This window comes from Geotrypetes seraphini, chromosome 19 (genome assembly GCF_902459505.1).
Source record: "Geotrypetes seraphini chromosome 19, aGeoSer1.1, whole genome shotgun sequence".
Lineage (NCBI taxonomy): Eukaryota > Metazoa > Chordata > Amphibia > Gymnophiona > Dermophiidae > Geotrypetes > Geotrypetes seraphini.
The window spans coordinates 28,745,623-28,888,542 of record NC_047102.1 but is presented as its reverse complement, the minus strand read 5'-3'; the positions used below and the strand labels follow the sequence as shown (position 1 = coordinate 28,888,542).

General features: G+C 41.8%; 1 protein-coding gene across 1 annotated transcript; it reads left to right on the top strand.

The window, feature by feature from the left end:
• The first annotated feature begins 21,234 nt into the window (after positions 1-21,234).
• INSC (INSC spindle orientation adaptor protein) lies at positions 21,235-106,552 on the top strand. The gene is made up of 9 exons (XM_033928786.1): positions 21,235-21,243; positions 21,313-21,426; positions 38,294-38,419; positions 70,483-70,654; positions 77,093-77,271; positions 91,349-91,415; positions 94,261-94,416; positions 98,285-98,361; positions 105,340-106,552. Exons 1-9 carry the CDS (start codon positions 21,235-21,237, stop codon positions 105,466-105,468), a joined length of 1,029 nt encoding a protein of 342 aa, XP_033784677.1. The 3' UTR covers positions 105,469-106,552.
• The last annotated feature ends 36,368 nt before the right edge of the window (positions 106,553-142,920 follow it).

Genomic DNA, 142,920 nt, shown 5'->3' with positions numbered 1-142,920 from the left:
CCCTTGTACCTTTTTAATCATGCACCCCCTTGTACCTTTTTAATCATACCCCCTTGTACCTTATTAATCATGCACCCTCTTGTATCTTTTTAATCATATCCTCCCTTGTACCTTTTTAATCATACTCTCCCCTGTACCTTTTTAATCATATCCTCCTTGTACCTTATTAATCATACCCCCCTTGTACCTTTTTAATCATACCCCCCTTGTACCTTTTTAATCATAACCTCCCTTATACCTTATTAATCATACCCCCTTTGTACCTTTTTAATCATACCCCCTTCTACCTTTTTAATCATGCTCACCCTTGTATCTTTTTAATCATATCCTCACTTGTACCTTTTTTAATCATACTCCCCCTTGTACCTTTTTAATCATTCCCCCCTTGTACCTTTTTAATCATGCACCCCCTTGTACCTTATTAATCATACCCTCCTTGTACCTTTTTAATCATACCCCCCCTTGTACCTTTTTAATCATACACCCTTGTACCTTTTTAATCATACTCTCCCTTGTACCTTTTTAATCATACCCCCTTCTACCTTTTTAATCATACCCCCCTTGTACCTTTTTAATCATGCTTCTCCTTGTACCTTATTAATCATACCCCCTTGTACCTTTTTAATCATACCCCCCCTTGTACCTTTTTAATCATATTCCCCTTTGAACCTTTTTAATCATACTCCCCTTGTACCTTTTTAATCATGCACTCCCTTGTACCTTTTTATTCATACCACCTTGTTCCTTTTTAATCATACCCTACCTTGTACTTTATTAATCATGCACCCCCTTGTACCTTTTTAATCATACCCTCCCTTGTACCTTTTTAATCATGCACCCCCTTGTACCTTTTTAATCATGCACCCCCTTGTATCTTTTTAATCATACCCTCCCTTGTACCTTTTTAATCATGCATCCCCTTGTACCTTATTAATCATACCCCCTTACTCCTTTTTAATCATACCCTCCCTTGTACCTTATTAATCATGCACTCCCTTGTACCTTATTAATCATGCACTCCCTTGTACCTTTTTAATCATACCCCCCTTGTACCTTTTTAAACATACCTTCCCTTGTACCTTCTTAATCATACCCCTTTCTACCTTTTTAATCATACCCTCCCTTGTACCTTTTTAATCACGTACCCCCTTGTACCTTTTTAAACATACCTTCCCTTGTACCTTCTTAATCATACCCCCTTTCTACCTTTTTAATCATACCCCCTTGTACCTTTTTAATCATACTCTCCCTTGTACCTTTTTAATCATACCCTTTCTACCTTTTTAATCATACCCCCCTTGTACATTTTTAATCATGCACCCCCTTGTATCTTTTTAATCATACCCTCCCTTGTACCTTTTTAATCATGCATCCCCTTGTACCTTATTAATCATACCCCCTTACTCCTTTTTAATCATACTCTCCCTTGTACCTTATTAATCATGCACTCCCTTGTACCTTATTAATCATGCACTCCCTTGTACCTTTTTAATCATACCCCCCTTGTACCTTTTTAAACATACCTTCCCTTGTACCTTCTTAATCATACCCCTTTCTACCTTTTTAATCATACCCTCCCTTGTACCTTTTTAATCACGTACCCCCTTGTACCTTTTTAAACATACCTTCCCTTGTACCTTCTTAATCATACCCCCTTTCTACCTTTTTAATCATACCCCCTTGTACCTTTTTAATCATACTCTCCCTTGTACCTTTTTAATCATACCCTTTCTACCTTTTTAATCATACCCCCCTTGTACATTTTTAATCATACCCTCCCTTGTACCTTTTTAATCATGCACCCCCTAGTACCTTTTTAATCATACCCCCCTTGTACCTTTTTAAACATACCTTCCCTTGTACCTTTTTAATCATACACCCTTGTACCTTTTTAATCATACCCTCCCTTGTACCTTATTAATCATACCCCCTTTGTACCTTTTTAATCATACCCTCCCTTATACCTTTTTAATCATGCACTCCCTTGTACCTTTTTAATCATACCCTCTTGTACCTTTTTAATCATACCCTCCCTTGTACCTTATTAATCATACCCCCTTTGTATCTTTTTAATCATACCCTCCCTTATACCTTTTTAATCATGCACTCCCTTGTACCTTTTTAATCATACCCTCTTGTACCTTTTTAATCATTCTCTCCATTGTACCTTTTTAATCATACCCCCTTCTACCTTTTTAATCATGCACCCCCTTGTATCTTTTTAATCATATCCTCACTTGTACCTTTTTAATCATACCCCCTTGTACCTTTTTAATCATACCCCCTTCTACCTTTTTAATCATACCCCCCTTGTATCTTTTTAATCATACTCCCCCTTGTACGTTTTTAATCATTCCCCCCTTGTACCTTTTTAAACATACCTTCCCTTGTACCTTCTTAATCATACCCCCTTTCTAACTTTTTAATCATACCCCCTTGTACCTTTTTAATCATATTCTCCCTTGTACCTTTTTAATCATACCCCCTTCTACCTTTTTAATCATGCACCCCCTTGTATCTTTTTAATCATATCCTCACTTGTACCTTTTTAATCATACCCCCTTGTACCTTTTTAATCATACCCCCCTTGTACCTTTTTAATCATACTCCCCCTTGTACCTTTTTAATCATTCCCCCCTTGTACCTTTTTAATCATGCACCCCCTTGTACCTTATTAATCATACCCTCCTTGTACCTTTTTATTCATACCCTCCCTTGTACCTTATTAATCATGCACCCCTTTGTACCTTTTTAATCATACCCCCTTGTACCTTTTTAATCATACCCTCCCTTGTACCTTATTGATCATACCTCCTTTGTACCTTTTTAATCATGCACCCCCTTGTACCTTTTTAATCATACCTCCACTTGTACCTTTTTAATCAAATCCCCCTTGTACCTTTTTATTCATACCACCTTGTTCCTTTTTAATCATACCCTCCCTTGTACCTTATTAATCATGCACCCCCTTTGTACCTTTTTAATCATACCCTCCCTTGTACCTTTTTAATCATGCACCCCTTTGTACCTTTTTAATCATGCACCCCCTTGTACCTTTTTAAACATACCTTCCCTTGTACCTTCTTAATCATACCCCTTTCTACCTTTTTAATCATACCCTCCCTTGTACCTTTTTAATCATGTACCCCCTTGTACCTTTTTAAACATACCTTCCCTTGTACCTTCTTAATCATATCCCCTTTCTACCTTTTTAATCATACCCCCTTGTACCTTTTTAATCATACTCTCCCTTGTACCTTTTTAATCATACCCTTTCTACCTTTTTAATCATACCCTCCCTTGTACCTTTTTAATCATGCACCCCCTGTACCTTTTTAATCATACCCCCCTTGTACCTTTTTAAACATACCTTCCCTTGTACCTTTTTAATCATACACCCTTGTACCTTTTTAATCATACCCTCCCTTGTACCTTATTAATCATACCCTCTTTGTACCTTTTTAATCATACCCTCCCTTATACCTTTTTAATCATGCACTCCCTTGTACCTTTTTAATCATACTCTCCATTGTACCTTTTTAATCATACCCCATTCTACCTTTTTAATCATGCACCCCCTTGTATCTTTTTAATCATATCCTCACTTGTACCTTTTTAATCATACCCCCTTGTACCTTTTTAATCATACCCCCTTCTACCTTTTTAATCATACCCCCCTTGTATCTTTTTAATCATACTCCCCCTTGTACGTTTTTAATCATTCCCCCTTGTACCTTTTTAAACATACCTTCCCTTGTACCTTCTTAATCATACCCCCTTTCTAACTTTTTAATCATACCCCCTTGTACCTTTTTAATCATATTCTCCCTTGTACCTTTTTAATCATAACCTCCCTTATACCTTATTAATCATACCCCCTTTGTACCTTTTTAATCATACCCTCTCTTATATCTTTTTAATCATGCACTCCCTTGTACCTTTTTAATCATACACCCTTGTACCTTTTTAATCATACTCTCCAGTGTACCTTTTTAATCATACCCCCTTCTACCTTTTTAATCATGCTCACCCTTGTATCTTTTTAATCATATCCTCACTTGTACCTTTTTTAATCATACTCCCCCTTGTACCTTTTTAATCATTCCCCCCTTGTACCTTTTTAATCATGCACCCCCTTGTACCTTATTAATCATACCCTCCTTGTACCTTTTTAATCATACCCCCCCTTGTACCTTTTTAATCATACACCCTTGTACCTTTTTAATCATACTCTCCCTTGTACCTTTTTAATCATACCCCCTTCTACCTTTTTAATCATACCCCCCTTGTACCTTTTTAATCATGCTTCTCCTTGTACCTTATTAATCATACCCCCTTGTACCTTTTTAATCATACCCCCCCTTGTACCTTTTTAATCATATTCCCCTTTGAACCTTTTTAATCATACTCCCCTTGTACCTTTTTAATCATGCACTCCCTTGTACCTTTTTATTCATACCACCTTGTTCCTTTTTAATCATACCCTACCTTGTACTTTATTAATCATGCACCCCCTTGTACCTTTTTAATCATACCCTCCCTTGTACCTTTTTAATCATGCACCCCCTTGTACCTTTTTAATCATGCACCCCCTTGTATCTTTTTAATCATACCCTCCCTTGTACCTTTTTAATCATGCATCCCCTTGTACCTTATTAATCATACCCCCTTACTCCTTTTTAATCATACCCTCCCTTGTACCTTATTAATCATGCACTCCCTTGTAACTTATTAATCATGCACTCCCTTGTACCTTTTTAATCATACCCCCCTTGTACCTTTTTAAACATACCTTCCCTTGTACCTTCTTAATCATACCCCTTTCTACCTTTTTAATCATACCCTCCCTTGTACCTTTTTAATCACGTACCTCCTTGTACCTTTTTAAACATACCTTCCCTTGTACCTTCTTAATCATACCCCCTTTCTACCTTTTTAATCATACCCCCTTGTACCTTTTTAATCATACTCTCCCTTGTACCTTTTTAATCATACCCTTTCTACCTTTTTAATCATACCCCCCTTGTACCTTTTTAATCATGCACCCCCTTGTATCTTTTTAATCATACCCTCCCTTGTACCTTTTTAATCATGCATCCCCCTTGTACCTTATTAATCATACCCCCTTACTCCTTTTTAATCATACTCTCCCTTGTACCTTATTAATCATGCACTCCCTTGTACCTTATTAATCATGCACTCCCTTGTACCTTTTTAATCATACCCCCCTTGTACCTTTTTAAACATACCTTCCCTTGTACCTTCTTAATCATACCCCTTTCTACCTTTTTAATCATACCCTCCCTTGTACCTTTTTAATCACGTACCCCCTTGTACCTTTTTAAACATACCTTCCCTTGTACCTTCTTAATCATACCCCCTTTCTACCTTTTTAATCATACCCCCTTGTACCTTTTTAATCATACTCTCCCTTGTACCTTTTTAATCATACCCTTTCTACCTTTTTAATCATACCCCCCTTGTACATTTTTAATCATACCCTCCCTTGTACCTTTTTAATCATGCACCCCCTAGTACCTTTTTAATCATACCCCCCTTGTACCTTTTTAAACATACCTTCCCTTGTACCTTTTTAATCATACACCCTTGTACCTTTTTAATCATACCCTCCCTTGTACCTTATTAATCATACCCCCTTTGTACCTTTTTAATCATACCCTCCCTTATACCTTTTTAATCATGCACTCCCTTGTACCTTTTTAATCATACCCTCTTGTACCTTTTTAATCATACCCTCCCTTGTACCTTATTAATCATACCCCCTTTGTACCTTTTTAATCATACCCTCCCTTATACCTTTTTAATCATGCACTCCCTTGTACCTTTTTAATCATACCCTCTTGTACCTTTTTAATCATTCTCTCCATTGTACCTTTTTAATCATACCCCCTTCTACCTTTTTAATCATGCACCCCCTTGTATCTTTTTAATCATATCCTCACTTGTACCTTTTTAATCATACCCCCTTCTACCTTTTTAATCATACCCCCCTTGTATCTTTTTAATCATACTCCCCCTTGTACGTTTTTAATCATTCCCCCCTTGTACCTTTTTAAACATACCTTCCCTTGTACCTTCTTAATCATACCCCCTTTCTAACTTTTTAATCATACCCCCTTGTACCTTTTTAATCATATTCTCCCTTGTACCTTTTTAATCATACCCCCTTCTACCTTTTTAATCATGCACCCCCTTGTATCTTTTTAATCATATCCTCACTTGTACCTTTTTAATCATACCCCCTTGTACCTTTTTAATCATACCCCCCTTGTACCTTTTTAATCATACTCCCCCTTGTACCTTTTTAATCATTCCCCCCTTGTACCTTTTTAATCATGCACCCCCTTGTACCTTATTAATCATACCCTCCTTGTACCTTTTTATTCATACCCTCCCTTGTACCTTATTAATCATGCACCCCTTTGTACCTTTTTAATCATACCCCCTTGTACCTTTTTAATCATACCCTCCCTTGTACCTTATTGATCATACCTCCTTTGTACCTTTTTAATCATGCACCCCCTTGTACCTTTTTAATCATACCTCCACTTGTACCTTTTTAATCAAATCCCCCTTGTACCTTTTTATTCATACCACCTTGTTCCTTTTTAATCATACCCTCCCTTGTACCTTATTAATCATGCACCCCCTTTGTACCTTTTTAATCATACCCTCCCTTGTACCTTTTTAATCATGCACCCCTTTGTACCTTTTTAATCATGCACCCCCTTGTACCTTTTTAAACATACCTTCCCTTGTACCTTCTTAATCATACCCCTTTCTACCTTTTTAATCATACCCTCCCTTGTACCTTTTTAATCATGTACCCCCTTGTACCTTTTTAAACATACCTTCCCTTGTACCTTCTTAATCATATCCCCTTTCTACCTTTTTAATCATACCCCCTTGTACCTTTTTAATCATACTCTCCCTTGTACCTTTTTAATCATACCCTTTCTACCTTTTTAATCATACCCTCCCTTGTACCTTTTTAATCATGCACCCCCTGTACCTTTTTAATCATACCCCCCTTGTACCTTTTTAAACATACCTTCCCTTGTACCTTTTTAATCATACACCCTTGTACCTTTTTAATCATACCCTCCCTTGTACCTTATTAATCATACCCCCTTTGTACCTTTTTAATCATACCCTCCCTTATACCTTTTTAATCATGCACTCCCTTGTACCTTTTTAATCATACTCTCCATTGTACCTTTTTAATCATACCCCATTCTACCTTTTTAATCATGCACCCCCTTGTATCTTTTTAATCATATCCTCACTTGTACCTTTTTAATCATACCCCCTTGTACCTTTTTAATCATACCCCCTTCTACCTTTTTAATCATACCCCCCTTGTATCTTTTTAATCATACTCCCCCTTGTACGTTTTTAATCATTCCCCCCTTGTACCTTTTTAAACATACCTTCCCTTGTACCTTCTTAATCATACCCCCTTTCTAACTTTTTAATCATACCCCCTTGTACCTTTTTAATCATATTCTCCCTTGTACCTTTTTAATCATACCCCCTTCTACCTTTTTAATCATGCACCCCCTTGTATCTTTTTAATCATATCCTCACTTGTACCTTTTTAATCATACCCCCCTTGTACCTTTTTAATCATACCCCCCTTGTACCTTATTAATCATGCACCCCTTTGTACCTTTTTAATCATACCCCCTTGTACCTTTTTAATCATACCCTCCCTTGTACCTTATTGATCATACCTTTGTACCTTTTTAATCATGCACCCCCTTGTACCTTTTTAATCATGCACCCCCTTGTACCTTTTTATTCATACCACCTTGTTCCTTTTTAATCATACCCTCCCTTGTACCTTATTAATCATGCATCCCCTTGTACCTTTTTAATCATACCCTCCCTTGTACCTTTTTAATCATGCACCCCCTTGTACCTTTTTAATCATACCCCCTTTGTACCTTTTTATTCATACCACCTTGTTCCTTTTTAATCATACCCTCCCTTGTACCTTATTAATCATGCATCCCCTTGTACCTTTTTAATCATACCCTCCCTTGTACCTTTTTAATCATGCACCCCCTTGTACCTTTTTAATCATGCACCCCCTTGTACCTTTTTAATCATACCCCCCCTTGTACCTATTTAATCATACTCTCCCCTGTACCTTTTTAATCATATACTCACTTGTACCTTTTTAATCATACCCCTTTCTACCTTTTTAATCATGCACCCCCTTGTATCTTTTTAATCATATCCTCCCTTGTTCCTTTTTAATCATACCCTCCCTTGTACCTTATTAATCATGCACCCCCTTTGTACCTTTTTAATCATACCCTCCCTTGTACCTTTTTAATCATGCACCCCCTTTGTACCTTTTTAATCATGCACCCCCTTGTACCTTTTTAAACATACCTTCCCTTGTACCTTCATAATCATACCCCTTTCTACCTTTTTAATCATACCCTCCCTTGTACCTTTTTAATCATGTACCCCCTTGTACCTTTTTAAACATACCTTCCCTTGTACCTTCTTAATCATATCCCCTTTCTACCTTTTTAATCATACCCCCCTGTACCTTTTTAATCATACTCTCCCTTGTACCTTTTTAATCATACCCTGTCTACCTTTTTAATCATACCCTCCCTTGTACCTTTTTAATCATGCACCCCCTAGTACCTTTTTAATCATACCCCCTTGTACCTTTTTAAACATACCTTCCCTTGTACCTTTTTAATCATACACCCTTGTACCTTTTTAATCATACCCTCCCTTGTACCTTATTAATCATACCCTCTTTGTACCTTTTTAATCATACCCTCCCTTATACCTTTTTAATCATGCACTCCCTTGTACCTTTTTAATCATACTCTCCATTGTACCTTTTTAATCATACCCCATTCTACCTTTTTAATCATGCACCCCCTTGTATCTTTTTAATCATATCCTCACTTGTACCTTTTTAATCATACCCCCTTGTACCTTTTTAATCATACCCCCTTCTACCTTTTTAATCATACCCCCCTTGTATCTTTTTAATCATACTCCCCCTTGTACGTTTTTAATCATTCCCCCCTTGTACCTTTTTAAACATACCTTCCCTTGTACCTTCTTAATCATACCCCCTTTCTAACTTTTAATCATACCCCCTTGTACCTTTTTAATCATATTCTCCCTTGTACCTTTTTAATCATACCCCCTTCTACCTTTTTAATCATGCACCCCCTTGTATCTTTTTAATCATATCCTCACTTGTACCTTTTTAATCATACCCCCCTTGTACCTTTTTAATCATACCCCCCTTGTACCTTATTAATCATGCACCCCTTTGTACCTTTTTAATCATACCCTCCCTTGTACCTTATTGATCATACCTCCTTTGTACCTTTTTAATCATACACCCCCTTGTACCTTTTTAATCATGCACCCCCTTGTACCTTTTTATTCATACCACCTTGTTCCTTTTTAATCATACCCTCCCTTGTACCTTATTAATCATGCATCCCCTTGTACCTTTTTAATCATACCCTCCCTTGTACCTTTTTAATCATGCACCCCCTTGTACCTTTTTAATCATACCCCCTTTGTACCTTTTTATTCATACCACCTTGTTCCTTTTTAATCATACCCTCCCTTGTACCTTATTAATCATGCATCCCCTTGTACCTTTTTAATCATACTCTCCCTTGTACCTTTTTAATCATGCACCCCCTTGTACCTTTTTAATCATGCACCCCCTTGTACCTTTTTAATCATACCCCCCCTTGTACCTTTTTAATCATACTCTCCCCTGTACCTTTTTAATCATATACTCACTTGTACCTTTTTAATCATACCCCTTTCTACCTTTTTAATCATGCACCCCCTTGTATCTTTTTAATCATATCCTCCCTTGTACCTTTTTAATCATACCCCCCTTGTACCTTTTTAATCATACCCCCTTGTACCTTTTTAATCATACTCTCCCCTGTACCTTTTTAATCATATCCTCCTTGTACCTTATTAATCATACCCCCCCTTGTACTTTTTTAATCATACCCCCTTGTACCTTTTTAATCATACCCTCCCTTGTACCTTATTAATCATACCCCCTTTGTACCTTTTTAATCATACCCTCCCTTATACCTTTTTAATCATGCACTCCCTTGTACCTTTTTAATCATACTCCCTTGTACCTTTTTAATCATACTCTCCATTGTACCTTTTTAATCATACCCCTTCTACCTTTTTAATCATGCACCCCCTTTTATCTTTTTAATCATATCCTCATTTGTACCTTTTTAATCATACCCCCCTTGTACCTTTTTTAATCATACCCCCTTGTACCTTTTTTAATCATACTCCCCCTTGTACCTTTTTAATCATTCCCCCCTTGTACCTTTTTAATCATGCACCCCCTTGTACCTTATTAATCATACCCTCCTTGTACTTTTTTATTCATACCCTCCCTTGTACCTTATTAATCATACCTCCTTTGTACCTTTTTAATCATACCCTCCCTTGTACCTTTTTAATCATACCCCCTTTGTACCTTTTTAATCATACACTCCCTTGTACCTTTTTAATCATGCACCCCCTTGTACCTTTTTAATCATACCTCCACTTGTACCTTTTTAATCAAATCCCCCTTGTACCTTTTTAATCATACACCCTTTGTACCTTTTTATTCATACCACCTTGTTCCTTTTTAATCATACCCTCCCTTGTACCTTATTAATCATGCACCCCCTTGTTTCTTTTTAATCATACCCTCCCTTGTACCTTTTTAATCATGCACCCCCTTGTACCTTTTTAATCATGCACCCCCTTGTATCTTTTTAATCATGCACTCCCTAGTACCTTTTTAATCATACCCCCCTTGTACCTTTTTAAACATACCTTCCCTTGTACCTTTTTAATCATACACCCTTGTACCTTTTTAATCATACCCTCCCTTGTACCTTATTAATCATACCCCCTTTGTACCTTTTTAATCATACCCTCCCTTATACCTTTTTAATCATGCACTCCCTTGTACCTTTTTAATCATACCTCCACTTTACCTTTTTAATCAAATCTCCCTTCTACCTTTTTAATCATACCCCCCTTGTACCTTTTTAATCATGCACCCCCTTGTACCTTTTTAATCATACCCTCCCTTGTACCTTATTAATCATGCACCCCCTTGTACCTTTTTAATCATGCACCCCCTTGTATCTTTTTAATCATGCACCCCCTAGTACCTATTTAATCATACCCCCTTGTACCTTTTTAATCATGCACCCCCTTGTACCTTTTTAATCATACCCTCCCTTGTACCTTATTAATCATGCACCCCCTTGTACCTTTTTAATCATACCCTCCCTTGTACCTTTTTAATCATGCACCCCCTAGTACCTTTTTAATCATACACCCTTGTACCTTTTTAATCATACCCTCCCTTGTACCTTATTAATCATACCCCCTTTGTACCTTTTTAATCAAACCCTCCCTTATACCTTTTTAATCATGCACTCCCTTGTACCTTTTTAATCATACCTCCACTTTACCTTTTTAATCAAATCTCCCTTCTACCTTTTTAATCATACCCCCTTGTACCTTTTTAAGCATACCCCCCCTTGTACCTTTTTAATCATACCCCCCTTGTACCATTTTAATCATACCCTCTCTTGTACCTTATTAATCATACCTCCTTTTTACCTTTTTAATCATACCCTCCCTTGTACCTTTTTAATCATACCCCCCTTGTACCTTATTAATCATGCACCCCATTGTATCTTTTTAATCATATCCTCCCTTGTACCTTTTTAATCATACCTCCATTTGTACCTTTTTAATCATATCCCCCTCCTACCTTTTTAATCATACCCCCCTTCTACCTTTTTAATCATACCCCCACTCGTACCTTTTTAATTATACTCCCCTTTGTACCTTTTTAATCATGCACCCCCTTGTACCTTTTTAATCATACCCCCTTTACCTTTTTAATCATACCCCCCTTGTACCTTTTTAATCATACCCCCCTTGTACCATTTTAATCATACCCTCTCTTGTACCTTATTAATCATACCTCCTTTTTACCTTTTTAATCATACCCTCCCTTGTACCTTTTTAATCATACCCCCCTTGTACCTTATTAATCATGCACCCCATTGTATCTTTTTAATCATATCCTCCCTTGTACCTTTTTAATCATACCTCCATTTGTACCTTTTTAATCATATCCCCCTCCTACCTTTTTAATCATACCCCCCTTCTACCTTTTTAATCATACCCCCACTCGTACCTTTTTAATCATACTCCCCTTTGTACCTTTTTAATCATGCACCCCCTTGTACCTTTTTAATCATACCCTTTCTACCTTTTTAATCATACCCCCCCTTGTACCTTTTTAATCATACCCCCTTGTACCTTTTTAATCATACCCCCTTGTACCTTTTTAATCATACCTCCCCTTGTAATTTTTTAATCATATCCTCCTTGTATCTTTTTAATCATACCCCTCTTGTACCTTTTTATCTTGCACCGCCTTGTATCTTTTTAATCATACCTCCACTTGTACCTTTTTAAACAAATCCCTTGTACCTTTTTAATCATACCCCCTTGTACCTTTTTAATCATACCCCAACTTGTACCTTTTTAATCATACCCCCCTTGTACCTTATTAATCATGCACCCCCTTGTATCTTTTTAATTATATCCTCCCTTGTACCTTTTTAATCATACCCCCTTGTACCTTATTAATCATGCACCCCCTTGTATCTTTTTAATCATACCCCTTGTACCTTTTTAATCATACCCCTTTGTACCTTTTTAATCATACCCCCTTGTACCTTTTTAATCATGCACCCCCTTGTACTTTTTTAATCATACCCCCCTTGTACCTTATTAATCATGCACCCCCTTGTATCTTTTTAAACATATCCTCCCTTGTACATTTTTAATCATACCCCCCCTTGTACCTTTTTAATCATACCCCCTTGTACCTTTTTAATCATGCACCGCCTTGTATCTTTTTAATCATACCTCCATTTGTACCTTTTTAATCAAATCCCTTCTACCTTTTTAATCATACCCCCCTTGTACCTTTTTAATCATACCCCCACTTGTACCTTTTTAATCATACCCCCCCTTGTACCTTATTAATCATGCACCCCCTTGTATCTTTTTAATCATATCCTCCCTTGTACCTTTTTAATCATATCCCCCTTGTACCTTTTTAATCATACCCCCTTGTACCTTTTTAATCATACCCTTGTACCTTTTTAATCATACTCTCCTTGTACCTTTTTAATTATACCCTCCTTTGTACCTTATTAATCATGCACCCCCTTGTACCTTTTTAATCATACTCTCCCTTGTACCTTTTTAATCATACCCCCTTCTACCTTTTTAATCATACCCCCCTTGTACCTTTTTAATCATACCCCCTTCTGCCTATTTAATCATACCCCCTTGTACCTTTTTAATCATACCCCCCCTTGTACCTTTTTAATTATACCCCCCTTCTACTTTTTTAATCATATACTCCTTGTACCTTATTAATCATACCCCCCTTGTACTTTTTTAATCATACTCCCCCTTGTACCTTTTTAATCATACCCTCCCTTGTACCTTTTTAATCATGCACCCCCTTGTACCTTATTAATCATACTCTCCTTGTACCTTTTTAATCATACCCTCCTTTGTACCTTATTAATCATGCACCCCCTTGTACCTTTTTAATCATACCCCCTCGTACCTTATTAATCATTCACCATCTTGTATCTTTTTAATCATATCCTCCCTTGTACCTTTTTAATCATATCCCCTTGTACCTTTTTAAACATACCTTCCATTGTACCTTTTTAATCATACCCCCTTGTACCTTTTTAATCATACCCTCCCTTGTACCTTATTAATCATACCCCCTTTGTACCTTTTTAATCATACCCCCCTTGTACCTTATTAATCATGCACCCCCTTGTATCTTTTTAATCATATCCTCCCTTGTATCTTTTTAATCATTCCCCCCTTTGTACCTTTTTAATCATACCTCCACTTTACCTTTTTAATCAAATCTCCCTTCTACATTTTTAATCATACCCCCACTTGTACCTTTTTAATCATACCCGCTTCTACCTTTTTAATCATACCCCACCCCCCCTTGTACCTTTGCGGATAATGGAAATAGCCATATATTTGGCAATCCTAACCTCCTGAGTACACCTGGCAGGGCTACCCTACACATCTGGACTGTAAACATCTTCCTAATTTGCCTGTGGTTTATTCTGTGAATGTGTAGCAGGGCTGGATTAGGGCCAACTGATGCCCTAAGCAGAGCCCAACCATGGTGTCCCTTGGCCCTGCCATTGCTTAACTGACAAGACATTAAGGGCTCCTTTTACTAAGGTGCGCTAGCATTTTTAGCGCACGCAGATTACCACGCGCTACATAGCTAGAACTAACACCAGCTCAATTCTGGCGTTAGCGTCTAGCGTGTGCTATTCCGCGCTTTAAAGCCCAAACGCAGCTTAGTAAAAAAGGAGCCCTATTAGTAAAAAAGGAGAAATTAGTAAAAGCTTAGTAAAAAAGGAGAAATATTATTGTGCAAAACAAAATACTATATATTTATAATAATCAGAAAAGCAATGACATTCAGGTTGGATAATGGGTGTGGTAGATGGCAATGAAAGAGTTAAGACCATACAAAAGAAAGAAGAGAAGAGAACTTGCCTCAATATGCAACACACAAACAGAAAAGGCAAGCGAGATGTCTATATAACCAGTTACATTTATTTGGATAAAACAGTCCCAATTAATAGTTACTTGACTTGGAAACAGATGTAAAAGCTAAAGGTCCTGACTAGGGTCCCAGTTTTGGCAATCTGGAATGCCTTCCTCCTGGGACAAACAGAAAACTAAATTAAAAATATATAAATATTGCATAAATATACACATATGGAATTTAAACAATATTAATGATACATACCATAAAAAAATGTTTTTAAAAAATCCATTGTAAACTAGCGACTCTGTTCAAAGCATTGAAACCAAAAGTTATCACAAAATAAAGAAAATATTTGATTTTTTAAAGTTTTTTATTAGGATTTTATATACCGCCTATCAAGGTTATCTAAGCGGTTTTACAATCAGGTACTCAAGCATTTTCCCTATCTGTCCCGGTGGGCTCACAATCTATCTAACGTACCTGGGGCTATGGAGGTTTAAGTGACTTGCTCAGGGTCACAAGGAGCAGCATGATCCCTAAAGAATATATGCATAATACATTAAAAGGTGTCTTAAACCAGAAAGAAAAATACTTTGGCATTAGGTACAACACAGACTGATACAAGGAGACAATGTAAAATGTGAGTTGCATTGTGAAACTGTCTCCAAGTAACTATGTTGGGACTGTTTTATGCAAATAAATTTAACTGTTTGGTTATATAGACAATGAAAGAGTAAAGGGCATGATAGCTAGGGCATAAAATATCTGCGGTACCCCCTTCCCTAAATACATGCTTATCTTCATAGGAAGCGGAATGCTTTTTTGTTTGGGGGAAGGGCACCCTAGACTCCACTCAAGCTCCATCCTAGACTCCACCCTACACTCCACTCAAGCTCCGCCCTAGATCCACCCAAGCTCTGCCTCAGACCCCACCATAGCACAAATTGTAATGCCATTTTTTCCATTCATTCTTCATGTACACACAATATAATCTTATAATCTGTTTTTCCCTCCTTCCAACCCCCTCCAGTATGGCTATTCTTATGTTCTTGTCTTTTTAAATTATCCTTTATAAAGTTTATTCCCATGCATTATTTTACTGAAAGAGGCTGAAGTGTTACTTTGTTGTTGTTTTTAGTCTGTACTGGTAGCGGGAGGAAAATTACTGTCCTTACTTAATCCCTAAATTTTGAGGCATGTCTCTCCCTTTTCCCTTCAGAAATCCTGCTCATTACATAAATACTCTCATTACAGCATCCACCACCAAGCTGGGGATCTGAGATGAATGAGATAACATAAGAACATAAGAAGTTGCCTCTGCTGAGTCAGACCATAGGTCAATCCTGCCCAGCGGTCCGCTCCCGCGGCGGCCCATCAGGCCCATCGTCTGAGTAGTGGTCTATACCTATCTATACCCTTCAATCCCTTTTTCTTCTAGGAATCTATCCAAACCTTCTTTGAAACCATTTAATGTTTTGTTGTCTACAACAGCCTCTGGAAGCGCGTTCCATGTATCCACCACCCTCTGAGTGAAAAAGAACTTCCTAGCGTTTGTTCTAAACCTGTCCCCTTTCAATTTCTCCGAGTGCCCCCTTGTACTTGTGGTGCCCCTTAATTTGAAAAATCTGTCCCTGTCTACTTTTTCTATGCCCTTCAGGATCTTGAAGGTTTCTATCATGTCTCCTCTAAGTCTCCGCTTTTCTAGTGAGAAAAGTCCCAACTGCTTCAATCTGTCGGTATATGGGAGATTTTCCATTCCCTTTATCAGTTTAGTTGCTCTTCTCTGTACTCCCTCAAGTACTGCCATGTCCTTCTTGAGGTACGGCGACCAGTACTGGACACAGTACTCCAGATGCGGCCGCACCATTGCACGCTACAGCGGCATGATGACTTCCTTCGTCCTGGTCGTAATACCCTTCTTAATGATACCCAACATTCTGTTTGCTTTCCTAGAGGCTGTGGCGCATTGCGCCGATGCCTTCAGTGTTGCGTCTACCATCACTCCCAGGTCTCTCTCCAGGTTACTAACCCTTAGTGGTGTTCCCCCCATTTTGTATGTGAACATCGGGTTCTTTTTCCCCACGTGCATGACCTTGCATTTCCCTATGTTGAAGCTCATTTGCCATTTTTCGGCCCACTTTTCCAGCTGCGTTAGATCCTTTTGGAGATCTTCGCAGTCTTCCCTGGTTTGAGCCCTGCTGTATAGTTTGGTGTCATCTGCAAATTTAATGACCTCACACTTGGTTCCCGCCTCTAGGTCGTTTATGTAAATATTGAACAGGAGCGGTCCTAGCACCGACCCCTGTGGAACTCCGCTCGTGACCCCTTTCCAGCCTGAGTAATGGCCCTTTACTCCAACCCTCTGCTTCCTGTTTGCCAGCCAGTTTCTGATCCATCGGTGGACCTCCCCTTGCACCCCGTGGTTCCATATCTTCTTAAGCAGTCTCTCGTGTGGTACCTTGTCGAAGGCTTTTTGGAAGTCAAGGTAAATGATGTCTATAGATTCCCCCTTATCCACCTGGTTGTTCACCCCCTCAAAGAAGTACAATAAGTTGGTGAGGCATGACCTGCCCTTGCAGAAGCCATGTTGACTCGGTTTTAGCTGCCCATTTTTTCGGTGTGTTCACAGATGCTGTCTTTAATTAGTGCCTCCATCATCTTTCCCGGGACTGAGGTCAGGCTCACCGGCCTGTAGTTTCCTGGATCGCCCCTTGAGCCCTTCTTGAAGATGGGCGTAACATTTGCTATTTTCCAATCCTCCTGGATCTCTCCAGTTTTTAAGGATAGGCTGTATATCTTTCGAAGTGGCTCCGCTATTTCGTTTTTTAGTTCCTTGAGTACCCTTGGGTGAATGCCGTCCGGACCTGGCGATTTGTCGCTCTTTAGTCTGTCTATCTGCCTGAGTACATCTTCTTGGCTTACCTCTAAATTGACCAGTTTATCATCTTGGTCTCCTATTGCAATCTCCTCGGGTTCCGGAATGTTGGTTGTATTCTCCACCGTGAAGACTGACGTGAAGAACTCATTTAACCCGTCAGCTATCTCTTTCTCTTCTTTTACTACTCCCTTTCTATCTCCATCATCCAATGGTCCCACTTCTTCTCTTGCCGGTTGCTTCCCCTTGACGTATCTGAATAACGACTTGAAGTTTGTTGCTTCCTCTGCCAGTCTCTCTTCGTATTCTCTTTTTGCTTTTCTAACCACTCGGTGACACTCCTTCTGGTGTTCTTTGTGCACTTTTTGGTTCTCCTCTGTTTGGTCTTTTTTCCATTTTCTGAACGATGCTTTCTTGTCACTTATCGCCTTCTTCACTGCATTCGTTATCCACACTGGGTTTTTTGTTCTATTTTTTTTGCACCCTTTCCTGAACTTGGGGATGCACAGGTTTTGCGCTTCGTGCACAATTCCCTTGAGTAAGGTCCAGGCTTTTTCTACGGATTCCATCTTCCCTATGTTGCCTTTGAGTTTCTTTCCCACCATTTCCCTCATGGCATCATAATTTCCTTTTTTGAAGTTGAGTGCCGTCGTTGTGGTTCTTTTCTCCTTTGATGATCCAATTTCTAGCCTGCACTGGATCGTGTTGTGATCACTGTTACCTAGCGGGGCTAATACTGTCACCTCCTTTGCTGGCCCCCCTAGTCCGTTGAAGATTAGGTCAAGAGTGGCGTCACCCCGTGTTGGTTCCGTGACCAGTTGCTCCATGAAACAGTCCCTCGTGACCTCTAGGAAATTGGTCTCCCTTGCGCAGTTTGAGTGCCCAATACTCCAGTCTATCCCAGGATAGTTGAAGTCCCCCATCACCACCACATTTCCGCTTCTGCATACCTGCCTTAGTTCTGCCTCCAGGTCCTGGTCGATTTCTTCAGGTTGTCCAGGTGGGCGGTAGTACAGACCCAATTTAATGTCTGCCCCAGTTCCTCCCTGTAGCTTAACCCATAGTGATTCCAAGCCATCCGCCCGTACTGCTGTTTCCATCCTGGTTGAGGGTATGGAGTCTTTTATGTACAGCGCTATTCCTCCACCCTTTTTATGTGCCCTGTCTCTCCTGTATAGTTTGTACCCTGGTATGGCCACATCCCATTGGTTTTCCTCAGTCCACCACGTTTCTGTGACTCCATAGGGGAGGCTTTCACTATGTTTTTCACTTAACAGCTCTTTGAGACTCTGGCCTCTCACTTGCCCTTAATTGGCATGTGGCAGCATTGTAAACCACTGCGCTGATCTAGAATGTTTAACTCAGATCATCTGGTACACTGAAGCTCCTTCCATTGAGAGTGACACAAGTAGAAAGATTCGTCTCTGTCCCCTCACCATCTCCAATCTGTCAGCACATAGGCATATTTGCCCCATCAATGCATTCCACATTTTAACACCTGCCAAACAAAAAGCAGCTGCTCTAGTCTCAGCATATCGCACTTTAGTAGATGTTTCAAGTAACATGGCATTTTCTGAACGCGGTGCTCTACCGGGACAGTATAACATCAGCAATTGATTAAAATATAAAGATACTGGATGGTAAAGTGTTTGATGAACAATTGAGATGACTTGATATTGGACCCTCTGCAACTTCTGAAGGACTGGGGTTATGTGCTCCTTTCTTACCACACCCATAACTGTGCTGCTGCATTTTGGACCAACTGCAATGCACTGCTCCTTGTTTTAGTTATTCCAAGGGTACAGTGCATTACAGTAGTCCAGTCTGGCGATAACCATTCCCTGAGATACAGTTTCATAGTGTTGCTGAAACAATCCTGTTTTCAACAATTTCCTAAAAGACAAATATGACATGCCATCAAAAAAACTTGTCAAACGAGGAATTCCACAAAGCTGGGCCTAAATATGAAAAAGCTCCACTTTTTCGAGGGCTAATTTAACTTGACCAAGACTTGGCAACGACTCATATTCTGTGAGAGCCTGCATAGCAGTGGTTCTCAACCCTGTCCTGCGGACCCCCCAGCCAGTCAGGTTTTCAAGATATCCCTAATGAATATGCATGAGAGAGATTTGCATATAATGGAAGTGACAGCTATGCAAATCTCTCTCATGCATATTCATTAGGGATAGGGTTGAGAACCACTGCTCTATAGTCACTTTACCCCTCTCCTAACGTCACTTCATTGGCTTCATCCGTTTCCGAATACAATTCAAACTCCTCTTACAAATGCATTCACTTGGCTGCCCCTCACTATGTCTTCACTTATCTCCCCTTACGTTCTCCGTGAGCTCTGCTCAGCTGGTAAGTCTCTCCTCCTCTGCCCACTCCAGACTCCATCCCTTCTATCTTGCTGCATCATATGCCTGGAACAAACTGCCCGAATCCCTACGGTGGTCTCCATCTCTGGCAGTGAGTCCAGGTTAAAAGCCCACCTTTTCGAGAGTGCTTTCAACTCCTAACTCCTCTCACCTTAGGTTCTGCATCCCCAACCCTATATGTCATATCTGTCCGACTTAGATTGTAAGCTCTTCTGAGCAGTGACTATTAAATAACAAAATGTACAGTGCTGTGTATGCCTTTCAGTGCTATAGAAGTGATAAGTAGTAGTAGTAGTGGTGGTTAGATTGCTTCCCTATTTGGAGGACCATCTATAGCAGTGTGTTACAAACTTTTTTCACCACAGCACACAACTCGGGCTCACATCTAGAGGGCCTCAAAGCATGCATGGATGTCGACTGATGACATCACACACGTGTGTGATGTCATCATGTTGACATCTGCACATACTCCGAGGCCCTCCAGATGCGGCCCTGAGCTCAAAGGACTTCCAAAACCTGGACAAACTGCCAGGTTTTAGAAATCCCTCCACTGCCGGGAGGAGGGTTGGGGGCAGAGAGGAGGAGAGATGCCGGTGCCTGTGCTGGCAGTGACAGGATCGTTTCTCGCTGCAGCACACCTGGAATCTTGCTATGGCACACAGTTCGCGATTCACTGATCTATAGCATAGCACTTACTATTCATTTTTTTATGGCACCCAAACTCAGACACTATTTACTGAATTGAGCCCGTAACACGTGTGAATGACTCCTCATAGAATATTGACTATTTGATAATGATGCACCATGATTTTGAAGGCCATACTTTGCTGATGGGGGGTATGCATGGGTGGAGCTGGAATGGAGCATGGGCGGGGCATGCAAATACACACCTAAATTATAGAATGCTACAGGTCTGATATAAAGTGATTGCATTTAAATACATACGTGTTTTCTGTCACTTGCACTTTTATTCTATAGAGTAGGTTCCATATAGAATGGACTTGAATTCAACATCTGCCTAACCTCTTTTCCTGGGCATCTTCAAAGTTTATTAAACATTTGATGAATCGCCTATTAACCTTTTAGGCGATATACAATACAATTAAATTGGGGGAATAAAATTTAATGAGAACCAAGACAAGACCTACTGACAAACAGAAAACAAGAGGATAGAGGGTGAAATACAATAATTTTAGAAAAGAAGACATTTAAGGATAACACAAAAGGGTTATGGAACTACACATACATCTTAAAGGAGACTAGACTATTCACATCATGCCAGAAATATGACACAGGTATCACATTATTAATTTCTCAGGAGAACTAGTTGCTATTTCATTCTCCCTCTCCTTTTTGTCCTACAGAATCTGGTGAAACAGATAAACTCCACTGATAATACAGACATCATTGAGGCAGCGACTGGCAGTCTATTCAACCTGACACAGGAAGGTGCTCGCATGTGTCAAATCATAGCTCAGGCAAGTTTATTGATATGGATTGAGCGTGTCTATTTCTTATGGGTGTTCAGAATGTGTCAATCATACCAGTGACATAGCCCCATCCCGCCCTCTTCTCCGAACCCCCCTTCCCCAATGTCACGCATGTGCACCACTTCCCTTCCCTTGTACCTCTGTAACGTTCGTGGCAGGAGCAGCAACCCCCAACTGGCTGTCACACCTGCGTGGGATCTCCCTCTGATGTCACGTTCTAGGCGCAAGTCCAGGAAGTGACATCAGAGGTCGTGGGTTGCTTCACCTGCCACAAACGTTACAGAGGTACGAGGCAGCATGTGCATGCGGCAGTGGGGGGAGGGGCAGAGAGGAGAATGGGTGCAAGATGGCACCCAGGGAAGATCACCCCCTGCCCCCCCCCTTACTACACCACTGAATCATACATGTTCCTCACTGTACACAACGGAAGTTTTTATCTCCTTGAAAGATACATTCACAGGGGCTAATTTTATAAGAGGGCACCTAAGTGAAAAGACCAAAAAGGGACATAGTTTATCAAGACAACTGAGTTGCCTTCATGTCTTTATAAATAGGGTTATTCAAAATGGCAACCAATAGTGTTTGCATTCCAGTGGCATAGCCAGGAGTGGGCCCACCCAGTAGCAGCTCTTCAACGATGTGGCCAGTGGGGGATCTCAAAGCCCTGCCGGCTAAAAACTCCTGAACTATCTCCTGCCAATTATCTTTAAAGAGCTGTTCTTCACCGGCCGTGAGCAGTGTGAGTGCAACTGATACACGCTGCTTGCGCTTATTGCGGAAACAGCAAGTTGCATCAGAAGGAGGGTTGTGGGGCTGGTGTGCACAGTATGTATCAGTCACAATGCTTGCTGCCGGCAAAGATTGAATCTTTAAAAAGTAGGCTGCGGCAGTCGTGGGCTAGAGACACTGGAGAAATCTGCCCACCCAACTGGGGTCTAGGCCCACCCAAAATTGGGGGGGGGGGTCTGGCCACGCCCTTGATAAGAACATAAGAAATGCCTCCGTTGGGTCAGACCTGAGGTCCATCGTGCCCAGCAGTCCGCTCATGCGGCGGCCCAACAGGTCCAGGACCTATGCAGTAACCTCTATCTATATCCCTCTATCCTCTTTTCCAGCAGGAATTTGTCCAATCCTTTCTTGAACCCTAGTACCGTACTCTGCCCTATTACGCCCTCTGGAAGTGCATTCCAGGTGTCCACCACATGTTGGGTAAAGAAGAACTTCCTAGCGTTCGTTTTGAATCTGTCCCCTTTCAACTTTTCCGAATGCCCTCTTGTTCTTTTATTTTTTGAAAGTTTGAAGAATCTGTCCCTCTCTACTCTCTCTATGCCCTTCATGATCTTGTAAGTCTCTATCATGTCCCCTCTAAGTCTTCTCTTCTCCAGGGAAAAGAGTCCCAGTTTTTCCAATCTCTCAGCGTATGAAAGGCTTTCCATCCCCTTAATCAGTCGGATGGAAAGCCTTTCATACGCTGAGAGATTGGAAAAACTGGGACTCTTTTCCCTTGATGCATTAGCGCATGGCCATTTTGTAGGGTGGTAAGGGCATTCCTGCGCTAACGCTAACCAGTTACTAACTGTTTAGCACAGGAATGACCACTCTCTACCCCCAGACACACCCCTTCCAGAATATTTTTAAAAAATTTTTTTAGCATGTAGTTAGTGTACGCTGATTTGGCAGTTAATGAAGGAAGCCTGAGCACATCGTGTGATACGCCATTTTAAGCTGCATTAGATGCATATTTTTCTTGGTGCACAAAATCTGTCTTTCGCCCCTTGCAGAGTCTCTCACTGATAGGCATGCAGAAACCCCCCTCCAACCCAGTTAATCTCCTTCACTGCTTAGGTCTGGTCCTGAAAAGAAGAACCTTCTGCAAATGACGTTATAGTCTTCTCTAACACAAGTTATTTTAGTTAAGATAATTTAAAACCGTCTCTGAAAATGGAAATATTGACTTTTAGATAAATGCTAGTATTAATCTCAGAAGCCTGCTGCTTCCCTGGGATATTATTTGTAAATAAGTGGGATATTTACATTCAGGAAAGTATTGATTGCAAATAAAGAAGTAAGCTGTTGGAAGCTAAAACAACAAAGGGACCGTTGACTCATGGTTATTCTTGAGAAGTAGTGTCTGACTTCTGAAGTTAAAGCCCTTGGCTGTAGATGGTCTCACAGTTACTACAAAACGAAGAGAAATCCAACAAGTCTGCAGTGATTGTCAAACAACAAAACCCAAAGAAAACTGCAGAAGTGATGTATGCAATGCCGAGCCTTTATTGGAGTCGATAAAACGTTGTTGTCCAAGGAACGGTTCACTTTGGTATGAAACCTGGACCCAACATGGTCTGTGTTTTGATAAACACTTCTTCCTCAGGGGTCCAAAATGTTCTATACCATGGTGCAATGCACCATATGGAGTACAACAGAATTGAAAACAGCTTCGGAACAGGGCCAATTATAAGGAAAGCTTTGCCATAAAAACATAAGAAATGCCACTGCTGGGTCAGACCAGTGGTCCATCGTGCCCATCAGTCCGCTCACGCGGCGGCCCTCTGGTCAAAGACCAGCATCCTAACTGAGACTAGCCCTACCCGAGTACATTCTGTTTCAGCAGGATCTTGTCCAACTTTGTCTTGAATCCCTGGAGAGTGTTTTTCCCCTATGACAGACTCCGGAAGAGCGTTTCAGTTTTCTACCACTGGGTGAAGAACTTCCTTATGCTTGTACGGAATCTAGCCCCTTTCAACTTTAGAGAGTGCCCTCTTGTTCTCCCTAACTTGGAGAGGCTGAACAACCGGTCCTTATCTACTAAGTCTATTCCCTTCAGTACCTTGAATGTTTTGATCATGTCCCCTCTCAAGTCCCTGTTCGAGGGAGAAAAGGCCCAGTTTCTCTAATCTTTCACTGTACGGCAACTCCTCCAGCCCCTTAACCATCTTAGTCGCTCTTCTCTGGACCCTTTCAAGTAGTACCGTGTCCTTCTTCACGTACGACGACCAATGCCAGATTCTCTATGTAATGTTTCATCTTTGCTACAGCTGATTGACAATGCTCAACACTCATTGTTGAATTAGATGGATATGGTAATATAAATATGGTTACCATATTTATTTATTTAAAACATTTCTAATCCACCTTTGTCCAAGGCGGCTCACAGTATCAGATGCGCAATTCACTTAATTAATAATAATAACTTTATTTATATCCCATCATACCTTTCAGTTCAAGACGGTTTATAACAAGAGAAGCTGCAGGAATGCAGCGAAGTTACATCAAGAGTATGAAGAAGGAATAAACATCAGAAGTAAGGAGCATGCAAGTAGACGTAGAGGAAATCATTTGAGGAAGTTTAAACAAATTTGTCAAATAAATAGGTTTTCAGTGATCTTCTGAATGATTCTGGTATGACGATGAGTTAAGGAGTAAGTCACTTAGATTATTGCTCCATCTTACCGCTAGGAAGGAAAGTGTCTTATTGGGGAATCTTTTGAATTGGCATCCTTTGGGATTCGGAAAGGCGAATAATAGTGTTCTGCATGAGAGGCAGAGTTTGTTTTGGAGAACAAAGTGTTTCAGAAGGTAGGTGGGTGCAATACCAAATAGTATTTTGAAGCATAGACAACGAATTTGAAAATTATTCTGGCCTCTACTGGTAGCCAGTTCAGTTTTTTGAAATATGGAGTGATGTGGTTGGATTTTTTTCAGGTCAAAAATCAGTCGTATGGCTGTGTTCTGGATTGTTCTCAATCTTTTGGTAGTTTTTTTTGTAGGATCCTACACACATCTATACAAATCATAAGATTATACCATCTTAACATATAGATTACATATCAGCCATTCATCTACTACCATTACTTCACAAAAGCAGAATAGATCTGAAAACCTAGAGAAGAAGATGACATTCAGAAGATAAAAAATTAACTTGAAAAGGCAGGATATTAGCTTAGAAAAGCCTGAACAAATGGGTCTTAAGCAACTTTCTAAATTACAATAGATTTCCAAAAAACCATAATGTACCTGACAACTCATTCCATATAAATGATCCTGCTGTAAAGAAACATGAATTTTTGGTCTGTACATATCGTAAAATCTTCCCCTTTGTTGTATCTAGCAACCAACAATTCTGGGACCTCAGCGTCCTTGGCGGAGTATATAGTGTTAGGCATTCTGCCATATAATTTGGGAGAATGTCATAGACACCTTGTTGGACAAGTTTTAAAACTTTGAATTGCATACAAAACAATATCGGCAACCAATACAATCTTTTCATAATAGGTGTAATGTGTTCGTATCGAGATACTCCAGCCATTGGCCGGGCAGCTGAATTTTGTATCATTCGTAATGCTTTAATGCATACTTGAAGTATTACAAAAAAAGAAAACCTCGGACACATGACCCTGCCTGTTCTGCCTCCAACCCCGCCCCATTCTGCCCAAGCCCTGCCCAGTTCCACCTCCAGCCCCGCCCAGTTCCACCTCTAGCCACACCCCGGAAAGCCTCCTCTCTTTGCAACAAGCTCTTGCCTTGTCTGGGGGGCCTGGAACATGCATAGATGAGTGCAACATCATCCGCCCATGCTCAGAGGCCCTCCAGATGCGGCCAGAGCAAGCGCCAGGTTTTGGAAAGTCCATCCAGGAGCCCAGACAGTCCTCTAAAAAGAGGACATATCTGGGTTGTCTCAGATGTCTGGTAACCCTAAGTATAAATACAGTACACGTAGAACAAAATCTTTTCCAGAAAAAGAAAAATGGTAAAACCAGAAGACATAATTTGAGGTTGAGGGGTGGTAGACTCAAGAGTAATGTAAGAAAATTCTTCTTTATGGAGAGGGTGGTTGATGCCTGGAATGTGCTCTCAAGGGAGGTGGTGGAGAGGAAAACAGTGACGGAGTTCAAAGAAGCGTGGGATGAACACAGAGGATCTAGAATCAGAAAATAATGGTAAATATTGAAGAACTAAGGCCAGTACTGGCAGACTTGCAAGGTCTGGGTCTGGGTCTGTATATGGCCTTTTGATTGAGGATGAGCTGGGGAAGGCTTCAATGGCTGGGAGGGTGTAGATGGGCTGGAGTGAGCTTTGACGGAGACTTCAGCAGTTGGAACCCAAGCACAGTACCGGGTAGAGCTTTGGATTCTTGCCCAGAAATAGCTAAAAAGAAAAAATTTAAAAAATTTAAATTGAATCAGGTTGGGCAGACTGGATGGACCATTCGGGTCTTTATCTGCCGTCATCTACTATTACTATGTATAAACACATGCTGCTATGTTGTGCTTTCTTCCTTTTTCATATACTGCAACAAAGGATCCTCTGTGCTATCCCATGTCCTGTTAAACTAAGCAAGAAGCATGCCAAGAGCATAACAAGCAAATGCTAAATTTACATTACCTTATAGTGTGCCATGGAATGATTTCTTTGCGTTTTTGGTTATAAATGTCACTGTGAAAAATGCAAGAGGGGGATGAGGTATTATTATTTGAGCACTTTTTGGTCTTTAACCCTCTTTTTCATAAAACCACTGACTTTTTTCAGTTCAAATATTTTATTAGTTTCATAATATAAATAAAGTACACTTCTCCCTCCGTATTCGCGGTTTCGATTATTCACGGTTTTTAGCTTGCTGGCTCCTCCCCCCAAATTACATCAGCTTTCATAGAGAAATCGCCGATTCCAAGCGTTTACCGAGAAAATTGCTGATTCCCGGCACTTTCCTCACCGTGTTTTGCCTCTCCTTCAGGAGCAGACCAGGTCTCCCACCATGTTATTCGTGGTTTCGCCATATTCACGAAGGTTTTTAATAGAAAACAGTGAATAACATATGAAAAAGTTATTCACGGTTTTTCTGTATTTGTGGTTCTGTTAATCCCCTATCACAGTGAATACGGAGGGAAAAGTGTATACACAAATATAAACTAGGACATGAAACTATCCAGCTATACCAACCATGGTATACAAAGAATGATTATTGAGTATAAACAATACAACCTGATATATCATGTCAAACCTATATAACAAGGCCAGTACATATATTTTATCCACAGATATGCACGCAAAACATGGAAGGAAATTCCCAACGAGCACCACAGGATAGCTTGAATTAAGTTCAGTTTAAGCTTAAACAATACAGTGTTCCCCCGGTATTTTGCGGTCGGCGGTTCGCGGTCTCAGTCATTTACAGTATTTTCCGACCGTGAACCGCCAACAAGGAGAGGGGCTGTGGGAGAGGCAGGAGAGAGCAGCCGGAGCGCCGCGGGTGCAGGAAATCAGTCGCGGTACGCTCCAACCGCCTCTTCCTGCACTAAGTCGGGCCTTATCCAATCAGGAGCTGCTTTGAACATAAAACCAAAAGGAATACCAGGTTCTATGACAGCATGAGGTATCATGGTTATTGTGAGGGAAACAAGAACATGTCTGTGAATAGAGCTAGGGCCTAGTACCGCCTTTGGCAGTTTTACAACCACGCTCAAAGCGGTTTACATCCAGGTACTTCAAGCGTTTTCCCTCTCTGTCCTGATGGGCTCATAATCTATCTAATTTACCTGGGCAGTGGAGGATTAAGTTACTGGCCCAGGGTCATAAGGAGCAGCATGGGGTTTGAACCCACAACCTCAGGGTGCTGAGGCTGTAGCACCACACTCTCCTCCAATAATATCCGAAGTGAGCCAAGTATAGAACATTGAAGCCATTGTGACATCATTGATGAGTTTGATGGAATGAGGCATTATGACATCACAATATGAGCTCTGGAATGTTGCTACTCTTTGGGTTTCTGCCAGGTATTATGACATCAGGGAAAGGGACGAGGACTTGTATACCGCCTTTTTGTAGTTTTACAACTACGCTCAAAGCGGTTTACGTCCAGGTACTTCAAGTATTTTCCCTCTCTGTCCCGGTGGGCTCACAATCTATCTAATGTACCTGGGGCAGTGGAGGATTAAGTGACTTGCCCAGGGTCACAGGGAGTAGCGATGAGGTTATAGCTCTAACCACTCTAGGGGTCAGTGTGGATGACTGTAAACCAGGGAACCCAGGTTCAGTTCTCACTTCAGCTCTCTTCTTTTTTCCCTTTAAATTACGAGCCCTCCAGAAACAAACATATTTCTTACTGTATACCTGCAAGCTTGAGGGCTATTGAAGTGGTGTACAGTCAGGTAATGTAGGTATTTCCAAGTTCCTGGAGGGCTTAGCATATAAAATAAAAGAGCTGAGGAGGATGCGAAATCCGAGTGCCCTGGTTCACAGTCCACTGCAGCGATCGCTGGTCTGCTCCTCTGCTCTGTTTGTAAAAATACTGCCAGACAGACATCCTTGTCCCTGGCATTGGTGTTCACAATTTAGGCGTTCTGGATTGCAAAATGGCTGCTCATTTTGGACATTCTCATGTATTTGGAACGGGAAACTCTGATGTTATTTCCTAATCAAAAACGGCCGCAATTATAATTTTTGCTAGAAATGCAGGCCTGAAGAAAAAGTGACGCAAAGTGAAGAGAACCAAAATACAAATTGAAACATGACAAACTAAAGAATCTAAACACATGTAGAGTAGCTATAACGCAGCCTTATAGTTTTCACAGCCTACTTCAGAACTGCATGCCTTCTACATATCAGAGGCCAACTTTCAGTCCTTTCTTGGTCCTGCTGTCCAGCCTAGGCCTTGTGTTAATTGGTCTTTTCAATTACAATCTGGCTCTAAAGGGATGGGGGGAGGCTGGGGACAGGAAATATGACATTAATATGCTTGCAGCGGGCAGCAAAGCACTGATTTATTAGCACCCTGCTTCCAACCTTTATTTCCTTCTAAACCTTTACAATCAGTGCCTTTGCTGCTCCTTTCTGCTTCCTGCTAAGTCCCCGGGGACTGTTCAAGGAAAACTGGAGACGGCTCATGTTGAAAACGTCCAGCCTTTAAACAACAGTAGAGTGTTGGTTCTGCATGCAGCAGCTTAATGCTTTTTCGCTAACCTCATTACACTTGAGTACATAAAGACATTATTGATTACAAATAAACCTGTCTGAGTCAGAATGCCTCCTAATTCAGCTGGGAGATAAGGAACCAATGTGGCTGCTCGTGGTCTGCAGTAGAGAATGCCACAGGGACAAATTTTTCGCCGTCCCCTGCGGGAACTCATTTTCTCATCCCGTCAAGTTCACTGCCCCATTCCTGCAAGCTCTGTCCTCATCTGCACAAGCCTCAATCACTTTAAAATCTTAAGTAGCAACATTCTAGAGCTCAGACTGTGATGTCATAATGCCTCATTCCACCAATGCCTAAGCTCCGTCCTCATCTGCACAAGTCTCATAAGAACATAAGAAGCGCCATCTCCGGATCAGACCTTCGGTCCATCAAGTCCGGCGATCCGCACACGCGGAGGCCCCGCCAGGTATACACCTGGTTTATTTTATAGCCACCATATCTTTATATGCCTTTCTCAAGGAGATATGCACTTTGAAATCATAAGTGTCCGAGGCTTGTGCGGTTAAGGCAGAGTTTACAGGAATGGGGCAGGGGACAGAGACAGCAACAAAACTTGTGGGGACGGAATGGGGAAATTGAGTTCCTGCAGGGACGGGGACAAATTTGTCCCAGTGTCATTCTTTAATCTGCAGAGCACCTCACTACAATGCATCATCTGCACGAGAACCATTGAATCTAGTGACTGAGATAACCCTAAGATATCCTAAGTTACTGATCATGGGAGACTTTATCCTGCACATTGAAACTCCAGACCCTACCGCTGCTACCTTTCTTGATATGATGTCAGCTCTAGGATTCACTCAGGTGATCAAATCTCCAGTCCATGAAAAGGGTCATAAGCTAGATTTGGAGTTCTGTAAAGGGGTTGAAATTGCTGAACACAAGGCTGGTGGCATCAAGATAACACCTCTATCATCGTCTGATTGTTTTCTAATCTAATCTAACCCAGTATTTCTGAATCGCACTATGACTACATTTTTTAAAAATGTGCCTTATTGGGTCAAACCAATGGCCCATCTAGCCCAATAGCCCGTCCTCACGGTGGCCAGTCCAGGTCACTAGTACCTGGAAAACCCCCAAATAGTAGCAACATTCCATGTTACCAATCCAGGGCAAGCAGTGGCTTCCCCAATGCCTGTCTCAATAACAGACTATGGGCTTTTCCTCCAGGAAACCTTTCTTGAAAACCAGCTACGCTATCCACTCTTACCACAACCTCTGACAATGCATTCCAGAACGTAACTATTTTCCGAGTGAAAAAGTATTTCCTTCTATTGGTTTTAAAAGTATTTCCCTGCAACTTCATCAAGTATCATCAAGACTTTGTAATTTTTGATGGAGTGAAAAATTGATCCACTTGTACCCCTACACCACTCAGGATTTTGTAGACGTTGATCATATCTCCCCTCAGCCATCTCTTTTCCAAGGTAGTCTTTCATCATATGAGAGGAGTTCCATCTCCTTTATCATCTTGGTCGCTTTTCTTTGAACCTTTTCTAGCGTCGCTATATCTTTCTTGAGATAAGTAGACCAGATCTGAATGCAATGCTCCAGATGAAGTCGCACCATGGAGTGATACAGGGGCATTATAACATTCTTAGTATTGTTAACCATCCCTTTTCTAATAATTTCTAGCATCTTGTTTACTTTCTTGGCCACCTCTGCATATTTTATCTTATTGTCTACAATGACACCCAGATCTATTTCTTGGGTACTAACCCCCAAGATGGGACCCTAGCAGCTGGTAACTGTGATTTAGGTTATTCTTCTCAATGTCAATCACTTTGCATTTGTCCACATTAAATTTCATCTGCCACTCGGATGCCCAGTCTTCCAATTTCCTAAGGTCTGCCTGCAATTTTTCCACAATCTGCATGTGTTATAACAACTTTGAACAGTTTAGTGTCATCTGCAAATTTAATCACATACGTCATACATAGTCATCTGTCATCATATACTGTGCAGTCATCAGTTACAGTGTGTCACCTTTATAATACAATGTCAAGTATAGATCGTCAGGTTCCAATATACAGGCACTCGGAGAGAGAAAGAGATAATGATTACTGCGGATGGGCAGACTAGATGGGCCATTTGGCTTTTATCTGCCATCCTGTTTCTATATTGCCTTGATACAGCCCATATGGGAGAAACATGTATTCATACTGGCTGACCACAACAAACCCCCTCGGCGTGATTTCAGATAAGTGCTGAATTATTCTCATGCTAAAAAATGTGCTGAAATAATACTTTATGATTAGAACTGATCTAGTACCTGGAAGAATTGAATTTATGATATAATTACATTGACTAAATTAGACTGCTGAATATATACGTTGAAAAGTAAATTGGACTGATGAAGATGTGGTGGAAAGCTCTTCTCATTGACACTGCATTGAGAATATCTCCTCTGATGGTCCTCAAGCCAATAATTGATTTCAGTTGTTCTGCGATATGATCATGCACGTTTGATAGTATACTACATTACAATTTCAACACAATAAAACATTTTAATATACAGCATGGAGTGCAAGCAAATATGGATCATACAGATAGATAAGAGAGAGTAACAGGAGTTAGAAACCAAGGAGACTAATTTAACCCTTTAACTGGCAGATGGTGAAACGGCTGCTTTTTGTAACTTTTTTTCCCAATGTTTTATTCATTTTCAAAATTACATAAAGTGTAAGTATATATTCAGTCACATTAACAATACAGATATCACTTACATTCTATCATTTGTTTATTACATAACTTCCTATCCCTCCCCCCTCCCACCCCTCCCTACCACATAACCAATAATCATATAAATACACATCAATACCATAATCCCCACCCTATCCATTTGAACTGATATATGTAAGGGAAATAATAATAAATTACTGCTTATAATGACTGGTGTTGCCATTCAGCAAATTACATATAATTGGAAGGATTGGAGGAGATTAAATTACACCTTTTGGTGGAATTCTTTATGTCATATCTATAAAATGGAAAGATTTATTGCATTGCAAAGAGGATATTTCAAGAAGTTTCAGGATGTGTGGAAACCATTGACAAGATATTGTACGGAGTAACTGAAAATGTTTCCCTTAAATATATCAGTTCAAATGCTTTTTGTAACTTGAAGTTGGACGAGAGCAACAGTGGCAAGTAAACAGGCATTTGGAAATGCAGAGCTCTCATAAGAGCCACAACAATGGCAAATAAAGGGTTAAAGAAATGCAAGACAGACTTTCTCACTAACAGTTGTTTAAGATCTTGACTGCAGGTTACCCAAAGGCTCCTCTTCTGTAGGCAGTAAGGAGGAGGGCTCTGTTCTGGGACCAACTGGTCGATAATGCTTTGAACTCCTAGAGCTCTCGGAGAATTTAGCTGATTATTTTCTCACTTCATGCCCCGCTGGAAAGGGCAGGAGACGCATTTTTGAATTCATGTCTGCCTGTCAGTCATTGTGGCAGAGGCATTTGGCGACAGTGGCAAAGGAGTTTGAAGGATTGCTTTTAAGAAGCTGAAGATATTTTTGTTGCTATAGATGTGGAGCCACATTTTATGGTTTATAGCTTAAACAGGACTTTACATACCGCCTTTCATTGCAAATCAAAGCAGTTTACAAAAAGATGAAAAGTTGTATTAAGTAGAAAAGGAACACCGATATTCAAAAACAAAAAACTGTGGATACAGATGTTCTGGAGATAATTTATTAAGCACCGACATATAAAAACATGAAAATTCAATTTAAAAAGTACAATGATATAAAATACAGTGCTAAAAATCCAACCGGACCCTACACGGTCCATGCTTTGCCGAACATGCCTTCCTCAGGGGTCCAATGGTTTGCAAATGCTACTTCAGCTTGTCTGCGGTGTTCTTTGCTCACATGTTTAAAGACAATAAACTTTTTACAGTCTAATTCTTTATATGTGAGTTTGCAAACCATTAGTGGCAGATTCTATAAATGGGCGTCTCGATTGTAGGCGGTGGTAGGCGTCCCACCGCAATCTGACAGCCAATCGGGATGCACGCTAAAGAAACAACCCTAAGGCAGGATGCCTACATTGTAGGCATTTGTTGCGGGTCTGGGGAAATATTTAGGGACACTTAAGTTCGCGCAAGGCTGGGGGCGGGTGTGGTTTTGCCCAGAGCTGGCCTTGGGCGAGCTTAAGCGGCCTTAGGTGTCTCCCTAGGGCCGTAACAGACGAGCTGGCTGAGTAGATCGCAGCAAGGGCTGAGTGGATCATGGCAAGGGAATCCCTGATCAGCTGAGCCAGAAGGCCTCCTCATCACCGCAGCTTCGGGGAGGCCTGCTAGCTCAGCTGATCGGGGATTCCCTTGCCGCGAGCAGCTGGTTGCAAGAGATCTCTCGATCAGGCAGGCACGATTCTGGTAACCGGTGTCGATGACATGGGCGCCGGTTACCAGAATCGGAGTGGGGGACAGATGATGCGTCGTTGTTATTATGCGATGATTTATGTTTGTTTTTACTGTAATCCGCTTAGGTTAAAAGCAGAATAGAAATTTTAAAATAAATAAATAAGGCACCTTATAAGCGACCGCCGGTTGCATGTCAATCCCACGGCATCGCCGGTTACAGAGTGCCCCTTCCGCAAAGGTAGGCTCCAGAAATGTAGGCCATGATTTTCCAGGCCTACATTTGACGTGAATCACGCTTCTTAGGCACTTTAGGCCACCGAACAGCACTTCCAGTGTTAACCATGCCCACGGTGGCGTTCATCATCCTAAAGTGCCTACAGAGGTGTAATTCCGACACTGACCTTTTAGGTGCCCGTAGGTACCTTGAAACTCAGTTAAACATGTTATTTAAACGGCATTTTTTTTTTTTACTGAGCTTGGGCACCGACCAGCGCCTAAAATGCTGGTGCCATTTAGAGAATCCAGGCCTAAATGCTTTGACGATAAGTCCCGTTGTGTCCCAGGTTCTTTATACAGTGCACGGAATTGGGTTCTCATAATTGGGCATGCCTCCGAGATGGCTAATGAGCTGTTAATGAGCAATAATTGGATGCTAATAACTAAATTATCAATGTCAGTTGGCACCACTTAGGATTTTGGCGCCCGATGCGAGTGCAGATCCTATTGCCCTCAACCCATAAGGGGGACTGGCCATGGGAGGGGCACGGGTGGATCGGGGCATCGCAAATATTTGCACACAGTGTAATTGAATAATGGGTCTCTTTGTTCAACTTGGGCACTGCGATTTACACCGGGCATCATCAGGCATAGATCTGGTGCCCAGACTTAGGTGTGGAAATTGGCACTAAGCACTGCTCTTTAAAGGGCGTGTGCCATATATAGAATAACACTGACCTGATCTTCGGGCATGGGAATAAGCTTTTTCTATCATTAAGAGGAATCAAGTCCATTAGTAAAATGTCACACTTCTTTCCATACTTACTAACTGTAATATGGAATGGACGACCTCCTCAAATTAGATCGTGTTTAAGAACATAAGAACAGCCTTATTGGGTCAGACCAATGGTCCATCAAGCCCAGTAGCCTGTTCTCACAGTGGCTAATCCAGGTCACTAGTATCTGGCCAAAACACAAGGAGTAGCAACATTCCAGAATTCCAAAGAGTAACAAAAGATTCCGGAACCCAAAGAGTATCAAGATTCCAGGCAAAATCTCAAAGAATAGCAAGATTTCGGAACCCCAAATAGTAGCAACATTCCATGCAATGATCCAAGGCAAGCAGTGGTTTCTCCCATGTCTTTGTAAATAACAGACTATGGACTTTTCCTCCAGGAATTTGTCCAAACCTTTCTTAAAACCTGTTTTTAGGAGATCACTCGGTATATAAGACTAAGAATAAGATTAGATCTTTCCTGGTTTGCTTTTCTGAGCGCCATTTATAGAATTCTCCTGAACTGATAATGCCTGTACACTAGTACTGCAGGATACAAATTTCTGAAATAAATATCTAAAAATTTGTAGATATACGTGCTTACATGAGAGATGTGCACACACTTTAAATTTTTAGGTACCCAAACAGAATGTGCACTCATGTGTACATATCTCCATAGGCATCGGAACAGTGGAGGCCACAGGGGTCATAAGACTCCCCCCAAATTTGGAGGCTAGTGGTTGGTGCCCACCCTTCCATCCATTTCCCAATGTTTGTACTTTATATCTTCGGGGTAACCACCACCTAGTGTCAATGAGCAGGCCTGCCCCGGAACCATTCTACTTCCGGGGACAGGCCTGCCCATTGACAATGCACGGGGGGGTCGCTCCAAAGATTTAAAGTACAACGCTGGAAGGAGGTAGGAGGTGGAGTTGGGAGCTGCTGACGGACCGTGCTGCAGGATTCTGCTGGGGCTAGGGCGGAGCTCCTGGACCCCCCCAACCAAATATTGTCCCACGCACATGACATCATCACGTCGTATCCACGCGTGCTCTCCTACATGCCCTTCCACATGAAGGAAAACTTTTGAAAACCCAAAGTGCCAGGTTTGGAAAGCCATCTGGGCCCCTGGACATGTCCTCAAAAGGACTTCTGGTAACCTTAGTCCAAATACCTCTTAATGTAATCCACCTAGAACAGGGGTAGGCAATTCCGGTCCTCGAGAGCCGGAGCCAGGTCAGGTTTTCAGGATCTCCACAATGAATATGTACGAGATGGATTTGCATGCACTGCCTCCTTGAGATGCAAATCTCTCTCATGCATATTTATTGTGGATATCCTGAAAACCTGACCTGGCTCTGGCTCTCGAGGACTGGAATTGCCTACGACTGACCTAGAACTGAAAATTAAGTCGGAATAGAAGTGAATAAATGTAAGGTAATGTATTACACTGGCACCTTTTTTCCGAGGCAAGAAGCACTGCTAAATATGCGCATATCTTGGATTACCAGACGTCTGGATTTACCAGGGCATGCCCTCTTTTTTAAGAGGACTGTCTTGGTGTCCGGACGTTTTCCAGGACTGGGTTTTGGATTCACTCTCTCCAGTCCAGCTCCCTCTCCAGAATCGGGTCTGGCTCTGTCCCTACTACTTTCTCCGGCACTGCAATCTAAAAACTTCGGGCAGCCGGTAGCATTTGCGACGTGATCCTTCCGATGTCAGCCTGCCCCGAAAGCCTTTTCTCTGCAGCACTTTCTGTTCCCGCGTAGGCGAGATGCAGCAGCGATCCCAGATATTCAATGCCTCTACACCAGTGGGCTCAAACTCAAACTCTTTGCAGGGCCACCTTTTGGATTAGTTGCATGCATAAGTGGGAGAGAGGCGTGTGCCCCACCCATCTCTGTGTAAGTCTTCCGTGCAGGTACCTGCTTTTTAAGTTACTGTATATACTCAAATATATGATGATCCAAAAAAAAGGAGGAACAAAGGTTGACTTGAATATAAGCTGGATGTGTGTGTATGTGTGTGTTAATATTCATATGCCCTGCCCTGCCAGGATCTGCACCAAGCCCGTCTCACTCCCTACCAGACTCCGCACCCAGCCCCTCACTCCCTGCCCTGCCAGGCTCTCTACCCTGTCCCCCTCCCTCCCTGACAGGCTCTGCACCCTGTCCCCCCTCCTTTCCCTGTCCCCCCTCTCTCTTAATGTCTTGCAGGCCTCCACTGAGTCTGCTGTATGACCTGTTGGTCTAGTAGTAAGCTGAGACAGGAGGGATCCCTCCCGTCTCCTGTCCCAGCTTACTCTGACAATTTTTTTTACTGCCCTCCCGCCTCTCCATGGTTTTGAATCCCTGGTGGTCCAGCAGTGTATCGGGCAGGAACGAGCTTTCTGTGCTCCTGCCCTGCGCTGAGTCCCTCTTTGAATGGCTGCCTCGAGTACGCACGGCCCAGTGGTGTACCAGGCACGAGTAAGCCCTGAGTACCAGCCCTGAGCCACTCCCTGAATGGCTGCCGCCAGTTCTCATGAGTCCCATGAGAACTGGTGGCAGCCATTCAGGGAGCGGCTCAGTGCCAGGCAGGAACGAAGAAGCCCACTCCTGCCTGGTACACTGCTGGACCACCAGGGATTCAAAAAGGTATGTGGAGGGAGGTAGGAGGGAGGTAAAAATATTGTCAGAGTCGGCTGGGACAGGAGACAGGAGGGATCGCTCCAGTCCCAGCTCACCAGGTCATACAACAGGCCGGCAAAGGCCTGCAACAAGCAGGAAGGTGCTGACCTAAATATAAGATGAGACACCCATTTTTTTGGCCCAAAAATCTAATCTTATATTTGCGTATATACGGTAATGGAAAGATACAGAATAAAGATTATGCACAAATTCTGCATAATTTTTGTGTGTAATACACGTGTAAATAGAAGTGTCCAGTTTATAAAATCACCTTTTGTAGCTCACTAATAAATGGGAAAGGTGTGGCTCGCTGGTAGAGCTGCTCCTCAGAGATTGTGAGCTCAAATCCCAGTGCTGCCCCTTGTGACCCTAGGCAAGTCGCCTAATCCTCCAGTGCCCACCACCTTGAATGTCAGTCTTGAAATGCCAAAGCCACGAAAAGGCAGTGTACAAGCCCAAATTCCTTTCCTTAAAATACCAAAGCCAAACTTGTCATTACATTTCAAGTTGAAGCTAGTATTTTTTTTTTTTTTAACATTTCTAGCTGTTAAAGAATTATTTAAGAAAATTGGGACTATGCATCTTTGCATAGGTTGCCACCGTATATCAAGTTTAATTACAATGGCATTTGAAAAAGGTAAAAAACAGTAGTTTCACACTTCCCACGGTGTGGTTACTGATCTTTTTCCCATTCTAATAGGCTTAATGAACAAATTGCTTGCAGAAAACACAGTGTAGCATATAATATTTCAAGATGAGCACAATATTATTACGTTATGTCTGCGAGAGAGAAGATTGTGTTGACTGTGAAACCTTTATGAACTGATTCTTCTTTATATTGTATCTATGCAGGAAGGAGGTGTTGTCGCCCTCTTTAAAATATGTCGCCAGGATTGCTTTCGTTGCCTTTATCCTCAAGCGTTAAGAACGCTGGCATCTATATGTTGTGTGGAGGAAGGCATTCACCAGTTAGAGAAGGTATGTATAAAACTAGGCCTGGGTCTCTCATATTTTCAGCTCTTAACCGGCCAAGGAAACTGCATAAATAATAATAATAATAATACTTTATTCTTATATACCGCCAGACCAAGTTGTTGATATTGCATGTTAACTATTAACACCGCAGATTTTATTTATTTATTTACTTACAAAACCTTTGCTTACCAGGCGGCTAAGCTGAACCCTTGGCTTGCCCAAATGATAGTCGAGGCCCCCACTTACCTTAGTTTTAGAAAACTTCTCAAAACGCACCTTTTCCGTGAACAGGTCTTTTAACCCCCTTCCCCCTGCCTCTCCCCTTTCCCACACTCACCCCGTTCCTTCTGCTCCCCCACTTCCCCCCCCTCCCCCACTCGGTCTCTCTCTCGTTATCTCATACCTTCCAACCCTACCTTCTGTATTACTTTTACCTCTGCCAAATCTCAGTTAAAGCGTTCCCACGCTCCCCTCTTCATTGCCTGTAACTTTGTTAAAATTTTGTAAATCCGTGTATCATCGCGGATCTTAATTAACGGATGTGAACCGCCTAGAACTTATTGGGTATGGCGGTATACAAGAATAAAATTATTATTATTATTATTACTCAGGCTCATGTTCTATAAACGGTGCCTTATGGTCGACACGCCATTTAAAAGAACTTTTAAAACAAATTTCAAAGCACCTACCAGTGCCTAAAAAATCCCCACAAAAACCCAGTGCCAGAATCACATCTATGGTGGCGCTTTATGATACCTAATGCTGCTGTAGGCGCAGCTAATGCTAGAAGTGGTGACAGGCGCTGTAAAGTGCCTCTGTAGGCATGATTCACATCAAAGGTAGGTGCCAGAAATGTAGGCCTTGAAAACCCTGGTCTACATTTCTAGTGTATAATAATAATAATAATAATAATAATAAACAGGGACAAAGTGCGAAGTAATAAAATTCGCAGACGACACCAAACTATTTAATGGGGCTAGGACTAAAGAGGACTGCGAAGATTTACAAAGGGACCTGAACAAACTAGGGGAGTGGGCGACGAGATGGCAGATGAAGTTCAATGTAGAGAAATGTAAAGTCTTGCACGTAGGAAACAGAAACCCAAGGTACAACTACAAGATGGCAGGGCTGGTAATGGGTGAAAGTAGCCTAGAAAAGGACAGGTTTTAGCTTGAGCCAACCAATGATCTGTTTTGCTACGTGGGATCTAGCTAGGTACTTGGGACCTAGGTTGGCCACTGTTGGAAACAGGATACTGGGCTTGATGGACCTTTGGTCTGTCCCAGTATGGGAATTCTTAGGTTCGATATATCAAAACATATTACTTTGACATCTTTCGTTGTTTGTCCTTAATTGCAAGAGACTTGTGAAACCAGAAAATGCAGATGACAGGAAAGTCTGTGACCTCTGCAGTGTTACTAGATCACCTCACCCACAATAGTGACATATCTTTTTAATCAGCTGCAGTATATTACATTCATAGTTCATTAAAGCCTGTACAAAGTGTGTGGGAGGAAGGATTCTATGATACTGAAAAGTAACAAAAGCTAATGGACTATTTGTTGGTCAGATGATTACGTAGGGCACACAGTACTCATTGAAGCAATTACTGCCCAGAAGAAATTAGTATTATACTTAGATGTTGGATTATGCAACATTTTTATTAATTGAATGCAAAATGTCAGCTATGCTAGACCACGGATATGGGGAAAAAAGTTGCTTTGTTGAAATTACACTAATGGAATATTTATTTAAGAAGTTTTATACCACTTAGTTATAAAGGTCTAGGCCAGTGATGGCAAACCTTTTAGAGACCGAGTGCCCAAACTGCAACCCAAAACCCACTTATTTATCGCAAAGTGCCAACACTAAGGAAACAGAGATTCCCTGAATCATTAATCTGCTCCACTCTGCTAGGCCACACTGTCAGCTATTCTCCCCTCCAACCCCACCACGGGAATCACCTTCGCCACAGACCTCATGCTGCGTGGGAATCACTCGCCTTGCCCCAGCCAGGTGAGGGAGGAAGCGCTCCCATTGGGCAGAGGGGCGGGCGATGTGAGAAATGTCCTCAGGCACGCGTGAAGAGGGGGAGGGGAGCAGCCCATCCCCCGTCCCTCGGGCTTTCTAGTAGCGAACTCTGTGCTGGGGCAACGGCATGTGTGCCCACAGAGAGGGCTCTGAGTGCCCCCTCTAGCACAGCTGGTCTAAGGGGTTCACACTCTGTACATACAGTACATAATTAAAAATCCAAACAATAGAATACTAAACATATAAATAGTAATATAAAAATAATCCAAAAGCATGTCCACAAAAATATGTATCAGTCCCCATCAGGGCCAATGGCAATTGTATATTCAGCATACCGCAAAAGTCTGTTGAAAAAGCAGGGTTTTAAGTTCTTTCCTAAACAGGCTCCCATTCTGAATATACTTCAGATTCTGAGTAGAGAATGACGTGGGGACAATTGTTCTCCCGTCCCTGCGGGAACTAATTTCCCCCATCCCGGCAAGTTCTTTTCCTGTCCCTGCCCCATTCCTGCAAGCTCCGTCCTCATCTGCACAAGCTTCAAACCCTTTAAAATCCTAAGTAGCAACATTCTAGAGCTCAGACTGTGATGTCATAATGCCTCATTCCACCAATGCCTGAGCTCTGTCCTCATCTGCACAAGCCTCAAACCCTTTAAAATCCTAAGTAGCAACATTCTAGAGCTCAGACTGTGATGTCATAATGCCTCATTCCACCAATGCCTGAGCTCCGTCCTCATCTGCACAAGCCTCAAACCCTTTAAAATCAGAAGTAGCAACATTCTAGAGCTCAGACTGTGATGTCATAATGCCTCATTCCACCAATGCCTGAGCTCCGTCCTCATCTGCACAAGCCTCGAACCCTTTAAAATCAGAAGTGCTCGAGGCTCGTGTGGTTAAGGCAGAGCTTACAGGAATGGGGCAGGGATGAGGAGAGCAACAAAACTCACAGGGACGGGGTGTGGAAATCGAGTTTCTGCGGGGACAGAGAAAAATTTGTCCCTGTGTCGTTCTCTACTGCTGAGGTAATGAGGTCCAAAGCTATGGACCTGTAACATGAAAAAATCAATTTGCGGTATTGCTCCAAGCGAACTAACAGTTTAGAAGGAACCACCGGCAATCTTTGATTACTTGATTTCAAAAACTGAGATATAGGCATGCATGGTAAAGGCAACCCCCCCCCCCCCACCACCACCAAAAAACAGCAGCCAGTGGTCCCTCCTAGCCTTATAAACAGGATATAGAACTTTATATTGAATATGTGAAATCTGGATGTGCTCTGAGGCAGCTGAGGCTTTTCTAAGAACATGACAATTCCTTGAAGGGAAAAGTCAACAGCAGACAGCATTCTCGATCACACAGATGTGATGCCTGGAATACCCTCCCTGTAGAGGTGATGGAGGCAAAAACAGTGACCAAGTTCAAAAATGCATGGAATAGACACAAAGGCTCCCTAAATAGAAAGAGGATAGTAGCAACACAAAATTTATCAGATCAACAGCTATAGCTTGGCTCATGATGCTCAGGAGCAATGTTTAAATGCAGCTCCAGCCGTGGGGAAGTGAAGCTGATGCCAGACGGATAGGTATGATCTCTTCCTTTTCCTACCAATCCTTTAGAAAATCTGTAAAGACCCATCTATTCGACAAATTTACCTCCTAATGTATTTCTTGCATCTTTTTAATTGCCTGTATTTCACTGGTTGTCAGTTCATTTCTTATTGTAAACTGCTTAGAACTGTTTTGGTATTGTGGTATGTAAAAATAAAGTTATTTTTATTATTGTATATTGCAAGACAGACTGGGACAGGTTGGAGTTAGCACATAGCCTGTTATCCACTGGTATTCTCCTGCCGAATATCCAGGTCACCACCAATGTTCAGCGGCTGGCTGGCAAGTTCAGTGGCCAGATAGAGCCACCTAAAAAGCAGATCTGTCTTTGGCTGCTAGGACTTAAGTTGGCCAGCCAGTGAATATCGGCTTAGCTGGCTATGTCTCAGCCAGCCACAAAAAACCCTGGATATTTAGTGCCAGTCACCGAATACAATACCAGCTGCCTCCCGTGGTCTGTATATCGGACAGAATCACTGCAGCAGCCAAATATTTACCCCAAATGTCTTTAGAATGATTTTAGCTAGCAGTATCTAAACTAAAACGAACCTGGACTACGAGGAACGACTTAGGAGACTGGGGTTGTTCTCCCTTGAGAAGAGGAGACTGCGAGGGGATCTGATCGGGATTTTCAAAATACTGAAAGGATTCGACAAAATGGAGCAGGGAAAGCAGTTATTTACAATGTCCAATGTGACAAGGACAAGAGGACATAGACTGAAGCTGAGGGGGGACAGGTCCAGGATGAATATCAGGAAGTTCTGTTTCTCGCAGCGAGTGGTGGACACCTGGAATGCTCTCCCAGAGGAAGTAATTGCAGAATCCACCGTTCCAGGATTTAAGGGTAAACTAGATGCACATTTCCTTAAGAGTGGCATAGAGTGATACGGGTAAGAGTAAATTAGATGAGAAGCATACGATATGGAGACTAAAACTAAGCCAGGGATGTGCATGTGCATGTGCGGATCACCGGACTTGATGGACCCAGGGTCTGATCCGGAGATGGCAATTCTTATGTTCTTTGCATACCGGGTCTTCAATCAAAGTGGAGCTCGACTCGGTTAACAGTAACTAAAAGGAATATTTTAAAAACTAAATAACAATCAGAAAATATTAATGTGACTAATTTCCGAAGTGTTTAGCAAATAAAATAGTTTTTAAAGATTTGCCAAAAAGATGAAAAGGACCAGGGCCCCTAAAGATAGGAGGAAGTTCATTCCATAGAAACATAGAAACATAGAAAAATGACGGCAGAAAAGGGCCAAAGCCCACCAAGTCTGCCCACTCCAGTGACCCTTCCCCCAACCTCCTGCCCTTACCTCATCAGAGATCCCACATGAATATCCCATTTATTTTTGAAATCTGCCACGCTGTTGGCCTCAATCACCTGCCGTGGGAGTTCATTCCAATGATCGACCACCCTCTCAGTGAAGAAATACTTTCTGGAGTCCCCATGAAATTTCCCTCCCCTGATTTTCAGCGGATGCCCTCTGGTGGACGAAGGTCCCATAAGACGAAAGATATCCTCTTCCACCTCGATACGACCCGTGATATATTTAAATGTCTCGATCATGTCCCCTCTCTCTCTTCGTTCTTCAAGTGAGTACAGCTGCAATTTATTCAGCCTTACTTCATACGGAAGATCCTTGAGCCCCAAGATAATTTGAGAACCAAAGATTGACTGAAATTCTTGATTCCTTTCACCAAAGGAAGGGAGAGTTTGAATTGCTGGGTGCCTCTTGCATAGGAGAATCTATAAGCATTCTATAATAATAGACAAGAAGGATGAAGATACCATACAGGGCTCCGTTTACTAAGCTGCGTTAGCGTTTTTATCACACGCTAAACCCACGCTACGCGGCTAGAACTAACGCCAGTTCAATGCTGGTGTTAAGGTCTAGCACGTGCAGCAATTTAGCGCATGCTCTTCTACGCGGCTTAGTAAAAGGAGCCTATAGAATTTTTAAAGTAATTCATGCACATTTAAAGTGGATCCTGAGATGGACCGGAAGCCAGTGAAGGTTTAATAGCAAAGGAGACACCCGGTCAAATTTACTTTTTCCAAAGATTAATTTCGCAGCGGCATTTTGTATCCAGGAAACTGCACGTTATGAAATGCCTTGTGCTTGTGGACCTCCCAGCCAGTCCGTTTTCAGGATATTTGCAAGGAATATGCATGAAAATTTTTTACATACAACATGAAAATCTCTGCCATGAATATTCACTATGAATATCTTGAAAATCAACTGACTGAGGTTCTTACCAGGACAGGTGTGGCAACGATGGACCTAATGCAACCTAATGCAACATATCCATTCATATGAGCACTGTGATACTGTAAACAGTGCCCATAGAGGATACGATGAGGTGCTGAAATGTTCTCAGCCCAACCAACCACCTTCCTAAATTCGGAGCGTCATTTTGCCACTGCAGCTGAAAAATGTGTTATCTTATCCAAGTTTCAAAATTTATTTAAAATTTGTTGATCCGCATATCGAATTTGTAAGCGGAGTACATAGAATTATAAAAAGGAGTACTGCGTTACATAAAATTAACCAAACAGACATACTAAGACAAGTTTTGACATTGTTTCAGGTCGTTCTCATCTTGGTTGGGCTGAGAACGTTTCAGCATCTCCTTGTAGTGTGAAGAGTTTCAGTCTCTGGTAACCAGAGCTGAGATTGTGATGTCATAATGCCTCATTCCACCAATAAGAGCCAATCTCATCAGTGATGTCACAATGGCTTGGCTCACTTCTATTACGTTCGAGGGAGTGCTGAAAAGTTCTCAGCCCAACTCGCCAACTTCCTAAATTCTGAGCATTATTTTAAATGGTGCTTTTGATTATCGGCATCAATTAAGCCAAATTTTAAAAAAAATGATTCCCCTCTTTTGCAAAGTTGCGCTAGCGGTTGCCATGCGGCAAAAGTCCCAAAGCTCTTTAAATCCCTATGAGCTTTGGGGCAGTTACCGCAGCGGCAGCTGGTGGCTTTGTAAAAGGGGGAGGGGCGTAATATAGGTGTCTTCTATAGAATCAGGGCCTGTGTGGCCTCAAAGACATAGGAGCCCACATTCATTAGAACAGTTTCCAGTGGCGGAGAGACTAGCAGTCTTTCTTGTATAAAGATTTCTGTAGATATAGGTGGCAGGTGCTGCTGTCAACCTACCTTTTAAGCATGTTATTCTCAATCACAATTCCCTTTCATGGAGGAAATTCAAGTTTGTAGATCTAAGAGCTCTATTCAACAAATAAAACAAACGTGTCCAGTTCATAGGATAATATTTACTCATTTGGTAACAGCTGGTTGTCAGAATCATTTGTGTTTTGAGTTTGTTGTGCCAGTTGCTGTGGTTCTTAAGATGTGGGTTCGTTTTTTTCACGGCGCTTGTTTCATACGACGCATAATTTCAGCGGCTATAAATCCACTTGCATCCGGTGTGAAAAAAATGATATGGAAGGAAGAAATTGGTGTATGTTCTTATGTTCATAGACAGATCCATAAAAAGCCTGGCTTCATCACATAGTTGCATTGGCCAGAAGTTGCAAAACTCCCCCCAGAATTGGGATTTTGTGATTAAAAAACGATCGGGAATTCTTAAAGCTGAGTTGTACTACCAGCATTCCTTACATATTTGGAACCCTTTGTCTGTACTATGTGTTGCAAGGCCATTTTACTAGAATGCTCATTCACTCTGTATTATCGCCTTTCAGGCTTAAAATTAAAAAAAACAACAAAAAACCACAGACGTCCAAAAAGCATCCTAATTGAAACCGTATTTCTGTAGGTTTAGCAAGGTGTTCCAGCCTCTGTTCATCCTGAGCACGAGATGGGCGTGGTGGAGGTGTGTTATGGGTGGGCTTTGGGCAGTCTCAGGGCAGGTTAGACATGGATGTCTTACAGTGATAATCAAACATTTTTCAAGACATCCTGGACAAAACTTATATGTTTGGAACTAGGCCTGTTTTAGAAGGGTCTCAGTGCCACAAAGATGCCCAAATTGACTAGATAACCACTGTATGCATCAAGGTAAGACATCCCCACATTCCCCCAGTGCTCACTGACCCCTTTCCACCACACAAAAATGAGAACAAAAAGTACATACCTGTCTCTATAACAGCAGCATCTGATATGGGGAAGCCTAGTAGAGCTGCACTCAGGTGTCTTATGTAGTCTGGTGGGTGGGCTAATGAACCATAGAGAGGAGGACCCAGGCCCATAAGACACTCTAACCATTGCATTTATGGTAGAACGTGTGAGCCCACCCAAAACCTACTATACTGCCATATAGGTGCCACTTGTAGCCATAAGTGCTATCGGGGTTGGAGATAGGAGGGTATAGTAGGTTTTGGGAAGGTTTGTGGGGACTCACTCTAAATTAGAAGGGGATTATGGTGAGATATACAGCTGGAACCCTTTATGTGAAGATCACAGCAGTGCCCTCTAAGGTGTCCCATTGCTATGTCGAGATGTCTATGTGGCAATCCATTACTATGCTGACCCCACCCACATCCAAATGGTCAGGATTAGGATGTTTTCAACCTGGATAACGGAACTAGTAAAGGTTCAAAGAAGAGCGACCAAGATGATAAAGGGGATGGAACTCCTCTCGTATGAGGAAAGACTAAAAAGGTTAGGGCTCTTCAGCTTGGAAAAGAGACAGCTGATGGGAGAAATGATTAAATCCAACAAAATCCTGAGTAGAGTGGAACAGGTACAAGTGGATTGAATTTTTACTCTGTCAGAAATTACAATGACTAGGGGACACTTGATGAAGTTACAGGGAAGTACTTTTGAAACCAATAGGAGGAAATATTTTTTCACTCAGAGAATATTTAAGCTTTGGAACGCATTGCCAGAGGTTGTGATATGAGCGGATAACGGAGCTGGTTTTAAGAAAGATTTGGACAATTTCCTGGAGGAAAAGTCCATAGTTTGTTATTGAGACAGACATGGTGGATGCCACTGCTTGCCCTGGATCGGTAGCACGGAATGTTGCTAGTATTTGGATTTTTGCCAGATACTAGATGGGCAACTGGGCCAGATGGACCATTGGTCTGACCACCAACTCTGTGCTCTGGGGCCAAGATTTAACCTGGTCAAAGCCTTCCTAAACAGTTAAAACCTTTTAAATATCTACCCCACTGAATATTCATGCTAATTTTTTTTTTTTCATATATTTTTTCTTCAGCTGCATACGACAAGTGTTAAGTTAGTGCTTCTCTGACTGTCAGGAGATCTGACATGTTCTCCTTGTTTTGTAATCACTGCATCAGGGGTTGTGGCTGGCCTGTCAGCGTCACTTCTCGGCATTCTAACAGTTTCCCACTGTATATAATCGCCATGTTCATTATCACAAAAAGGAGAAAGATGCCATTTGAAGCATCATGTCTCAATTTGTCTCTGAAAAACGCATACAAGTACTGGTCATTTTTTAAAATTAATTTCTTCTCAACTTTCATTTTAAGATTTTAAATAAGCTTGGCTAATTCTGAATTCACTTTTCCTTTGTTTATAATATGCTATATATAAGACTGGTCAATGAATCATATATATATATTTTAATATTGTGGGTTAAAGAAGCCATAGTGAACAATCTGATTGTTTAACAGGCAAAATGACCAGGAACTCTGAAGGGTGGTTAGTGGAAATAATTTCTCCAAGAGATGCTTTTACATATCACTTTTGGTAGCCGAGCAAATTTATTTCAAGGGCCTGAGTTCATGGCACAATTAGGTAATGCAAAGTTTCAAACTCCCAGATCTGATTTACTGGGCCCTGCTTCTCAATAAGGTCCTTTAATTAATTGGCAGTGAAAAATGTGCGGGATTTGGCAAATTGCATTTCTGTCCAAGCCCTAGAAAGATTCATTAAATCATATCTGTGAAAGCAGGGATTGCCCTTTTTCATGTTGGCTGCCTGCACATTTGATACAATAAGTGTAATTTCATCTGTGTAGCTTATGTGAACTTTGATACCTCAATACCTATCAGCTATATTATGAGAAAATGTTATATTGTCTTGGTTTCAAATGGGAGCTTTTTGAAAACAGCTAACCATGAAGCATCTGAGTTTTATCATTTTGCTAAAAAGGGGTCTTTCTAAGTAACAATATGGCTTTATTTTTATTTAGGTTCATGTAGGGCCTATCTCATCCTTCTGTGGTAACGGCCCAAATGTCCAATGAAAGGAACCTATTTGTCTTCTATTAGCTAGTAATTAGCTCAGTCAAATTTTAGAGAAGGAGGATATGGGTTCTGAAGCTGGCATGGAAAATCTCTGTCACACTATATCCTGTCTACGTTATTTCATGGTTAACTGCTTTAATCAATCATTTGCTTTCCAATGCTCATTTTTCTATAGATATGGGACATATCGTGCTTTCACCTCTGTTAAAAAACTCAAACTTGGATCTGACTGTTTCAGCTCATTATCGTCCAATAGTAACTATACCGATATTGACCAAACTGACTGAGTCTATTGTCTCCAAACAACTCAGAATATTTGGATAAATTTTCAATATTACTTCCTTTCCAGCACGGGTTTTGCTCAAACTTCAGTACTGAAACATTATTAATTTCTTTAGTAGCAAAGATTCAGGGTTTGTTATCTCAGGGACAATATGCTATATTGCTTCAATTTGATTTATCAGCAGCTTTTGATATTGTTAATCGTAGTATTCTTATTCAACTGCTGGCTAACATCGGCCTTGGTGAGAAAGCTTTGGATTGGTTCGAAGGTTTAAGAACATAAGAATTGCTGCTACTGGGTCAGACCAGTGGTCCATCATGCCCAGCAGTCCGCTCACACGGCGGCCCTTTGGTCAAAGACCAGTGCCCTGACTGAGACTATCCCTATTAGGGTACGTCCTTGTTCAGCAGGAACTTGTCTAACTTTGTCTTGAATCCCTGGAGGATGTTTTCCCCTATGACAGACTCCGGCAGAGCATTCCAGTTTTCCACCACTCTGGGTGAAGAAGAGCTTCCTTATATTTGTACGGAATCTATCCACTTTCAACTTTAGAGAGTGCCCTCTCGTTCTTCCTACCTTGGAGAGGGTGAACAACCTGTCCTTATCTACTAAGTCTATCCCCTTAAGTACCTTGAATGGTTCGATTATGTCCCCTCTCAATCTCCTCTGTTCGAGGGAGAAGAGGCCCAGTTTCTCTAATCTTTCGCTATACGGCAGCTCCTCCAGCCCCTTAACCATCTTAGTCGCTCTTCTCTGGACCCTTTTGAGTAGTACCGTGTCCTTCTTCATGTACAACGATCGTCTCAGGTGTACAATGAGGGTAAACTCTCCTCCCCTTGGACCTTTACTTGTGGAGTGCCACAGAGCTCACCGTTGTCCCCTATTCTATTCAATATATACATGTCTACATTACAATACCTGAAATTATTTCCAACGGAACCAATCTTTACTTATGCAGACGATATTTTCGTTCTGCTCGAACTTGACCCTTCTTTAAAAAGTTTAACATCCAGCATAAATTCCTGTATTTCAAGGATTCAGGACTGGCCTCATTGGTCCATATGAAATGAAACACCATAAAAACAAAACTTTTATGGTTTGGCCGTAAAACAGTACTCTCTACAGTACTATTAATTTCAGGTGATTCATTGAAAATTGAATTTACATCTACAATCCTGGGCTTTATCTTAGATTCTTCACTTTCTCTCTCTTCTCAAATTAGTAATATAATGGGAAACGTTTTCGCCATTTATTTTTCCAACAACATTTTACTGTTTTGGTCCAGGCAGTTATTTTATCACAATAAAATTATGCTAATTCACTTTGGGCTCCTTTTACAAAGGTGTGCTAGCGTTTTTAGTGCACGCGCTACCTGAAAAACTACCACCTGCTCAAGAGGCAGTAGCTGCTAGCGTGCGCGGCATTTTAGCGTGCCTTTGTAAAAGGAGCCCTTTATGTTTGCTTGAACAAATGTATCCTGAAAAGGTTACAGCTCATCCAGAACACTGCGGCAAAACTAATACAGTCAAACCTTGGTTTGCGAGCATAATTCGTTCCAGAAGCATGCTTTAATCCAAAGCACTCGTATATCAAAGCGAATTTCCCCATAGGAAATAATGGAAACTTGGACGATTCGTTCCACAACCCCAAAACTTTAATACAAAATACTATACGTACTTGCATTGCAAGACCTCGCTCATTTAGAACAGTCGTTACACTCCTGCAGCGTCAGAGAGAAAGAGCCATCAGCTCAGTTATGATGATGTGATGTTTGTATACTGTATGTACTCTTATTGCAAGACTTTGCTCATTTTAGAACAATTACTACACTCTTGCAGTGTCGGAGAGAGAAGAACCATTGGCTCAGTTGTGATGATGTGACGCGTGTATACTGTATGTACTCGTATTGCAAGACTTTGCGTGTTTAGAACAGTCACCACACTTCCACGGAGAGAGAAGATTCATCAGCTCAGTTGTGATGTGTGCATATTGTATGTACTTGCAAGACATTGCTTGTATATCAAGTTAAAATTTAATCAAATGTTTTGCTTGTCTTGCAAAACACTTGCAAACCAAGTTACTTGCAATCCAAGGTTTTACTGTATTTGGTAAGCATAAATATGATCATGTCACCCCTTTATTTAACCCTCAAAATAGTATTTGAGAAAGGTTGAGGTTCCCTGGAGATATATACCACATATTCAACAAATCGCTATCACTTAATAAATAAGTGTATGTGTATCCTCAGTGTGATTGTTAAGCTATAGTGGCAACTGCTGCAGCAGAAATTCAAGCTTAAATCAATCGGCAGGCTATTTTGCAAGCCACGCCCACACCATCACAGGCAAACACGTGTGTGAAGTGCAATAACGAAAAAGTACTTTAAGTGAATTTCAGAAATATAAATATATAAAAATCTTTCCAGTGAATCTCGTCCAATAAATTACTCCACTACGGGAACAAAAATTTCAAAATGATACTTAGCTCAAGTGTAATATCCATATATCTTTCGTAATTCATAATGATCCAAAGTCACTCATGGCTTCAATTTCGTAGTGACATGGTGAAGGCTCCTGAGGAAGGGACTTACCTGAAACTAGGCTTAGTAGAGCCGGATAGGACTTTGCCAGTTGGGATATTGGACTGTTTCTAAAGAAAAAAAAACTTTGGATCAGAATTTAAGTTTAAGTTTCAAGTTTTATTTAAAAATTTGATTTGATCGCAATATCATATTCCAATGCGATTTACAAATAATAGTAAAAACAGGGTTTAATAAAAAAAACAGCAACACATTCTTTAAAACTGTGATACTACATGAAACAAGAGGAGGATGGGTTTAACTACAATGCATAAAAACGTAAAGAGAACATAGAGGTTAAGGATATAGGATAGGAAATTGTTACCCACTCAGTTTTTCTTTAAAGAATTTTAGTTCACTGTAGAATATTTGAGTTTTATAGAATTCAAGCAGCTCAGTTGAAAGCGTCCTTAAAGAGCCACCTTTGAACTTACTAAGCGATTTTTCTTCCCTAATATAAATTGGAAGCGAGTACCAAGTTTGAGGTGCCGTAACAGAGAAGATCGTGTCCCTCCGCATGTAAATAAATCTTAATGAAGGGACTGAGAGGAGAGATTTCTCCTCAGATCTTAAAGATCTTGTAGGAGCATATGGGATTAGGAGTCTTTCTAAGAATGCAGGAGCTTTGTTCATTAATGTTTTTAGTATCAGTAGTGCTATATTATAGATGATTCTATAGTTTATAGGTAACCAATGTGTATCTTTTTAGTCCTCTCCACACCCCCCACTCTTTCCACCCTCCCCCCACTCTTTCCACCCCCCTCCCCCCACTGCCACGCAAGCTCACTGCTTCCCTTCTCCTGTACTAGAGAATGACACGGGGGAAAAAATTTATCACCATTCCAGCCCCATCCCTGTGAGCTCATCCCCGTCCCTGCCCCATCCCCATCCCCATGAGCTCAGTCCCCGCCCCCGCCCTGCAAACTGTCAGATCCCACCCGCATAAGCCTCAAATAGTTATGATTTTATACTGAACTTATTTTATCAAAGTATAAAAAGAGACTATTCCGTACAATTGTCATTTTATAAACACAAATAATACAGAGCAAGGATCAATAAAACCCCTGCCTCCCTTCTTTTTCACAAATATCCCCTCCACTATTGTGAAAACTGAACAAAACAAATTACTACACAATGCTACATAGAAAAATCAAGCTAACAAAATACTTCAGTCACTCATGGCAGGAATAGTGTTAGGGGAGTGCAACTAGGGCAACTGTCCCCTGGTCAGAGAGAGAGCCCTAAGCCAGCTGGAAGCTAAAGAAGCACAGCCTGGGCTTTGCAGTCTCCAGTTATATTTAATACCTGCTCTAGCAGGATACATATTTCAAATCTGAAATATTCTAATCACAAAATATAAAATAATTTTTTTTTTCTACCTTTTGTTGTCTGGTAATTTTATTCTTCAAATCACATTGGTCTCAGGCTTTGGTTTTGGGTTCCTTCTGTCTTCAATATGGCACGGCTGGCTCCTGAAGATAAAATAAGCCCAAGAGGAGCTGGGGAGGAGATGCTGAGTCTGACACGGGTGAAATTTTTTTTACCACAGGAGCATGACTTTTCACTGTTTCCACAGGTTGGTGAAAAGTCTTGTCCCCATTCCCGCGGGGCGGTGAAAGGTCTTGTCCCCATCCCTGTGGTAAACCAGTTGCAAATGTCCCCATTACTGCGGTTTTGCTGCGGTGACCACAGTTTACCACGGTAAATAGTCCCCGTGTCATTCTCCATCCTGTACCTCTGTAACGTTTCTGGCATGAGCAGCAACCCTCAACCTGCTGTTGAGTCAGTGTCGACTCTTCCCTCTGATGTCACTTCCTGGACCCTTGCCTAGACTGAATTGATAACCAATAATATTGTAGAAACAATGGGGTAACTATCATACTTCTTTTTATATCCAGTAATGGCAATATTTTGAATTGTTTGCAGTCTTTTAAGACTAGATTTTGAAAGACCCATATATATAATATTGCAATAATCCAATTTTGAGATTACAAATGCATAAATAAGAGTATGCCAATTTCATTCCTCAAATAGACCTCTTACTGCCCGTAACATTTTCAATGAATAGAAACAGGATTTTATCAAATTCGAAATTTGATCTTCAAAGTTTAATTAATCAACCATTATTTCAAGATATTTAAAAGTCTGCACTGCTGATATTTTTTTTCCTAGTAAGAACAGATCTACCTGAGGTGGAGGATAATGTCCAGTTATCCAACATGAAGTACATTTCTTTATATTCAGAACCAATCTTTGTTCTTTAAGCCACTATGATATTGCAGAAAATCTATTTGTTAAGTTGTTGGACCTTTAATTTCAAAGGTTCAACAACTTCACTCCTGCAACAAGTTCACTGTCCTTCTTCAATTTGACCTTTCTGCAGCTTTCGACATCATCCATCACGACATACTAATCCTCCAACTCTCTGAAATTGGCATAAACTCCACAGTCTTAGATTGGTTCTCAAAATTCTTACGTTCCCGCTCCTACTTCGTTAACATGAATGGCATCTCATCCTCCCCTTGGAAACCGATCTGCGGAGTTCCTCAGGGATCACCTCTTTCCCCGATTCTTTTCAATGTTTATATGTCCTCCTTGAAACTCCTCCAACTACCCACCTCGGAGACACTCTACACCTACGCCGACGACATCCTCATTCTTCTCGAGACCGACTCTAACCTCACCAGCCTCTCTGATAACATCTCTTCTTGTATAACAAATCTCCAATCCTGGGCCCTCACCGTTCAAATGAAACTAAATGAGACCAAAACAAAACTACTTTGGCTCGGCCCAAAATTAGATCAGCTACCCACCTTCATCCTACTATCCTCTGGCACCAATCTGCGGCTTGAGCACTCTAGCAAAGTTCTGGGAATCATCATTGATTCTACACTGACCTTCAACGACCACATCAACTCCCTAGTAAAAAAATGCTTTTTCAATCTTCACATGCTAAGAAAAGTCAGATCCTGCTTCCACCAACAACATTTTGCTGTCCTCGTTCAATCCATTATTCTATCCAGACTAGATTACTGCAACTCCATCTACCTAAGCCTAACAAAGAAAAGCCTACTCAGACTTCAGCGGATTCAGAACACCGCAGCTAAGCTAATCTTCGCAAAAAGCAAATTCGACCATGTCTCCCCGCTTCTGTCTAAGCTTCACTGGCTCCCAGTCCTCCTCAGGGTCCACTACAAATGTGCCTGTCTAGCCTTCAAATCTCTTCACAGCATCCTTCCTCCCCTCTTTCCACTATCTTGGCTCTCCTCGAATCCTAACTCCACCAGATCCACTCAAAAATTCAAACTATCCTTCCCCTCTTTAAAAGGCATACCCATATAGGAAAATTTGGAACATCCCTCCTCTTCAGGATCACCGAGCTGTGGAACAGCTTCACAGCCCATCTTCAAAGTTCGACCTCCCTCCAACGCTTCAGGAAACATTTGAAAACTTGGCTTTTCTCCAAAATGTAACTACTTCCTCTCTCTCCTTTATACTAAGTCCCCTCTTTCCCTCCTTTTTACCAAGCCCGTCTTCTTCCCATTGGAGTTCCTTTTTTTATTAATCCCTGTAAACCGTGTCGAGCTCCACTTCTGTGGAGATGATGCGGTATATAAACTTAAGGTTTAGTTTAGTTTAGAACTGGATCAATCTTACCGACAAAAAGTTTATCATCCGCATAACAATATACTTTTTAGTCTAAATTCTTGTATTAGTGTAAGCAATGGGACCCAAAAAAATATTGAAAAGAATTGGTGATAGAGCAAAGCCCTGAGGTATACCACACAAAAGATGAAATTCCTCAAGTAGCCAAAACATATGTTTCTTGTTATATGAAACCTTAGAGCACAGTATAAGTTATATTGTACAACAGCGACACCAAGTGGATTCTTAAGAGAATACTAACTCTCCAGCTGTGTATTTCTGTCCAGACAAGGTAAATTTCTGCTGTTCCGTTCACAGTGACAGAATAATTTTGAAATGTTTAACTGTATGTCATATTATTATGTATACTTTGGATTTATTGTTTAGGATCCTGCAAAGTTCTGGTGACCTGCATTGGCCATTACCAGGATGCTGGGTTCTATGGTCTGACCCAATATGGCAGATTTTATATTTATTTATTAAAAAATTTATTAACCCTCAGCATCCTATAATTCTGCAAGGGGTACAATAAAAAACATGCACAATAAAATTAAGACATACAGTCAAAACATAAGAACATAAGCAGTGCTTCTGCTGGGTCAGACCAGAGGTCCATCATGCCCAGCAGCCTGCTCACGTGGAGGCCCATCAGGTCCAGGACCTGCATATTAATCCTCTATCTATACCCTTCAATCCCCTTTTCCTTCAGGAAAACATCTAATCCTTTCTTGAAACCCAATACTGTACTCTGTCCTACCACACCCTCTGGAAGCGAACCTTAAAAACAAGTAACCTTCAAGGAAACATAGTAACATAGTAAGATAAAGACCTGATAAAGACGGCAGATAAAGACCTGAACGGTCCATCCAGTCTGCCCATAAGTTATACTCATTAAAAAATACATTAACTTGTCTCTTCTTTGATATTTCTGGCTGTAGACTGTAAAGTCTGGTATTGTCCTAGGCTCCAAATGCTGAAGTTGCCGTCCAAGCTCACTCCAGCCTATCCAACCATCCCATTGTTTGCAGATATCTATCGTAAAGTCTGGCGATTAACATTCTCATGTTCCATATTAGTAGAGTTCCCATTGATGCCTACCCCAGCCCATCCTACACCGAATCACCATATATGGAACACAGACCATTCAGGTCTGTCCAGCACTGGCCTTAGTTCTTTAATTTACATCCTTCATTTTCTATTTAGAGATCCTCTATTTTTATCTCATGCTTTTTTGAATTCCATCATCGTTTTCCTCTTCACCACTTCCCTCGGGAGGGCATTTTAGGCATCTACCACCCTCTCTCTGAAGAATTTCCTAACATTGTTCCTAAGTCTTCCTCCCCATAACCTCAAATTATGCCCTCTAGTTTTACCATTATTTCTTCTCCGGAAAAGATTTTGGTTCTATATTAATGCCTTTCAAGTATTTAAACGTCTGTATCATATCTCCCCTGTCCCTCCTCTCCTCCAGAGTATACATATTTAGGTCTTCCAGTCTCTTCTCATACATCTTTTGGTTCAAACCTCTTACCATGTTTTCTGCCTTCCTCTGGACCGTTTCAAGTCTTTCTATATCCTTCGTCAGATATGGCCTTCAAAACTGAACACAATACTCCAAGTGTGGCCTCACCAACGACCTATACAGGAACATCAACACTTCCCTTCTTCTGCTGGTTACTCTGCTTTCTACACAGCCTAGCATCCTTCTGGCTACCAGGCAAATGGTCTTATCCATCCAATATCAATTAACAAAATTCTGGAACCAACTACCACATGCACTACAATCTTGTGACTACTATCTCAGATTCTGAAAACTTTTACCAGCATTTCTGTACCAAGACAAGGAACCGACCCTGGCTGCCTCAAACTCACGCTGGCTTCTAGAAAGCTGCGGTAGAGGTTTCTACCACGGGCTGGTGAGGTAAATGCGCCGACGTTCATGGAATTCCTATGAGTGTCGGAGCATTTACCTCACTGGCCCCAGTCGAAACCTCTGCCGCGACTTTGAAAAAGGAGCCTTTAGCCAGCTACATCATATTCAGTGCTGGACAGCTAAGTTTACAGCAACCAAAGATAGATCAGCTATTTAAGTGGTCCTATTTGGCCCTTAAATACAGCCGACTAGCACTCTATTTTTTGCAAATAGCCATCTAAATCATGCGACATAGCTGGCTACCCTCTAGCTGCTATTCAGCGGCTATCTCGTGATGAATATTAGCGCTTAACCGGCTTAATGCACTATTTAACCAATCAGGAGTCATTTTTGGTTAAGTGTGTGGCGCAGTAGTTAAAGCCACAGCCTCAGCACCCTGAGGTTGTGGGTTCAAACCCACACTGCCCTTTGTGACCCTGGGCAAGTCACTTATTCCCCCACATTGCCCCAGGCACATTAGGTAGATTGTGAACCTGCCAGGACAGACAGGGAAAGATGCCTGAGTACCTGAATACCGTTCTGAGCTCCCCTGGGTGAACAGTATAGAAAATGGAATAAATAAATAAATAGTGTGAACATTGGGCAGTGTTCTTTAAGTAGGTACCTACTATCCTTTAAAGAATAGGCTCCTTTATAGAACTGACCTCTCAGATTTTATAAAGCACATGAATGTTGCAAAATTCACCAATATTTACATATGCATAGCCTGGCCATGCTGCTCTCGTTTTTGGGATGTACTCCTTTGTGAAATCACCAGAATGGGAGCCCAAGGAGGCCTCAACGACGAAACAATCAAGGCACAGCAAAGGAGTCGTCAGGATGAGATGTCAATGATTCAGCCGCCGGTGTAAAGTTCAAAGTTCACTTTACTGAGAGTAGCACTGCAAGGACTCGAAGACTCGACCCCAACAGTGACCCTCAGCTTTGCTTTGGACACCAGATATTTTCCTGCTCACTTCTACATTTGACCTGGATTGAATGTGATAGAACTCCCAGCCGTTGAGACTCTTGACAAAGGCATAGGTGCCAAAACACTGTCAGGGTCGAGTCTTCGAGTCCTTGCAGTGCTACCATCAATAAAGTGAACTTTGAACTTTACACTTGTGGTTGAATTATCGACATCTCATCCTCACGACTCCTTTGTTGTGCCTCCTTTGTGAAATGACAGCTCTTGCTGTGGTGCCATCAAAATGTATTCAGTTTTCTATTCTGTTCTCCCAGGGGCGCTCAGAATGGTTTACATGAATTTATTCAGGTACTCAGGCATCTTTCCCTGTCTGTCCCGGTGGGCTCACACTCTATCTAATGCACCTGGGGCAATGGAGGGGATTAATTGACTTGCACAGGGTCATAAGGAGCAGTGTGGGTTTGAATCCACAACCTCAGGGTGCTGAGGCTGTAGCTTTAACCACTGCACCACTCTAGAAATCAAAATGTAATAAAAGTGAGCCAAGTAAAGGACAATCAAGCCATTGTGACATCACTGATGAGGTTGGCTCTTAGGCATTGGTGGAATGAGGCATTATGATGTCACAATACCAGCTCTGGTTATCAGAGGCTGAAGCTTTTCGCACTATTTATTCAATTTTATATAGTTTTCAAAGGGGAGCGCAGAACAATTTACATGAATTTATTCAGTTACTTAAGCATTTTCCCCTGTCTGTCCTGGTGAGCTCACAATCTATCTAATGCACCTGGGGCAATGGGGGGATTAAGTGACTTGCCCAGGGTCACAAGGATCAGTGGATGCTTGAACCCACAACCCCAGGGTGCTGAGGCTGTAGTTTTAACCACTGCACCACACTCTCCCTGCGATAAGGAAGCAAATGTGTTGGAGGGGAGAGGTTAAGACACAACACAGTCCCATATGAACAAACACTTTTTATTCTTTTCAGTTTGCCTCACACTTTACAGAAAGTTAGCTTGGTTTACCTCAGCCAAGCAATACAGGCATCAGTCCTTTTCCCTCAGCTGATGTCTAGGGAAAAATCAAGAGTTTTCTTCTTTTTCAGTGACCTCCCTGAGCTGATGCCAGGCTCAAGCATATAGTCTCCTCCCTGCCTGAGGACTGCCCCAGTGACTCAGCAGAACTGCTGAGCCCAGTGCATCCTGGGAGCTGTAGTTTCTGCACTACTGGGCCAGCACCCTCTGCTGCCCAGTGACAGAATAACATCATTACTGAGGGAGAACCCCTGACTCTTTTACAGCCCCTCACTCTGTATATTCATTTCATCAGTCATGTAAGTATTTTACAAAAGGCTCCATGTTCACAAGCCTTTGCTAACAGTAAAGATTCCAACTTGGTCGGCACTATATTTACTTATATGGTGTCTAGGAAAAATGGGACCCCTTGCATAGTTTCAAATTACTTTACAATTATTGAAACATTTAGTATGAGCTTTGAAAATACATTAGTACATCCTTCATTAGGAAACTCCCATAGCAAATGCTTTGCGCTGTATGCCATATTTTGTCGCAAAAATGTAATCACAAATTTATCTTTATCGGTAAGCACCATTTTACTAAAACAGATCTTAATAGTCACCTCCGGAATGACGTAATTTTTTAAACAGGGATCATCCAGTTTTTACAGCATCTTGCAGTGACCCCTGCCAATAATAGCAATAATTGTTAATAATATACTTGTTTTGGGGTTATTTAGGAAAATGTTGGAGGTCTAATTTTTTCCAGACCACATCTGGGTTTTATCCCAGTTCCTCAAATATATCCTCTAGTCTAGCATCCTATTGATCTCATGGAAGCTCCTTGTTTGCATTTTCCGGTTGATCTTTTTCTCTTGCTTTCCCAGATCTGACATTTCATTGATTACTTAACTAGAATAATAAAAAAAAAAAATCCAGGGCTCCAGTCCAGCCTGCCTTTCATGTGGAAGCCAATCATATAAATGCTCTGAACAGCAGTTTCTTTGGGGATGATAAAAATGTTTTTATTAGATTGTTCTTATTTTTTTAAAATGTATTTCGTACATACTTAGATATGGTGGTGTTAGTGCTGTCCAATTTTAGATATGTTCAATTTAGTACAAAAAATATAAAGAACAAAACAACTGCAATGGGATATTAAACAAAATACTACTATTAAAGCATGCGCTTAAGAAATAAGGCCCATTCAAATGACGTTTTTCCACTCAATTTCAAGGCGCATACTGGTACCTAAAAACTTGGTGCCAGAATTATGCTTTAGGTGATTTTGAGCTAATCAGGGCCTTAGACCCCTCCCACTGTATCCCAAGATGCATTGGGAGGAAGAAGGCCCATCATTCTTAACACAACCAATTTTGCATCGGAAGGTACAGGGGTGTCGGGTGATGTGGGGAGCAGTGTTGCCTGATGTTGGGTGGTGTCAGGTAATGTGTGTGTGGGGGGGGGGAGGGTTGTTGCCTGATGTTGGGGGTGTCAGATGATGTGAGAGGGTGTGTTCTGCTTGATGTCAGGGTGTTGGGTGAAGTGGGGGTCCAGGAATGTTGGGGGATCGGGGTAGTTGGGGGATTGGGGGAGGGGTGTAGGGTTCCAGGTGATCCTGGCAGGGAGAATCCCCAACAGCTGAGCTGTCAGGAATCCCCGAAATAGGCTCAGCTGATGGGAATTCCTCTGCAACAATCAACTGTTGGCAAGCCCTCAATGTGCTATTTTTCCTCCCATCTCTGGATGGTGGAAGGGGTTTGTGACCACTGGGGGAGTAAGGGGAGGGGGGTCATGCCTTAAACCCTCCAGTGGTCATCTTGTCAGTTTGGTCACCTATGGGGCACTTAGACATATTTTACTTTGGTCTAAGTCCCAGCGTGTAAGTTCTGCCTAGGATGTCCTAGAAAAGGTTTGATTATTGTTTTAGGACGTCCAGGTGGAAGTCCGCTTGATTCCCACCCATAACACACCTCCCAACACGCCGCTTTGAGCTCTGGACAAATAGCAGCTTAGAAGTGCTGCTGCACATCCAGAAAGTTTGTTTTGATTACCGGCACTTGGACGTCCCTGCTATTAGGACATCCAAGGGCCGACTCAGGGGGGTGGGGCAGGTGTGGGGAAGTCTGGAGCTGATGAGATCATGCCGCAGGGTTCCGCTGGGGGAAGGGAGGGAGGAAGGAAGGAAGCGGAGGTAAGGTTGGAGAGCCAGAAGAGAAGGTAAGGTTGCGGAACCGAACCATCGCCAATTTTTGGGGAGACCACGGCCCCTGTGCGCCCCCCCCCCTGCTGCCTATGGACATACAATTGGATGCTTTTGCATCATGGCAAATCCTTGTATATATGGTATAATTTTATAAACAGAAATTTACGAAAATATATGAAAAAGCCTATAAAAATTTGCCCCTCCGAGTATTCATATGGAAATTTAAAATAAGGAAATAGATATCACAGAAAAGTTTTTAGCGTTGATACCACGATAATTTGTAGCAAGAAAGATTTTTCTTTTTTGCTTATCTTGAGTGTAATCAATCTTGACATAATTGAAAATAAGTTAACTGGAACAAATGGATCCATTTAACAGACATTAGTTTTAATTGATTTCAATACAAGTGGCAAATAATTCTGAAGCAACCTAGATATGGCCAAGATAGTTACTAGAGTATGAGCAACGCTGAATCAGCTGTCCGATTTTAGGTACAGTGAGGAAATCCCTAAATCATGTATCTAACATACACAGTATCACAGTAAATGATGGCAGATTAAGACCACATGGTCCACCCGATCTGCTGAACAAGGTGTCCAGAGCTGTGCCCACCATTCTGTGCAGGTTATAATCATTCTGGTTGGCAATTTGCCATCATGTCTGATACCAATAGGCAGTTAAATATGATGCAAGTTTGGAACAATATGGGGTAAATTCTGTATATGGCACCTAAAAAATCAGTGCCGAAAAAAAGCTATTCTATAAACTTTGCTTACCCCCCTCCCCCCTTTTACAAAACCATGATAGCAGTTTTTAGCGCAGGCCGGCATGCTAAATGCTCTGTGCTGCTCGCGATGCTCATGGGAACTCTATGAGTGTTGGGATCAGCGCAGAGCATTCAGCGTGCTGGCCTGCGCTAAAAAAACGCTATCACGGTTTTGTAAAAGGGAGGGAAAGTTAGGTGCAGTTTATAGAATAGTGCTTTTGCCCAGGAAACACTTCCTGCCAATTTTGGCTGGCATGGGTTTTTTTTACGGGACCCGCGGTTATCAAGGGGGGGGGCTCGGCTCAAGTTGGGTTTTTTTTTAATGGGGCAGATATTGTACGTATGTAATACACACTCAGCATCTGTGCCCATTAAGAAACAATAAAGTATGGCATGTTATAAATATATTAATTTGTATGGGTAGAACACCTAATTGACTGGTCTTGACCAGTCGCTTTTTTCGGATCGCTAAAAGCGATCTTTTTTTTTGTACATTGGGAAGCCATGTTAGAGCATCAATCACTCTGCTAGTTAACATGGAATGTAAATAGTAATGATCTTATTTGCATGGCTGGATCGGAGAATGGACAATCGTGCACAAAACCACATAGTGAGTTGTTTTGTGCATCGGGTTGGCAAATCCGATCGTCGCTAAACCAGTCAAAGTTGGTTTAGCAACGATCGTTAGATAATCGCTGACTTCAGTACATCTGGCTCTTAGTTTCCATCACCTCGGCCAGGAAGGCATTCCAGGCATCCACTACCCTCTTTTTGAAAAAGTACTTCCTGACTTTATTCTTGAGTCTATTGTCCTGCAACTTCATTTCATGGCCTCTAGTTCAATTGCTTCCCTATCTTTGGAAGAGATTTATTTGTATATTAATACCTTTCAAGAACTTAAATGTCTGAATTATATCTCGCCTAGCTCTTCTTTTCCTCTAAAGCAGGGGTGTCAAAGTCCCTCCTCGAGGGCCGCAATCCAGCCGGGTTTTCAGGATTTCCCCAATGAATATGTATTGAAAGCAGTGCATGCAAATAGATCTCTTGCATATTCATTGGGGAAATCCTGAAAACCCGACTGGATTGCGGCCTTCGAGGAGGGACTTTGGTACCCCTGTTCTAGAAGGATAGATGCGAGATTGGGGATTTTGGCATCCTTTCTCAACAGTGCCTTGAGTCAGTGCCTCACCTGATCCAGGAGGGGGACACTTGAGATAGCGAGGAGGAAATAGTGGATCACAAGTGGGAGGGGGGAGGAGAGAGATACCAGATTGCGGGGGAGGGGAGTACTAATGCAAAGGTTGGCTCAGGGCACCACAGTATCTTGAACCAGCCCAGAGTGTAATATTTCAAAACTAAATATAAATATTAAATGTAGACCATTGAGCTTGTGTAAATGCCTAAGGCTAGATTTCTACAGGACATGCATAGATCATAGCATAAATGTGCCTATGCTCCGCCTAGACTCCACCCATGTGAATGCCCACCTTCACATTTATAGAATAGCATGTGACTAGAATATTGTCATTTTTACATATATGTGCTGCTGTTCTGGTCATATTCACCTGTTTTTAGAGTCTAAAAATTGGTTCACTCCTTGTAGAATTACTATTAATTATTTCTCTAATGCTACCAGACGCACACAGCGCTATACATTAAATACGCGAGAGACGGTCTGTGCTCGAAAGAGCTTACTATCTAATTATGAAAGACATACTGGACAAATGGTGAATCTATGTATGTTGTTTAGCTATGGAATTGCAGAGGGAATGATGAGGTAGAGAGGGTAAGGGACTACAGCGGGAATGACAAACAGATTTTTGTGCTTTGCAAGTTGATAAGATTAGGACTCAAACGCAGCTTTGAAGAAGTGGACTTTAAGCCTGAATTTGAATTTGCTGAAACAAGGCTGCCCTGTGAACTTCTAAAAGCTAAGTTACTCAGCATTTCATATTCTGCTCTTTTCACTGGTTTTCAGCATTATATCTGCTTAATTTCTCTTCTCCTCCCTGTTTCTTACTAAAAAAAAATATAAAAAAGCACAAAAAAATAAATCCTTCTCTTTCCTCTGTTAAATCTTATCTCCTCTTCCTGCATTTTTGTTTAAAATACTATGTTTTAGGTAGTATAGAGCCTATATTTCTGGTGCCTGTGGCTCAGGGTGACTAAAGTAGGGAAAATCCTGTTATAAATCCTGTGTTTTAGGGTAGCACTGAAAGAACCTGCATTTTTGTTTAAAATACTGTGTTTTAGGTGGTATAGAGCCTATATTTCTGGTCACTTCACAACCAATCAAGATGACCTTTATTCTATGCAATCACTGTGGTGCTTTAATTCCAAGACATACTATTTGGAGGCTTAAGGCTTGCCCCATCTGTCTTCAACTTGCCAGTATTAAGGAGGAGCTCTGCAAACTTAAACAGGAATTGAATACAATTAAAGCAGCTTCCATCACTCCACAAAATCATACCAACTTACCACCTCTACCTCAAAGAATAAAACAGCCCAGGAATAAATGGGTCACAGTAGGCTCAGGAAGACTGCGACATGTAACACAGAAACATCCACCTTCACTAATATTACCTCTACAGAATTCCTTCGCTCCACTAGTGCACTGCGATACTCAGGAAAACAGAAGGGAGGTGGGACTGGAACCAATGAAGGAAACTCAAGAGAACAAGAGCACCCTAAGTACAAATAAAAAAGCCAAAAACAGAAAACTATTACTGTTGAGGGATTCCATCATCAGAGGCATTAACCTTGGAACACAGGGTGAGGAGACCAAAATAGTGAAATGTCTTCCAGGATCCTCAGCTACCAGGAGTTCCAGGCAAATACTGACTATAATTAAGGAAGAAACTAAGGATTTTAACACTGATGTTGTTATCCATCTGGGAACAAATGACCTGGCCAACAACTCCACACTTGCAGCACAGAAAGCTTTTCGGGAGCTTGGTGAGGGCGTGAAACCTTTTGTAAAGACTTTAGCTTTTTCTGAAATACTGCCTGCATACGGAAAAGGAGAGCAAAGAGTGAAAAACACAGAGGACTTTAATAGATGGCTCAGAGCCTGGTGTCATCAAGAAGGCTTCAGGTACATAGGAGGATGGGGAAATACATGGAAGGACAAGAAGCTATATTGCACTGATGGGCTACATATTACTACAGCAGGAAAAAGAAACCTTGCAGAGAAATTTAGACAATATTTTTCTAGGCATTTAAACTAGAAGGTGGGGGTGGTGTATGTACGAAGGACAATTATAGAGACCACCCCCGGCAAAAGAAAAGATGTGATAGTAGTAAAGGCTGCAACATAAGCAATATCAGCAACTCATTTCTTAGTATTGCAACGGAAAGTGAAACGACACAAAAATCCATACGAAAAAGGAGATTATCGCTGAAAAATAGCTGGAAAGCGATGACCACAAATGCTCGCAGTCTAAGCAACAAAGTTCATGATCTGCAAGCCCTGATATTAGAGGCAGATCTAGATATTGTTGCTATCACAGAGACATGGTTCAGTGAATCACATGGATGGGATGCAAACATACCGGGATATAATCTTTTTAGGAAGGACAGAGATGGTCATAAAGGTGGAGGAGTAGCTCTCTATGTAAAGATCAATATCCAAGCGACCGAAATGCAAGGGACCTGGGGAGAGGAAGAAGCGATATGGATTGCTCTGAAAAGAGAAGATGGAACTTCTATCTAAGTGGGTGTAGTCTACAGACCTCCGACTCAATCGCAGCAAATTGATAAGGATCTGATTGTGGATATCCAAAAGTTTGGAAGGAAAGAGGAGGTTCTGCTGTTGGGAGATTTCAACCTGCCGGATGCAGACTGGAATGTTCCGTCTGCGGAATCGGAAAGAAGTAGGGAGATTGTGGATGCCTTTCAAGAGGCTCTGCTCAGACAAATGGTGACGGAACCCACAAGGGAAAAAGCGATATTGGATCTGGTCCTCACAAATGGAGAGTATCTCTAATGTTCGAGTGGATGCTCACCTGGGTAGTAGCGATCATCAAACGGTTTGGTTTGATATAACGGCTAAAGTGGAGAGCGGCCACACGATACTTAAAGTCCTAGATTTCAAACGTACGGACTTTAATGCAATGGGAAAGTACCTGAAGAAAGAGCTGTTAGGATGGGAAGACATAAGAGAAGTGGAAAGACAGTGGTCTAAGCTGAAAGGAGCGATAAAAATGGCTACGGACCTTTATGTGAAGAAAATCAATAAAAACAAGAGAAAAAGGAAGCCGATATGGTTCTCCAACCTAGTGGCTGAGAAAATAAAGGCGAAAGAGTTGGCGTTAATGAAATATAAAAAAACCCAAGAAGAGGAGAGCAGAAAGGACTACAGGGTGAAACTGAAAGAAGCCAAGAGAGAGATACGTTTGGCGAAGGCACAGGCGGAAGAACATTGCTAAATGGCTAAAAATGTAAAAAAGGGAGATAAAAATTTTTTCAGATATATTAGTGAAAGGAGGAAGATAAAAAATGGAATTGCTAGGCTAAAAGATGCTGGGAACAAATATGTGGAGAGTGATGAGGAGAAAGCAAATGTGCTAAACAAATACTTCTGTTCTGTGTTCACAGAAGAAAATCCTGGAGAAGGACTGAGATTGTCTGGCAAAGTTACACGAGAAAATGGAGTAGATTCTGCGCCGTTCACGGAGGAGGGTGTTTATGAGCAACTTGAAAAACTGAAGGTGGACAAAGCGATGGGACCAGACGGGATCCATCCCAGGATACTAAGGGAGCTCAGAGAGGTTCTGGCGAGTCCTATTAAAGACTTGTTCAACAAATCTCTGGAGTCGGGAGTGATTCCTGGGGATTGGAGGAGAGCGGATGTGGTCCCTATTCATAAAAGTGGTCACAGGGATGAAGCAGGAAACTACAGGCCGGTGAGCCTCACTTCAGTTGTTGGAAAAATAATGGAAGTGTTGCTGAAAGAAAGGATAGTGTATTTCCTTGAATCTAATGGGTTACAGGATCCGAGGCAACATGGCTTTACAAAAGGTAAATTGTGCCAAACGAACCTGATTGAATTTTTTGATTGGGTGACCAGAGAGCTGGATCGAGGACATATGCTAGATGTAATTTACTTGGATTTCAGCAAAGCCTTTGATACAGTTCCTCATAGGAGGCTGTTGAACAAACTTGAAGGGCTGAAGTTAGGACCCAAAGTGGTGAACTGGGTCAGAAACTGGCTGTCAGACAGACGCCAGAGGGTGGTGGTTAATGGAAGTCGCTCGAAGGAAGGAAAGGTGACTAGTGGAGTCCCTCAGGGTTCGGTGCTGGGGCCAATCCTGTTCAATATGTATGTAAGTGACATTGCTGAAGGGTTAGAAGGAAAAGTGTGCCTTTTTGCAGATGATACCAAGATTTGTAACAGAGTAGACACCGAAGAGGGAGTGGAAAATATGAAAAAGGATCTGCAAAAGTTAGAGGAATGGTCTAATGCCTGGCAACTAAAATTCAATGCAAAGAAATGCAGAGTAATGCATTTGGGGATTAATAATAGGAAGGAACCGTATATGCTGGGAGGAGAGAAGCTGATATGCACGGACGGGGAGAGGGACCTTGGGGTGATAGTGTCCGAAGAACTAAAGGCGAAAAAACAGTGTGACAAGGCAGTGGCTGCTGCCAGAAGGATTCTGGGCTGTATAAAGAGAGGCGTAGTCAGTAGAAGGTGTTGATGCCCCTGTACAGGTCATTGGTGAGGCCCCACTTGGAGTATTGTGTTCAGTTTTGGAGATCGTATCTGGCGAAAGAAGTAAGAAGACTTGAGGCGATCCAGAGGAGAGCGACAAAAATGATAGGAGGCTTGCGCCAGAAGACGTATGAGGAGAGACTGGAAGCCCTGAATATGTATACCCTAGAGGAAAGGAGAGACAGGGGAGATATGATTCAGACGTTCAAATACTTAAAGGGTATTAACGTAGAACAAAATCTTTTCCAGAGAAAGGAAAATGGTAAAACCAGAGGACATAATTTGAGGTTGAGGGATGGTAGATTCAGGGGCAATGTTAGGAAATTCTACTTTACGGAGAGGGTAGTGGATGCCTGGAATGCGCTCCCGAGAGAGGTGGTGGAGAGTAAAACTGTGACTGAGTTCAAAGAAGCATGGGATGAACACAGAAGATTTAGAATCAGAAAATAATATTAAATATTGAACTAGGCCAGTTACTGGGCAGACTTGCATGGTCTGTGTCTGTGTATGGCCGTTTGGTGGAGGATGGGCAAGGGAGGGCTTCAATGGCTGGGAGGGTGTAGATGGGCTGGAGTAAGTCTTAACAGAGATTTCGGCAGTTGGAACCCAAGCACAGTACCGGGTAAAGCTTTGGATTCTTGCCCAGAAATAGCTAAGAAGAAAAAATAAAAAATTTAAATTGAATCAGGTTGGGCAGACTGGATGGACCATTCGGGTCTTTATCTGCCGTCATCTACTATGTTACTATGAATACAGTATTGCCAGAGACAGAGCCTGACTTACCGAGCCAGGCAGGTTATTCCAGGCATGTGATGCAGCAAGACAGAAGGGTCGGAGTCGGGAGTTGGCAACAGAGGAGAAGGGATCAGACAAGAGAGGCTTGCCAGACCATTGGAGTTCCTGGGGTGGGGCATAGGGAGAGATAAGAGAATTGCCTCGCAGGTGTCTGTGCAATTTTTAAGATCTAACTGGAGCACATAAGACCTGCTCAAGATCTCATGTAAAATTACCCTTGAGGGCAATTTTCATTGCCATTTCTCACAATTTATCCACATAAATGGGATGTCTGAACATTTCTGTCCAGTACTCTTAGAAGAATGTTGTGGAAACTGTATACTTCTATCTTCATTTAGTTTGCAATGCAGACTGAAAATGGGACATGATGGCTGCAAAAGCCTGTAATAAAAAAAGACCTTCTCTATCTTTTGAGCGATGTAAAGCCAGCAGGGATGACTCAGCAGCAAAAGTACTTGAGTGGCTTCAGTACTTGGAGCTGAGGTATAGGGGCACCACTGGGGAGGCAATAGAGCTAGAGAATGACACGGGGACAAATTTGTCCCCATCCCCATGGGAACCCATTTTCCAGTCCCAACCCGGCAAGTTCTTTTCCTGTCCCTGCCCTGTTCTTGCAAGTTCTGTCCTCATCTGCACAAGCCTCAAACCCTTTAAAATCATAAGTGTTTGTGGCTTGCGTAGTTAAGGCAGAACTTACAGGAATGGGATAGGGACAGCAAAAAAACTTGCGGGGACGGGATGGAGAAATTGAGTTTCTGCGGGGATGAGGAAAACTTTGTCCCTGTGCCATTCTCTAGCTAGAGCAAAATGCAGTGTAAGAATACTATTCAGCAGGGGTACCCAACGCGTCGATTGCGATCGACCAGTAGCTCAGGAAGGCAACTCGAGTCGATCGCACTCGTGTTGCCGTCCTGATCTACGGGCCGATCAGCCTTCCTCTCCAGTGTTCTCCCTAGGGCCTTTTAGCTGGGCGGTCTGCCCAGCTGTCATCTGCCACTGCTGAACATTAAAAAAAACCCCCAAAAAACCGGCTTGGAGATTTCAGCCCCTAGCGAACTTATGCTCCGGGCTCTAACGTGTGCGTGCCGGCTTCTCTTCTCTTCCCTCCGAAACCAGAAGTTATGTCCGGGGGGGGGGAGGAAGGGAAGCCGGCACGCACATGTTGAGAGCCCTGAAGCAAGTGTTTGCTACGGGCTAATGCGGGAGACAGGTTAGTGAAGCATTTGTTCTTCTTCCTGCCGGGTCCTGCCTACTTTCTGTTTCCGCGAAGGCAGGACCCGGCAGCATTTCCCCCAATAGGTTGATCACGATCTTGGGCTGATCAGCCTTCCTCTTCCCCACGGCAGAATTGACGGGAGCTGGCTCGAAGATAACGCCGCATCGATCGTACCATGGACCGGCGGTTGAAGAACACTGTTTTGGGCCTATGCATGTGCTGGCCCTGTGGACCGGCAGGAAATTTCTGTGGACCGGTGGTTGAAGAACACTGATCTATACAACTAGAACTGGATGCTGGTCATATAAGTGGTTTTGATTATTGACATTCTCTAATGAAGATATGGAACCGAATTTTAAACATGTTGGGTGACTTTATCAATTTTCAGGCGCCTTGTTTAGCAAGTTATTCTATGTCTGAAATATTCTACCTGTAATTTCTTTGCTACTGTCTTTGTTGGCGCCTGAAAGAAATGTCCTAAAATCCAGTGTACTTACCATGCAGTAAGAGGCAAAAATTGGCAACTCACATAATCTGAAGCAGATAAAGTTTATTTTGCACGTAATCCTCTCCTTTTTTCATTTCAGACTCCGAAAGGATGTCTAGATTCAACTTTGGGCTCCTTTTACTAAGCCGCATTAGGGCTTTAACGCACGGAATAGCGCACGCTAAATTGCCGCCCGCGCTAGACCTTAATGCCAGCATCGAGCCAGCGTAAGTTCTAGCCACGTAGCGGGGGTTTAGCGCCCGCTAAAATGCTGCGGCCACTAAAACCGCTAACGCAGCTTAGTAAAAGGAGCCCTTTAGCTTTTCAGGCTGGTATTTGGAATAAAACTTTACTAGTGTTTTATATCTAATTCATCTTCGTATCAAACTTTTAGAAGATCATTGAAGACATGCTTTTTTGATAAATTTGTTTAAATTTTCTGGACGGTAATTGTACGCACCCGCTGTTGTATTTTTGCTGCTTTTTATGCAGTTTCGATATTAACTGCTCGGAACTGCAAGGTATAGCGGGATACAAATCATTTTTTCTTACTTATTTTCTTATTATGATGTTGGCCAACTTTAGGTCCCAAGTTTACCCAATGATTTCTCACCGCAGGCTGCTTTTTCTTCTTACAGTAGTCCACCATTTACTACCACTAGTCAACTCTAACTTGTCATTCATCCTATATGACGTAGGTTGATGGAATCCTGTGCTTGGCTGACATTCTTACCGATAGTGCTCATTCCGAAGCCACTCGGGCAGAAGCAGCTGCTGTGATCGCCCAAATCACATCCCCGCATCTCACCTTTTCTCAGCATCTTAACAGCTTCCTGGAGAACATGGAAGAAATAGTTACTGCTCTTGTTAGTAAGTAAATAAAAAAATTTGCTATGAAAAGTAGATGTTACATTGCTAGATGATTTCAAATTGCTGTTAGGATGGGAGGACACTCCCTACTTCAAATTCAGCATCTCTTCCTCCCTCCTGGATCCTCTAAACTTTCCTCATCCCTGGGCCGGCAGCGATGCCAGCCTCAAGACCTTCCCTCTGCCAGGTCCTGCTTGTGCAGAAGCAGGAAGCTACTTCGCAGAAGGTGGGACATGGAAGAGGAAAGGCCCCTGATGGCAGCTACAGCAGTGGGCCTTAATTGCTGCCGCAGGATCTGGGATGAAGGACGAGATGCTGGATTCGAGGTGGGGAGAAGAGAAACATTGTCTGCACCTGGAAGGGGGCCCCTGTGAGCATGAGACCCTGTGTATCCACTCTTGTCGTAACTGCCTAAGACCAGCCCTGGGTGCCCAAGACCTTCCAGACCTATAACTAAGGTACAGGAATAACATCTAGAGGTCGAAAGGAATGAAGGAAATACCTATAGCTACTATTGTATTATCCTGGGAGTATCCTGTCCATCCAGGACCAGTTTGTCATCAAACTTGCTTCAGAGCCTCAGACACCGGAGACTCTCAGGATTTCTGACCTCAAAGACTGCAAGTGAAAATTCTCTTTACGACATTCTTGATACAACGTGATATGCTGTTCTTAAGGGGAGTATCTCCATATTCTTACAAAGAAGGGTATCTGATATGAGGAGATACAGGGCTTTGTAGTTTTTCTTGTTGTCTCTACTGTTATTGCATCCTGTAACTGTTCTCTTGTTAATATCCTGTACCTTATTGTAAACACCCCAGTACCCTGTACCTTATTGTAAACATCCTGTAACTGTTTTCGTGTTAATATCTTGTACCTTATTGTATTCACCCCAGTACCTGCTCACTTTGTATTATCCTGTATCCTACTGTTAACACTGTACTCTCTCTAGACAAGACTTCACTGTAAACCGCTTCGAACTTAGGGTATAGCGGTATATAAGAAATAAAATTATTATTTATTACCCAAATAAGGGCTGTAGCTCAATGGTAGAGCTGCTGCCTTAGCACCCAGAGGTTGTGAGATCAAATCCCAGTGCTGCTCCTTGTGACCATAGGCAAGTCACTTAATTCTCCAGTACCCACCGCTTTGACATGCCAAAGCCACAAAAGGGCAGCATACAAGTCCCCATTCCCTTTCCTTTCATCAACCCCAGCATCCTGTTTCCAACCCAGGTCACAAGGAACCCAAAGAGTAGCAACATTCCAGAGCTGAGATTGTGATGTCATAATGCCTCATTCCACCAATGCCTAAGAGCCGGCCTCATCAGTGATGTCACAATGGCTTCACTGTCCTATACTTGACTCACATAACATAAGACTTGCCACGGAAGGTGTGGCTCACTGATAGAGCTGCTGCCTCTGCATCCAGAGGTTGTGAGATCAAATCCCGGTGCTGCTCGTTGTGACACTGGGCAAGTCATTTAATCCTCCAGTGCCCACCGCTTTGAATGTCAGCTTTGAAATGCCAAAGGCAGTATACAAGTCCCCATTTCCTTTCCCTTTTAATAATCAAGTTGGTTCAGAACACATCTATTGAAGTGACCTATAAATTACTGACTGAGTGAAGAGAGCAGCATATGTGATAATGGCCTATGGCCTCCTGGTGATTGCCAGTCCTGGCCCTGGTCCCATTCAATAATTTATAGTTTATATACAGAGGTTGCTCTGATCCTGGGCACATAATAAGTGAAATGTTATATTGCATGGAATGGGAAGTGGGGGGGGGGGGGGGTGTGACACTAACATACTTGTTTGCCTAAGGCAGGACAAACAAGGGAGGTTTTTTTTTCTTTGCTCTGCAGTATCTGCTTTGACTTTGCTCTTTCCCCTCCTGTCATTGAATGGAAGGAGGGGAGGGGCTGAACAAGTAGCTCTTTTAACTCGGTTTGCTCCAGACTTACCCTTCCTGTCTTATTCTCTGCATGCTGCCGGAGATGGGAGGAGTTGGAGTAGGAAGAAGGTGATTGTTCTCTGCTGCTTTAGGTCTGAGGCACTGTCCAGCAGAATCCCAGCCCTATCGGTATCAAAGTCCCTCCTCGAGGGCCACAATTCAGTCGGGTTTTCAGGATTTCCCCAATGAATATGCATGAGATCTATTTGCATGCACTGCTTTCATTGTATGCTAATAAATCTCATGCATATTCATTGGGGAAATCCTGAAAACCCGACTGGATTGCGGCCCTCGAGGAGGGACTTTGACACCCCTGTCATAAGACCATGCCTAACAATGCCCTTTCCTAGGGTTACCATATGGCTCCAGAAAAAGGATGGATTGAGACATCCGGGTTTTACATCTACTGAAAGCAATGGAAGTAAAACCCGGATGTCTTAATCCGCCCTTCTTTTCCTAGAGCCATATGGTAACCCTACCCTTTCCACTTGCCATTCCAATCAGCCACCAGTACTTCTGAACAGATAATGCTAGCCCCGGCTGCATTTCCCTCAATGCCAGAAACCGTATGATTTCAACTCTGGGAAAACCTTTTCTTTCTCCAGCCATCAATCATCTTCTATCATTTATTGCAGTGTAATTGAATTACTCTTCTTGTTTATTCAATTTTTCCAAACATTTTGAAATTAATTTCCTGTGTGACTCATACCTTTAGTGAAATGAAATGTAAGCAGAAATTAAAATGCACTTAAAAGATTTTGTTAATAATGGTTGTGCCTATAATCTTGAGTGCCAGGATTATATGTAGGAGGAAAGAAAGAGTCTACATCAGGGATAGGGAACTCCGGTCCTCGAGAGCCATATTCCAGTCGGGTTTTCAGTATTTCCCCAATGAATATGCATGAATCTATATGCATGCACTGCTTTCAATGCATATTCATTGGGGAAATACTGAAAACCCGACTGGAATATGGCTCTCGAGGACCGGAGTTCCCTACCCCTGGTCTACATTGTAAAGAAGTACTGTAGTTACGAGTAACATACATTATAAAGGGGATGAGACTTGATATACCACTTTTTCTGTGTAGTTACAATCAAATTAGTTTGCATATTTTAGACAGGCACTTATTTTGTATCTGGGGCAATGTGATTTGCCCAGAGTCACAAGGAGCTGCAATGGGAGTTGAGCTCACAATCTCAGGGTGCTGAGGCAACACTTCTAACTACTACGCCACTCCTCCACATCCAATGGTCTATGTTGCTAACTCCCCCCCACACAAACACACACACTTAGTGTGAAGAGTTTCAGACTCTGGTAATCAGAACTGAGAATTTGATGTCATAATGCCTCGTTCCACCAATAAAACTCAACCTCATCAATGATGTCACAATAGCTTGATTGTAAAGGGTAAAGGAGTTGATATACTGCTTTTTCTGTGTGGTTACAATCAAAGAGGCTTACATATTTTATACAGGTACTTATTTTGTACCTGGGGCAATGAAGTGTTAAGTGACTTGCCCAAAGTCACAAGGAGCTGCAGTGGGAATTGAGCTCCCAACCTCAGGGTGCTGAGGCAGCTGCTCTAACCATTATGCCACTCCTCCACGTCTAGTGGTCGATGTTGCTAACTCCCCCCTACACTTAGTGTGAAGAGTTTCAGACTGATAATCAGAACTGAGATGTGATGTGATGTCATAATGCTTCATTCCACCAATAAAACGCAACCTCATCAATGATGTCACAATAGCTTGATTGTAAAGGGTAAAGGACTTGATATACTGCTTACAATCAAAGTGGTTTGCATATTTTAGGCATATTGTACCTGGGGCAATGGAGTGTAAATGATTTGCCCAGAGTCACAAGGAGCTGCAGTGGGAATTGAGCTCACAACCTCAGGGTGCTGAGGCAGCTGCTCTAACCAGTACGCTACTCCTCCATGTCCCTTAATATGCGCGCAGTGTTATAGAATTTAGCAGATCCATGCTCAACTTCCACGCCGGGCTTTACAGGGTTTCAGTTGGAGTAAATCCTTGTACCCAAAGTTAAGTGTGTATCCCAGCATTATGTATTGTATTATTCTATAAAGGGTACCCATCTCAGAATTCCTATTATAGAATACCATTCATCGCCGATTTTTGGGGTGCCAAATTATGAGTGCCATGTATTAAATGCAGATGCAAAATAATAATTTGTAATATATATTTGCATTCTTTTCCTTCTTGCTCCAGCCCCTCTAACCTTTTCCCCACTCCTATAGGATATAATCTTGGTAAATTGTAAACTGTGGGACCAATTTCATTTTATCTGAAAAAAGTCAATGATACCTCTTCATCAACCAATATTTTAACAGGTTAGAGGGAAGTTATTAAGCTGCGTTAAGGCACTAATCCATGTTTTTTACCCTTTCAAAAAAATAAATAAATAAAACCTATAAATTGGAAACTAAAACAAGGGGTCCTTTTACTAAGGCGCGTTAACCGATTTAGAGTGTGCTAATAGATTTAGCACATGGTAAATGCGGACTGCTGGGCACGATGGACCCCGGGTCTGACCTCTGGTTTTTCCCTAGCACATTACAACTTGGTAGGTGGCCTTGACTTTGGCAGTCATTAAAAGCTAAACTAAAACTACTACACTAAAACTTAGATTTATAGACCGGGTCATCATCAATAGAAGCTCGTCTCCGTTAACAGTAACGAAAAAAAGGATAATTTAAATTAGACAAAAATAAATCATTTCCAATGTGTTTAGCAAACTGAGATGTCTTTAAAGCTTTCCGAAATAAAGTAAAAGGATTTGAGCTTCTTAATGGATTCGGCAAATTATTCCAAAGCTCAGTCAATCTAAAAGAAAAAGCTGCTATATGCTAGCCTACCTGTTAATCTGGACAGCCTTTCAAACTCATTTTTTGTCTGCAGTAGAAGATATACGTCTCTCCTTTCTTCTCTAGTACTTAATTCTGGATGCTGATGGCAGGAAGTACCATAAGATTACTTCCTCCTAGCTCTGAGACCTGCATGATGGCAATGGTTTAGGTCAAAGAAGAAAGCCGGAATCGGAATGCTGAACTGAGATGCTGGAATTGGAGGGGAGGAGGTTGATTTAAGGATCTGGGGTGAAAGATCCCATTTTTAATTGGAGAGCCAGAGAGTGGAGGAGCCTTGCACTGTTCAAGGCATTTCAGTTTCTGTTGGGGGCTTCAGTTGAGAGGGGGGTTAATTGGAAAACTTAGGAAGTTAAGGGTAGCCCATTGGATTAAAGCCTATCATCTGTCTGCTCATCAGTGGCTGTCTAGAATTGACATTTTGTGCTAGCCAGCTCATTTCTGTCTTCCATCCGTAATCATCAGAATTTGAGGCGACGGTAAATTTAGTTGATTATAGATTATTGTAAAGATTAAAAATATTCTTCCCTGTGTAAAATTTTAAGACATTAAGGGGGGACGGGGGTGGGTATTTTGATTATAATTGAAACAAATCATTTTCATAAATAAATAAGGGAGGGGGGTAATATTTTATATTATGATGATCAATTATAGGATTTCAAGTGTATTTGAATGCTTAATTGATAAATGTCAATATTGTACTTGATTTAAGATTTGAAATGAATAAAGATTAAAAAAAAAAAAAAGAAGAAACTAAGAGCTCTTTTTACAAAGCTGCACACCTCCTTTTAAGCAGGCAGTATTTTTTGGCTAGCGTGCGCTAAAAACGCTAGCGCACCTTTTAAAAGGAGCCCTAAATATAGCTCCTCAGCGGGGGTAGATTTCCAAAGGCTTGGGTCTGACCAGATAAATACCTATTTAGCCAGCAAAATCCATTTAAAAATTGCCCCTATAAGGTAAAGGCATATGCCACGGCCCTGGAGAAGAAAAACTGGCAGAGACGAAGAATGAAATTGTCCAAAACAGAATGATGTGCACTAAAAAAAAGTGTCCACAAACTCATCTGAAGGTGTAAAGATCTTTATTCTTCCAATTTCATCATGGTACAATCAAGGATTCAATGACATGCCACGAGTTCAGTCGGTTTGAGGTACTCTACGTGCCAATTTCATTTGAATAAGGGCAGCGTCCATGCGTTTTGGTAATAAGTTCATATCAGGTTATTTTTGTTCAGTGATTTCTAAGACTCGTGAGGCAAGCCTGTTGGCCGAAAAATGTACGCGTCGAGCCATTGAATCCTTGATTGTACCATGATGATATTGGAAGAATAAAGATCTCTGCACCTTCAGATGAGTTTGTGGACACTTTTTTAGTGCACATCATTCTGTTTTGGACAATTCCCTTCTTCGTTTCTGGTATTTTACTTGTGGTTTTGTTTTTTCCCCTGTTTTGTGAAGAAAAACTGGCAACAGGAAGAATAACTCTGCTCTTGCTCTCTAAAGCAGAAATGAATTTGTGAAGACATTTTGAATAATGTTGTACATAATCAACATGATTTATGTACAGTTTTGATTAAAAATAATATTTTCTGTTTGTTTAGAGCTATGCGAAGAATCCTCCTCAGGCGAAGTTTGCCTTCTAGCTTCCGCTGCGCTTGCCAATATCACGTTTTTTGACACAATGGCTTGCGAGATGCTACTTCAGTTGAATGCCATGAAAATCCTTCTTGCCGCGTGCTCTGACATCCAACGAGTAGATACGCCATATTCCAGAGACCAGGTAAATGGTTTCCCAGTACTGGGCCAACAGAGTTATTGCATACGGAATCATTGCAGATCTTATATTGTTAATGATCCCAGCCTTATGTCTCATCTTTTTCCCCATAGAGCTACTGGTCGTTTTGTTTAATCGCTGCATTATTTCTGATTGCATCACAGACACTATCACCCCGAGCTCCCTCTCCCGTTCTGTGCTCATCTGCCTCTCCTCTCCTATTGCACACAGTTCCTTTGGGTTCGTGCAGCCCAACTGGTTAAACCTAAAATTTAGGCACCTAGATCAGCACGCCTAGCTAACCCCACTTTTTACAAACCGCGGAAGCATTTTATTTTTAGCGCAGGCTGGTGTGCTGAATGCTCTACGCTGCTCCCGATGTTCATAGGAACTCTATGAGTGTCGGGAGCAATGCAGAACATTCAGCACACCGGCCTGTGCTGAAAATCCAGGTTTGCAAAGACAAGAAGATCCAAATTGTATCAAAGCCTTGATTGCTTTGGTGCTCAAGTTAGGATAACTACTGCATAGAAAATAAAAATAAAGCTACAATTACTTGCCGTTAGTCTTCAAGGACCAATCATGTCAAAGAATGATGCTTGCCTGGGCGGTGGTATCCTTACATACACAGACACTCATAACATTGACAGACTCTTGTATACGCAATGCACATGTCATCTTCTAGTGTATACTTTTGAAGGGAATTTTTAAAAATAAAGTAAAATTCTGGAATCTCTCGTGGCACATCCAGAATCTCTTCAGGGCACACAGTTTGAGAGACACTGAGATAGATGAACAAACAAAGGAGGGGGGACAACCTAAGAGAGAACGCTTAGACCAGGGGGTGTCAAAGTCCCTCTTCGAGGGCCGCAATCCAGTCGGGTTTTCAGGATTTCCCCAATGAATTTGCATGAGATCTATTAGCATACAATGAAAGAAGCAGTGCGTGCAAATAGATCTCATGCATATTCATGGGCGAAATCCTGAAAACCCGATTGGATTGCGGCCCTCGAGGAGGGACTTTGACACCCCTGACTTAGACGTTCCTCAACAGGGTTTTACTTAAAAGATGGATACTTCAAGGAGGGAGAGTTCGTCTTGAGTAGACTTGAGGGAGGTAGGGTTATTGTGTGGGCAGGCTTGTTGGACCGCCGGCCCTTTTCTGCCGTCAAACTCTATGTTTCTATGTTTACTTTATTGAGATCCAGATGTACAGAAGATCTGCTTTTTCTTAGATCCACAATTAATGGGGCAGTTGGCATTGACCTCGGATATTCAGTGACTAAAATTAAATATCCAGGTTATTTTTGGGTGGCGCTAACTTTACCTGGGTAAGCGAATATTCACTGCTGGCCAGATAAGTTAATAGTGGGCAAAGATAAGTCTGCTATTTATACGATCAATTTGCCCACTAAATGTAGCCAGTCAGTGCTGCGTATTGTTAGTTATTGTGCTATATAGCTGGTTAACTTTTCAGCACCGTCTGCGAATATTCAGCGGAGATAACCAGTTATCTTGGGCCGAATATTCACGGGTAGGCACCAGAACATTATTTGACCGATCAGCAGCCATTTCTGGCTGGTTAAATAGCTTTGAATATCGGGAGATATGTTTACAGACATCTGCATATTCTATTTGTCCTGCAAACCAGCCCTATTCGCAGAGTTCAGCAACTCCAGCTATGTAACACCCCATTCCTTTGGGAGTGAGAAATGTGCTTTACTTCCCGTGCTTGTTTAGTTTTTCGAGCTGGCTCAAGTATACAGTATTTTATCTATTGAATATTCCGTTCTGGCACAGTGCAACTTTATACTGAGAAATACTTGCTGATGCCATCATTAATGCTGGTGACTCAGTCCACATTAAGAAGGGAATTTCAGAATAGATTCATTGCTACACATTAAACAGTGAGAGAATCAGTGTATCGGACGTGATTTATTAAATGCTAGAATATTCTTGGGGAATGAAATCTAAAATACCCACATTTACTGGATTAAAAGCTGTGTTATATTAATTGAACCTCCCCCCAACAACTATGGGCCTGTTTTACATAGCCGTGCGGCAACAGCCCCGAAGCCCTTTAAATCTCTATGGGCTTCGGGGCCGTTATCGTGCTGCAGGCCCTATGTCTTATTTATCAAGAAAAATAACGCAACTCTTCGCACAAGTCGACTATCTCCATAAGTCATCCTAAAATATAAACCAGCATATGCTTTTCGGAATTGCTTGAACTGTAAGCCCATAACTTAGGGACCCTTTCACTAAAGCTGCAGAGGAAGTGGTCTTAGCGTGCCCTTTATGCAGGTCTTTCCCGCATGTTAATGCCATTTGTGCCGCGGTCAAGAAATGGCATCTTTACCTCCATTTTCTGAATTCAAGGCCACACACTAATTTGGTCATTAGCACATGCCATTAAGAAAACATGCGCCCCCCTACTGACAACTATTTGGTAGGTGGAAAGGGCCCCCACACTACCCTTGTGCTAAGCAATTACACTTTCCACTCCATATTCGCGGTGGTTAGGGGCAGAGCCGGCCCGTGAATATTTTAAAAAATGCAAATAATATTTGGGCCAGTTCTGCCCCTAATCACCGCTTCCTCCGCTATTTTAAGCCCTGAAAGCCCCCCCCTTAAGTCTTACCTGGTGATCTAGCAGGTTTTCAGGCAGGAACAATCTTCCCACACTCCTGCCCCGTGCAGATCACTCACAGGAAATGGCTGCCTTGAGCTCCCGTAGTCTCTCGAGCCATTTCCTGTGAGCGATCTGCACGGGGTAGGAGCGTGGGAAGATCGCTCTTGCCTCGAAAACCTGCTAGACCATCAAGTAAGGCTTAAGGGGAGGCTTCCAGGTCTTAAAATAGCTCAAAAAATGAAAAAGCATTTTTTGTTTTAAAACCGCAAATAATCGAATCCATAGATATGGAAACCGCGAATACAGAGGGGGAAGTGGCAACGCTTTACATGCTGACTGATTAGTAATCTTCACAGATCAATACTTCTGACTATTCCATAAGGGGCTTAGTACAAATACTTATAAACAGGTTTACCCCTTAATGGTTAAACAGTATAATCCACTCAATCCTCAGCTGGCTCCTCCTTCATACATTATGAATGTTACACTTACTCCTCCCCATTTGCGGTTTCCGCACTCGCGATTTCACATAATCGCAATTTGGGGGGGGAGAGGGGAAACTCCCCCCATATTTTTGCCTTCCCCCCAGCATCCCGGCCTTACCTGGTGTCTAGCGCAGTGCTTCCCAACCCTGTCCTGGAGGACCATCAGGCCAATCGGGTTTTCAGGCTAGCCCTAATGAATATGCATGAGAGAGATTTGCATATAATGGAAGTGAGAGGCATGCAAATCTGCTCCATGCATATTCATTAGGGCTAACCTGAAAACCCGATTGGCCTAGTGGTCCTCCAGGACAGGGTTGGGAACCACTGGTCTAGCGGGCTTTCGGGGCAGGAGCGATCTTCCTACGCTCCTGCCCCATGTAGATCGCCAATAGGAAATGGCTGCCATGAGTTCCCGTCGTAGTCTCGAGAGACGACGGGAACTCACGGCAGCCATTTCCTATTGGCGATCTGCACGGGGCAGGAGCGTAGGAAGATTGCTCCTGCCCCGAAAGCCCGCTAGACCACCAGGTAAGAACGGGATGCTGGGGGGAAGGGGGGAAGGGAGGCAGGGGTGGGTCAGAGCCGGACCAGAAAATATTTGCGGTATTTCCCCATTCACAGTCTGGCTCTGCCCCTATCCCCTGCGAATAACGAGGGAGATGTGTAGATGCATGAGCCATTATCGTCATTGAACCTTTTCTTTATATACAACTCTGCGGTTTCCATATCACATACATAAAATCTTGTTTCCCTACGATTATCACATATAACATAGACATCATTAACCGACCCTGTTATAAACAGGGATAGAGTGCAAATTCATATATATCATGAATAGATGGAAGCTTTATTATTATATTTAATCACTTATCTTAACAGAGCTGTTAACTGCCTCTCCCGACATAATCACGTTTCAATCGAACTTCATCAAGGTTGAGGCTTTCTGTTTATCACAGCGCTACTTTTTCATTCATAATTCGTGTCAGCCTTCTCAATACTACAGCAGTATTGGAACTAACTTGCGGCGAGAGGCACGTCCTGTAGTCAGTCAGCCGGAGCCCTCCTCCTCGCCATTGCCTCTCCTCCTTCTCCTCTCCTTCTACAGCACCCCCCCCCCCCCCCCCCCCCCCGGCAGTAATAGGAGGCTCAGGGCAGTGGCTGGAGGATATCCGAGCATGCGCGTGATGCCATCGCGTTTATGTCCATGCATTTCCGGGCGCCCTCCAGCTGTGAGATTAGCGTGCCGCACCTTAAAAAGTATGTGACACACTGCATTAGTGCTTACCATACCTTTGTAAAAGAACCCCAAAATGCATCGTAATAGATGCAACTGCCACATTATTAGAAAAAAAAGGTAGACAGCTGGACACAAATGGACTCCTGCACACTTAAAAAAAAAAAAAAATAAATCAAACCTTTGTTTAGGGCAGGGGTCTCAAAGTCCCTCCTTGAGGGCCACAATCCAGTTGGGTTTTCAGGATTTCCGCAATGAATATGCATGAGATCTATGTGCATGCACTGCTTTCAATGCATATTCATTGGGGAAATCCTGAAAACCCGACTGGATGGCGGCCCTCAAGGAGGGACTTTGAGATCCTAGTTTAGAGTTACAGATAAGGTACAAAAGACAGGCATAGACAACTTTTATGGGATGCTGCACTAAAAAAAACACAAAACAACCCCCGGTTCCAGTATCAGAAACCTCTTGCTGAAGTTGGAAGAATAACCTCCTGCTTCCAGCTTCAGCAGCCTGAGCTATGTCAGAGAAAATCCTGATCTTATGGTCAGAGGAAGAAATATATTTTCTTCAGGTGGAATACCTTATTCCAGTCTGGCTCCAGAATGAAGGTGATCAGAAGAGCCGAAAGTTCTGCTTATACACAGATCACACACCCAATTACTTTGAACCAGACTATTACTTTTGTGAATTGCATTTTTCTTATATTTATATTATAAATTGCTTCATGCAATCCTTTGGAATTTATAAAGTAGGGTACATTGATCTTTCTAGCCATGTGAACCTCCCTCCCCCCCCCCCCACCGCATACATTGTTCTGAGTAATAACTAGGTTACTTTAAACCAGGGGTAGGGAACTCTGGTCCTCAAGAGCCGTAGTCCAGTCGGGTTTTCAGGATTTCCCCAATGAAAATGCATTGAAAGCAGTGCATGCAAATAGAACTCATGCATATTCACTGGGGAAATCCTGAAAACCTGACTGGACTACGGCTCTCGAGGACCGGAGTTCCCTACCCCTGCTTTAAACGAAAGACCCATCGGAGTGAAGATTTCACAAAACCAATTGCCAAAACAGCACATTTACAGAAACTGTTGAATTGGTTTCTTGCATGTTTCTTGACTTTTACTCAACTTAGGAGAGTTTACATGGGGCTAGATCAGGGGTCTCAAAGTCCCTCCTTAAGGGCCGCAATTCAGTCGGTTTTCAGGATTTCCCCAATGAATATGCATAAGATCTATGTGCATGCACTGTTTTCAATGTATATTCATTGGGGAAATCCTGATAATCTGACTGGATTGCGGCCCTTAAGGAGGGACTTTGAGATCCCTGGGCTAGATTCACTAACTCACCGTTGTTGGGCAATCCGTGGGTGAGTCTTGTCGGGCGACCGATTCACTACGAGTCCTCATGCAAATTAATGTGATCTGACGTAGAGAATGACACAGTGACAAAATTCATCACCGTTCCCGTCCCCGCGGATAACCGTGGTAAACCATCTTCATGTCATTCTTTAAGGAGAGAGGGAAGAATCAGAGTATAATTGAGCACAACCATTGACCCGCAAGCTTTGCTTTGAAGAATGCTGGTGTAGAAGGACCGAGGTTGAAACAGACACTACAAGAATGACAGTCTCTGGTATCCAGAGCAGATATTGTGATGTCATAATGCCTCATTCCACCAGTGCCTAAGAACCAATCACATCAGTGATGTCACAATGGCTTCATTATCCTTGGCTCACATAAGAGTGCCCCCCTCCCTCGGCCACCCATTCCCCTTTGGCCCCCTCCTCCCTGTTACCACACCCTCCTGCCAGACACCCCCCCACCTGCCCGCCACTGGCTGCCGACGCCATCAAACTACTAAATATGGCAGGATAGATGTCCACTCCCTCCTGCCAGTGGAGTGCCCCCCTCCCTCGCCCACCCATTCCCCTTTGGCCCCCTCCTCCCTGTTACCACACCCTCCTGCCAGACACTCCCCCACCCGCCCACCGCTGCCTGTCGACGCCATCAAACTACTAAATATGGCAGGAGGGATGCCCACTCCCTCCTGCCAGCGGAGTGCCCCCTCTCTCAGCCTCCCTCCTCTCTGTTACCTTTTGTTGGGAGCAAGAGGAGTCCCTCATATGTGGGGGAAGTAAATTTGGGCATGTAACACCTTTGTTGAAGAAATTTCACTGGCTACCTGTCACATCCCGCACCATCTATAAAGTTCTTATGTTGATTTTTAAGGTTATTCTTTGTAAGATGCACTGGTATTTGACACAAACTCCATAGTGGGAACACTCGAAATGATAGCAATGTAAACAAGTCTATAAATCAACAGTATCAACAAAAAAAGAGACTTGCAGATAGCAAAGTATATAGTAGTTAGCAGTACCCTCAGATACCTGAGCTGTTAAACCATCAAAGATTCTTATAACAGCCTGTACAGGTAAAGAGTATCATTCATCGAGTTCTGCTATTTTTTAAGGTGCCAATGCTTAATGCGCATCTTCTAAATAATATAAAGTGCTCTAGTGTATAAATAAATATCAAAAAATAACATACAGCACTTATCTCAAAGCGATGTCTGAGCCCAACGGGACCCGTTTCGCCGAACTTTCGGCTTCTTCAGGGGTCGTGACAGTTAACTAAAAACATCAAAAGAACACAGTGAGATAAAAGTGGAATAACTAAAAATTGTTCTATAAACTTGCAATATACATTAAAGAGATGTTACTGACTGGGCAGCTCTGCTCTCTGAATTTAAGGCAGAAAAAGGCGCTGGCAGAGTTAGTACGCTGCATTAATTATTCATGACATCTCAGCTCTACTATTTCAAGTTTAAATACGTTACTAAAAATATAATATAAAGTGCCATGTGTATGATTAATACTGAAACTTGTGTTACAAATATTAAAACTATATCTGCATTGTTAAAAGAACGAACTCCATTCGACTGAGCAGTCTTTTTCGATCACCACCTCTATTATTGGGTAAGATCTTATCAAAACAAAAATTCAAATATTCAAAGAAGACCATCAATTCATAGAGATCTGGAATAAAATCCTTAACAAATGTGCTCTAGATTTAATGATCTTAATCATTGAAAATAGCAAAACTGCTATTAATGAACAAAAGAAGAAACTAGACACAGACATAATTCATCTTAAAAGCACCTTAGTAGAATCGGAATTCCTTGACAAATTTAAACATCTTAATGAAGATATGGAGAAATTTAGGGAAAACCTTAAGAGAAACAAACTCCGTAAATTTAAACGAGACGAATTAGACTATGTCAATAACAAGGTCTACTCTTGGATGTATAATGCAAATAAACATAATGATAAAAAAGATCTTACAGCCTCAGATTCTTCTCTTTCATCCATGTCCACTAGTGGTGACAATCAGTCTAATTTTTTTTCGGAAAGGACAAACACAGAGACGGGGTCGCACAAGAGGCAGAAGAGGGTCAGTCAGATCGAGACCAAATACCCACTCACAAACTCAGACCAATCAGTGGTAATTAATCTGTCCCAACATATATTGAATCCTGTGGAGTCAAAGATTCTTACTTATGGTTTATCTTTTGTACCATCTACTCATTTTGATCCTTTTCAGTTAAATATCGACTTAGAGAAGTTTGTGAAAAAACTACAATTAAAGATCTATTTTAATGCTTTTCCCTCTAAATTGGATCGGACGATAGTAATAGGCACAGCCAGAGGTGGTTGCATAAAGAATATATTATAGAAATAGTCTTACAGGAAAGCAATATTTATAAGCATTACAATGAAGCATTACAATTAAGTAGAGAGCAAAGCAGTTTCCCTGCCTTACAGAGTCCAGAAACAAAGAGACAGAGAGTCAGAAGTTCTAGGAAGAGCCAGAGAGAGAGAGAGAGAGCCAAGACCCCTCTCCTCCAGAGATAGAAAGATAGATTGAGAGATAGATTGAGAGATAGAATGATAGATTGATAGATAGAGCAGAAAGGAGGCTTTTATACCTTGGAATCTTATTCTGAATATAGAAACTTGTATGTCCCAGTATCTTTCTGTTTAGAATTTGTAAACTGTTTGAAACAATGGTTAATTTAATTGATAAAGGAGGGTATGATACTTGCAAGTATGGAAGATGGGCTTCTTTGTCCCATTCAAGCAGCCTATCTGCTTGATCTGTGCACCTGGACTCATTGTCCTAAGCACCCTCTTAATCAGACATTAACACCTTTTAGCTAGTCATGATTCAATCAGGGCTACTTAAAACATATCAGGGATACTTAAAACAGTTTCCCTGCCCTCAGGGTCTATCTGCATTCCCATGCCAGAGTCAGATTGATATAATTTCCCATAGGCCTTCGCTGACATAAGTAATTCCAACTAAAAATGCTGAATGGTAGCGATAGCTAGGCTGACAGATAGTAACCCCTAAAAGCACCTGGTCTCCGCCAATACCTCTTGATCCACTAGTTAATGCATTTAAAGCGTGCGTTTTACAAGATGCTAAACAATGGTATGATAATAGTGCTTACCAGTATAATAATTTAAAAAAAGAAGAAATACAGGCGGTTAAAAATCTGAAAAATGACAGATCACTAGTTATTAAGAGAGCCGATAAGGGTGGTGCAGTGGTACTGATGGACCATGACAAATATAACATGGAAATCATGCGTCAATTACAAGATGAAGAAGTTTATGCCAAAATACCACTTGATCCAACTAAAAGAATACAAAGAACAATCAGTAGATTGACTAATGAGGGTCTTAATGAAGGATTTCTCACCCATAAAGATTATAAGTTTTTGAACATTAAAACACCTATTGTTCCTGTCTTCTATACGCTTCCTAAAGTACATAAAAGACTAGACAATCCAACAGGAAGACCTATAATGTCCTCCCGGGGTTCTTTATTGGAACCGTTATCGATGTTTGTCGAAGAATTTCTTAAAACTGAAGTGCAAAAGATTAAGTCTTTTATCCAGGATTCCAGAGATTTGATGGTCAAACTGGAAACAATTGCAGCGGAATCATTTCCTTTTATTATGGTAACACTGGACGTCACCGCTCTCTACACCTCTATACCTCAAGATGATGCATTAACCATTCTAAAGAACATCTTTGAGAAAAGAATGAGACCACAACTTGTACCATCAGAATTTCTTTCCAATTTAGCAAGAACAGCCATGAAAGAAAATTTTTTATGTACAATGGAAAAAATTTTAAACAAAGAAGGGAGTAGCTATGAGGGCTACCTTTGCCCCTTCCGTTGCAAACTTGTATATGGCTGATTTTGAATCTGTATGGTTAGAAAATTCACCTTTTATCTTGCAGATTTTTAAATGGTACAGATATAATCGATGACGTCATACTCCTCTGGAAGGGTACTGAACAAGAGCTTCATTCTTTTTTCAAATGGCTCAACAGCTGTGATAGCAATATTCAATTCACCATACAATATTCTCAAGAAAAAATAAATTACCTAGATATACTGGTGATTCAAGCTGTTGATCATTTTGAATTTGATCTTTATATCAAGCCTACTGACAGGAATACATTTCTGGATTTTCATAGCTATCACCCTACAAGCCTTAAAAAGAATCTTCCTTTGTCTCAATTTTTAAGGTTGAAACGTAATTGCTCAAATATTAAAAATTACAATCGACATTCAAAAGTTCTAATTCAAAAGTTAGAATAAAAAGGTTATCCAAGAAGCCTACTTAAAAGGGCTTACAAGAGAGCCAAATATTATCATCGAGAATGGCTATTAGATAAGCGAATGAAAGAAGATAAGGATCCAAGAAAAGACAAGGTCACATGTGTTCTAAAATATTCTACAGCAGGCAGTGCTCTAGCCAGTATTGTTAAAGACAATTGGAAGATCATTCAATCGAGTCCTTTGTTCTGCAATACAGACATACAGATTGCTTTTTCCAGAGATAGAAATTTAAAAGAAATACTATCTCCAGCTGTATGTTCACCTCAACCCACGCAATCTCTTTTACCGAACGGTTTTTACAAGTGCGGTAAATGTAACATCTGTCAGATCAAGTTTCAAGTTTATTAGGATTTGATATACCACTTATCAAGGTTATCTAAGTGGTTTTTTACAATCAGGTACTCAAGCATTTTCCCTATCTGTCCCGATGGGCTCACAATCTATCTAACGTACCTGGGGCTATGGAGGACTGAGTGACTTGCCCAGGGTCACAAGGAGCAGCACGGGGTTTGAACCCACAACCCCTCACGTTACAATTGAAGGAATTTATAAGTCCCAAGGATGGAAAATTATATAAAATCAATCATTTTTTCACTTGTTCCTCAGCTTTTATTGTTTACGCTATCATTTGCCCACGTGGCAAGTGGTACGTGGGGATGTCAACGAGATCCTTTAAAACCAGGATAAGTGAACATAAATCCAATCTGAAATGCGGAAGATTAACAGCTCCTCTGGCAGAACACTGCAATACATTTCAGCACGACTATAAAGACCTGAGATGTTTTTGTTTTGATAAGATCTTGCCCAAAAATAGAGGTGGTGATCGAAAAAGACTGCTCAGTCGAATGGAGTTCCTTCTTTTAACAATGCAGATCTAGTTTTAATATTTGTAACACAAGTTTCAGTATTAATCGTACACATGGCACTTTATATTATATTTTTAGTAACGTATTTAAATTTGAAATAGTAGAGCTGGCACGTCATGAATAATTAATGCAGCGTACTACCTCTGCCAGCGCCATTTTCTGCCTTAAATTCAGAGAGCAGAGCTGCCCAGTCAGTAACGTCTCTTTAATGTATATTGCAAGTTTATAGAACAATTTTTAGTTATTCCACTTTTATCTCACTGTGCTCTTTTGATGTTTTTAGTTAACTGTCACGACCCCTGAAGAAGCCGAAAGTTCGGCGAAACGGGTCCCGTTGGGCTCAGACAGCGCTTTGAGATAAGTGCTGTATGTTATTTTTTGATATTTATTTATACACTAGAGCACTTTATATTATTTAGATGATGCGCATTAAGCATTGGCACCTTAAAAAATAGCAGAACTCGATGAATGATACTCTTTACCTGTTATAAGAATCTTTGATGGTTTAACAGCTCAGGTATCTGAGGGTACTGCTAACTACTATATACTTTGCTATCTACAAACCCCTTGGCCATTAAGGTCTGAAGGAGCAATGCGCTTGTCCTCGGATGGATTTGTACACATGCACTACGAAAATTTAAGAGCAGCTGTGAATTCAGTGGCAGTAGTGCCGTGGAACCAAATGACAGGACCATTGAGATCACTTTCTGATATTTAAAAATTTGATGTGGGCTCCTCTCATTGATTCCACTGGCCTATCACTTGGCACAACCCTATGAGTTTCTTGCATACACAATGTACATGTAGTATTATATGATTCTTTGCATATTATAGCTGTCAGGCTGCGCTCTCTGTTATTGGCTGGCATATTTGTACACATCTATAATATCGTATTACATAGCATACGGATGTTGCTTTAACTTTAATAAGTGTATCTGTTTTTGATCATTTCTCCATATTTCTTTATCCCGCTGACCTTTTGATTGTTGTATCATTGCGCAACAAATTTGTACTGAATATTTCATTTTTGTGTTTTGTAAAAAAATTTTCAATAAAAAACTTTTTGAACTGAAAAAAAAAAAGGTTTTGAACACTACACTCATAGAAGCTTTTAATTAATTAATAATGCTGTAATAAATTATAAAGCTGTTGGTTTTTATATATGCTGTGAGTTGTCTGACAATTATGTGTTTTTGTAAACCGCTTAGGTTTAAGCGGGCTAAAAATGTCATAAATAAATAATCCATCTGAATGGCCTAGTCTTCAAAGTGCTCTGCTTCCATATTGTATTTTGGAAATTGGATTTTTCTTCCTTGATTCAATAATTATTGATTCTGTAATTGATTCTTTAATATTATCATACATGGGCTGCCAAGAGAAATAAAGAAACACAGACAACAGCAATATGGAAGTGGTTGTCAGGTCATTTGAGATTATGTAAGGAGTTAAAATCTTTTAAAAAGGAATTGAAAACTTGTTTATTTGTACAAACATTTTTTTAGAGTGAAATGTTATTGAAACATTTCTTTTACATTGAAATGCTTTTGTGAGATTTCTATACGTAAATATTTGCAAAAGGGAGTGATGCAGTATGGGTATTTTATGTAATTTGTCTTATTATGAAGATTATGCGATTATGTTGATGAAGATTATGTTTGTTCTATTGTAATCTGTTTAGGCTATAAGTGGAAAAGAAATTTAAAAAAATTAATAAATAAACATAATTTGATAGGGAAGAAAGGACAGTGTAGTAATGCTATTAGAAGTCACATATATGGAGCGGCATAATTTTTTTTAAAAGTCTAAGGGCTCCTTTTACGAAGGCACGTTAGAGCCTTAACGTACAGAATAGCGCACGCTATAATGCCGTGCGCGGTAGCCACTACTTTCTCCTCTTGAGCAGGTGGTATTTTTTGGCTAGCGTGCACTATAGCGCACGCTAATCCGGTACGCACGCTAAAAACGCTAACGCACTTTCGTAAAAGGAGCCCTAAGTCCGTTTTGGGCCTAGAGTGCTTGTCGCCTAAAGTCTGCAGTGTCCAAAGTCCATTCTCGAAAAATACATCCAAAATATATTTTTTTTGAGAATAGTCTAATTATACGTCCAGCTGTTTGATCGTCCAGACCGTCAAGTCATCTATCTTCTCATCCCAAAAATCGTCCAAGTCCAAAACACCTAGAAAAAGACCTTTTGGACATGGGAGGGGCCATCAAAGTGATGGACTGGCCACCCAGACATGGCAATAGAGTAGTGGGGCACCTTACAAGTCATTGCTGTGAACTTCACAAAAAGGGTGCCACATAAACACCTCAGGAAATCACGAAAAGGCCCACCAAAATGGTTCCACAAGAACAAACCGCAAAGCAAAAATGGAAAAAGAAAGTGGAACTGGTATCTTGTTATATGATTTATTTCAAAAAATGGTGCAGAGATAACACAATAAAATATACAATGACATGAAATACAGTGTTATAGTGTTTCGGTTGTGGTAACAACCGTCTTCTGGGGTCCGGTCTGACTATGGGCCACAAGCGTACAAATGTAAAAATAAAGCAAAAACTGTGTTCGGTCTTGCTGTGTGCCGAAAGCTTAAAATTGCAAAAGCAGTGCAAAAATGTGTTCGCAACAGACATAGTCTGTAAACATCTCACCACAACTCTCTTGCAGGTTATGATGAGTCCCCCCAAAACCTACTATACCCACCTGTCTACCACCCCAATAGCACCTATAGTAGGGTTTGGGGTTTTTTGGTGGATTCACATTTTTCACCATGAATGTATTGGTTATGCCCGAGACAGATTTGTGCACTATGGGTCTCCAGTCTATATAAGTTTATCACATGCGCATTTCACTGTGAAAATCCTGAAAAAAAACAGACTGGCGTGCTGTGCCTTTTGGAGAGAGTTGAGAATCACTGCTCTAGAGGCAACAAACCCAGACACGTTGGCCGACACAAATGCTTCCTCAAGCTGCTGTCAAGGACTTTGGTGTCATCTGTAATAAACTCTTATTGGCTGCTTATGTACAAGTTAATGTTTTGATTTGCTTCCTACTATTTGTTTACTGAGGTCCTTTTGTAATGGTTTTATCTACCAATCAATACATTCCATGTGTGTTTTCTTTAATACCCGTTGTATAATGAATGTTCTTGCTTTTTGATTACAGATAATCACAATCTTGGCAAACATGTCGGTTCTGGAACAGTCTGCTTCTGAAATCATCCAGGAAAATGGTATATTTGACATTAAAACATTTACTTTTCCAGATATGAAGGCATAGATTCCAGCTCTGTGAGTGCTTGAGCACTCCTAATATTTTATTTATTGGGATTTATTAACTGCCTTCTCATGAAGAGATTCACAATACATTGAACAGTAATCAGGTGCTCTTAAGTACCTTCCCTATCTGTCCCAGCAGGCTCAAAATCGAACTATCGTACCCGAAGTAATGGAGGATTAAGTGAATGCCCTGGGTTACAAGGAGCAGTGTTGGGATCAAACCCACAACCTCAGGGTACTGAGGCAACAGCTCTAACCACTAGGCCACTCCTCCACAGGCTCCTTTACTGTGATCATATGTTGTGTTTTGCACTCCCAATTGATTTGAAAAGTTGGATCCTACATATGGAGGGTAATTTCATGACAGTATGTCTAGTTTATAATGGCAAGATAGGCCTCAACGTGCTCTGCAAAAAATGCAAATGGGTAAATGTACTCTATAAGGGCAAGGCTATAAACTGGGGGCTCGCAGTTACATGCATATTCCCCTAAATTCTATATATGACTAACATTTAGGCCTTTTAGGCCAATGAAAACTAGGCCTAAATACCTGTGGCTAAGTTGTGTGCAGATTGGGTGTATTCTTTAACAGTCCACTTAACTTTTAGGAATGCCCACGATCTGCCTATGCTCCTTTCCTGGCCACGCCCCCTTTTTTTTTTTTTTTTTAATCTTTATTCATTTTCAAACTTACAATAAGTGTGACAATATGTCCAAACACCCCCTTCTGAGATTTGTGCACTGGAATTTACACGAACCGCTTTATAGAATGTGCTTAGAAAGTTGTTCGTGCAACTTCTAATTGATGCCACTAGCGTCAATTGCCAATTATTGGTACTGATTAGCTGGTTAAACAATTGCGTTGCATGCACAACTTGGACTGAACTACGCCAAATCTGGGCCATTATGCACAAACCCGTGGATTCTATGTATCATGCCCACAATTGTGCACTGAAATTTGGGCACACACCCAAGATGCGCACACATCTTAATTCATTTATGAGCCCTTAACTAGCAACAATTGGGCATTAACAACCAATTACTGCTTTCGAAAATTAAAATTCACCAATCAAATTTATTTTTGTAGATCTCTTGTTTTTAAACATTTTTGCTTCTGCTTTTAGCCCCTCCCTATTATGTGACCCTTCACTGTTATCTTTTTCTAAAAAATTTGGAGTTCCACCCCGTCTCCCACTATTGTCTGTAAGTCTTTCTATTTTTGTTAACATATGGGTGAAAATGCTCCTGTTACCCCTTTTTATATTTGTAGTTCGCTTTGAAACTATGTTATAAGCGTTTGCATCAAATTGTAATAAACATGAAACATTAGCTTTGATTAGACATTGATTACTGACAAACAAGCAACCCTCCAGATGCAGACTTTTCCCAAAGGTCTGCAGTCTCCCACAGTTGGAGCTGTCCCTGTAGGGAACCTCCACAGCACAAGGGTGAAAACCGCAAATGCAAAGACTGAAATTACACAAGCAGAAAAGCCCCCCAAAAAGCGCAACCCGCAGCTATTCAAAATTGGGCGAGAAAACTGTGGACCTGGCAACTATGAGGAAAGCTGGCAGAGAAAGAAGCCGTAGAGAAGAAGCTCTGCTCACTGAGTCCCCCTGCTGACTGGAGTACAATACACAGGGAGTGAGCAGAGATATCCTCTGTGGGCAGCTGTGGCCTGGTAGCCCCCCCCCCCCCTAAGTTCTTCTTTCATTCATCTGCTGTCCTACTAGGGCAAAATTCTGCCCTGAGAGCCATTGAATTGGCTCTTCTGAGAGGGCACCTCCTACATATTTGGGCTCTAGTTTTCCTGTGCTTTAATCCTACCTGGGGTTGGGGAACTCCTGGTACCACTTAGGTATCTGTACTCTGTTTACAGAGCAGAAGTGCATCCCTGGGTATGGAGGATTAAGAACAGGTCTTATTTTCTGGATAATTGCCGTGAACATTCATGAGAAATATTTGCATAGATTTAACTGAGAAAGATGAATTTGGACTGGAGTAAGTCTTAACAGAGATTTCGGCAGTTGGAACCCAAGCACAGTACCGGGTAAAGCTTTGGATTCTTGTCCAGAAATAGCTAAGAAGAAAAATTAAAAAATTTTAATTGAATCAGGTTGGGCAGACTGGATGGACCATTCGGGTCTTTATCTGCCGTCATCTACTATGTTACTATGTTGGCAAAGTCTGAAAACCAGATCTATCTCAGATCTTCCAAGTCTGAAGTTTGTAACCCTCTATGTTCTGCTGATCCATTTTAAAATTGTATTTCTTCCCTCTAAGCTTTTGTTTGAACAGTTTGTCTATTAATGTAAACAAGTATTTGATATTAATGTAAATACAGTGTTCCCCTGCGAATTCACGGTTCACGAATTGTGGACTCACTTATTTGCGGTCTGCTCCGCCCGCCTCTTCCTGTAGCAAAGTCGGGCTACATCAATCAGGATCTGTGTGTCAAAGCAGCTCCTGATTGGTGTAGCCCGACTTTACTACAGGAAGAGGCAGTCGGAGCAGGCTGCGAGTGATTTTCTTCACCCACCAATGTTCCAGCTGCCCTCTCCTGCCTTTTGACAGGTGAAAAACCGTATTTGCAATTTTTCAAAGTTCGCAGGGGTTCCTGGAATGGAACCCCCACAAATTTGGGGGGAGTACTGTATATCCCGATTTTATAATTTTAGTATTGTAAGCCGCTTAGAAATCCGATAAGCGGGATAACAGATTTTAATAAAACTTGAAACCCTCAAATAGAAAAGGTTAACTGCTGTTTTTTTAAAAAAATATTTTTTTGCTTGTGTCAAGGTGTGCAGGTGCTGGTGGAAATGTTATTTGAAAAGCCGTCGTCTCGGAGCCCAGGGGAAGTTGCTGCCTGTGAGAGAGTTCAGCAGAAGTCTGCGGTGACTCTAGCGCGACTTAGCCGAGACCCTGAAGTTGCCCATGCAGCAATAAAGCTCAGCTGTAAGATATTATTCTCTTAACAAAATCAAAATTGACAAATTATTTTATTTTATTATTTATATACCAGTTATATCCTAAGCGGTTTACATTCAGGTACTTTATCACATTTCCCTATCTGTCCCGGTGGGCTCAAACTCTACCTGGGGCAATGGGGGGATTAAGTGACTTGCACAGGGTCACAAAAGGAACAGTGACAGATTTGAACCCACAGCCTCAGGACGCTGAGGCTTTAGCTCTAACTCCTGCACCACACCCCAGTGATCACCTTCCTTTCTCATTCGATGGCAAGCATTGAGATTACAAACTGGCTCAGTTTATTTATTTATTTATTTTTAGGAGTAACTCGGGGTCCATGAGCTATAATAGAACCGGTTTCTTTAAGGACATCATAAATGTACCAGTTGTGGAGAAAACCATTTAGGGCCTCATTTACAAAGCCATGATAGTGATGCTGCAGTGATAAATGCACCGAAGCCCTTAGGAATCGAATGGCCTTTGGTGCATTTACCATGGCAGCGTCACTACCGCAGATTTGTAAAAGAGGCCCTTAATTTTTTTTAAAAGCTATTTTGTGAGTGGAATATCAGACATGGTCATCTCAATCATATCATATTGAGAGATTCCAACCTTCTATGATTTATTTGTTGGGGTTTTTTCAGGTCAGGCTAATCTGGTCTTGGGTATTTCCATTTCATGCATGGACAGAGTCTTGCTTGTCTTAGGGAAATCTGAACTACAAACCCATGCAGCCAGCATGACAAAAATGAGGACTGGATCAACCTGTTCTGAAAAAAAGAACAGCTTGAGCCAAAGAAAACCTCAGTCTGGAGTATATAAGATGTAACATATGTAGACAGCTTATCAAGATATGCTTGAAAATCCCTTTTAATCAGGCTTGTGGCATCCAATACAAAGGGAATTTTTCCGTACCTTTCCGCCGCATTTTCTTGGTCTCTGAGGCACAGATTCTCTAACCAGCGCCGTTATCGGTGGCTGCCTTAAAAGTGGCAGCCCAATCGCGCCATGGTACCGGGTTCAGAATTGTGCCTCTGGCTAGGGTTACCAGATTTTTCTTCGGGGAAAATCCGGACCCATGGCCACGCCCCTGGGACCACCCAGTCCCGCCCCCAGCCCTGCCCCCACGCAATGGATATCGCATGCATGTGCACGTGACATCACCGTGTTGCATCCGCGGGTGCGCGGATGCCCCTTCCCGACGCGATTATGTTCTGGAAGCTTTTCAAAACCCAGTCAAAGTGCTGGGTTTTGAAAAGCCGTCCGGACCCCTGGAAATCCAGAAAAATCCGGATGACTGGTAACCCTACCTCTGGCAAAGATAAGTGCTGAAAATATAGGACAGGGTTTTCCAGGCCTACATTTCCGATGTGAATCACACTTCCTTAGGCACTTTAGGCCGCTTAACACCACTTCTAGCATTAACCACGCCTACAGCAGCATTGAGCGGCCTAACGTGCCTACGGAAGTGCAATTCTGGCGCCAATTTTTTTAGGCACCGATAGGCACCTTGAATAGGGTGGCCAGATATTTGGATTTTTAGAGGACTGTCCAGGCTTCCGGATGGCTTTTCAAAACCCAGCACTTTATCTGGGTTTTGCGACGCTTCCATCTCGGGACTGCATCAGGAGGGCCTCTGAGCATGCACAGATGCAACGTGGTGATGTCACATACATGTACGCATGCATGTCATGCATTCGCAGATGTCCTTTCGACTCTGCTCCGAGCACGAGAAGAGGTTGGGGTGGGGCTGGGGGGCGGAATGGGGCATGACTTGGGTAGAACAGTGCGGGGCAGGGTGGAAGTGGTAGGGCCTGGGGGCGAGGCCATGGGTGCACATTTTACAATCACAAAATCTGGTAAGACGGGTATTTTTTTGTTGTTTTTTTTTACTGAGCTTCGGCGCTTAAAAATAGGTGAAAACAAAAACAAAAACTGTGGATACAGATATTCTGGAGATAATTTATTAAACACTGACATATAAAACCATGAAAATTCAATTTATAAAGTACAATGCTAAAAAATATAGTGATCAAAATCCAACCGGACCCTACATGGTCCGTATTTCGGCGAACACGCCTTCCTCAGGGGTCCAATGGTTTGCAAACTCACATATAAAGAATTGGACTGAAAACAGTCTATTATCTCGTGTGAGCAAAGAACACCGCAGACAAGCTGAAGTAGCAAAAAAAATGCCCATCTGCAGTAACCATTATCTCTCTCCTTATTGGCTAAGGCTCTTAACATTTGCATCTCCTCTTCCTATAGGCTAAGGCTCTTTACACCTGCATTGTGAGGTCATAGGGCTTTATGGTTATAGAAACATTGTAACATGATGGCAGATGGCTCATCTAGTCTGCCCAACAAAGAAAAATGGGGAGACCCAACGATCCACAGTGAAAACAATCCACCAATGAAAACAAAAACTGTGGATACAGATGTTCTGGAGATAATTTATTAAACACTGACATATAAAACCATGAAAATTCAATTTAAAAAGTACAATGATAAAAAATACAGTGATAAAAATCCACCCGGACCCTACACGGTCCGTGTTTCGGTGAACACGCCTTCCTCAGGGGTCCAATGGTTTGCAAACTCACATATAAAGAATTGGACTGAAAACAGCATTTTTTTTTTGCTACTTCAGCTTGTCTGCGGTGTTCATTGCTCACATGTTTAAAGATAATAGACTGTTTTCAGTCCAATTCTTTATATGTGAGTTTGCAAACCATTGGACCCCTGAGGAAGGCGTGTTCGCCGAAACATGGACCGTGTAGGGTCCAGGTGGATTTTTATCACTGTATTTTTTATCATTGTACTTTTTAAATTGAATTTTCATGGTTTTATATGTCAGTGTTTAATAAATTATCTCCAGAACATCTGTATCCACAGTTTTTGTTTTCATTGGTGGATTGTTTTCACTGTGGATCGTTGGGTCTCCCCATTTTTCTTTGTTGGGCAGACTAGATGAGCCATTTGGCCTTTATCTGCCATCATGTTACAATGTTTCTATAACCATAAAGCCCTATGACCTCACAATGCAGGTGTAAAGAGCCTTAGCCTATAGGAAGAATTGGACTGAAAACAGTCTATTATCTTTAAACATGTGAGCAAAGAACACCGCAGACAAGCTGAAGTAGCAAAAAAAAAAATGCTGTTTTCAGTCCAATTCTTTATATGTGAGGTTGCAAACCATTGGACCCCTGAGGAAGGCGTGTTCGCCGAAACATGGACCGTGTAGGGTCCGGGTAGATTTTTATCACCACATTTTTTAGCATTGTACTTTTTAAATTGAATTTTCATGGTTTTATATGTCAGTGTTTAATAAATTATCTCCAGAACATCTGTATCCACAGTTTTTGTTTTTTGTTTTCATCGGTGGATTGTTTTCACTGTGGATCATCGGGTCTCCCCATTTTTCTTTGTTGTGCTTAAAAATCGGTGCCATTTAGAGACTCCAGGCCTAACAACCCTTACTGGTATTTAAGGATAATTTCCCTTTCCATCTGATTCTTAGAATAATCCCTTGGGACTCTAAATCAAGCATCTGTATATCCTGAAAATTGGATGAAAAATCCATGCAAGTTATGAGCTGACAGAAAGAATAAGAAAGAGTGCAAGGAAAAAAAAAAAGAATTTGTGCCAGGCATGAGTCATCCAGTATCTCCAGATCTTTCCACCTTTCTACACATGCAAAAGAGATTCCCTATAAATCTAAATGAAGCAATAGTTTCATAGACTGAGTACGTGAAGTGGCACATTCAGCTTGCTCTGCTGACCTCTACTGTGAATATTGAGCACTACAGCACACAAAGCAACTGCATTTGAACTGTTTTTGCCCTGCTTTTAGGCATTCCTCGACTAATAGAGCTCTGCAGATCACCTGTTGAGAGGAATAACAGTGATTCCGTCCTTGTTGCCTGCCTGGTAAGTGATTTCTGTTCAGTGCTTTCTAGCACTGTATACCCCCAGATCTGCTGCACCACACTTTTCAAAAACTAACCACATAAGAAAAGAGCAGGGACAGATAATAAGAATAGGTGATAGGAAGAAAGAGAGCAAAAATGATAGGAAGAAGAGGGAAATATAATGAAAGGGAGTGGCAAGGGAGATCATTTTATAAAAAAAAAACTTTTCTTGTGTATAGTCTTTTTTGCAAATTGTGCGGCTGTATACCCACAGCAGGGATAATTCTATAAAGAAGAATGCATGTAATTGACCCAGAATACCAGGATTGGAGAGAGATTTGAGAAAGGGGTCCGGGCAGAGAGGAAACAAGTTCAGGGGGTGAATCAGGTGTAGGAGACTCAGGAAAGTATTTGGGCAGGAGAGGAGGTTAGTCAGAGGGTGAATCAGACTAGGAGTCTCAGGGGAAGGGAGGCAGAGAGAAAGTTTTGAAGATGGTTGTGGAAAGTGGGGGTAGGAGGAATTAGTTGAGGATGGACAGAGAAATTTGAAAAGGGGGCAAGGAAAAGTGACTTAGTGGGGGACAAGTAGGAAGCAAAGAGATTTTAGAGGGTAAATCAGGTGAAAAAACGTGGAGGTAGAAAACTGTCAGATGGGTAGAGAGTGGAGAAAATTTGATCCTTCATTTTTTAAAAATCAATTAATATTTTTCATACTCTTGTGACTTTGCTGGTCACCGCCAATATTCAGCAGCTGCTTGGCTAAGGCTAGTAGCTAGATAGATCTGCCTGAAAAGTAAATCTGTCATTGGCTGCTAGGCCTTAGCTGGACAGCTGCTGAATATCGGCATGGGCAACTAAGTCCACGGTGGAGGAACTTGATTTACACCCCAACCAGACCAGTTTTAGGACCAACCATTTGACAGAACACTCTATGATTGGCTTAACAACCAACATTCAGTACTTTTTGAATCACTACAAATCTGTCCTTTTGATCTCTCTAGATTTATCCTCGGCCTTTGATACCATTGATCATCACTTACTCATTAGTAGATTATCCTCCGTTGGTATCTCCGATCAAGTATTGTGTTGGTTCCACTCATACTTTTCAGATTGTTCTTCAAAGGTCACATTCAAGAATTCTACCTCAAGTAGTTACACCAACTCTCATGGAATTCCTCAAGGCTCCATCCTCTCATCACTGCTGTTTAATATTTTTTCTGTCTCCTTTACTGACTCTTAGTCAATCCATCAGGTTTTCGGCTTACGCTTATGCAGATGATATACAACTCCTACACCCCCTGAACACGGAAGATCCTAATGACATAATCAATATAAACACCAAATTAGACCAAATTAGTCAGTGGCTCAAAGGCAACATATATATAAAAATCATCATCGATGCTGTTCCCGTGGAAAGAAGATCTTACATTGTTATCGCAAATTCACCTAGACCAGGGGTGCCCACACTTTTTGGGCTTGCGAGCTACTTTTTAAATGACCAAGTCAAAATGATCTACCAACAATAAAATAAAAAAAAACACAAAGCACACTGTATGCATAGAAAATGTTAATCATCATTCCTATTCCAGGGTTTTTCAAAGAGGTCAAAGCAGATGACTCTAAGCACTATCACCTCAGTAACAACTATGCAAAAATAGACAAATATACCCCCTCCCTTTTTACTAAACCACGATAGCAGTTTTTAGCGCAGGGAGCTGCGCTGAATGCCCAGGGCTGCTCTCGACACTCATAGGCTCCCTGCGCTAAAAACCTCTATTGCGGTTTAGTAAAAGGGGACCTTAGTGTAAAATATAGACAGCAGATATAAATTCAGACACATTTTGATCACTAAATTTAAAATAAAATCATTTTCCCTACCTTGTCTGGTGATTTCATGAGTCTCTGGTTGCACTTTCTTCTTCTGACTGTGCATACAATCTTTCTTCCCTTCTTTTAGCCTGTATGCTGCTTCTCCTCCAGACCTCATTCCTTCCCCCCAACTTTTCCTTCCTCTTCCCTGCCCTTTCTTTCTCTCTGCCTCCCTTTCATTTTTTTCTGTTTCTCTTCTTTCCTTCTGTATCCCTGCCTGCCCTTTTTCTTTCTTTCTCCCTGCCCTTCCCCAAGCCACTGCCACTGCCATTACCATCGGGGACCAGGACCCAAACACCACCAATAACAGACCCCAAGCTCTCCCTGCTTCGGCCAACCAGCATTCCTCTCCCCGACGTCAATTCTGCCGTCGGGAAGAGGAAGGCTGATCAGCCCAAGATCGTGATCAACCTATTGGGGGAAATGCTGCCGGGTCCTGCCTTCGCGGAAACAGAAAGTAGGCAGGACCAGGCAGGAAGAAGAACAAATGCTTCACTAACCTGTCTCCCGCATTAGCCCGTAGCGAACGCTTGCTTCAGGGCTCTCAACATGTGCGTGCAGGCTTCCCTTCTCCCCCCCCTCCCCGGACATAGCTTCCGGTTTCGAAGAGAAGAGAAGCCTGCACGCACATGTTAGAGCCCGGAGCATAAGTTCGCTAGGGGCTGAAATTTCCAAGCCGGTTTTTTTTTTTGGGGGGGGGTTTAATGTTCAGCAGCGGCAGATGACAGCTGGGCGGACCGCCCACCTAAAAGGCCCTAGGGAGAACACTGGAGAGGAAGGCTGATCGGCCCGTAGATCAGGACGGCAACACGAGTGCGATCGACTCGAGTTGCCTTCCTGAGCTACTGGTCGATCGCGATCGACGCGTTGGGCACCCCTGACCTAGACAATATTCTGCTACAAACTGTTAAATCCATAAAAATTCTAAGAGTAGCCCTTGATCATAAACTTTCTTATCACGATCAAATCAGCTCCATGGTTAAAAAAACCCAAACTGCTTCTACAAATTACGTTTAATCAGATCTTTAACAAAAGTGTTGGAACCAGCAGCCTTAAACATTCACTTATAATATCAAGGCTGGACTTCTGCAATTCATTATATAAAGGCATCTCACAGAAAGAACTTAAAAGATTACAAATAATTCAAAACATGGCAATTAAAATCATTACAAACTCAAAAAAGTTTGACCATGTGACTCCCCTTCTGAAAAATGCACACTGGCTTCCAATTTCTTATAGAATCACATATAAAATAGCTCTAATAATTTTCAAAATCCAGCTAAAAAATTCACTGATATTTCTCGACCGTCTTCTTATACCATACATCCATCTAGGACATTAAGGTCAACAGAACATCATCTTCTTACCATTCCTTCTTTAAAAATTATTGGTACAAGATGGTCTGCCAATTTTTTCAGTTACAGCCCCACAGCTTTGGAACGCCTTACCAGGTTACTTGCATAATGAAACGTCAAAGGCTCCCTAAAAAGCTTCCTGTATAGGGATGCCTTTGAAACACAGACTCGAGGATCATGAACGTTTATTGTTTATATTTCTTTTTTTTTTATTTAATTTTTTTTAATCTTTATTTTTTATTGAAACTTTAATATAACAAACAAGCACAATAAACTTGCAAGAGGATTGGAAATTAAAACCCTAAGTCACAATGACTAATCCGGGTTGATACATGTTTACAGGAAATATAGAAAATTAAATTATTTAGTCCACAAATAAGATCCAAGAACAAGGTATATAAAAAGTAATAAGGTAAATTATACATCTCATTTAGACAGATTAGAAGGCATGATTGCTCCTCCAGAAAGCCGGTTCATTATACTGCGGAACATAGCCATTGAACCAATAGTCACTCCTCCCCCCTTCTCTAGCTACAATAAATTCTAGCAATTGCTTTGGTTCATAGAATAAGAAATTTTTCCCTTGAAATGAAACACAGCATTTAACAGGAAACTTTAAAATAAGTGACGCCCCCAAGACAATAGCCCTTGGGCGGTAAAGGAGGAAATCTTTTATTTTTCTGTGTCTCTTTAGATATATCAGGAAAAATTCTTACTGTTGAGCCAAGGAAAGAGTCCTTCATGTGCCGAAAGTAAGAACGAAAAACTAAATCCCTATCAAACTCCAGGACAAATGTCACTATAAGGGTAATTCTCTCTGTTATTACGTTCAAGGAGCTTTCTAGAAAATTTGCCAGGTCTAATTTATTCTCTTGTATCTCTGGTTCTCCTGTTGGAGTCGAAGCCGTTTGTCTCTGAGTACTCATAGAAATACTCTGGACTCTTGTTATTGGTGGCAATCCTTCTTCCGGGATTAACAAAATCTCCTTCAGATATTTCCTCACCATTTCCAAAGGAGAACTCACCAGAGATTTAGGAAAATTTAATAATCTCAGATTATTTCTTCTCTGTTTATTCTCCATATATTCTAACTTTTTCTGGATAACAACCCTTTCTTTAATAATTTCAGTCTCCAAAGATTTTATTTGAGAAATTTGTTCCTCATGTTTTTTAATAATTACAGATTGTTCCTTCAGAATTACTTCTTGTGCATTGACCTGGGGGCTAGTAATAGCACAGTCAGAACACACGATATTAACAGCTTTTCTAAGTTCGGAGTCCATAGCGGCTATGGCCTTCCACAGGTCATCCATACTGACTTTATCAGGCTTAATAATCTCCCCAAACTGTTCAAGTGAAGAAGGCAAGATCTCACCCATTCCCACATCGGGCGTTGTTAATCCTTTTTTTATTTTTTTAATTTTATTATTTATTTATAATTATACAATCTAATTTTACAAGATTAATTCTTGTTACATTAAATACAGGGAAGAAAATTACAAAGCAATACAACTCTTACAATAATCATCATACTGATTAACCCCTTCTTAGACCACAATAATAGGGGGTGACCAAAACATAAATTAGAGAGAGATTTAGAGGAATACTACCAAAAAAGAAAGGCATAATGTATCAAGCGCCCATTACTACCAAGATCCCTTAATCCTTGATGATCTGCTTAACATCTAGAAATTCCTTCAGATGGTTAGGAGAGAAAAAAACATATTTAACACCCAAGTACCTAACCAGGCATTTCCAGGGATACACCAATAAAAATGTTGCTCCAATATTTATATGTTAATCCTGATACGGTAGGAGCTTGTCTTCCCTTCTCTTCTGCTCCCTCCTTTCCTCCGGGGCTTATCAGCTACACACTCTCCTGGGATAGCTGGTCCGCCTCCTCCGATGTAGGATTCCTTCTCCCAGGCTGGGAAGGAGCCTGTCTCTGGATCAGGCTCAAGGAAGCCTGATCTAAACTAAGGTTTGCTGATTCACTTGGCTTTCCTCCCGAAATCTGGGGAGCCTTCATTGGCAGACACATCGATCCAGCGTCCAGCGTCGTCTGAATTATCGGCTTGGAGTTTGCGGCCGCCGGAGGTCCTGGTCGCGTTGCTCCTTTCCTTTTGCTCATCACTATGGAAATGAAGGTTGTGCATCAGAAACAGCACACCTCCGAAGAAACCAACAAGCAGTTGATGAAAAATAGCAGTGGAAAACTGCCGCGTGGGTAAGATTCAGATTGTGGTAGTGCGGAGCTCAGTCTTAGTCGCCATCTTGGATCTATAGTCACAACAGACATCTGTTTATATTTCTTTTATCTTACTTTCGAAATTTAGATTCAAAGACGAAGACCTTCTTATAATATACGAGTATATCCTCCCCCTAATTTTCTATTTTTTATTTATTTTAGCTCTTTCCATGCCCGGCTGTGTTATCCCTTTATGTCCTTTTTTTTACTATAATTATTGTAGTTCATCCCCTCTTCCATTCTGTACCGGTCATGGGTTTGTATGTCAGTCTGATATTGTGTTTTTGTATTGTACTGTTTTCAAATTATACGAGGATGCACAACGCATAATATGTTCATCAAACCCAGCATGCACCCAAAAAGAGGGAGAAAAAGCCAAATGTATTGTTTGTTCCCCTGATGAGCCAAACATTGGTGAAACAAAGTCACTTGTTGGGAAGATTGGAGAAGACATGACAGCGTTGGAGCTCAAGTCATCTTTTGTCAGCTATGTTCTTGAACGTGCCTCCGGGTGATTATGCCCTTTTCTAAACCTGAGCTATTCTGTGAGGGAGATTTTTGCCAGTGAAAGTATTTAAAACAGTTTTGATGTGTACCTTTTGGCTCTATACTGCTACATTAGTCTGAGTCTTTTTCTCCCTCGTTTTGGGTGTGTGCTGGGTTTTGAAGAGAAGGGTACCTCGGTGCCACGATCACACAACATTTTGACTCATTAATTGTACTGTTTTTCCCATTTTAGAATTGTAATATGTTTTAAAATATTTTGACAATGCGTGTACATCAAATTTTAAATAAAAACTTGAAACATGAACTCAGTTATTCAATTCTGGTGGCCAAATATGGCCCTGGCATTGAATATCTGGGATTGCCAAAGACCATGGGAGGTAGCTGGACCGCCTCCTATGCTCTCAATATCAGGCCCTATGTGCTGATATTGGTTAGGTCATAGACAACATGGCACATCCCAATTAATGGCAATTTTGGGCTATAATTATGGCCAATTGGTACCAAATTAAAAAATTTAAACCCCCTTTTATCAAGCTACATTAGGGTTTTTTATCGCCGGCCACTGAGGTAAAAGCCTCAGTGTTGAAGCTTTTACCGCAGCGTTGAAGCTTTTACCGCAGTGGCCAGTGATAAAAAACCCTAATGTGGCTTGATAAAAGGTGGCCTAAGTTAGGTATGTAACTAGTATGATTCTTTAACTTATGCATCTAAATTGGCACGCCATTCTTAAACTTGGGTGTGTAACTTTGCAGAATCTGGGAGACAGTGGGCCCCTAGATTCTAGTCTTGCCCTTGTGGAATTTTGTGGAAAATATACAGATGTGAATATTCAGATTTGAAAATTTCCAGTGTCTTTATCAAACACAAGCAGGCCTTATTTCAGTCTTGCCAATAACACAGCGTAGGAGGTAGAAAAAAAACCCCTAGTGGAAGAAAATTGGTCGTGTATAGCATGCCAGATATATGGTTGTGCTGTTGTTTCCAGTTTTGTAAATAAACCTATCTGTCAACCTTTCAGGCAGCCCTGCGCAGACTGGCAGTGATGTGCCCTGATGGCCTGGAGGAGTCCGATTTCCAGCAGCTTGTCAAGCCCCGACTTGTGGATTCTTTTTTGCTTTGCACCAACATGGAAGAGAGTTTTGTATGAGACACTAAAATCATCATTTGGAAACCAGCTAGAAAAGTCAACTGCTTGAGGAAGAGAAAGGAATATAATGAATGAAATGGATGCTCAAAAGCTCTCTAAATACCTGCATTTTGGGTTATTTGAGATCCAAGGAGATAAGGATAGAGGATGAAGTATCAGTCAAACCCTTTTGCGAATAATTGCTTTTTATCCCTGTTGTGCACATGGAATTATTTTGCCAGTTATTTTAGGACTGATAAATTACTTGACTCAAAATCAATGCCTCTTGTCAATCAAATATGTTCGTATATTGCTACATCACTCTTATAAAATGCCAACTGAACTCTGTAAGATTATACATTTAGGTTCCTATTGATAAATTATGCTGGGATTGTGAGCTAATTTCTAACAGGAAAGAAAATCAGGAGGGAAACCAGAAGACGCTCATGATGGGTAGGAGAAGATATTTTGAATAGAGCACAAAGAAACTCATCCCTTCTTCTATGGCCTCCTCTGCCTTGGCCTTCCTTCTTCCTTTCAGACCTCATAGCAATGACTGGTTGTGGCAGTAGCAGGTTGCTCTCTCTCCATTCATACCTGCCCTGAATTGTGCTCCTTAGGCACAAACCTTGTTGGCTTACGTAGAGAAATGTAGGCCTAGGTGGAAATTTAGGCCTAACTACAAAAACCACCATCCAAATCCAGCATATATGCAATAATGAAGCTGATATTTGCACAAGCATTTTGTCACGGTAGATAATCAACTTACTGCTAATAAGTACAGCCTGTAATGTCCCTCGGAAGAAGTGGGAAGGAGTCTATTGCATTCAGATGTACTACATGCAAAGCATTTTGTACTGCATATTATGAACTGTGAATTGTAATTCCTATAAATATACTTGAGAAAGCCATATTTTCTAGTTACATGAAATGGTAGCGAGGCATAAATATATTATCTGCATGTGTTCATGCTTATCTATACTCTGTGCATGAAGAGTATAGGGAATACGTATAGATATATACAAAAAGAGACATACAGCATAGTTTATATGACTGCAAATTATTGTAAGAAATTTGTTTTAACTGGTTTTCCATAAACTATTCTTTCCATTTTTGCTGTCTCCTTGTCTATTTTTTGGCCCTAAAGTTTCTGGTGTTGTTTGAATATTTAGCTCCATCACAGCTGATTCTACTTCATTTCTCTCTGCTATATAAAACCCTTCCCCCTTCTCTCAATCTAAGCCAGTCATTGCAGCAACATTTATTTCTTTGGCCAAGAACCACGGTATACATGCATCCTGAGGCCAGCACTAATGAAAGTGCCATGGTTACGCCCTGATCTGTAGCAATACATCTGGGTTTGGAAGGTCATGGAACGTCACAAAATAAAGAACAGCATTTGGAAGACATGAAGGTTAAATGAAGCACGGTGTGTTGTCTCGTTATTGTGTCCAAATTCTAGATAGATCAAATAGTATTAGATTACCAGGAGGGATGTTGCAGAACCTTTGAAAACTATATAAAAAAAAATGAGGTAAATGAGGAACAAAAAAAAGGCCAAACAATTTATTTATTCTTTTGCTTCTCAAATTTGAAGACACACGAAATACAAATGGAGTCTCTTCATAAATACAAAGACCTGCGCTTCAACAGAGTGTAGACTCATAGGGCTAGATTCTCAAAGTAAGCTGTCGAAACTTAGGTGCTGGCAGCTTTAAGTGGCACAATAATTGATTGTGCTTACTTATTTGATAAGCGGCATATCACATTTTTAATAAACCTGAAACATCTCCCCCAAATAATGATAACGCTCTTCTTTTGTTCATTATCCAAGGTGGATGAATCATCTAACTTTTAATGCTATTCAGAGATCAAGAAATGCTGAGCAGTGGTGACTCACTGGAAACAATTACATCAGCCACTGAGAAATCTAATGCCAGGTCTTCCAGAGGAGGAATCCCATTAAGCTAACAATTCATAAAGCAGGGACATTTCCACTCAAATTCTCCAACAAAATTAGCTCTCGTAGATGAACAGCAAAGCAGGATATTTATGGATTGTAATTTGTTAGGTGTGATGTACAGTATAGCCAGCTATATGAGTCTGACTCACAGAATGTGACTGAACATAGTAACACAGTAAATGACGGCAAAGGCCAATATCGTCCATTTGGTCTGCCCAGTAAGGTGGCTAGAGCTGTATCTGCCACCCCTCCAGGCCTTTGAATAATGTTACACCTGCCACGCTGTGCAGGTTACGCTTTCTCTGAAGTATGAAAGTCATGTAAGTTTTGCTTTGATTCCATGGTTTTGCTACATAGGGATCCTTTTGTTTATCCCGTGCTTTTTCAAATTCTGACAGTTTTTGCTAGCACCTTCCCGAGAGGGTATTTCAGGTATTCACCACCTTCTCCATCCAAAAGAATTTCCTGATGTTGCTTATAAGCTCACCTCCTTGCAGCTTCATGCCCTCTAGCTCTGCAGCTTCTCCATCTTTGAAATAGATTTGTTGGTTCATTACTATCTTTCATGTATTTAAGCAGCTGTATCATATCCCCTCCGTTTCTCCTTTCCTCTAAGGTAGGTTTACCATATGGCTCCGGAAAAAAGGAGGACAGATTAAGGCATCCGGTTTTACTTCTGTTGAAAGTACTGGGCACTAACATTGAATTTCTGGCTTTGCGCAGCCAGTTAATGCGATATTCAGCACTTGATCGGCAATTGATAACCACATAAAGATAGGTCTGACTTTTATGCTGTCCTATTTATTTAGATAACTTATGCCAAGGGTGGGCAACTCCGGTCTGTGAGGGTCGGAATCCAGTCGGGTTTTCAGGATTTCCCCAATGAATATGCATTGAAAGCAGTGCACGCAAATAAATCTCATGCATATTCATTGGGGAAATCCTGAAAACCCGACTGGATTGCAGCCCTCAAGGACCGAAGCTGCCCACCCCTGACCTAGCTTGTTGCTACTATTTAGTTAGTTAGTTAGGGATTCTTTTACTAAGGCGCGCTAATCCATTTAGCACGCACTAAATGCTAAGGCGCCCATAGAGGGTGCTAAGTCAATTAGCGCACGCTAAATCGGTTAGCACGCCTTAGTAAAAGGGCTAAGGGCTAGATTCACAAAGCAAACCGATCGTGTACCGACCCCTTTGCGACCAGATTTCCCTCCTGCACTATGCACTAACCTCTTCTGCCATCTGCTTCCAATCCGTGCATGCAAATGAGGGGAAACACATGCAAAGTAGGCAGGGACGCGATTCACCAAACAAAATTTTGAAACTGACTGGGCTGGCCGATCAACCCAAGAAGCGACTGCTGGAGACCACTCGCAAACGGCTTTCCGACTCTCCAGCTCCATTGAAGCCCTGCTCTCTGCTGCCCTGAATCTCTCCTGCCTGCCGCCCCGATGCTCTTCCCCGATCTCTCCTGCCTGCTCTGCCCCGAATCGCCGCCCCGGCCTGCTCATCCTTGGATCTCTCCTGCCTGCTGCCCCGAATCTCTCCTGCCCTTCCCCGCACTGCGAGCCCGTGGTTTTAAACCAAGGGTTAAAACCACAGGCCCGCTGGGCTAAAAACTAATTTTAAAAGTTTAAAAAAAAGTTGTGGTTCGGACGGACATGCGGAGACCATTTACAGATGGTCTGCGCATGCGCCAGGATCGCATACCAGCGATCCGTGCCGGCAGATGTGGGCGTTCCTCCGATCGCCCCCATCTGCATATTAGTTACAAGAATCCATCGGACCTGCCCAAATCGGACATGTAGCAGTCCCGTTCGGGCAGATTTGTGAATCTAGCCCTAAGAGCTCAGGACAGGTTACAAATTACCATATATAATATACAGTTAAAAGGTTACAATTTGCCAAAGTTACAGTACAAGTTTTTATCCAAACTCGACACATACTAAGGATCTAATACCAATATCCATAATATACAGCTTACAGGTTAAATCTATAGTTACAGTGCAAGTTTTCAACCTAACGTTTTTGCCAGGTACTTGTGACCTGGATTGGCCACCGTGAAGACGGGCTACTGGGCTAGATGGACCATTGGTCTGACCCAGTAAGACTATTCTTATGTTCTGAATATCAGCACTTAAGCAGCCATGTGCTGACTTCACCCCTGGCACACCCCCAAAATAGTTAGTTTTCAATTTGTCGATAACTGATTGTTTTCAGCAACGCTAACCAATTAAGTGCTGCTAAAAATAATCAATCAGCCCAGAGCAGGTCATTTAATTAGCCAGTTAAATCATGTTGAATATCCAATCCCTCTATTCCACCTATACCTAGGCAGATCACAGTAAAAACAATCATAATAATATCGCCTAACATCTATAAAACACATGTACACCACAGAAAATATACTGCCTCACTTTACTAACCACCTTTCTTACCCCCTGTAACAGACAACCTGGAGTGGCAGGCTGTCCTGGCTTTTTCAAAGAGGTCAGCACACAGAAACCATACCACAGTGGCATAGGAACAAAGCATTCTTTTTCTGTACAGTTTGTCTCACACTTAATTCATACAAGAAGTCCGGCTTAGCTCAGACCTTTCCTTTCTCCTTGAACCTCTCCTGGGACTCCCTTTAGCTGAGTCAAGCCTGGGCAGAAATACTCCTCCCTGAGAGACCCGCCCCTTTGACTCAGCACTGAGCCAAGCAGTGCAGGGTCCTCGGGAACCTCTAGTCTTTCTCAAATACACGGTGCTCTCTGCTGCCCAGTGGTATAATAGCAGCCCCAGAGAGGGAAAATCTCTCAATCTGCCACACACCCCCTTTTACAAAACTGTAGTGCAGTTTTTAGCACCGTCTGTGGTGGTAACAGCTCTGACGCTCATAGGCCAGGAGAAATAGGTGCTTTTTCAAATACATTTTAAACTGTGCCAGATTAGCACATAAATCAATATTATTCTTTTAGAAAATCAGTAAAGACAGAATTATTTGATAGATTTGTAACTTAAGTTTTTTATGGCTTTTATCAATTATAATTATGTATTTCATATGACTTGTACAAATTTGCTGATGACCAGCTCTCCTTTGTTGTAAACCGCCTAGAACCGTTAAGGTCTGGCGGTATAGAAGAATAAAGTTATTACCGTATTTTCACGTAGATAACGCGCACCCGTGTAAAACGCGCACACGGGTATAGCGCGCGGAAAACACAAATTTATGTACAGAAATTTTTATATACCGCGCACACCCGTATACCGCGCATGCTGCCCAACTCTCCCGTCGCCGCCCGACTCTCCTTTCGCCCGCCCCGACCCTCCTCTGGCCCCCCCCGACTCTCCTTTCGCCCGCCCCGACTCTCCTCTCCCCCTTGAAGTCCTGTCCCCACCCTGAAAATCTGATTCCCCCCCCGACGTCCGATTCACCCCAACGCAGGACCACTCGCACCCCCACCCCGAAGGACCGCTCGCACGCACTCCCACCCGCACCCGCACCCCCACCCTGAAGGACCGCTCGCACCCCCACAGCCTCCCACCCCCCCCCATCATGTAGAAGCTCCTACCAGTGTCCTGCTGCTTTCTCTTGGCGGTCCCGGCCCTTCTGTGAGCCCTGCGCCTGCGCTGCTTCCTCTTCCAGCGGTTCGCCCTTTCTCTAACATCAAGCCCTCTTGCCCCGCCGATTCCCCGACACGAACGGGGCAAGAGGGAGCTCAAGCCCTCTTGCCCCAGCCAACCGCGGCACCCCCGACACGATCGGGGCAAGAGGGAGCTCAAGCCCTCTTGCCCCCCCCCCCGACATGATCGGGGCAAAAGGGAGCCCAAGCCCTCTTGCCCCACCGACTCCCCAACTCCCCGACAATATCGGGCCAGGAGGGAGCCCAAACCCTCCTGGCCATGGCGACCCCCTACCCCCACCCCGCACTACATTACGGGCAGGAGGGATCCCAGGCCCTCCTGCCTTTGACGCAAACCCCCCCCCCCCCACCATCCGCCCCCCCCCCCCCCCAAGAACCTCCGACCGCCCCCCCACTGGGCGGGTGGGTGGTGTGAGCAAAATTTTTTCCCCGTGCGCTAAAAATATCGGGCGCCAGCGCCAACTCGCCCGATTCTCCTCTCGCCGCGGCCTGCCATCTCCGTACGCCGTGCGCTGTGACGTCACATTGTGCGCTGCGAGGCAATATTTTGTGCGCCAGCGCACGCCAGCGCAGCTTAGAGGGAACACTGCCCCCCAGCCGACCCGTGATCCCCCTGGCTGACCCCCACGATACCCCCACCCCCCTTCCCCATACCTTTGTGTAGTTGGCCGGACAGACGGGTGCCAAACCCGCCTGTCCGGCAGGCAGCCAACGACGGAATGAGGCCGGATTGGCCCATCCGTCCCAAAGCTCCGCCTACTGGTGGGGCCTAAGGCACCTGGGTCAATCAGAATAGGCCCGGGAGCCTTAGGTCCCTCCTGGGGGCGGGGCCTGAGGCATATGGGCCCAACCCGACCATGTGCCCAAGGCCCCGCCCCAGGGTGCCGCGGTTGGCTGGGGCAAGAGGGCTTGAGCTCCCTCTTGCCCCGATCGTGTCGGGGGTGCCGCGGTTGGCTGGGGCAAGAGGGCGGGAGTGCGTGCGAGCGGTCCTTCAGGGTGGGGGTGCGGGTGGGAGTGCGTGCGAGCGGTCCTTCAGGGTGGGGATGCAGGTGCGGGTGGGAGCGCATGCGAGCGGTCCTTCAGGGTGAGGGTGCGTGCGAGTGGTCCTTCGGGGTGGGGGTGCATCGGACGTCGGGGGGGAACTATGTAAAAAAAATTTTGTACAACGCACTCACGCGTATACCGTGCAAGGTTATGCACGGTTTGTAAAAACACATATAACACGCGCGTTATATGCGTGAAAATACGGTATTATTCTTACTCAGGCAATCGATTCCACAGCTAGGCCATCACAGATATTGGCATGAATCTTTATATTAATAGAAGGAGCAGTCTAAATTTCCCAAACACGACAATCTTTTCAACATGTTAGAGTTTCTTCCCATAAGAGCTATGTTACTGGCCCACAATCGTTCTTATGTCCTTATGAAAAACAGCTCCCAGTTTCGCAGTGAGTATAAGGAGCTTAAGCCAATGCCACATAGTGAGCAATGGACCTGATCGAGTGTCTTCGAGTCACAATTCAGTGCTCAAACCACAAGGCTATGCTCTCAAGCCCCACAAGGATGAAACAGAAAACAAGATGAGAACATGAAGCACGCTGAGAGCAAAGAGCTACCACCGGTGTATCAAAGCACAGGAAAATGTGCCTGGTGATTTTAGTTCCAAGTGAATTCCCTGCACCAAACCCAGAAAAATAAAAAGGACAGAAGATGGACATGTAAGAAATGCCATATGTTAAACTGGGAGCTTACAAGTGTGATATTAAATCAGTGGCAATGAAAGACCATCATTTAGGGATCCTTTTATGAAGGTGCACTAGCTTTTTTAGCGTATGCACCGGATTAGCCGAAAAACTACCGCCTGCTCAAGAGGAGGCGGTAGCGGCTAGCATGTGCTATTCCACACGTTTAAGGCCCTAACGCACTTTCGTAAAAGGAACTCTTAGTCTTTGACAGCCTTTACACTTAAACCTCGACTCCACTGTGTGCCAGCTCTTCATATGTATTATGTATTGTCCATCTGTTGACAAGGTGTTGGCCATTTGTAAAGAAAATATCTGCCGTCTATTTCTATGTTTCTATATTGGCCACTCCCAGTAGAATTAATGTCTTACAGTCTCAGCATTAACTGTGTCTTCCCGAAGTACTGGAACCTGGTACTGAAACTGAGTTATTACATTCAGAGCCATTGCAAGAAGTGGGCAAGAAGGGTGTCTGTCTTGTAGGCCAAGCTTGAGGGTGCACCATAATACCTTGTAGAGACAATTTAAGAGTCTGTGAGCGTGGAAATGCACAAAGGAGAAACTGCATCAAAACCGATAATTGCCTGGAGAGTGCTTTTTTCCAATATTGAACAAAGTCCATCACAATCCTAGGGAGAGATATTTGTGTTGATTTTAGCCTCCTCAATTATTTTTAAGAGGTTGACAGGTACCTGCATCCAATCAAGTTCATTTTACTCACGTTAATGTTTTCATCACGATGGACTCTGAATATATTTAGCTGGGATCCATGTTTTGGTTGAAATAGCCAGTAGAAATGTTAATCTTCACCAAATCTTTCTCAATCATCTTCCTCTCCCTGTCTACTTGGTAGCAGTTTATACGAGCAGTTCTTTGGATGACTTGAATTTGTCGAACGCACCTCTTCTCTTCTCCGCGATTCATAACCCTGGCCCACTGGAGGGCCAATGTGTCTTCCACCTTTTTGACAGAAATTATCTTTACCTTTTGTCGATTCATGTTATAATCTTTCTAAACGAGCCGGTGGACAAGTGAAACAACTTTTCTTAGGCTCTTTGAAGCTTATTGCTGTCTCGGAATGATACTGCATCATCTTTTTGGAAGATCTCAAAGTTAATCATATACCAAGCCATTCAGGCTTCACTGATCATTTTCTTCCCCTGCTGTGCAATGCTTTCATAAAGTTCTTCGTGGCACAGCTAAAACTAACTTTAGTTTTTAACTCAAAAAACCCCCAAATTCATTTATTTAGCCCTTCCTCCCAAGAAAGTCCAGAATAGGGTTACAGGAGTACATGCACAGCATAGTCAAGACAAGACATGTTTGGAAAGCTAGTGGTACAATGACCGAGTTATGATAAATAGAGAACATCTGAGATACACTTGGTAACTATACATGCTAAAGTAGAATTAAACAGCTAAGAGAGGGAATCAATTTTTTTTCTATTTAATTATTGAAAATGCAAACAAAGCTGCATAAAGCACAACAAATGCAAAAAAAAAAGTAAATCAAACGATACAGGAGACAAACCCCACACAACAAACATAAAATCGTTGCAAATCACTAAAACCTTCCCCTTCCCCCTCTAACTACATATCACTGACTAAGAGAAAGCCACTGAGCACGGGTACAGGGCGCTAATTTGAATGACTTAGCATACTGAGGTGGTAAGCGCCTCCAGGACCAATAAGGGAATGCGTGGTGCAGTGGTTAGAGCTACGGCCTCGGCACCCTGAGTTTGTGGGTTCAAATCCCACACTGCTCCTGGTGACCCTGGGCAAGTCCCTTAATCCTCATTGCTCCAGTTACATTAAATAGAGTGGGAGCCCGGCAGGACAGTTAGGGAAAAATGCTTGAGTACCTGAATAATTTGTAATGGAATATAAATTAAAAAAAAAACAAAACAGGTGCCTACACTTACAGGAAGGAGCCCATAGTGTCCTTAAGCAGTGCTATCACCTTTATCATCAAGTAAACAGAGTCTATTTTAGTCAGCCCCAACACTAGTCCATTTAAAAGAAAAACACATCCGGCCTGCCCCTGTACCGCCCGCTGAATGGCCGCCTACGTGGCCAGTAGGGACTCGCGAGAACTGACGTCAGTCGCTCAGCAAGCGATGCGTGGGGCAGGCCGATGCCGAAGAGATTGCAGCTGCCCTGCACAACTGGAGATTCGCCGTCCGCCATCCAGGAGGCTCCAAAAAAGGTACCGGGGGTGGGGGTGATGATTAAAATTTTTTATATAGGTCGTCCCATATAACTAGGCTATGCCCCATACATGGGTTTGTAAAACCAATGTATAGGCTGCGGCCTATATATGGGGAAATATGGTACACCAAATTTACATATTTAGCTATTAGTGACGTATGTGAAATTTATGTTATTTTCCACAATAAAGTGCTGATATTGAAGGTTCATTTAATAAAATACTTTTTATCAATGTATCATTACTGAGTGTGAAAGCATAAAAGTTATAATACCTATAATACCGAGAAATTTTTTCCATTAAGCAAGAATAGCAAATTTTAAGAAAAATGGAGCTTTATGAAATCAGTGGCTTTGAGCAATCGCAAGATGGGCTTTAAATTTTATTAAAAATTGTTTTCTGATCAAGCACAATCAAATTCACAATTTTTTTCCAACTTTTGCTTTTTCTGGACAACCCTAACAGCACACGTTCTCTCTTGCAGTAGGAGCATGCTGAAATTTTCATGCACCATTGCCATTAGATTATCATGTCAATTTTTTGACAAAAAGCTCCTTTTTCTTAAAAAAAAAAAAACCCTAAAACTAAGACAAATAAGAAAATACTCATATATTGAAGTTGATCAGTTCAGGTTATTAAGCCATCAGAAAAGGAAGAAGAGAAAGAACTGGTGATCATTTACAGTACTCCCCTGATATTCATGGGGGTTCCGCTCCAGGAATCCCCGCGAATCTTGAAAGACCACGAATCCGGTTTTTCGTGGGGGAGACTGGAGAGGGCAGCTGGAGAGGCAGCAGAGAGCAGTGGGAGCGCTGGCGAGTGAAGGAAACCATTCGCTGTATGCTACGACCGCCTCTTCCTGCACTAAAGTCAAGCCTTACCAATGAGGAGCTGTGTGCAGCATCTTACTTAATACTTATATACTTGGAGGGGGTTTCCTCTTCATATGTTATTATTATAAATCAAATTTAAAAAACTAATAAAAAAAAAAGAAATCCATGTGTTGGATTTTATTATGTATGGGGCTCATAATCAAAACATAAACACATCTAAAACCCTGCCCAAGTCGGGACTTGGACAATCTAAAAGACAGATCGTCCAAGTGCTAATAATCAAGCCAACTTTCTGGACATGCCGCGGGACTTTTCATGTGTCCAGAGCTGAAAGGGATGTGACTAGAAGTATGGTTAGGGCAGTATCTGGGTGAGATGGAGGCCGACCTAGACTTAGTTGTCCTGCAGGGATAATCAAATGTTTTACTAGACATCCTGGACAAAACTTAAACATTGTGAGTTAGACAAAGTAAAAACAGGTATAAGTACTAAAAAGGTATCCACGGTGACCAGAGACAAAGTAAAGACCACACACACTCCCTCAGTGTTCACTGACCTCCTCACACCCCCTACAAAGATCAGAATAAAAAAGTACATACCTGTCTCCAGAACATCAGCACCTGGTATAGGAAAGCCTAGTAGAGCTGCTACAGGTGTCTCAAGTAGCCTGGGGGGTGGGCTAGCTAGTGAACCATAGAGAGGAGGACCCAGGCCCATAAGCTACTCTAATCATTACATTTATGGTGAAACATGTGCACCCCCCCAAACCCTACTCTACTGCCATATAGGTGCCACTTGTAGCCGTAAGGGCTATTAGGGTGGTAGACAGGTGGATATAGTGGTTTTTGGGGGGCTCACCATAATCTATAAGGGAGTTATGGTGAGATGTTTATCTGGCACCCTTTTTTGTGAAGTTCACAGCAGTGCCCTGTAAGGTAAGACATCCAGGGACATGGCAGAGGTCGGTTTGGGATATAGGTTGACAGCTTTCCTGCCATGTAGGGTGGAACCATTTTGTCAAAGAATATGAAGGCTAGGGTCAGGAGGAAAGTTTTCTTGTGGTAAAAAAAAAAATACTTGGTATGGTGTTCTGAGATCTTTTTCTGTCACTTTATCATGAGTATAGCATTGTTAACCTACATTGAGGTTCTAAGTGGTTAGATTTTTCTCATTTTTCAGTAGTTTTTTATTTTTTATTTTAATGGCCACGTGCTAATGCTTATAGCAGCTGATGGCCAGAAATAAAATAAATAGAAATTTTTTTTTTTTTTTTAATAGCCAGGCTAGAAATGGGCTTAGTGTGCAGTAAAGGCCTGTGTAAGGTTGTGCTAAGCCCTTTGTAAAAGGGTCCCTAAATCTCAGAGAATTCAACATCACATCACTTCTTCTTTAAGGAGCGGTGCATTATTGTATCAAGTTTTTGCTGCTTGCTAAATGATTTGATGTTCTAAAATCAAACTTGTAGAATCATCCAATGGTTCTAATTTATGCCGAATATACCGTTGTCCTGCCATCATATTATTAATATTGTCAAGGCAAGTCAGTAATGATTTCTTACCTTCAAAACTCAGGCCACGGCCTAAGGCTATCATTGCTGATTCTCTTGTAGCTACAGCCTATGCCATAGGCATTCTGCGCATTTAAACAATTTTCAAGGCAAGTGGATGGTCTCAACCCTGTCCGTCCTTCAGGGATTTGAGCCTGGCGTACATGGGAAGGCATCACGAGCGGCTGTCAATCTGAAACCTGACATGATGTTTGTGCGAATTCTACTAGATGGGGAGGGCAATTTTCAAAGGCTCTTACCTCTGACAAAATCACCTGGGCGAAAAATGGCCTGACTGAATATTATCGTGCTGAAATCTGGATGGACACAATAATATAGGTGCTCCTTTGGGTGTGTTTAGGTCAGGGCAAAAAATACCCAAAACAAAACAGTGCATGCACAAAGTCTCCAGGAGGGAGGGATTGATGGCAGCTCTGGCTTCCCTCACCACTGGACCACCAGGGCAGTACTGGAGGTCCATGGTGGGTGCAGAATGGGATTAGCTCAAATATAAACTGAGACCCCCCCCATATCTGGGCCATTTTTTGAGCCCCAAAATTTCAGCACTTCAAGCATTTTCCCTATCTGTTATGGAGAGCTCACAATCTATTTAATGTACCTGAGGTAGTAGAGGATTAAGTGACTTGCCCGGGGGTCAGAAGGAGCAGCGGGGGTGGGGTGTTAACCCAGAACCTCAGGGTGCTGAGGCTGTAGCTTTACGCCACAAACACTAGAACCTGCATTCAGTTTCTCACTTTCTCTTTTGCTATATATATATATATATATATATCAAAAAGATTGTGGCACATTGACAAGAAAAGAACTGTTTGGTTTTAACAAAACTTGAAAACTGTGACAGGCAGGGAGGCCAGACGAACTGACTTCGGGCCTTTCTGCCTATGACATGTGAGGGTAGCATTCGTGTGGTGCCTCTAAGCTTTCATCGAGTGCATGCTTGAGGTCAGGAGCATTTTTCGTGTGTGGAAAGAGACCGTTTTTCTTGCTGCCGGGCGTGCTCCTAACTGAGATGTCTGGCAGGTGAAACAAATTGCAGACATGACAGTCTAAGTCCCATTCTGAAGCGGAGCGGCTTGGCCTGTCACTCAGCATTAAAGTGAAGAGCACTGACGTGACAGTTGTCTGACTTGTGTTAATACGTTTTAATCTTGCAAACTAATTTTTGTTACCACATTTTGACATCCTGCATGGTGTTTGTTGTTTGCTGCCTGATAGGTTTTCTATCAATCTATCAATCACCTTTTAGGCGACCTGCATCCGCTTCACGTGTTTTCCGCAGCCGATCTGCCCTTGCAGGTAACGGTCACGTGACTTTTCAAAACTAAAACTTCTGCAACTTTCATGTAATTCCAGGTCTCATAGCCTGCGTCTTTCAGCCAAAGGCTGTACAATACAAGGTACAAACATCAAATGAGCAATAACAGGAATCGATAGAAAATATTAGCCCCCCCCTTCTCCTGCCTCTCCTAAAACGGACATGAAAAATGCACAGCAAATAGGCAGGTTTCCAAATGCCTGAAAAAACTAGCAGAATCCTACAAAAGCTTTCCGCTCTCCCATAATTTATTCCACACGTCCGATGCCATTTGGCATAAAAAACAAGGCATTTGCATCTGAACCACACGATGGATATCTGCAGTGGGACAAGATATATGCATAACATCTGAACTAGAGAATGACACAGGGACATATTTTCCCCCGTCCCTGCGGGAACTCATTTTCTCGTCCCGGCGCATTCTTTTCCTGTCCCTGTTCCATTCCCGCATGCCCTGCCCTCGTCTGCGCGAGCCTCAAACACTTTAAAAATCAGAATGCGTTCGAGGCGTCTGCGGTTAAGGCGGAGCTTACAGGAATGCGGCAGGGACAGGGACAGCGGCAAAACTCACTGGGACGGGACGGAGAAACTGAGTTCCTGTGGGGATGGCGACAAATTTGTCCCCCATGTCATTCTCTAATCTGAACTTTGCCTTTTTTTTTTTTTTTTTTAAGAGAAAACTGTCTTTAAGGTTCACGTGCATCTCAAGCTGTATATTGCTAGTGACGAGATAACAGCATGATTGTATCTACACATTTTACGTAACATAACAAAATAATTTATTTCTAAACCGCACTTACCGTAAAGTTCAATGCGGTTTACAAAAGACTAGCTACAACACATAATTCAAAACGATGAATACATTAATATTAAGAACCAAGAAAATTAGGGCTCATAAGAACATAAGAAGTTGCCTCCACTGGGTCAGACCAGAGGTCCATCCTGCCCAGCGGTCCGCTCCCGCGGCGGCCAATCAGGTCCGCGACCTGTGAAGTGGTTACTGACCACTTCTATAACCTACCTCAAGTTCTATCTGTACCCCTCTATCCCCTTATCCTCCAGGAACCTTCCTTGAACCCCTGTACAGAGTTCTGGCTTATCACATCCTCCGGAAGCTTGTTCCATGTGTCCACCACCCTCTGCGTAAAAAAGAACTTCCTAGCATTTGTTCTAAACCTGTCCCCTTTCAATTTCTCCGAGTGACCCCTAGTGCTTGTGGCTCCCCACAGTTTGAAGAATCTGTTCTTATTCACTTTCTCTATGCCCTTTAGGATTTTGAAGGTTTCTATCATGTCCCCTCTAAGTCTCCTCTTCTCCAGAGAGAACAGCCCCAGCGTTTTTAACCTGTCAGCGTATGAGAAATTTTCCATACCTTTTATCAGTTTAGTCGCCCTCCTCTGCACTCCCTCGAGTACCGCCATATCCTTTTACTTAGCTGCGCTAGTGGTTTTAGCATGTGCTTAGCGTGTGCTGCATTGCCACATGCTAGACTCTAATGCCAGCCTTGAGCTGGCATTCGTTCTTGGCGTGTAGCATGGAGTTACCATGCGCATCAATGGAGCACACGCTAAAAACCCTAGCGCACCTTAGTAAAAGGAGCCCTTAAAGAGAACAAAAAAAAGTCTTGCGTTGTTTCCAATAGTGAGGATAAGAAATAGATGACGAGAAGAGCGGCTTAAAATCTTTGGCCCATAAAGCAGGGTGCACATGAATTGTGGATTTACCCCGGTGAACTGTCTAACTATTGATAGGAGGTTCCCACAGACTGATAAACCTCCCCAGTGTGAGTAATTGATAGTCATCTCAAAAAAGCAAATCATATAAACAGGGTTCTGTGTTCAAATTCAGAGATACAGGAGTAGGTCTTTTGTATTAGTGTACAACTCAGAGTGCCATTATAGAATTACTTTCAATGTGTTTTTGGACATAGAACTCCGATTCCTCTCTACAAAGCAGGACTACTTGAGAGTATCTAATAGGGGGTAAAATCCCAAATTTCAGTGCCTGGATAAAAGAAGGCAACTGGTAGCCCAAGAGGGCAATTTTAAAATTCCTTTCCTAGGTGTGAAGTCCTTGGAGAGTTTGTACCCATTAATTTTGCTCCCAGTTTTCAAAAGGAAAATACATGCCTACTTTCCTTTTTAGGATTGTCGATGGGCTTTAGCTGAATTGAGGGGGGGCAAATCCAGATGTCAGTTATCATCTGGTCAGTTTGGGTACCTTTTTGATTCTTATTTGTTTTTAAAACAGATCTAGCCCCAAACGCCTAAATGGTGCTCAGAATGTTTTGTTAAAAATTTGATTATCCCTGCAGAACGTCCAAGTCCTAAGCCCGTCCAAAACATGCCTCCAATACGCTCTCTTAAGATTTAGATGCACTGGAGACAACAAGAAAGATGTCTGGAAAGTCAGTTTTAAGAATGCCTACTTGGAGATTTTGACTAGTAAGACATCCAAGTGCTGATTTATGCTGTCTTTTGGACATCTATCTTTTTTGAAAATGAGCCCCTTAGGCTATATAAGTGATCTATAAATAATACAATAAATAAATAAAATGTCTGGCTTCTAACTTTACAATATATTTCAAATTTTGCGACTTCATTTCAGGCTGTCATATTCAGGAAGCCAAGAGCAACTGAAATTTCCTTTTTTTATTATTATTAAATAATTTGGCACTTGGGTATCTCATGCACTATATTTTCTTCCTGTAGCAAAAAAAAAACCAAAACAACAAAAAGGCAAAAAAAAAAAAAAACAACAACAAAAAAACAACTCACAGGGCAAAGATGGGGAAAAAGAACTTAAGAAAGAGTTGAAAGCTAATACACTGGGAAAAAGAGAATTGGCAAAAGCAAAGTTGAATGAAACAGTGAAGAGTGAGACACTGAGCACACAGGAAGTAAGTTAAAGAGGATAGAATAATGGAAGATGGAAAAACAAAACAAGAATATTCTGAAATTATCTTTTTGTCCTCATTCTCATAGAACAAGTGTTGAAATCTAACAGGGAAGCGTGTGAGAAGAATCAAAGTTGGACACAGACAAAGGTGAGCTTTCAAGAGTCTTTTGAAGTTATTTTCAAAGGAAGGGTCACCAGTGAAAAAAGGCATTGTTTCTTTTATATTTATACTATAAAGCACCTCTGTCTTTTGCAATGTGTGATTAAAACAATATTCATCAGTGAGGCTGTATAAATATTCTGACTTAAAAATGGACCAAGGTGTCCAAAAGTTGGAAGTTTAAGGGGAAAAGGCATCATTTGAGTTCGCAAATGTACGAGTGATTACAAAGGAATTTGATTCATCTGAACTGGGAGAACTGATTATTATTATTATTTTTTAGTTCAAAGATTTTATTGTTTTTGTACAAAAATATAGTATACAAATGATAACTAAGATATGATACAACCTTATTGTATAAGGAATGGAAATAGTGCTCCATGAATAACACAATAGGTTGACCAATATCTATCTTATAACGAAAGAAACTGAAAAACCAGCACAAATCCCAGCAATAAAATCTAGACACAGTGTAGTGAAGTGTGATAAATATGCTCCAAGCGAGCCCCACGGGACGGTACCAGCGATACCGTCCCGCTTTGAGAAATAATACCGTCCCGCTTTGAGAAATAATATTGTTGCATTGCAGAATAGCATTAGAATCTGAATCTCATTGGTCCAGTTTGCAATATGTATTAACAGGACTTCATATTTTACAGTAAGTATGGATGGAGTTATGTTTTCTGCTATGACACTTTCTTATTTAGTAGTTAAACACATCGTGTTCCACCATGACATATAATCTACTTTGGATAGGTCTTTCCAACAGCGTAGAATATTTTTAATAGCTAGAAATAGCAAAATATTAAGCAATCTCAAATTGTGCTCAGTTAAGGGTTTTGTAAGACCACGATGCCCTAGAATAGTTATTTATTTATCGGTTGATATATTGCCTTTTCAGGTTTACAAATTTATTCAAACTTTGATGTACCACAATACACAAAGCAGCATTGTGGTTTGCAATTAAAATATATGTTAAGCGATAGAGAAAAAGAAAGGGATGAAAAAGTAGAAAGCAGAGGAAAAGGGATAGGAAGAGAAAGAGTTAAGAGTACGTTCTACATTCTCCAAGCAGGGCAACAGGGGGGAGGGGGAGGGAGAGGGGGAGTGGGAGATTGTTTAATAAGAATGGAATTTTAAGATTTGATGGAGTTTTTAAAGAGGAAGGCTTTAATGGTAGATTTAAATTTGTCTAGGCATTCGTCTAGTCTAAAATGGGATGGGAAGGCATTCCATACAGTAGACCCTGTGACTGAGAAAACACTGCAAGGGGTGACCTCATGGGTGATCTGTCTAGCGGTAGGGATGATGAGTAAGTTTTGCTATAGTGAATGGAGGCTCGGAGATGGTAAGTAAGGAATCAAAGTTGGTCCAGATATGGTGGTGAATGCATTGATGGGCTTTATATAGTAGACGTAAGACCTTGTAGTTGAGTTTGTGCATTACTAGAAGCCAATGAGTAGATTTTAATAGAGGGGGGTGACATGGTCATATTTCTTTGTCATCAATGGCTGTTTACAGTATAAATAGGGATGGAGGAAGATAAAGGAAAAAGAGAGAGGGGTGGAGATAGAAGAAAAAAAAAGGTAGGATCCAATGTACTACCAAGGTGTTATTCAAAGACTGCCTGGAAAATGTAGTGCCATCTTCTTAAAGGACCAAAATATTCATGTCAATTTTATAAATCCCAAATAATTCCGGAACTACTAATACTATTATCAAAAACGTATTTGTGAGTTGGATGGCAACAGTGGCCGCGGGGGACCCTTGATAAAGCACAATAGTGCGATATATATCGGGTCATCCTCTCCTGGGTCGCACATGTTAAGCTAAGTGCTTGAAAATATATAGAGTATAATTATAAGAGATATTTATTGAAAATAGTTAATTGAAAACTTAAATAGATAAGATAAGTAAAACATATACTCTAAGAAGATGTATTTAGTTGGCCATGTAATTCTTCCTGCTATGAGATTGTAAGTAGTGGTGGAGTGGTGGATCTGAAGCCATGAGATAAAATTTTATAAAATTTAAAAAAATATCAATATATCCAGGATGTTTTTGATAATAATCTTCTTAAAGGAGCCACTGAAGGGCTGAGGTAATATGTTGCGTCTTCTGCTGACCTCCTGATATATATTTTTAAAAACCCATTTCAGGGATCCTTGAAAGGCGTTGGAATTTCTCTCTTGTATGCCCATCGCTATCTTTCCTATTTTTATTGTAGCTTTGTCCCGTCTTCCCCTCCCACTTCCCCACACTGTCAGTTTGCGCATCACTATACTATTCTTTTCTTCTATTGTAGGCACCTGGATGATATATCCGTAAGGCGGGGTAGAAAATATTTATTTATACATCACTTATAGCCTACATGGTTTACATTCAGGTACTCAAGCATATTTCCCTTCACTGTCCCAGTGGGCTCACACTCTATCTAATGTGCCTGGCGCAATATGTGACTTGACACTCCAAACACTCTTGGTACATATTCACTTATGCCCCACTCCGAAGGAAACTGCATTTATATTAGGTCCCAAGGAGCAGCGTGGGTTTGAACCCACAACCTCTGGGTGCTGAGGGTGTAGCTTTAACCACTGCGCTACACTCAACCCAGTCTTGTAGCTACACCAGTCAGTCAGTTTTCAGGATATCCACAATGAATATGTATGAAGCAAATTTGAATGCCGCATCTCCATTACATCAATCAATCAAGCATATGTTTTCAAAAGCTCACACAATATTTCTTCCCAGGACCTCAGCGATACAACTCAGGGCTTGAATACTCTCATAACCCTAAAGCTTTATGTATCCAATCATCACTGGTCCCCCTATTTTAGGTATTATTTAGTCAAATTTTCTAGTGCATAACTTTTTTTTTTTTTTGCATCACTCCAAATAGCTTAAATCATACTTTATAAAAAGTTAAAGAAAAGCACTTAGCTTCATGAAATTGTTATCGTTTGGTCAGGAGTCTTATAGTCCGACATGTGACACCAGTCGCTTTTTCAAGGACATACCGCTAAAAGGACACATCAAATTAAAATGATAAATCTCTATCCCCATTGTAAAGCAATTTAATATGAACTTCACTTGCCATGAACCATTTACAAACACCCCTTACTCCGGCTCGGTCCCAGACCAAGACAGCGTTAGCAAGTCCTGCTGAAATATAAAGATCTACAGCTCTTCCCCCCCCAAAAAAAAAAAAAAAATCTCCAAATCCAAACCTTACCACATCAGGAAAGGGCAGCCCATTCAATCTCCACATTTAACCCTAATGGAGTTCCTGATTTCAAGTATAAATCCGTTTTTGTTCTCTCCAATTCAGCTATTCTTCTAAATTACCTCCGTTCCCTCATCTATTACTTGATCTATTATTCTTCACCTCATCTGATCCACTGAATGTCCCAAATCCACCCAATGTATCTCCATTGTATGCAAATCTATCTCATGCATATTGATTGTGGGTATCCTGAAAACACAAGCACTGGGTTGAGAACCCCTGATTTAGGAGAAGGTGTTCTGTGGGAGGACTAAGCCCACCGATCAACTTCCGACCACTTAGCGACCCCTTTACGACCCAATTTGCTAACCTCCGATCCACGCATGCAAATGAGGAGTAACGGCATTCAACTGCAGGCAGGAAGCGATTCACTAAAATAAAAAAGCAACACCGACTGGGCTGACTGATCCAAAAATAAGCGACTGCTGAGGACCAGTCGCTGAAGTCCTTTCAAAAAGTTTCCTTTGACTGCTGAAATAGCAGGAGAGCAGACAAGTTAAACAAACGGACAGAAGAGAAGATCTCTCTTGCCTGCCCCAAATCTCTCCTGCCGCCCCGACTCTCCTGCCCTTCTCCGCACTACGAGCCCTTGGTTTTAACCTGCGGGTTTAAAGCAGGTTAAAACCACGAGCTCGCGAAGGAAAAGTAAAAACAAACAAATAAAAAAGGTCACTGTTCTTAAGCATGCGCAGACCATCTACAGATGGTCTGCGCATGCATCAGGATTGCTAGAGAGCAATCCCAACAGTTGGATGGGGCGTGATTCCAATCGCCCTCATTTGCATGAGGGCGATTCATGAATCAGCCTCCCAGACACGGATCACAACAGATCCCTCACGAATCGGATCCGATTCAAGCCCTTTGTGAATCTAGCCCTAAAAGGTACGTGAATAGCCAGTATTCAGTTCTCTCTGCATATCTTTAAATAGGACTGCATAAATAATAGTCCCACTTCAAAGGATAATATAGGAGAAAATTTGCTTAAAGATATCCAGGTAACTTTATCTGAATAACTTTAAGCATTGACCACCCTGCTAAATATTGACCTTTATGTTATTCCCTCAGAGAGATTAATTGGTTTGATCTAGCAACATGAGTAGGAAGTTACTCGTTAAATTGGTCTTCGTGTGGTTTCAAAGACTCCGTTATTATGACGGTAAGTTCCTGTTCATTAAAGTTTCACAATCCATTTTTTCATTAGGATGAAAGCGATTCTGTAAACGAACAGTTGCGCTGAAAACCCAAACCCTCGCAGCTATCACAAGGGATGTACAAAGTCTGTATTAATTATCGGGAATAAGGTGTCAATGGAAGATGTTAATTGCCCTGATGGTTAGTTATTTGGGGACTTGCCCTGCATTTCGTGCAGGGAAAATAAAAAAAAAAAAGAAAAGAAAAAAATGAATTTTTAAACAAAGAGTTCTTAAAATAATCTCTCATCTGTAGAGAATTCCAACATCAAAGACTCATCCCAGAGCTTTGCTTTTATCTTTGTGGCTAAAAATGTTACGGATGAACCAAATGGTATTTTTAGTTGGTTCAAGTTTGCGAGGAGAAAACAAAGCAAGAGTTAATTAACTGTTATTAGAAACCTTTTCAACTTTAATTTGACTTTCAAATATTAGCATTTATCTATGGACTTTGCTTCTGGGCTTGACAAATTAGCTTTCACAGAACAACTTTAATTAGGCTTCATTGTGCTTTTATGTCACTTTTGTACAGCTCCAGACAATAAATAGCTTAACTCACATGTTAGGAAAAAATATGTTGAATGTTGGAAAAGTTGACAAGCACTGGACAGATGTTGGGAAGGAGATGTCTTATTCAGTGTAATACAATATAGATTTGAATCATTGTTTATTGTATAATTCAAAAAAATATTGGCAGGATGTCATGATTTAATGCAAATCTGATGCATAAATATTCATAAATGCCTCATTTGTAGTTTTGGTAAACTATTTCTGGTCAATATTTAAACTCTCCGGGTAGCACTTTTTAAAGGGCTGGCCACAGTATTTTAATTATTCATGCATATTCAGTGCCATCATGGACTCAATTCTGTAAATGACATGGAAAAAAGCAACGCCGACAAAAGCCCCACAATAAGCACTATCCTATGTGGGAGTGTGTGGTGCAGTGGTTAGAGCTACAGCCTCGGTTGTGGGTTCGAATCCCGCACTTAATCCCCATTGTCCCAGGTACATTAGATAGAGTGGGAGCTCACCGGGACAGTTAGGGAAAAATGCTTGAGGACCTGAATAATTTGTAATTCGCGTAGAATTGTAGGATATAAATTACAGTGTTCCCCCGCAAATTCGTGGTTCACGGACTCACTCACTATGGTTTTCTTCGACCGCGTCTTCCTGTGTGTCAAAGCAGCTCCTGATTGGTGTAGTCCGACTTTACTACAGGAAGAGGCGGTTGGAGCAGACCGTGAGTGATTTTCTTTACCTGCTGGGGCTCCAGCTACCCTCTCCTGCCTCCCCTGCCCTTTGAAAGGTGAAAAACTGCATTTGTGGTTTTTCAAAATTCACAGGGGTTCCTGGAACGGAACCCCCGCGAATTTCAGCGGAGTACTGTATTAAAAAAAAAATAAAAAAGATGCCAGCGCTTAGTACTGGAAGGCGCCTAACTTAAGAAGCGAGAATTTACCTCAACTAAACCCTGCATGAGGATTTATACCAACTAAAACATGGTGTAAATCCTCACACCTAAATTAGGCACAGATCCCTCTTATTCTATAACAGCGTGCATAAATTACATGGGAAGGAGGCACTGGGGGCACTAAAGACAGGAAGGGGCACTAAGGACATGGGAAGGAGGCACTGGGGGCACTAAAGACATGGGAAGGAGGCACTGGGGGCACCATGGACACGGGACGGAGGCACTGGGGGCACTATGGACACTGGAAGAAGACACTGGGGGCACTAAGGACATGGGAAGGAAGGAGGGAGGGAATAGAAAGGGACAATTGTTGGGCCTGAGTGCAGAAAGAAAGAAATGAAAGAAAGGATACACAGTCAATTAATAGATGTCCCCTTTTGATGAAAAAAATAAATGGTCACGTTACCTCTGAAATACTTTCTCTGCAGCAGAGTCGGCAGGCGTGCTGAGGTGTAGGAAGGTCCCGTGCTGACTCATCTGCTGTCTCTGCTTCGGAATAAGTAAGTTACGTTGGAGGGGGTGGACCCGGCAGACGCCGTCATTGCGGGACTTTGCTACAACTCCCTGCGTCTGCCGGATCCACCCCCTCCAACGTAACTTACTTCTTCTGGAGCAGAGTCAGCAGACGAGTCATCGCGGGACCTTCCAGCATGCGGCTGCTGAGTCCGCTCCAGGGCAAGTACGTCGGAGTGGGGTGGACTGGCAGCTACAATCATCGTGGGACCTTTCTGCATGAAGGGAGAGAAAGGAGCAGGATTGCTGGAATGGAAGAGTGGTGGAGGGAAAGAAAGGGGGCAGGGTGGTATGGAAGGTTGGTGCTGATAGAATTGATGTACAGAGAAAGGGGAGAGACATAAGGGGGAAGGATATTGGAGGGAGAGAAAGGGGGCTGATGCTGATTGAAGAGGGGTGGATGGCGAGAGAAAGGGCAGACATTGGATGGTAGTGGGGAACCTATGCTGAATGGAAGTGCAGATGGGAGAGATAAGGGAGCAAATGCAGGAAGGAAACGGGAGGAGAGAAAGAGGGGAGCAGACGCTGGATGAAAGTGGACAGAGAGAGGAGAAGATACTAGATGGAAGGGTTGGAGAAAGAGGGTACATAATGGAAGGAGGGGATAAATAAAAGGAGGGCACATGATGGGGAGAAAAGGACTGAGTTAGGGAAACACTGGAGGGGTGAGGGAAAGAGGTGGCAGGCTTTAGGTAGACAGTAAAAAAGGACATTGATGAGAGGGTAGTAAGAACGTAATCTAGACAGATGCAGAAAATAAATTGAAAAGGAAAATGAGGGGAAAAAGGGAAAGGGATTGCAGAGGAGAGGTGTGGGAGAGGGAAGGAGAGGAGAGAAATGCCAGACCAATGGGGTTAAAGGAGAGATGGAAGGGGGAGGCATACAGTTTCTGAAAGGGACATAGAAGGAGAGAAGATACCCTATAGGGGAAGAGAGACGGCAGACAGTGGATGGAAGAAAGAGTACAAGAAGATGAGGAAAGCAGAAACCACAGAAGACAAAGGTAGAAAAAAAATTTCTATTATTTATTGCTTTAGGAGACATGTGTCACTGTTTCTGTGGTGTTGCATTATATGCAGAGTCCAGCTTCTTGCTGGTTCAATGTAATCTTTGTCTATGTATTTCTATTTTATCCCCCCTTTTACAAAACTGTGGAACATTTTTTAGCGCCAGCTGTGGTGATAGCAGCTCTGATGCTCAGAATTCTATGAGCATCAGAGCTGCTACCACCGTGGCTAAAATCCACACTACAGTTTTGTAAAATGGGGAGGGGTTAGTTTGTTATGACATATTCCATACTAGGCGAAGGTGTTTTCTGTGTTCTGTGTGTTCGAAAGACATGGTTTTCTGTTAGGACTGACTGTAGGATTGATCTGTACTAGTCTGGCTTGTTTAGTTTTACAATGGGTGTATTGCTGTTGTACTTCTCACTGCAGTATGTAAGATGCTGCCTTTTCCTAGGTACTCATGTGTGACGTGTGGCTTGTTACTAAAAATCATGTTTTTTTCATACAGATGGAGGAGGTGTCAAAAAATGATGGGCCCCGGGTGTCACATATGCTAGGTATGCCACTGGATGTTACCACTCTGAAAAGGAATAACAAAGCTGATAGCTTTGGTAGAAGGTGACTACCAAAATGATAATATACATTGCATTACAGATAATCTTTCTGGGTCCTGAATTTCTGATACTCAGTTAATAATGAATTTTAAAGTAGGAAATATGCTGAAAACCACAGCTACAACCGAAGGATTGCCCATGAAGCTGTGGCATTTGTGCATTTTTAAAATAAATGTTACTAGATTAGAATATATTTTGATAGACCACTGAGATAAGTGCTAGTCGACAATAAGCATGTATAATTTACATCTTTCTTATGATCTTAACATCTTGGTGTGTACGTTATTACATAAATTAGTTTAATGCATTTGTCATTCAGCTGATTGCTCAAGCGTGGCTTCTCTTAGTCTTCTGCCATAACTTTGAGGGTTATCAAACCTACTTGATAATGTGGTGTTTGTTTTTGTCTTTCATGAGGAAAGACTAAAAAGGTTAGGGCTCTTCAGCTTGGAAAAGCGACGGCTGAGATATGGTTGAAGTCTACAAAATCCTGAGTGGTATAAAACAGGTAGAAGTGGATTGATTTTTCAGGAACACTCGGTGAAGTTACAGGGAAATACTTTTAAAACCAATAGGAGGAAATATTTCTTCAATCAGAGAATAGTTATGCTCTGGAGCGCGATGCTAGAGGTTGTGGTAAGTGTGTTGAGTGTAGCTGGTTTTAAGAAAGGTTTGGACAGTTTTCTAGAGGAAAAGCCCATAGTCTGTTATTGAGACAGATATAGGGGAAGCCACTTCTTGACCTGGATTGGTAGCATGGAATGTTGCTACTCTTTGGGTTTTGGCCATGTACTAGTTATTTTATTTATTCAATTTTTAGCCCGTCCTCCCAAAGGAGCCCAGAACGGGTTACAAAGTACATCTATAATAATCCAGACAGAGCAGAGATTACAGTTTACATAAATTACAATATAGATGACAGTTTACATAAATTACAATATAGACATGATAATAAAACATATGTACTAAGTAGCATCTGGTGAAATTAAGTGACATAGTGCGTTGACTGGGTGGCATTTCAGGGTGAATGACTTTAAGGCGCTGGGTTAGTAAAGAGGAAGGTTTTCACGGCCTTCCTGAAGTTCCAGAGTCCATCTAGTGATCTGACAAATGGAGGGATTGTGTGCCAAAGTTTGGGTATGAAATGTGAGTAGGAGCGTTAGCGGGCGGTTTCAGTTTTGAGGGAGCGGCCAGAAGGTATGATCAGTCGTTTTTCTCCTTGGGACCTCAGTGGTCGTTTTGGGAAATAGATTTGTAGTTTAGTTTTCATGTAGTACGGAATCATTTCATGGAAGGTTTTGAAAGCGATGAGCAGGGCCTTGAAGGTGCAGCGTTTTTGAATGGGCAGCCAGTGCATGGAAGCTAATGCAGGGGTAACATGGTTGCGGATGCCTAGGTTTTTCAGAAGGCATATTGCAGCGTTTTGCACCCTTTGGAGGGTGTTTTGGTAGGCAGGCCCACTAGTAGAGTGTTACAATAGTCTACGCGGGATAGAACAAAAGCGTAGAGTAGTTGGGCAAATTCTGAGAAGTAGGCACGTATGGTTTTTAGCTGGCGGAGGTAGTAGAAGGAGGATGATACTAGTTTGGATACGTGATAAATTAGAGTCAAGAGTTATTCCTAGGCTGCGGATGTTGTCTTTGGCTGTAAGGGTGTTTGTGGCCTAGGAAAAGGACGGACGGGGGTATACGCATAAATCTTTGTGGATCAAGAGAAGTTCTGTCTTGGATTCATTAAACTGTAATTTGTTTACGGTCATCCAAGACTTTATTTCAGTTAAGCAAGACTGGAGATATTTGATTTGTGTGTCTCGGTGATGGCCTAGGGGAAGATAGAGTTGTAGGTCATCAGTAAAGGAGTGGATTCTGATGCGGTGTTTACCCGCTATGTCCAGTACTGGTTTGACATAGAGGTTGAAGAGGAGAGGTGAAAGTAAAGCTCCCTGAGGCACTCCATAATGGAGTGGTTTGGGTTCAGATAAGGATTTTCCTAGTAGGACTCTGCGATCTGTCGTTCAGGAATGAAGGGAACCATTGAAGTACATTGTCACAGATTCCAATGGACTTTAGCCTGGACAAGAGGAGAGAGTGGTCTATGGTGTCGAAGGCGGCACTGAGGTCTAATAGTATCAGCAATGCATCATTTCCATCATCTAGGATGTCCAAAAGCACAGTTTCTGTGCTGTGGTGTTTCCTGAAGCCCGATTGGAAGTTGGAGAGGGTGGCGGTTGTCTCCATGAAGTCTTGCAATTGCGTGAGTACAGTCTTTTCCAATATTTTTGAGATGAAAGGGAGGTTTGAGACAGGTCTGAAGCTGCTTGGGTTGTCTGGGTCCATGGTTGGTTTTTTCAGGAGTAGTTTTACTATGGCTGATTTCCAGCTCCGTGGAACTACACCTGTCATCCACTGGGAGAACAGGCTACCCAGGTCTGACCCAGTAAGGCTATTCGTATGTTCTTAATGATTTAAAAAGCTCAGTTGGCACTGATAACAAGCAATTAGCACCTCATAATTAGCTTAAATGGATGGTACGCGTTTAACTTGGTAGGTACCTAACAGAAAGTAGGGGTGGATCATGGGCCTGTTTTTATTGCAGGCGCCTATTTTTGGACTTAGGAGCCAGTATGTAGACCAAGAAAACCCAATAGGGTATGCCTAAGGTTAAGACACCCACCAGTGACTAAATTCACTTTAGGAGCCCCTAGACACGATTTATAGACGGTGCCTAACTTAAAATTGACAAGCACTATGTTTTAGGTGCCCTAAATGCTATGCAGCCCATTAGCACCCTAATTCTGATCTTCCATGGTACACATAATAAAAATATTATAAGGTTCAGACCAAATTTGAAGTCATTATTTTAAATATTGGATAAATGATCATTCTATAACTTTAATGTGCAGTGCAAGAATACCTACAGCCCTACTATATGAAACTACATTGGCTTCCCATAACAGCAAGGATCAAGTTTAAATTAGGCATCATTGCCTTTGAAATCCTGACAAGTAGCACGAGCTCAAGTTCAATTGATTTGATTTCTGCAAATATAAAACCAAAGTTAAAATCTAAATGGTTCATAATATAATAAATATATTGATTTGTTTTGTTTTCCCTCCCCTTTTTAAAATATGTATGTTACATTACAAAACAAATCACTACATCCATTACATACAAATACTAAACATAGGGAAAATAATGAGGGTAATTGCAAAGAAATGAAAATTCCAAAAACGGGTAAAGGGAGGAACATAAGGTTGGGATTAAAAAAAAAAATAAGAGTGTTACACGGTTTTAAGCCCAATCTTTTTCTATGAACAGAATACTTGAGAAAAATAATAAGCCTTTAATTGAACCTTAAGGCTATAAAGGGTGCCTAAGTCATGCCTAAAGTCAGGCGTGCTTTAGGCGTCCAATCTAAGTAGTTAATGAGCTAATTAAGGGTCTCAACAAGCGATGGTACTTAGCCGTCAAAAGGACATAGATGCCACTTTGTAGACACAGCCCCAATTTCATGGACGCCCATCTTTAAAACTCATGCCTAACTCAATAGGCATGGATGTGGAATGGGCGTGGTTTGCAGACGCGTTTTGCAGATTCAGGGCCTAAATGTCTGAAATGAACTTTCTGTACGAAGGTAAAAAGGCAAAGAGTTCCAAAGGGTAGGAGCCATAGCCGAAAAGAATTTCAATGACCATCAAAAAAACAATTGCTTAAGGGGGCCTTTTATTAAGGCGTGCTAGCCGATTTAGTGTACGCTAAATGCTAACATTATATTCGATGGATGCGTTAGCATTTAGCGTGCACTAAATTGGCTAGCGCACCTTAGTAAAAGACCCCCTAAATGAGAGAACTCGTCAACAACTGTCGATGGGATGATCGAAGAATTCTCCATGGAGAATATGGAACCAAAAAGCTAAATAAAAAAAAATGGAAGACCACTGGATACAATTTGGTGTGAAAGAAGATATCTTCTTTTTCAAGGGTCCGCGGCAACAAGGGGGCATCCATGGAAAATCAGGGGCGGGAAACTGCATGGGGACACCAGGAAATTCTTTTACACTGAAAGGGTGGTTGATCGCTGGAATAGTCTTCCACTTCAGGTTATTGAGGCCAGCAGCGTGCCTGATTTTAAGGCCAAATGGGATAGACACGTGGGATTTATTCACAGAGAAAGGTAGGGGAGGGTCATTGGGGTGGGCAGACTAGATGGGCCGCAGCCCTTATCTGCCGTCTATTTCTATGTTTAAATGGAATTCGATAAGAGACAGGAAGAATGTCTGTGTCAAATTGTCCATTGTAATAACTTCCTGGGTAAACCTCTTGAGAAATCCATAAAAATTAAAACAAGCCAGTCAAATGAAACCATAATAAAGGCTTTAGCGTTGTTGAAATGAAAGTCTGCAGAAGCATGTTGATTTCTTATGAAGATTGTATTGAATGACATCTGACGCAGGCGGGTATGCTGAAACACGGCCCGTGTTGGGTCCATCAATAAATAGAAATTTAGTTCCTCTGTACTTCGAGTCCCTTTCTTTTTTTGATTGATTTGTGGTCAATTACTATTCCAATTAATGCAATTAAGTTAGGTGCTAGTAGGCACGACCTAACTTTCAGCGCCTTTTACAGTATCTGGACCTTAATGCCTTTAAGTAAAAGGACCCCTTTGCTATTGTTTTTCGGTATAGGATTTTTTTTTTCTTATTTTAATTAACCTTACTTTGGAATTCCTCTTGAAAAAGCTGGTAATTTATACTGCATGTCTAAATAATGAAATATTCTAAATTGCTTCTCTATTACGTACCTTTTTATTTCAGCATCGTCTTCTCTTTCTTCCGGCCTTTTATCTCCTGTTGTTTTACTGAATTTCCTTGTTGTCTCTCTTCCCTGCACAGCACTGATTTCTTTTTTATTATTAATCACTCCTGTAATAGGCATGAAATCTTTTGGTCACCATTACCATCCCTTAGGTACAAAGCAGTTAAAAAACTAAAGCTTGAAGGTCAAGATAAAGGTTGAAGAGAAATTAGAGTGACAAGCGAACAGAGATAGAGTAAATGTGGCTTTAGAAAAAACCCAGTTAGCAGCCCCACCAAATAGGACCATCCTGAAAATGATATCTACAATATTTATATTTGACTTCTCTTTTATCATTGCTCTGTAGATAGGGACTATTTAATAAATTTAATACTTGCAGTTATTTGAAGTGGGATTTGAAAAGGACTAACAATTGGACATTTGAGTATAAGACCTCTACAATAATACAGAAATAGTACGAGGGTGGTTTGAAAAGTTTGTTAAAAAAAAGGAAGTTAAACCACGTGGTTTGCATCGAGGACTATACAAGGAGTCTGGTGAGTTTCCAGTTTTTTCATAAGCTATTTTTCCTATGATAGGAAAAAACTGGACACCTGCTGGACTACGTGTGTAGCCCTTGATGGATACCACACTGTTTAACTTGCCTTTTTACCAAACTTTTCAAACCACCCTCGTAGAAAACAATAGATAAGGACCAATTGGCCCATCTAGTCTACTCTGAAAATGATCCAAAGAGCAGCAAACTGTCAAGTATCAAAAAACCAAAAAGAGTTTGTTAGAACACTGGTGCTGAAAAGCTAACTATAGTTATCATCGCTAAAAAAGGATGGCCCAAGAGCCAAAACCTCTATACAGGGTATATAGGGTACTGGTTCAAATCATTGATTCCATTTATGTTTGTGGGCTGTAAACATACAACCTTAAAAAAAAAAAAAAAGTGTTCTGTCAACTTCCAGGATCCCAGTTTCGGCTATGCCTTCCTCAGTGAGTAACTTTAGCAGAACTTGTTTTCCAATCAGTCAGTCTGAGCATGCAAGACATTGTCGTATCGGCGTTCCAGTGTCAAAGGCTGTTTTGCCTTTGACACTGGAACACCAAAACTGGGACGTCAACAGGAAAGATTGAGTGGCTTTTTATGGACTTTACTCTGATATTTCCAATGATGCATTTGATTATAATAAATGTAACTGTTTTGGTTGTATAGACATCTTGACTACCTCTTTTGCTGTTTAGATGTACAGTGTTCCCCTGCAAATTCACGGTTCACGGCTTCACTCATTTGTGGTATTCTCTGACCGCCTCTTCCTGTACTAAAGTTGGGCATGTCAAAGCAGCTCCTGATTGGTGTAGCCCAACTTTAGTACAGGAAGAGGCGGTCAGAGCATACCGCGAGTGATTTCCTTCACTTGCCGGCTCTCCTGCTTCCCCCAGGCGAAAAACCATCTTCATGGTTTTTCAATATTCGCAGGGGTTCCTGGAACAAAACCCCCACGATATTTGGTACTATCATGCAGCGCAAAGAACTTTTCCCAACTACACCAGTTGGAAATAAAAGAAAATGGTATAAGAACTGATGACACAATACAGCTTCAATATTGCAGTCAGAGAATCAAGTGCAAGAGAACATCAATTCAAGTCTGCATTCACTTGAGCAGGATCTGTTAGCTCCAGTGACAGATAAAATTGCTACTCTTGGAAGATGACTGGCAGGGTCCATTGAGCCACAGGATACGTAAACCAAGAAGCTAAACAGTTATCCCCACTAATGTTGCTCTGGGAATTTAATTTTCAAGTTGTGTAATTACTGCAAAAAATTTCTCCGTTACAGCACCACCAATTGCCATTTCCAACAGACTCCAAAGATGCCAACTCTCAAAGTGAGCAAACATGATATGTAATGGTAAGTCAGTGTCTTTGCAATGTAATCAGAGCAGTATCAGGCATTCTTTTAAATTATACCGGTCTGTAGGAGTTCAGTTAAGCCTTAAACTGTTAAAAATAATACATTTTGGAAATCATTCACTTCTACTGTTATTTTTCAAGGCTTTTTGGAAGTAAAACTCTAAATTGTTGTTCCCAGAAATCTGCTGGTATGTAATCACAATGAAATGCAAAGGTTAAGGATCTAATGCAGCAGTACCTCAGTGCATCTTAAATATATATATTAGAAATGAGAATGAGAAATGACTTTGAAGGTAGCAGCATACAACCTGGTAATGAGAATAATTTATCATATTTACTCTGGGTTTTGCAGCATAAGATAAGATAAGAAGAAAAGAATCGCCGCTGCTGGGTCAGACCAGTGGTCCATCATGCCCAGCAGTCTGCTCACATGGTAGCCCTTAGGTCAAAGACCAGTGTCGTATTTGAGTCTAGCCTTACCTGCGCACGTTCTGGTTCAGCAGGAACTTGTCCAACTTTGTCTTGAATCCTTGGAGGGTGTTTTCCCCTATAACAGCCTCCGTAAGAGCTTTCCAGATTTCTACCACTCTCTGGGTGAAGAAGAACTTCCTTATGTTTATGCAGAATCAATCCCCTTTTAATTTTAGAGAGTGCCTTCTCGTTCTCTCCGCCTTGGAGCGGGTGAACAATCTCTCTTCAATATCTTGAATGTTTTGATCATGTCCCCTCTCATTCTCCTCTTTTCAAGGGAAAAGAGGCCCAGTTTCTCTAGCCTCTCATTGTATGGCAACTCCTCCAGTCTCTTAACCATTTTTGTCGCTCTCCTCTGGACCCTCTCGAGTAGTATTATGTCCTTTTTCATGTACTATATATCAGTGGCTCTTAATAGTCTTTGGGACATATCTAGCCAATTAGGGTTTCAGGATATCCATAATGAACATGCATGAGATAAATCTGAAACTGACAGGAAGTATCCTAAAGACTACTATATATATTTATTTACTTATTTATTGATTTTAAAAGTTTCTTAACCTCTCCATGCTATAATTTTAGGTGCAAAAACAAAACAAAACATAGTAGCATAGAAAATGACAGCAGATAATGACGTGTTTGGACCATTGAGACTGCCCATTAGTTACACACCCTATAAGCAACAACAAACAAAGAATCCAACAAATCTGAAGTGAAAGATCGAGTCAAAAAACAAAAGCAAAAACTGCAATGGTGATGTACAAGATGCCAAGACTTTAATGGACAATCATAAAAAATAAATATCAATATAGTCATAACACAGTTTGTATCCAAAAGGATTGATGAACCCGGACCCGATACGGTCCGTGTTTCGAAGAAACACTCCTTCCTCAGGGGTCCTAAATAGTATCATGTACAAAATAACCTGATGGATAACAACTGGAATCAACGGTAAACAGCTAACAAACTGTGAAAGCTCCTACGCAGTGCAGGACAAAAGCCTATAAATCATGATTAAATAAGTCATTTTTCTTCGATATTTCTGGTTCATAGACCATAAAGTCCATCCAGTACATTCCTTAGGTTCCAACCACTGGAATTGCCGTTGAAGATCACTCCAGCCTATCCAACCACCTCATCGTTTGAAGGATACATATCATAAAGTCTGCTCAGCAACATCTTCATGTTCCAAGTTACTGGAGTTCCCATCTATGACCTCCCTAACCTATCCTACACCGAATCACCATATAAGGGACACAGACTCTTCTGTGTCCACACTTTTTTTTTTTTTAATTCTGTCTCCGTTTTCCTTTCTACCACCTCCCTCGGGAGAGCATTCCAGGCATCAACCAACTTCTCTATGGAAAAGAATTTCCTAACATTACTCCTAAGTCTACCTTCCTGGGACCTCAACTTATGCACTCTAGTGTTGCTATTTTCCCTTCTCTAGAAAATATTTGATTCTAAAGTAATACCTTTCAAGTATTACTATAGAACCAAATCTCTCCTCCAGAGTATACATATTCAGGTCTTCCAATCCTTTCTCATACTTCCATTTTTGTTGACTTCATCTGGACTGCTTCATGTCTTCTTATATCCTTTGCCAGACACAGCCTCCAAAAATGAACACAAAGTGTGGCCTCACCAATGACCTATACAGAGGCATCGACACCTCCCTTTCTGCTGGTTACTCCTCTTTCTATACATTCTAGCATCTTTCTGGCTACAGCCACAGCTTTATGACACTGTTTCATCACCTTTAGATCCTCAGAAATCATCATCCCAAGGTCCATCTCCCGTCTGTGCATATCAGCCTCTCACCTCACAGGGATTTCTATTCCCTAAATGCATCATTCTGCACTTCTTTGCAATGAATTTTAGTTGCCAGACATTAGACCAGTCTTCTAACTTTTGCAGATCCTTTTACATGTTTTCCACTCCCTCTCTGTTACAGATCTTGGTAACATCCACAAAAAAGGCAAACTTTACCTTCTAACCCTTTGGCAATGTCACTCGCAAACATATTGAACAGGATCGTCCCCATCACAAATCCTTGACACACTTCACTACTCACCTTTCCCTTGTATGAGTGAATTCTATAACCACCACCCTCTGGTGTCTGTCAACCAGTTTCTAATCCAGTTCACCACTTTGGGTCCTAACTTCAGCCTGTCAGGTTTATTCAAGAGCCTCCTATGAGGAACTGTGTCAAAGGCTTTGCTGAAATCTAAGTAAATTACATCTAGCGCACATCCTCGATCCACTTCTCTGATCGCCCAGTCAAAAAATTCAATCAGATTCGTTTGACATGATTTACTTTTAGGAAAGTCATGTTGCCTCGGATCTTGAAATCGATTAGATTCTAAGAAATTCACTATCCTTTTCTTCAGTAACGCTTCCATTATTTTTCCATTAACTGAAGTGAGGCTTGCCAACCTATAGTTTCCTGCTTCACCTCTGTGTCCACTTTTGTGAAGAGGGACCATATCCGCTCTTCTCCAGTCCCATGGAACCTCTCCTGTCTCTAAGGATTTATTGACCAAATCCTTAAGAAGACCTACCAGAACCTCTCTGAGCTCCCTCAATATCCTGGGATGGATCCCATCTGGTCCCATGGCTTTGTCCACCTTTAGTTTATCAAGTTGTTCATAAATGCTTTCTTTTATGCCACTTTTTTACACCACTATCTGTAACACATAAATCCAGTGTTGTTCCTTAAAATTTAATGCCTTTTCTACATTTCTCAATCACAGCTAAGGGACCTGTATATATCACAAGTTTCTCTTAGCAAATAAAGGACGCCTCAGCCCCACCACTCCACCGCTATGTTAATTGCTTATTTGCGGGAAGAATTATGTGGCACTTCATCATTGGCTGTACCTTTATATTTTTATCATTTTCATGCTATATATTTTTATATTATTTTTTTCTTAATAAATAAGTGCTCTACAAAATTTTTTGTGTACTTAGCTCTTCTTTCAGCCAACGCCTGGGAGTCTGACCCAACATGACATGTTTCGCACCCGAAGTGCTGTATCAAGGGTCTCCCTGTGAAATAGTGGAAGGAGTATGTTAGGTGACATTCACAACAACCTCCCCCACGACTTAAAACTGGTTTTATCCCATTCATTCATAAAAGCTAATAACTCACCGAGAGCGTGCGTGTCATCCGACTCTACAGTAACTATGAGAGGCAAAAGATGGCCGTGGCATCTAACCTCGGGGTTTAAATATCCCTCCCTTCTCAATCAGTTGTTTCCACCCCTCTGCATCTCATTGGCCAGACCTCTATCCTATCAATGAAGTCCATTCAATCTCCCCGTTCAACCCACGAGGCACCACAGTATCCAATAGGAAAATGTGTCTCTGCTCACATTCATTAAGCTTCCTTAAATCTTTCCCACCATCCCTCCCAACAACTTTAGTAACAACGCGCCACCGAATATCCTCCACTGTATGTTTATATGTAGTCCAATGTTCCACCAGAGTGGCCTGGGTGACTCCATGTGTTATGCGTGATTTATGCTCTGTTAATCTGGTACAGATCGCTTGATTAGTCCGTCCAATATATATTAACCCGCATGGACACGTGATCGCATAGATCACATCTTGTGTTGTACAGTTTGTATCAGTCTTTGATGTTAAAATAATGTCTCTCCCAGGTACCCTCCAGCTATGTCCCTCTATGGTAGATGAGCACCATTGACACCTCCCACATCTAGTGTGTTGTCCCCCTTCCCCCCTGGTCACACCCCCATATTTTAAAGGGTTACATTTTGATCCCATAGTAGCGCCTCTCGAATAGGCTATCCTGGGGAAATCCCTTAAAGTCTGGTGTACTTGGACGATGTACCATTGTTGTCTCATAATCGCCACCAGCTGGTTAGCTGCTTTAGAAAAAGGGAGAACACAAGTTAGAATATCATTCTCCTTCTTCTGGGTTGTGTTAGACTCCTCCAAAAGAAGTTCCCGTTGGGCAAATTTTGCCCTCAGGTATGCCTGCTTTATAGCTCTTTCCGGGTAACCCCTATTCTTAAACCTCTCCCCGAGGAGCTTAGCCTGACTCATGAACTCCCCCAAGGTAGAGCATACCCTACGAACCCGCAGAAATTGACCTATGGGTAGATTAAATCTTAACCGGAAGGGGTGAAAACTATCAAAATGAAGGATAGTGTTGCGTGTAACCGGTTTTCTATACAGGGAGGTGTCAATTCTACCCTCATGCACAGTGATAGCTATATCCAAAAATTCAATATGTGCTTGGTTACACGTCATAGTAAATTTGATATCCACATCCACAGAGTTTAAGTAGTCAAAAAAATCCCCAAGATGTTCCCTAGTGTCTTTCCATATCAGAAAAATGTCATTCAAGAAACGACCCCAATATATTATTTGGGAAAACCACCCTGACTTATAGATATACCTGTCCTCAAATCTTAACATATACAAAGAGGCGACAGAGGGGGCCAACGTTGCCCCCATTGCCACCCCCTGAAGCTGCTGGAAAAACTGTCCCTCATATTGGAAATAGTTATGATGAATGACCCACTTAGACAGTTCAATCAAAAACTCTGTGGAGATGCGCTGGGGGGGGTGGTCGCTGTTGTAATGCTTCAGCAATCACTTGTAACGCATCATCCTGTGGAATCTGAGTGTATAAGGATGTGACATCTAAAGTCACCATCCATTTATCTCGCATATCGATATCTAGATGTATTATTTGCTTAAAAAAATGGGAAGAATCTCTAATATACGATGTAATCTTTATTGAACGTTTTGTTTGGGGATCATAGAAACATGATGGCAGATAAAGACAAAATTGCCCATCCAGTCTGCCAATCTGCTTCCTCTCCCTAAGAGATCTCATGTGCTTTTCCCATGCTTTCTTGAATTCAGATACAGTCTTTGTTTCCACTACCTCTACCGGGAGATTGTTCTACACATCTACCACCCTTTCTGTAAAAAAGTATTTCCTTAGATTATTCCTGAGCCTCTCACCTCTTAACCTCATCCTATGTCCTCTCATTCTTGAGTCTCCTTTCAATTGAAAGAGACTTGCCTCATGCATATTTATGCTACATAGGTATTTAAACGTCTCTATTATATCACCCCTTTCCCACCTTTCCTCCAAAGTATACATGTTGAGATCTTTATGTCTTATGATGTAGACCACCAACCATTATAGTTGCCTTCTTCTGGACTGACTCATTCTGATTATATATTTTTTTGAAAGTGCGGTCATCAGAATTGTACACAATATTCTAAATGAGGTCTCACCAGAGTCTTATACAGAGGCATCGATACCTCTTTTTTTCTGCTGACCTTCCTCTTCCCTAAGCACTCAAGCATCCTTCTAGATTTTGCTGTCACCTTTTCAAAGTTTGGCTACGTTAAGATCAAAACATACTATCACACCCAAGTCTCGCTCCTCTTTCATGCACAAAAGTTCTTCACCCCCTAAGCTGTACTGTTCCCTCAGGTTTTTGCAGCCCAAATGCATGTCCTTGCATTTCTTAGCATTAAATCTTAGCTGCCAAATTTCAGACCATTCTTCAAGCTTCACTAGGTCCTTCCTCATATTTTCCACACCATCAGGGATGTCTACTCTATTACAGATTTTGGTATCATCCGCAAAGAGGCACATCTTACCAGTCAACCCTTCAATGATATCGCTTACAAATATGTTAAAAAGAACAGGCCCAAGAACCAAACCTTGAGGTAACAACTGGTAACATCCCTTTCTTCCGAGTGATCTCCATTGACCACTACCCTCTGTCGCCTTCCACTCAACCAGTTCCTGATCCAGTCCATCACATTCATGCCCATTCCAAGGGAATTCAGTTTATTTATTAGACGCCTGTGTGGAACACTGTCAAAGGCTTTGCTAAAATCTA

What these genes read in the sequence shown, in the direction of transcription:
- INSC (XM_033928786.1), top strand. An exon ending in TGTGTCAAATCATAGCTCAG is followed by an intron (nt 21,427 to 38,293) that starts GCAAGTTTATTG and finishes GTATCTATGCAG; the next exon opens with GAAGGAGGTGTTGTCGCCCT. An exon ending in CGCCATATTCCAGAGACCAG is followed by an intron (nt 77,272 to 91,348) that starts GTAAATGGTTTC and finishes TTTTGATTACAG; the next exon opens with ATAATCACAATCTTGGCAAA.